A 115,465-nucleotide genomic window follows, 5' to 3' on the forward strand; every position below is an offset into this window, starting at 1 on the left:
GGCTGCGGTGTAGCCAGGTGGCAAATGTTGGCGAGTGAACTGACGAGAGCAAAAGCAGTCCAGCAGTGGTAAGTGAAGCCAGTGGGTGGGAACCAGGACTAAGATCCTACATGGGGACAGCTGTGAGGAGACCAGCTCCAGCCAAGCCCCTGTGTTGCATTCCCCAGATGTGGTGTGGTCAAGACAGTTGCAGCATCCAGACGCTAGCAGAAGCAGGGCCATGCTCTGTCTTCTGCCCCTGTTGGGGCTTTGCAAACCAGCTTCACCCCGCACATGCTGCCCCATCCCAGGGCTACCCAGGAGCAAAGTCTTTAAGAAAGCGCTGGGAGAGGGAAGGCAGAAAGGCAGAGCTGCTAATGCACAGTCTGGATCTGGGAAATCTGCAAGGTTATCGGTATTAATATTTTGGTTTGGCCTGGAAAATTAAAGATGAAGAGCAAAGCATGGTATTTAGGTGTGGGTTAGAAAGGAACAGTAAATAATGGGCAAGAATGTAGCCAGGGCAGGAGAGAGCCATGGGTCTGGGTCTGAGAGGCGGAAGAAGGCTTGCAAATTAAAGCCGGGGCTGAGCCAGCATGCTGACAAATGTGTTCACAGCCTTCAAATACAACAAGCTACAGCTAGGATCCTGGTCCTGGTTTTCTATGGGGAAGTTGAGGGTGGTGTTGGGGTGTGGGGACCTGAACTGGGGGTTTCTGTCCCTGTAAGGACTGAAGATAAACCTGGCTCAGCATCCCTGAGACTCTGCTCTGAAAGTGGTAAAAAAACACATGGTGAAAACTGAAGCTATGGCTAAAATCTGCCCTTACTCTCATCGTGAGGGACTACAGGAAAGTCACTTTAACCTCAGCTAAGAAGCAGACTTTTTGACTAAAATTCTGTTGCCTTAAGAGAGATGTCGAGATGCACTCAAGTATCCCCCCAGCCCCCAGCTGCTGCTCCAGAAGAGCACCAGTCTCCTGTGGACACATAAGACAACCCTTGAGAACGTCTCAGACACACCAGCACCTCCCAAACAGCCTTGGGTACCCTGCGTGTTTGACAAAATTTGGCCTCCTCAGAGTCAGCAGACATGCTGGAGAGAGCTCATATGGCCTGGACAAGTCTATAATAGAAAGATCCCCAAATTTAGGGATTTATGCCTCAATTCTGCTCCATGCTCAAACTGGGGAATCTTTTTCCTGCTCATTACTGAGCCGCAGGCTTCCTTGGCCATAACGGTGGCTGCTAAAAACTGTCTCTTGCACAAGCAAGACACCGTGCTTTTAAGCAAAGCAAAATTCATATATGCAACACTGACAAACCCTCACGAGACAACAACAGTCGATGGGTCAGATGGGTCACATTTCCATATGGTGTAAATCAGCTTCTCTACATTCAAATGAAGGCAGTCACAGAAATTTACACCTACTGGAAAAGTGGACCCTAGAAACTTGATAGGAAAGCCATTTCGTCTGTCATGATTCGCTTTGCAAAGCAGGTCACAAGGCAGTTTATTGAGTGCAATGTTCAGGTGCAATATGATAAGGCACATCCATGCCTGGAAGAAACAAACACCTGTCTAGAGAGATTTTAATAATGACTGCCTTGCAAAAGGGTCGTACTGTTGGGCAGCAAATGTCCTCGTTCAGTCTGTGAAGAAGACCTGCATTTAGTGCTGGTACACCAGTTTTCCTGTTAAACCAGACTCCTAGGAAAGACTAATGCGGAAGAAGATGCAATCAAGGCAAGCTGGTGGAAAGATAACCCATCAATTACCCAGCGGCTTGGGATATTCCTTCAAAGGCCCATTCAATTAGACATCTCATTTGCATGTCTTTCCCATTTGCTGTAGGTACTCATTAGGAGCATTTAAATACAACCCTGACTGCAGCCCCACAAAGCCTTGGGTGGATGCTTTTGAGAACCTCATTTTAGTTTATCAGAGTTGTCAGAAGTTGCAATTACTGTAGAGCAAGAAACAAAGTGCTTTATCGCCCCTTTGAATCTGCTGGGATTAACATCCCAGGCCCCCCCCTGCAAAAATAAGTGTCTTTGCAGTCTTTAAAGATGCCAAAGATCAATATCTCCTAAGTCGCATCAGAAAGACAAACATGGTGACCCCCAAAAACCAGACTGAACAGCACCCTTTCCCCCCTCTTTTTAGTAGATTTGTGCCCAGCTGGTTGTCATCCTGGTCCATGTTGACTCATACCATAGTTCAGACTAAGCTGGGGACAGCTGTTCTCTCTTCAGCAAAAGACCGTGGCTGTGTCCTGCCTGTCCTTGACTGCAGTATCTTGTTTTTTTGGCAGTGGAGAGGGGACCGCCCTTCAGTCCCCACACAACAGGTCTGTCCTGTCCTCCTGTCCTCCCTCCCTGAACTTTGCTGCTCTGTCCAAGCCTTGCACTATCCCTGTCAGCTTTATAGGCTGAGCAGCTTTTTCAACATCATCTGAGCTGAAAAGGACCAGAGTGACATGTGGACTCCCATCCAGCTGTGGTCAGATGCTCGGCAGAGAGTTTGGATTCTTGGATAGGCAGCACAACCCCACCAAACCTGGCCCATGGTTGGGACGTGTACACTGTGTCTCTCCCATGTGGGTGCTGATCCCTACCAAGGTCAAATAGATCTGGAAGCTGTCCAGGAGTCTATTTTCATGGAAGATGTAGAAATTGAATATCCTCAAGTCCACCTTTCCCCCTGAAAATTTACCCAAGCTTCAAAGATTGCTGTGGAAGGAGAGAGTTGAGACCTGATAGATCATTGAGGAAAATAGCTTTCAAAAAAAAAAATCACCCCTCCCTTTCTCCTTCCCCCCTTTGGCAGAGCAACACAAGCAGACATGATGTAGACACAGCTGTACCTGCACACAAGGGCTTTGGTCAGCGTAGCGTGTGTTATCGTGGGAGGCAGTGCAGCTAAACACGCTCCAGCAGGAGAAATCCTTGCAGCATTGGCCCAACTTCGGTCAATATTTGTCCTGAGTTTGCATGGAGCCGGCCCCAAGGCTGGTGAGGACAACTTCACCTCTGCATGCATGCCAGGCCAGGAGACCCAGGGCAGGCACAAGGGCTGGGCATCTCCTCTAAGCACAGCGGTACCCCAGCCCGGGCAGGGCAGGATGGGTGCTGGAGGAGGCATGAGAGGGAAACCGGCGTGGCCCCACAACTCCATCCAGCCTGGCCCCACCAAACCCTTTGTGCGTGCCTTGTGCACCAGCACCCCAAACACAAGCAAGAAAGCAGATGGTGTTTTAAAAGAAGAAAGCCATGCTAGCCTTATCCCAGCCTTTGATTTCTGCTTGGATGTTCTTGTACAAGGTATAAAAGCAGTGTCTGTAATGAGATTACATATTATAGTCAGTCAGGAGCTGTTAAAGGGTTGTTTCTAATGGGATTAAAATGTATAGCACACAGTTATAGCTGTAATTGCATTACACCCCTAAGGAGAGCCTGTAGTGTAAACCGAAGGCAGGTCAGGGATTCGGCGCACACTGCTTCGCTTCAGTATCTCCTGAGCTACTTCCCTGTTTTTCCTTTTTTGCCCTGTCTTGGATGAAGAACAAAGAGGGAGAAGATTTAGCAGAGTGTCAGGAAGTGACTGGAGGCTAATCCCTCCACTGACACTCCCCAGCACCAGGGGGAAGTAACTGAGATCAGCCAAATTGGCATATCAAAAGCCTTCTAATTATGTCACTGGTGGCTTAAGCCAATTCCTAACATTCTTATTCATGGAGTTTCCAGCACAAGAAAACCCTTCTTAATCCAGGCTGCTGTTGTGCAGAATGTAATGTCATGGATGGGTTTCTCTTTGTTGGTGCTGGGGACACCAGGACAGCTCCCCGCTCCTGGGTTGCAACCCCGTGTGATGGCAGGATGTGGCTGGGCATCTCCCATTCACTTTTGTGCAGGAAAGTTCTATCAGCATAGATGTATCATCTAAAAAATAATCAAATCCCTCCTCCCCATACACTTACACTTTGGTCATGGACAGATGCAGTAAACTCGGCCCAGCTTTTTCCAAACAATGATGGTGTGACAGGAGAGATCCTGCCTCCCTGCATGTCCACCCAAGTTTGCCATGTTCAGCACCAACCACCATGCCGCCAAACCCCACTTGCACACCATGCAGTGACTTTCTGGTGTTAAACCCACCAGGAGCAACGTTGAAGTAGCTTGTTCAGCCCCAGCTCATAATCTAGCTCTTAAAAAGATGCTCTTCAGCAGCTCCTCACCCCAGGTTTACATTCCTTGCTGCCATCCCGGTGCTAGCAGTGGTGAGGGTCCATGCCAGACGGCACGCGGGATGTGCTCCACGGCCATTGAGCAGTCAGTGGTGAGGGCAAGCCAAGGACCCAGGGCATCCTGGCAGCCGGAGTCTGTCCTACCTGTTTGGCCACACGCCTCCCTTTAAACAGGGACACCCAGCTGGCTCAAAGGGTGTGAGTGTAAAGCAGTAATAACACTCAGTCCGTAGGTAGCACTTTTCATCTGCAGCCTCAAATCTCTTTACAAATACTGCTCGCAGTAGCAGAGATCTGAAAAGAACAAAGGAATTGGGTCTGTGCCCATCTTGCTCCTTTATAATATGCAAAGAGGGCCAGAAATCACTTTGTTCATGTTAGATTTCATTATTTTTTTTCTAAGGTATTAGAAATGCAGATTTTCATTGCTCAAGAGCAAACAGCACATCCATATCATGGAACAGATACTGAGCAGGTGACACTCGAGCAAACAGGGAAGTGATTTGTTCTCAGGCTACTTAAATCACCACCTTTTGTACCTTTCTGTTGTTACTGTTGTTACAACTCAAGAGCCTGCAAAACACTTGGGAGCAAAGAGACTTCTGGTAAGACCTTGGCATGTCACCATCACTGCTGAGCAGAGCTGAGATGCTCCAGGCCCAGCTGAGGTGTTGGAGCCACTGTGTCCAGCAGTGCCCAAGCCACACACAGGCTGTTCAGGGCATCCTGCCAGGGCACGGGGACACCAGGGCTTTAAAAAGATTTCAGTGCCCTTTACCCTTGGCACCTCTGCATAGCTGGGGTTTGAGTCCGTGTTTGAAAGCAGCACACAGAGGCTTCAAGTTTAGTGTTCTAGAAACCACCTTTTTTAACTCTTTTTTAATGATATAGCAAAGCATCAGCCCATGCAGGACCAGCACCCAGCCCTCCCAGCTCCTCAAATGGTATCTGTCCTCATCACCAGGCACTCCTGCCTCCAAAGCCACCTTCCTTTAACCCTCCTGAGATATACGCCTGGGAAACACCTCTCCCTAGCTCTGGCCTTCCCGGTGCTGCACAGGACTGCTGGTGAAGCTAGGGAAGGGGTGATGATTCTCATGCCAAGAGCCTGTTGGACCCACAGCTGGCCAGTCAGAGTGCCCAGTAGACCTGGAGATGCAGGCAGCATCTCCAGGCTCCCTCTGTCCTCCCCAGGCCCTGAATGGGAAGGAGAGGCTCTCCCAACCTACGCAAGGCAGGGCAAAAATCTGGCACCTGCTTACAGCCTCACAGTGCTCAATCAAAGGGGCTTGGTCCAGGGAAACGTGCAGAGTGGAGCGTAGTCCTGAGGTAGCTCTTGGGGAGTGTGGGAGTGAAACGGGGGTTGCCAGCCATCAGCAGGGCATTAGGGCTGAGAGCGTCCCTGCCAGTGCTGGGCAGGGACAAGCTCCATCTTCCTTGGTGGTGGGAGCAGGGATGGAGAGGGGATTGATTGCAGTGGTCCTGGGGAGACAGCGGTGGGGACAGAGGTCTCCTGAAAGCACAAGGTGGGCAGACCAGGGACCTGGCACAGGTTTTTAGCAGAAGACAGCATGGACCATGGCTCAGCCATTTCCTAGTTTTTTTGCAATATGGCTCTTTTTCTAGCTCAGGTGCTTGGGATTAATACAGGGTAAATGAATAACATATCCCCCTCTTGCATTGCACAGCTGGCGAGAGGAGAGGGTGTAAGCTCCTGCCTGCCCCAAATTCCATCAGTGCTTCATTGAAGGGATGTTACAGCCAGCAGTGGGGTTGATGACACTGGGGACAATGTGGAGCCCTTTCCCAAACACCTTCTGGGTAACAGGGCAAGACAGGGATGGGAGAGGAAAACAGGCTTCAGAAGCAGGAGGAAAAGACACATGGACGCTAAGCACTGAGCCGCACTGTCATCCCCATCCATCCGCCTGTCTGCCTGAGCTCCCAACAGTGGTTGCCGTCCTGGGGTGAGCTGGCAGCGGGGGACATCCCCTGCCCAGCCCAGAGGCCCAGCACAAGCCCTACCTCCTCAGCCAGAGCCCTGCATCAGAGCTCAAGCTGGAGATGCTCAGGGCAGGGGGACTCATTTCCACCCCTTCCCCTGGGGTAAGCTGGAGCAGAAAGGAGCCACCCTGGCTCCCCAGAGCTGGCTCCCTTGAGATGCTGGCGGGCAGAGCCGGGAGCCCAGCCAGGGGCTTCGTGCGCCAGATGCACGCTCCATCCCCTACCCCAGGCTCCATGTCTGACTCGCCTCCCCCAGCTACAGCATCACCTGCCTGTTTATACGGGAGATCTGAAAGCTGTTACCTCCAACTCTTTTTATACCTTGGTCTAATCTAGATACTGTTAATGATATTTACTTTCAAGACACTCACCTTAGATTGGCTTTTCAACATCTAAATTAAGCGTTCCATCCCAGTCTTTGATATCATGACGGCACTTCAGCTACCTTTGATCATATCTACTAAGTATTCTCATTAGTAATCAACATTACTTACTTAAAATAAACACATGTTTTCTTGAAGCTTTGTGGTTACGCTTAATCAGCCGCAAAAATTCCCCTTAAGACGGTTTGTATCATTCAAGGGCATATGCGTCCATAACCTTGTAAATAGTCGTTGCTTTCCGTGTGCTCTCCAAAATGCCATCTGCCGAGATCTGACTTTCCATTAAAAGGATTTGATATCCATAACATCCCCCACCCCCCCCACCCCCACCCCAAACCGCTGTTCGATACTGCTGTGTAAACTGAATCGCAGGGAGAATTGCTGTCAGCAAACTCCATCTTTCTCATCCCAGACCATCGACTTTGGCAGAGGGCAGAAAAAGGCTCCCGTGGTGCTGAGCCTGACCCCTGACTTCCCAGCAGCGGCAAAACCACCCAAGTCATGGTAGCACTTGTGAGAGAGATAACTGGTGGTGCTCTGAATGGGAGGCAGGTACTGCTGGGTTTGCACAGCACCTGTGTCCTCAGACCGTGCCATGTAATTTAGGCAGTATAGATCCTTACAGTAAAGGTCTCTCTGACATGCTGAAATTGGTGGGAAACTGTTACGTTTTGGGTAAGCTGTGTGAATCAGCTGCTATTGCTGCACCCTGGGTAAGTAAACTCTACGTGGCTCAGGGTCCTGCGTCCAACACACTTCACATTGCTAATGAGCAGCTTCATGCATGAGCAGCCCTGACTCATCCCTGCCTGCATCTGAGGAAGCCTCCAGGGGAGGCAAATAGCTGCCTCACTTCTTTCCCTAGCTCAGAGTGTGTCCCTGGGTCCCCTTCCACCTCCTCCCTCTGCTACTGCTCTTGCTCCCCCTATTCCTCCTCTTCTCCCTTGGGAGCCCCGTCCTAGTGTCCCACATCTTGGGGTGGCCCCAGATCCCCCAGATCCATCAGCAGCCACTCATAATGTGGGATGGCAGAGAAGGTGGGCCCCAGGAGACAGCAATGGTGATGCTGGGCTCCCACCAGGACTTCTCCAGCCCTCCTGTTTCCAGTGGGAGAGGACCACGCCACCTCCCTGCCTGCCAGGCACAGAGGGATTAGGGACACAAAGTCCCTTCCAAGGGGTGAATTTTGCAGGGTCTAAATCTTTCTTGCTGCTGATAACACTTCCTCCAGGCTTCACTCGATGATCCCCTCTGGCCTTTGATGTCAACTGGAGGCACCGGGTCTAGAACAGCCACTGCTGGTTTTTTTAAGACAATTGATTAGACCTAATTAGTCCCTAATGCCCTCTTAAATCCCATTTTAAAAGGGAGCCATTCAGTACATCCAGGGCTGAGGCAGCCCTGGCTGAAGGCAATATTAAGGGGTCCGTGATCAAAAGGCGAGACAGTGCTCACCAGGGAATTCAAGACAGCCGGGGTGCTGGGTGGCTACCGGCTCTCATGGCATCAGCACACACAGGATGGGCAGGAGGGAAGGAAGCATCCCCCTGCAACTGGGAGCACCACCACAAACCCATGGCTTCTTCTCCACAGAGGAACCTCTAGTGTTGGGGACAGCTCGTTTCTCCACTGAGAGGAGACGCTGATTTCTGAGGGGGGGCAGGATCTATCAGTGAGGCAAGGAGGAGGAAAGGGAATGAAGGATCCAGCAGTCCAGGAACAGTGCATCTGGTTTGACTCCCAATAGCGATGTTTTTCTAACCAGATGTATTTTTAGATAACTGTTGAATCAATACCCCTTGAGGGCCATCCCTTGGTTGGGGAGAGTCCCTATAGTCCAAGTTACCATCTATGCGTGCAGCTTCCAACAGCTTCACAAAGTCTTCTGTTTTGCCTTGTCCCTTCTACCCAACTCATCTCCTACCAGTGCAAGAGTCATGAACACAGACAGGTCTGAGCGATTAGGGCTTTGGTTTAGGAGGACACAATGGGGATGAAGTCCCGTTTATCACATGCTCCAGTGCCACTAACGCTCGCGGCTCCTTGCTGCTCCATCCCCATTCCATCTCCTATGTGAGGCTCAAGAGCTGGGAATGAGATATTCCCAGCCTGGGCCTTTGCCTCAGCCACACGACCAACCTCCCGCCTTTAGGTCCAACTTTCTCTAGAAACCAGGCCCGTGTCCAAATTAATTTTCTGTATGTGTTGTTGGAGCGATTAGATCTGCAAATCAACATAGCCACAAACTGAATAATGCACCAGCGCCTAGTGCTGTCGGGGCAAAGCCCCAAGTTCCTTGTCAAGTTCAGTCCTGCAGAGCCTGTAACTAATGATTTTTCTCACTTGGCCGAGAGTCAGCACTCTGTCTCTCACATGCACACACAAACATTGTACGTGTGCCTCGTTAGCATAGCGCGATCTGCAGATAAAGGGAGGGAGAGCGGTGCACCAGGGCTGGGACACTTGTGTGACACCTCACCCTCAGCACCCGGCAGGAGATGCTGAGACCAGGAGAGATGGTGGGATGTTGGGAGAAGCATCCCACCACCCAGCTCTAGTCATGTTGTGCCGCTTGCCCTTTTCCCTTGCTGGGACGGTCTGCAGGTCTCTTTTTTTGTCCTGTTATTGAGGGCTGGCCCAAAGCCCACGGATATCAGTGAAAGTCAAGGATGAGTTCAGTGTTCTGGCAGGTTCCAGGCCTGGACAACAGCACGTGGCCACATGGGCATGGAAGTAGAGGGTGATGGCAGATCTTGGGAAGTCCTCATGTGTCACCTGGCTGGATCCAGGGAGAAGAAACATGAAGGAGAACCAGGTATGAGATGCCTTCTACAAGCATATGCTAGTCCCCAAGGTTTCTTTGATGGAGATGTTGGACCCTGGTAAGGGTCAACAAGTTAGGGCTTCCATCCATATTTGTACTCTTCTCCAAGCCACAACCTTCATCTCTGCAGGTGGGCTCTCCCATGGCCCACAGCCTTTCAGGCCAGAGATGTAGCCCTGTTTGGGACACACCAGGTGTGCTGGTGAGACACAGGAATGCCCTTCAGCAGGGAGTCCAGCTCTGGGCTGCTCTGCCCTGCAGTCATCCTCTCGCAGCCATAGTGGTGGGCCCACACTCATGAGCTCTCCAGCAGTCTGGCGGGAGGCAGCAAGCTTAAACTAATGGAAAGGGGGATGCTCATCCCCTAACTTACCTCCTAGAAGCTACATGTGGCATATCTACAGCCCACAGCGAGAGACAGGATGCCCCAGAGAACCATCTTGCTCCATCTTCTGAGACATGTCTAGTTGCCTGAGTTGCCCTATGGACATGGGTATTTTTCTCTACTGAAGAAGCCCAGGCAGCCAAGTGGGAACAGGGTGGCATTCACATCACTCACCAGTCTCCGCAGCATTGACTTCTGGGGCTGAGCGTGTACCTCAGCTCCCTTTGCAGTCACCAAAGGCTCTCTGGAGGTGCAATTCACCCAGCCTGCTTGTGACTGCTTTAGGACAAGATGAACTGCACCCTAAAGTCCCCTGGCTATACAGATTAGATCTCCATCAACAATCAAGGGAGCATAGCAAGAACTCCAGGCCTTTTACCTGTCTGCATTTAGTCATATAGTTTCCACTGCTGGTGACTGAAGCTGGGTGAGGTAACGATTTGCATTAAGGGAGGAGAAACCAGCTTAGGTGGGGCCCCCACGGCTGGTGCAAGGAGAAGGATCAGCAAAATGGGCTTGGGGGTGAAAAAATTGATATGCCCCACAGGGATGTCCCTGCTTGGATGGGACCTGTTCTGATGACTGCTCAGGACAGAGACGACCTCAGCAGTGGATGCCAGCTCCCAGGAGAGAGTGGGTATTTAGTCCCAGCTCCTCACTCTACCTAAAGCCAGCCTGTGGGGTGAGTGGCATGTCCTATGGCTCTCAGCACTGCCATGAAGTGACACAGATCAGCTCGTGGCTTTAGCTTGACCTAGCTAACCTGCCATTGCACCAAACCACCATGCTGGTGCCAAACCAAGGGAGATGTCATTTTTCAGGACTGCATGACATTTGCTGGGGCAGCACCTTTGTGAGTGGCTTAGTCTCCCAGCCTGACGTCTCTGTGTTGCAGATACATGATGCTTAATGCAAAGCAGAGAGCAGAGCAGCAAACCCTCCCTTCCAGTGCTGAACAGGATGCTCTTGTGCTCAGCTATAGCTTTAGTTGTGATCACCACTTGTATTACCCCCTTCATTACCCCGTTCAATTTCCTTATGATAAAATTACCTTTTATCCATTCTACCATTTATGCTTGGTTGTCAGTCTGATGTGATAACTGTAAAGAGGTTATTCTTTATATTACAGCTCCTAAACAGACTGGGGCCTCCTAATCAGACACCAGCAGAAGCAGATCTATCTCCAGCAGTCCTTTTTTCCCTGTCCCATGAGCGGGCTGCCACTGAAAAGGAACCCCTCAATGCTATTGTTTCTACTGTAGCACTTCTAAACACGCTTCTTGAAGGTCCTTTCAAAGGACCTTAGCGTGAGCCTTGAGAAGGAGGTTGTGTGCTCAGCCCAAGCCCATCTGTCCCATGCCCTATCCGTATATGCCTTGTCCTCTTCTTTGTGACCATGCAGTTGCTCACCCAGCTCGACAGTAACCTGAGAGGGCTTCATCCCAGTGGAGTTGAAAAAGTTTGTTTCTACAAGATTGGGATCTTGCGGGGCTGCAAACATGACCCCTGAGCCCATACAACATGCCATCTGTGCCAGATGATGGGAGAGGAGCAGCAGCAACCTGGTGTCCCCCCATCAGCCGCCTTGTGCCAGCACTGATCTCCTGAGGTAGATCTAGCTCACACCAGCAGGAAGGGAAAGGAGTCCTGCAGGTGTAGCTTGTACCAGCTTGCCAGGCAAAAGATCAGTGCAAAAGAATGTACCTGCAAGTATAACTTCACAGATTTACCTTGGGGCCTCTGTCGTTGCAGAACTATCACCCTAGCTCACGCCAACCAGATGTTGCCACACAGCAAAGATTTCAGGTGAAGTCACCCTTGGGAGAGGAGAAGCCAAGAGGACTTCTGCTCTGGCCTGGTTGTGCACCATGCACATGGCCACAGGAGGGACAGCCCAGGCTCCCCAGCCAACCACCCAACAGAGACCATCCACCCCTCCCCAGGGCATCCATCAGCCACCCGTTTTGCTGCAGGAACCTGCCAGGGGCTTTTTCCTCTTTCCATGGTTTTCCTCTGGGATACAAAGCTATAGAGCTGGCCAGACAGAAGCAGGGTATCTAGGAGCCTGGGAAGGGCACAGCTTGCACCCACTGCTTGGTTTGGGTGCCTTCAGGGAAGATACATTGAAATAGGTGTCCTGCCAGCAGCAAGCCTTGCACAGATGTCTCCTTTCTGCAGGAGATGGGGAGGGATGGTCATCACAAGCAGTCCTCATCTCCTCTTGTGTGGCATCTAAGCAGTGTCAGGGATATGCCCACGAGGCCCCAGTGTGCACCAGGGCATGGCATGAGGGTGATGGTCCCTGGCCAGATCCTGACACAAGGTGCTCCATGGGGAGACACGGCCCCAGGCTGGTCTCAGCCACCCACTCACACAGCAATCTCTCGGTACCCCACCACGCAGTTTCTCCTTGCAATGCCTTTGCTCTGCAGCGAGATCAAAAGGCATCCAACCCACTGATCGCTCGGTTTTGTGTCGAAAGGCTCCCTGATTACCTCACCATTAGCTGCACCCATTAAACAAAATCCTAAAGGTTTTAGACAAAGCTGAGGTTTCAGATGAGAGGGCGAAGGAATGACTCAGTACCTCTAAACGCCAAAGTCTTCTCCTCCGTCCTGTTTGTACAGCACCTAGCACGAGGGGTCCAGGTGCATGCCTAGGGCTCTGAAACACCGCCACAATTAAATAATAAGTGTAATAGCAGCTGTACTCCCACCAGCAGGGTTTTGTTTTATTATTTAAATATTCAGTTACGCTCAGTAGCACCTCTCAGAGATGCAGTTTACATCAGTGAGGTGGAGAATGACCCCATGGCTGGCCACTGGCGCCCACCGTTGCAGCACGGGTACGGCCAGGAGCCCATCGCTGCCTGCTGGCACCCATGGGAGCAGCCCTGGTGCTGGTGAAAGCAAGGATGGGACAGGAGGCAGCAGCTCAAGGGTCCTGTGATTCCCCAAGGGCTGGGAGAGGGTCTTTTCTGCTGATACTCGAAGCTTATAGACCTATAAAGGTGGTGAGCCCCACCTTCGGACTTGTCTGAACGAGACCCCCAGCTGTAGGCATCTCTCCAGCTGAGACCATCCAGGGACAACAATCACAGTGGTGTCATCTGGAGTTGGGTGCAGGCTCAGGGGAGCAGGGAGGGGTGCAGAAGTTGTCTTCTCCTCCCTTTCCACCTGGAGAATCAGCAACAACACATTTCAACCCTAAAAAAAAAAAAAAAAAAAAAAAAAGAGAAGAAGAAGAAGAAGAGCTGATACAAAACAAGCAGCACCGTGGTTTGGCACCGCTGCCTGAGGTTTGGGCTGATGATCATTTACTTGCTGTTGGGTACCAAACCCAATGGGAAGGCAACCTCCAGGACGACAGGTCTCCCCAGGGATCCTGGAGGCTCTCTGCCCAGCTCCCAGCATCGGCTGGCCACAGCCCTCCATGGAGCCCACCGTTGGTTCCCTGGGCTGATGAGGCTCCTGGGAAGCAGCTTGCCCTCAGCCTGGTACTTCTCCTGACAGGTCCAGCTCATGGTTTAGAGCAGTGGTGGGAACCACCTGCATTTATCACAGAAGAAATAGTGCCATCTACTGACATTAATAACTGTTCCTAGAAAGCGAGAGGTGGATGCTTCTCTCCCTTGCACTGATGCACATTTGGGGTCATGTCAGCTGGAAAAACACCCATAGGGGTCCATGCTGGTGGGGCAACCCTATGAGTGACCCACACACAGGGCTGGGGCATGCACACAGCTTGAAGCCCTCACAGACATCCAGGGTGGCCCCGTGGCTGGGACAGTCTCAGTACTGGGACATGGACCATGAGCACCCCCAGGAGAAGAGCTGGAGGGGAAGGTGCTGGTCACTGCTATCCAACAGGGTTTAATCATCCTTTAATCCTCTTCACTGTTATTAATGAACAAAGCTAAACCCCTCCAACAGGCTGCACTTCAAGAATCATCCCTCATCCCTTACAATTCCTTAGTATAGCTTTTTCCTCCCTGACCTGTGATCCTATGTCCTCTGATCCTGTGGCGTGCTGGATTTACCAGGGCTCCTGGAGGAGCTACCCTTGGCTGCTATGGTAAAAGCTGAGATATTTTAATGGTCCTTTTCAGCCTCGTCAAAGTCTCAGCTCCCATACAAGTCCCTGGGAGGTAAATACATTCAGCACAATGGTCCCTACACGAGTTTCAGACTAGATATAAGGAAGAAATCTTTTATGGTGAGAGTGGTGAAATGCTGAAACAGCTTGTCCAGACAGGTTATAGATGTCCCATTCCTGGAAACATTCAAGGTCAGGTTGGACAGGGCTCTGAGCAACCTGATCCAGTTAAAGATGCTAAAGGGGGCTACAAGAAAGCTGGAGAGGGGCTTTTTACGAGGGCCTGTAGTGACAGGACAAGGGGGAATGGCTTTAAATTGAAAGGGTAGATTTATATTAGATATTCGTAAGAAATTATTCACTATGAGAGTGTTGAGACACTGGAACAGGTTGCCTGGAGACGTTGTGGATGCCCCATCCCTGGCAGTGTTCAAAGCCAGGCTGGATGGGGCTTGGAGCAACCTGATCTAGTGGAAGGTGCCCCCTGCCCATGGCAGGGAGTTGGAATTAGATGATCTTTAGGGTCTTTCCAGTCCAAACCATTCTGTGATTCCATGATTCTATGCAGGGGGGGTGTACTAGATGACTTTTAAAGGTCCCTTCCAAGCCACACTGTTCTATGACTCATATATATATACACATACACTATATATAGATTGTATATATGTTGTGCAGGGACCATGGCAGGAGATACCACCCTTCTCAGATGCGGGAAAGGTAAATCTTACTGCTTGTGTCCAAAACTGCTGGGAGAAACTCTTCCCTGGGAGGATCCTTGCCCACACAGGGAGGCACAGGACCCCAGGTGGGGAAAAGTCCTCTGACAGGGAGATGATCCCACATCGCCAGCTCCCCAGGGACAGGTGAGTCGCAGGAGACTGAGTCAAAACAAGATGACATGAGCTGCAGTGAGTCGCTGAAGCCAGGTGAAGCTCAGCCTGGGAACAGCCTGTGCAAAGTGAAGCTGCTGATTTTCTGATTTTCCGAGCTGACCTACCAATAGCAAAACCATCAAAGCAGGAGGCACATTCCTGAGGTCTGACCCAGTGCGGCAAAGTCAAGGAAAGGTTCCCACTGAACTCAACAGACACTGGACTGTGGCCACAACACTTACATATAGCGAGGGTTTATTTATTATTTTTCCCCATGGTTTTGTCCAAGTCTTCATCCTGCCAGGGATCTGTCTCACCCTGCAACAAAGAAGTCAAATTTATCCTGCAGAGTCATTTTAACACAACAGATAACCAAATATATATAGTTAGAAACATAAATGTGTATGTATATATATATAAAACACATATATATACATACAAATAACCTCTTAAATGAGAGGCCAGCATAGAAAACAATCAGAATAAACACTGTAATAATTCTAATTATGCAACATATTCTGCCTAATATATTTATTTTTAATGGTAGTCATTTTAATAGCTCTAAGGCCCTGAATTAGTCCAATATGTTCCTAACTATGTTCACTTTAAATACAAATGTTAATGACTTTTCCAGAGGGTCCAGCACCCTGGATGAGCTTGCTGCACACAAGTATATTCTCCTTAACATGTTTACTTTTAATAACAGGTTTAATGATGCACTCGGGGCCTAATAACTGTGTTTAGTCACAAAGGCAAAAACCAGCTACAAAATACCTTCTCCAAAAACCAGGCTACAGGGGATCGCTGCGCTGTTTCAAAGCCACACCGGCCATCCTTTAATGTGCCTCTGTGTATTTTTGCTCTGCCTGGACCCAGGCTGGGGACCCGGGGCACGGATGAGTAGCCCCGATGGACTTTTGGAGCTGGTTTCGGGGTAAGCAGGGGACCACGTGCAGAGGCTGAGCTGTTTGGGGTGAAGGACTGCTGCCAAATGTGGCCTTGCCTCCTCCCACCTGTGATGCTCAGCGGCTGGATCTGGGGAGACACATGGGGTGAGTTTCAAAGGAAGGTGTTCCTGGGCTCCAGCGGAGGCATCCTGGGGCTCTCACTGACGTCGCCGGCAGAGACGTGCCAAAGGGGAGCGCATTTGAAAAATCACACCCACCACCTATTAAAAAAAAAACCAACAACCAACAAACCACCAAAAAACCCAACAACAACAAACCCCAACTCCTACCTTCAGCTTTGCAAGAGCTAGAAGTACAACCAAATTAAGAGGCAGGAGGCAGCTGCTCTCTGCTTTCATGCCCAGATCAACCTATTCCCCCAAGCCTGCAACCCAACCAGCCCCACTCGTGTCTCAGCACTCCCAGCTGAGGCTGGGGGCAGACAGGACCCCCTGGCAACATCTACCCCAGCAGAGAGCTGCTTTGGGCTTCACAAAAGAGAGCTTCACACAGCGGTGTGTCTGACAGTGCTTTGCTCTCCCTGACTGCGTCCAGACCTGTCCAAGCACAGACCTATGTCCAGACCTGTGAAATCCCACATACCGGGGAGATGCTCGGAGCCGCCTCCACGACCTGCAGGCATAGGACCAGCCCGACCCATCCCTTTCCATCCACAGTTTGAAGGGTCACCTCATGGGGTGTCACAGATGTCTCCAATGCACAGTGGGTCCACGGCAGCATGTGCTGGCAGAGCTGGAGCTACCCCAGGGGCAGCACCACACTTATCCCCCCAACATGGGAGCATCCTGGGGCACGCATCACGCACCAAAAACTTTATGGATGGTCCTAAATATAATCGTGGCAGACCTCAGCAGACTTCAGCTCCACTTGCATGAAGAACACTTGCAAGGCTGGAACCAGCTCTAATTTGTATACCTTCTGCCCCAGGGCCCGAGCAAAACAGGGAGGGTGGAATCCAGTAGCATGTTGTGCATAAAAAGATTATGCCAAAGATAACCTTATTGCTAATAATAACCCTGGAATCCGATCCTGTGAATAGGCCCTACTGAATGTTTGAACACAGGCATTCCTCGGTTAGGTTTTTCTGCCTACAAATATTTCACTTGAGTCTTTAAATACTAATCACATAATTCAGACGAAGGCTTTTTATCTTCAAAGTGCTGCAGGAAAAAAAAATTAATTCATTAATCAAAGATAATTAAAGGGCACAAAACATGCCTTTTTCAAGCGCGGGGAGCCAACCAACGCAGCGTGAAGCCATCGTGGGGACTCCGAGCATCTCTCTCCCGCTGCGAACGTGATTTTCCCGGAGCGGCGCCCAGGCAGTAGCCTCGCTTGTTCCCAGCAGCTCCGCTCAAGCTGTCTGCCTGACATGTGTTAGGCTGTATGTCTGCCACGCAGGAAATAGGGTTTGAAGCTCACAGCCAGGAGCAAAAGCTGAGATTGAGGCTTTAATGAAGCTGGGATTGAGTGGCTAGGGTGGTTCAGTGAAGCAGTAAATGCAAACACATTATCACCTGAGAACTTGCTCCAATTTCACACCAATTAACTAGGAATGAGAGAGGAGGGCTGGGGCTGGCTGCAGAGATGGCTGATAATCCTGTGAATGGGCAGAAATGGCTCGTATGCAGACGCGCTTGTGCCAGAAAGAGTTTGTTAGATAACGCCAGTCCCGGCAATTTTGTCTTGGGGAGCGAGCATGTCATTACTGGAGCTGCTTTTATTAGCAAATATTAAAAGCATTTGCAGAAATACAGATGCCCGTGAGGGAAGTACGGGTGGAAAGTAATAAAGCAATATCTGATTATTTTATTTCTCTGCCAATGCATCATATCACAGGGGGAGGAAAGCGGCAGGGGAGAGGGAGAAGAGATCAGGGATGCGAAGGACAGCTGGTGCAGCTCATGGAGGGGAATATCCCATCCTTGCCGAACCCCTCAGATGCTCAGCTCTGGATTTGGGGTGCGGTTGACATCTAACCCACCACCTGCAGATGTAGGTCTTGAACCCCACTAGGAGGGCAGAGAGTGTCCCCAGACTTGCCTCGGCAGCAGCAATGGGACCCATCCCCATCCCCTCCACCTGCACAGGGACCCAGCCCACGTTCACCACATTTTAATATTTGAGCTATTTCCCTTTTTTCCTGCTGGGATTATTTCCAGGTTAGGAGTTAGGGTGGAAAAGGGGCAGCAATTTAGGGGACACACTATTAAATGGATTTCTATGGATTCAATACTACAACAAATTGTATCCTTAGTGTGTTTGGCCCCACATTATCCCTTCATTAACCACTAGTTTCGATGTCTGCAAGTGACCCACCGATCCTCCAAACCACACCAGCCATGATATGTCCTGCAATCAGCAGGTTGAACTAGAGCAGTTTCTTGAATTTAGATGAAATCTTACCTTCATTTTAAAATGCATCAGTGATAAAGAGGCCACTACAAATGCAAGGGCAAGAACCCCTTGCTGGGTTTCATGATGGCACACTGGGCTGGAGATCTCCAGAAAAAAATCGGGTCTGGGTTGTTTTTTCTCATTTGGGCAGGAAATCTTTGAGAGGTGGGGAGTTTCCCATCTCCTGCTGGGGAAGGTTCCAGGACAAGGCAGGGAGTGCTCCTCATCCTCTTCAGCCCAAGGTCAGATGGGTGAGAGCAAAGCCCTCCAGGTTTAGCGTCTTGCACCACCGTTGTTGCTACTCAGCCGCCAGGCTGGTCCCATCCATCTGAGGGATGTGAACGAACCGCTGGTCAGCAGCAGCACCTTAAACCATGGCAACGCCACAGCCTGGATAGCAAAACACACGGGTGCCCCTGGGCATGCAAATCTATATGGATTAGCTTGGGCACTCTAATGTGGGGTACCCAAGATGCACTTCATTAGGGGACTGAAAAAGTCTGCAGCATTTTTAGAAGACACACCCTGTGTGCACCGTTCACCCTGGGGCAGGTCTGTGCCCTGAGAGGGGTCCTTAGTGCTGCCCCAGCTCTTCTGTGGCAAGGCAGCACCTGGGAAGTTCTGTTATCTGTGAGAGCTGCCAGCCTGCCCTGCTCCTCAGCGGGGAGCTCCAACAAAATAATTGCAAGAAAAGTGCGAACAGGGGAAAAGCAGTCACCACGCTCCTCTCACTCAATATTGAATTACTCCAGGATACAGGAGGGACCGAGATATCTCCCTTTAAAATCATGAAAATGTTTTCTTTCGTGATGGAGGATGGATAGCCAGCAAGGGACCAGGAATAACCATAATATGCTAAAAAACCTCAGGTGTGGTCCACCTCACTAAGAGCCAAGGAGAGTACTGGAGCTGAGTGAAGTTGATACCTCACGTCTGAGCAAGGGAGGCCCTGGGTGCTCCCTGCCCTGCTGTGAGTCTGATGTTTGGCGTCCTGCTCACTTCAGGTGTGCATTCCCTTCTGAACGGGCTTGGGAAGGAGGCGAAACCTGTGGCTTAAATGATCAAGAGCCAGCACCTTCTGAGCCCGGTGCTGGGGGATGCTTTCCCCCAGGGCAGGGTGACCCCTTGCTCCAGTTGTTCCAGCCATGGGAGTGGGGACCTGCAGTCCTTCCCTGTTGTGGTGCTGTGGCGTGTAAATCACTCTCCCAAGCAGGAAAAACACTGCTAAGTGGCAAATCTCCCGTACCGTACACAGCGGTACGCCCAAGCCCCGGTGCAAATCCACAGGGCTCTTCCTGTCCGCTCTCTCCAGCCTGTAATTATCTTAAAGGCAACAATTAAAACTATTGAAACGCATGTGATGGGTTTAGGGAGCATAGCTTGGCTAATCCTCACAAGCATCCCAGAGGAGCGGAAGCAAGGAGCTCCCAGGGGCTGGATGCTGGTGCTTTGCTGGGCAGGTAGGGACTAAGTGGAGCTGCAAAGGACCAAGCTCAGGGTGAGGAGGTGGCAGCAGCCTGGTCCCCAGCTAGTGTGGGACCCCAGGAGTCTCCCACATGGCAGCATCCAGGCTGGTGCCAAGGGATGGGTGGGCTGTGGGAGGGTGTTCCCAGTCCTCAACCCCACCTTGGTGCTCCCCAGGGTCTTGCAGAAAGTCAGCAACAGAAAAGACCCCATCCCCAGAAGCTACTCTTTCACTTAAAGCTGTGATTGTAAACTTCAACAGCAAAAATGTTATCTTGCTTTTTCCATCTAGGTCCAGGATCTAGCACAGTGAGTCCTGTTCCATTCCATATGTCAGATACCAAAATAATGCTACACTCATCATACACAGCCCCTTCTGCCTTCCCCATCCCTTATTGCAGCATCCCACTGCTATTTCATATTCATCTGCAAAAGGCTGTGCAAACATCCACGATGATCTCTGCTCAAGGAATCCCAAAGCAAAAGCAAGGAGATGAATAACAAAGAAGTGCATGAAATACCACTGACCTCCTGTGCTCATCACGTCTTAATTATTTATTTTTCCAAGGAATCCTTATTTTTGCTATTTTTCTGAAAGCATCACCCTCTTGGAGCCATGTTATATGTGATTTTCCACTCTGCTTTCTTTAAGAAGTGGTTTCTAACCTGCCCTAAAAAAGCTGAACAGCTTTGGGAGCCCCAAAAGACAGGGAACTAAAGTGCAAAAAAGAGAACACAAACTCTTTGTTCTCAGTATCTCGTGATCTTAAAGTGCTCAGGGTGATCTCAGGGGCATCAGGGCAAGGACAGAGCCACTCAGGGCGGCCACTGGCTTCTCCCTTTTCCGGCCCTCTTGCTCCAGCAAAGCAACACTTTCCTCTTCCCCAGATCACCTTTTATTGTGATATGGTGTTTTAAAGTTTTCTGAAACTTCTAAAATTCCTGAATTTGCTTCCTTTCCCAAACCTCGAACAGAATTTTAACCATTTGGACTAAAAGTGAGTTATTTTACCTTCAAAATATCCTTTTTTTAGCTCAAATCTTTTTTAAAAAGTTTCTGCTCAGAATCAGCTCAGTTTTGGTGGAGCAAAGTCTTTTGTTACAGTCCAAACAAACTCAAATTCCTTTTCCATTAAATATTTCATTTCTAAATGCAAGCTAGCTTTATTTTCTTCTTTGGTTTTTCTTTTCGCTTCTCATTTCCCTCCCTTCCACATTTCTAAAAGGCAATTAAGTGAAAAAAATCCTCTTCTGAATCACTTCTGCTACTGCTGACATCAATAACTCCAAGGAAGCTCCCAGCCCTGTGCTCCCCTCACCTGGGAAGGAGCCTACAGAGGGTCCTGCACCCCCTCCCATGTTCACCACTCCCCATGGATGCCCATCCAGCTGCATGAAAACCACAGGACAGACCCAGCCATGGGGCTGGGGGGACATAAAAGCCTACAGCAAATCCATCCTTGGGTTGATAGGACACCAAAAGGGCTGTGGCTTTTTTCTGAAAAGTGTAGGGAGCCATCAAGGCAGAGGAGCATCACTCGGGGTGCCCACAGGACTGTGCTGTCCCAAACCAAGGACCCCCTTGCAGGCAGGCAGTAAGTCTGTCTTATGTTCTCTGTATATTTATCGTACATACTCTACAGACCTCAGGTTATAAATCACACAACTGCATCCTTAAATGTTTCCATTCAAAAAAAAATACATATGTGCGGCTGTTGAACACAGTCCCCACTGTCTTCACCGTGGTGAAGCTCTTCATTGTCATTGTCTGGTGAGAACTGGGTCCACCTACAGGTGGATGTGTGGATTTGGGGTGACTGGCAGGAGCTGGCTCCATTCCCACTCTATGCCTCCTCTCCTCCCTCCCATGCTGCCTGACATGGCTGTGGGACAGAAACATGTTTGTCATGACCCAGCTCTGACCAGGGCATCCTCCAAGCAAGCTGCATCTTCCCCCACCACTCTTATAAGCGGTACAGCAGACGGCCGGTGTCTCTTCATATATTTATTGATTAAGGGTAGCATTTTAGATAAGCGAAACCTTTGAGGGCAGGAGTAATGTTGGGTGTAGGTGTCGTTCAGCATTGTGGGCATAAGGCAAATATTATTTAGGGGTTGCTTTCCATCATGTGAGCATCTGACTTTTTTATTTGCATTTCTAGAGGGCTTTAGAACTAAGTTTCTATTTGAAGCCAGAGGGGCAAGAGGGCAGCAGGGCTGGTGGGAGCTCAGGTTTCCCTGGGAAGCACACCCTGCGCTGGGAGATTAATATTGACCACGGGAGCAGCACGGGGATGGGAATTTACAGCACTGCCTGTTTTTTTCACAGCGAGGGTGAAAAAACTGGGGAAATCAAGAAGCAAGTGAAAAAGGTGGACTCCTATCTCCAGATCTTCAGATCAAGATGTTCATAAGCCAACAAGTTGCCGAGCTCAATGAACGCAGCAGAGTGATGTTCAACAGCCTGTGTTGTGCCGGAGATCAGACAAAGTGATCTCCTCTGTCTTTAAAATGTACGAAGCTGCAAGATCTTAAGGGCATATAAACTTACTTTGATTGCAGGGCTGGGATCTTGGAAGTCACATTCCTTTAATTTCCTTGAGCTGGTTGCTTTTCCCCGCGAAGGACATGCACAGGGTGGTGAGTTTTCAATGGAAACTGGTTTTGCCCCATTTTCCACTTCTCTCCTGCTCCAAGAAGTGCAGAGCTCCGGAGGCCTGCCTGCCTCTTTCTATGCAGACAGAAAGGGCTGGGTGTCTGTGTTTAATTACAGCCTGAAAGAACTGCATTTAAAAGACAACAGCAAGCTATTTAATTAATACTTATCATTAGCACACATAGGAATGCCTAGCAGCGAATTGCAACAACAAAGCAACTCCTTTTTTTTTTTTTCTCGTTCTTGCACTTGGGATAAATTAATTTTAAAAAAGAGTAAACAAATGATTTACACCAGATTTGAGAGGATTTTTTATGGGGTGAGAGTACTGGGATAGTAGGTATTACCCTAGGACAGCAGAGATCTCTAAGAGCAGGCTTTCCAATCTCCAGCTTTCCTGGCCAGGAGGCTTATCTTCACCTATCCATCTATCTATCTTTCTATCTCGGCATTTACGCTGGGCTCATCCCCATGTCTGAGCGCCTACTTGTCTTCATACCTGTCCATAAATTACATGGCACCCTCAGGGTATTATAAATAATAATTCAACTTCCAAACCTTCAGAACACTGTTTTAAAGCATTGGCTTATAATTCACCACGTTGTGGACTTCTCCTCCCAGCCCATAAAGGTAACCTTGGAGCAGAAAGGCATGATGCTCCGGTCAGCAGAGTCAATGCCCCCAAATCAGTTCCTTGGGTGGGAGGGGTGGGGTGGGTGGCTGTGAGTTGGAAGATGAGGATGAACATGGTGGCAAAGCACAGAGGAAGTCTGGATTGCTCAGCTCATGGGAAATAGAATCCTCTACCGCAGCCCACCAGGGATGTTTATATCCCCCTGAATTTTAACTCAGCCAGCACAGGGGACAGCCAGTCATCCCATGTCCTCCTTTAATTAACAGCACTCTTAATGACACTATTAATGGTGGGAGCGATGAACCACAGCCTGGTTCTGCTGCTGAGGTCTCCATGGGGTGCAATGCCAGGCGATGACTGCTAGCTCGGAGTTAAAGGGTAGACCCCATGTGTAGCCAGATCCCAGCCCACCCTGGGGCAGGCACCCCAATCCCTTACTGGACATGCCAACACATGGCTACAGCACAGCAGGATGCTTTGGTATGTGTGAGCTATTGGGTAGAAACCTCCAGCTGAGCCATGGGGGACCCTGTTCCTATATCCCAATACATTGCTTTTCCAACCCAACATATTGCATCTCCATCCCAACACATTACTTTCTCCCTGGGGTACGTAGACATTAGGAACATGTCCCAGCCGTGTCACTCAGTGTGAAGGGTGTCCTGACCTCTGGGAGAGCATGGGATCCCCACGGAGGATAGCCACTGGCTTGTGGGCATTACTGTGTCCTGGATCATGTGGGTCAGATCTGCTCAGAGGGACCTGAAACTGGAAATTTTGCTGGAGAAAGGTGTGAGCAGTTGATGTATGAGACAAATTATTTGACAAGTCTGTCCTGGATTTGTGATCAACTCTGGAAGGTGCAGAACTAATATATCATTAACCCCAGGAGCACGTCAAGCTGCCAGAGCTCAGAGCCACCCATCAAAGTGTCAGATGAGGAGGTACCAACTTTCTGCATGACTTTCTTCCCTCTGTTTTCCATCAAACAAAGCTGACCTTCCCTCTCAGGTGGAGACCTGAGGAGGAGCGAGCAGAGCCCTGAGCACACATTTTGGGGATGAAGTGGGAGCTCCTGGTGTGGGAGCAGCCAGGGATGCCATGGTCCACAAGCAGGCAGTGGGACACGGCATGCCCACAAGGCCAGGTTCATCCTCACATCCCTGGCACCCAGGCCGCCACGTGCAGCCACGCATTGCTCTCTGAGGGAGCGTGGCCGCCCTGCAAGCCAAGCCTGTCTGTGCTCCTTCTGCCTCAGCTCTGGGCATGAAACAGGCTTTTCCTGCTGTGCTTCTGCCAGAAATGGCAGAGAGAATTTTCTTAGTGTCTTGCCCAAAAAACATCTGGTTTAGACTGGGAGAGAAGCAGCACCCTCACCCTATAGGGGTATCCAAGAGATGGTTAAGAAATAAATCCCTTTCCACCTCACATGGGCATCGTCTGCAGTGAGGCTGGACCCTTCACCCATCGTACTGCTTGGAGTGCTGGGATGGGAGTGTGGGATGTGTTTGCCACACTTTCTCCTTGCAAAATGAACCAATGCTTTGGCTGACTGCAAGCCCAGCATCCTTCACCCCATCCTTCCCGGTGGTCCCCAGCCAGGGGTCTGGGTTTGGCTCCTCACCCTCCCACTCCTCCTTCCTGCTCCAGTCCCGGACAGTAAGCTGGATTTGCAACCTCTTGCTTGGATGCAGAGCTGGTGTAATTTCAGGCCTCTTACCCCTCACAGGGTGTTTTAAGCTATGATTAAGTGCTAAATTACAACTGGGCAGCCATCCCTGGCCAAGAACCACAAGATGTGGGGAGGCAGCTATTAAAGGTGGTGGAGTCCGACGAGTATAACGTGCATCAATAATAGGGGCAGTCGGACGCAGGGGTCAGATGGGATCGGGGGGGTGGGGTGGTTTCATCAGCACCACCAGTGACTTGCTGCACCACCTCCCAGTGCAAAGCCATCCTTTGGGGTGAGGTTATTCCTGAGGACTAGGCTGCATTGCTGCTTAAATAAGAGGTATTTTGCTGGCCAGTTTGGCTCTTAAAGAGGGGTGGGTGATGGCCTTGTGAAGAATCAGACCTTTCCTGGACCCCACCACCATTTTCCTCCCAGCTGCTCTACCCATGCAACTAGTAGAGCCATTAGCATTAAAAACATCTACCACCCATGTGCTGTGATTTTTTGCATCATTTTCAACTAAGCTGTTCCCTCATCCCCATTAGTTGGAATGGGGAAGGTGCGGGTCCCTCCTCTCCTGCAGGGTTTTGGTGGGATGGAAAGAAGCAGTGTGGGGCTGGCTGTGCTGGGGGGGCTGAGGAAAAGGCTGCCCAGGTGCCAGCAAGGTGGCTTGCAGCCCTGGCAAAGCTTCCCGCTCTTCCCGCACATTCTGCAACATCCCAGACTGATTTACTTCATAGAATTTACTTTTACCCGGCTAAATGCCACTAAACCTTCAAATTAATCCTCCCTTTACAGGACTTCCTTTGATGTCAAAGGGGGAATTTTTTTTTTATGGCAATGGGGGATTTTTCCCCCCTGGTGTAATTATTCCCAATTCCCACCCCCCACCCCCCACCCCTTTTTAGGCACAAGAGATTCCTGCCAGATGCATGACTTGTGGAGGCAGCTCCCACACAAGGTATTTATATATTTATATGTATATGATGGGAACGTGGTATTGAAAGACTCAAAGTTTCAGGCAGAAGATAAGGGGAATTTCCCATTTCCTATTGTTTTCATGGAAGTTGCCCAGGAAGAGTCTGCAGCAGGACTAGGACCAAAAGTTGCGAGACACAGCATCGGAAAGTAGCTCCTTAAGACAAACATGTCCAGGGAAAACATTTAACACTATCGCTGAGCACGTTTGGATACCTGGGAATGATCCCTGGCATTGCTTAAATTACAGGGATGGGTAAAGTGGATCCACCCAGCCCTGCATGTATTTCCCATCGAGCATCTCGGATGGTACTGGCATTGCTGGGCTGAACATCCCAGCACTGGGCCAGGATCACTGGATAACGCTCAGGAAGCTGGCGACTGTGAGAAGTGCTAAGGGAGCTTTCTGTAATAGCTAGTAATGATGAAACAGGTGGGTTTACTCAGCATTTCATCAGTTTTTATGAATTACTAGGAAAAAGGGGATACAATTGCAGAGCTCTTTACTGAAAATGTTATGAAATAGTCTAATTCAATAGCAAAGTGTGTTCTCACTGATAATTCATTGCATGGAGAGTATAGGCTCCTCTCCCAGCACAACACAGGGCTCTCCTGGGAATGGAAAATGAGCCCTGGGAGGCATGGGCCAGCCGTGCCCTGGAAGCTCAGGTCTGCGTGACTCCCTGCCCGGTGATCCCCTGCTGTCCCGAGGCAGCCAAGCAATGCCGCTGTGCCTCCCGCCACTGTGCCATGGCTTCGATCCATCCCCGGAGTGCCTGTGCCCAGTCCTGTCCCCGGTCCAGGGGGGTGGACCTGGTCTTCATCGCTGTTAAGGCAGTGATTTCAGGGGGAAGCTGGGGAACCAGGCCGGCTCGGAGCAGGGCATCCTGAAATTTGGCTGCAGAGGCTGGAGCTAAGCAACACCGGGGCGCGCTGAAAAGGAAAGAAAAGCAAGAAAACTTTTGATGTGAGCCCTGAGCTGGAGATGCTGCAGGAGCAATGGGGAAGGGATGCTTTGGTCCCTGATGCTCCCGACCACCGACCGACCACCGCTGTCCTTACCCATCTGGCTGTGAGTAGTGGTAGTGAGCAGCTACAGCGGAGTGGGGGCACAGCAGGTAGTGGTTTTCCTCCCAGCAGCGCTGCATGGCTCGCACGATGTCCTCATCAGAGGCCGAGCAGGAGTGCAGGGTCTCAGAGAGCTGTGGCCCCAGGGGAAACAGGGAGGTTTGCACAGGGCATCACCACCCTTCCCGTTCCCAGAGGGGCTTGTGCCACCGGCACTCAGCAAAGCAGGTCAAAATAGGGAAGCTGGAGGATAGGGTTCCCCAGGGACTGAAGGAAAAGGGGTTGCTGCTGCAGCCAGGGGATGAAGCACTGCTGGAAACGGTCACAGGGCCGGCATGCAAGTGAGGTTTTTCCATCCCCAGGTGCTGGGAGTGTGAGTGGAGAGGAGCCAAGACTCAGCTCCAGCTCTGCGCTGCTATTTGCATTCTCCAAGGGAGTTTCTGAGAGCCTGTAAAACCTTCCTCAGTGCAGTATTCTTTCTTTCTTTTAATAATGCAAATTGTTTGTATTTATTTTGCTGCTGCTGAAGCAGGAGTAGGTACCAGGCAAAGGATGCACAGTGAGGGACAGCAGGTGTTGGATGGGAAGAGGCAGGACTTTGCATCTGGCCCAAAGAGCCTCGCAATTCAAATGTTTGGGTTTGTCTTGTATCTCTCTCTGTGTTCATGCTTTCATCTGGTGTAACACTGAGGCTGAATTGCAGCACCCAACCCAGCAGACTCCCAAATGCCATACTCAGTTTGTGCCAACACCCACTGCACGCTGCCTTGGTGGCCAATGCCAGATCTGGAGCGGCCAAGGACGAGTGGTTTCATATCCTACGTAAATAATTGTAGGCATTTTTTAAATAGTTTTGCAAAGAAGAAAGTGGCTTCTTTTTAAAAACATAATCCAAAGGGGTTTTTTAGCATCTCCGTGCCCATGCATCGGTATAAAACCCCTGCTTTGGATTCACGCTTAGATTTTTGATCGGAAACTCCCCCCTATGATCTTTTTTATTCTGAAAAGGAGTTGAAAACAACTGGTAGCACACACACACACACACACACACACAGACCTTTCTGTGCAAATCCTCTGGCAGCGTAAGGCTTTTTGATGCACTGAATCTCTCCATTAGTGTTTTTATCAGGTGGCTATCAGAGCCTGAGAGCAGCCAGAGGATCCTCTCCACGTTGTAAGGTTCCTGCAGTAACAAGGCAATAGATGAGCAGCAGAAATGCCGGCATCCATCTGAGGGGGAGAGCACCTGTGTGGATTCTCTCACGTCTAATTAGAGTTAAGGTCCTACCACCACGTCTTTCTTGGTGGAAGCTGGGGTGGGCTTTGTGTCTTGTCCCTACACACCTACATCCCAAGAGAAGTCTTTGGGAACATGATGTCTTTCTGACTTCTGACCTGTCAGAGCAGTCTGGCAGTGACCATCAGATTAAAAAAAAAACAAACTAATGAAGGGATGACTGATAAGTCAACAGTGTGACCACATCTGTACAATCACCTTGAGGAACCCAGGCTAATAACACACTATGTATTTGAGAACCAGAAATATCCAGCTGTTTACTTAGTGTTGCAGATGCTGCTCTGAGTCACCCAGCTCCCGCGTGACTTAATGAGACACCCAGCGCCCTGCAGGGCTGACTGCTAACCTTTATGAACGTATAAGGCACATATAGGGCCTGACTGGCCTGTATGGCTGTGTAGCAATCAGTGTTGCAACACTGCAGCAAAACTCGGTGCAAGACCTTACAGGAGGGTCCCAAATCAATTTCACTGCTCACTGTCTCATTCCTGCATGCTCACAATCACTAAGAAACATTCATCCAGGTATTTTGGCCAAGATACCTTGTAGGGACAGGTGGCACAAGAGGCACCAACTATCAAGTCCTCATCACATCACATGGCTTCAAGTGCTGGTTTTGAGTAAGCTCTTTATGCTTTTTAGTAGATGACAGTGCCTGTGACCTTTTTTCTCTCCATCCTATCCTACCTTGGCGAGTCATCAGGACTTACTCAGCCTTTCGTGTCCTTATCTGTGTAGCTTGTGGCCCCAGTCCTGTTCTTCCTCTTCCCACCATCATCTCCCAGAGCCTCCAGCCTGTAATCTTCAGTCTAGTCTGGGCGTAGCCTGCCCTTGGCTTTAGGCTGTCCTTTGCTTCCCAGCCTGACTGTCCTGAGAAGTGGCATGTCAGTGTGCCTGGACTTTGATGACCTGCTACTGGAGGTGCCTCCAGCACCATCCTCCTGACACCCCTTCTCCCATCCTTCTTTCCGCAGCTCTCACATCCAGACCTTCCCCTTCACCCTCCGTTCATACCAGCCTTATAGTTTCCAATAGAGATCACTACATTGACACCAGTAAGTTGAACTGGACCAGGACACTGGTGTGAGCACCGGCCTTCCCATTTAAGTTACTAGCCAGGTCTCTGGTCTGGTGTTGCCCCATGCCACTAGAGTTGTCCAGGAGAATGTTGGGGCCCAGTTTGGAGGCCAGGTCATGCTGGGGGCTGTTCCCAAGGAAAGTTTTGGCATGTGGACATGAGCTGCGTGGGGCTTCCTGACCTCAGGGCCAGAGAACAGCCCTTGGCTGGCTTTAGGTATTGCAAAAACACAAAGTCTACTGTGATTCTCCTGGAATTGCTCCTTACAAGGCTGACCCACACTAGACTTTCTGCTTCACCTTCAACTCTTCAGTTAGCATCTAAATGGAAAGTTTTCTCTGCTTTAGATTAGTCTGCAGAAGAGGCAACTGAAAGAGGTTGTGCACTCTCCATCCTTGAAGGTTTCCAACACCCAACTGGACAAAGCCCTGAGCAACCTGGTCTGACCTCAGGGCTGACCCAGCTTTGAGCAGGTCCCAACTAGACACCTTCTGAATTCCCCTCCACCATGAATGATTTGTTGAGCTATTGAAATATTTGCATGGATGCTTCAGATTTGAGCTGAACAATGATGTCCCACGCAGCCGTGGACAGGGATGTGCAGAGGGATACACCCATCCATCTCCTCGGGAAACTCTGGACATCATCTCACCTGGCTGCCTTCCCTCATGGTCCCAAAGTCTGGCATATGCTTAGGTGCCTCAGCAGATCAGTGCTACTGAAGGGACACAAGAGGAGCCCAACTACCCTTTGAGTGCTGAGGAGCCCCACAAATTCATGCCTTGGGACGAAAGACAAGCTGCAGACCACAGCAGCCTAGTGGTAGGAGCATAACAACTTACTGCAAAGCATGGCAGTCCCTCCAGGCCCCCAGGTCCTCACAATGTGTTTAAACAGCTTTTGGAAAACACAGGTAGCTTAAGGCCACAGTGATACAACATCAAGTATTTCACATTTTGGTCACTTGTTTGGAAGCAGATCCAATCCCTGTGGATCACAGGGCAGGTATGAAATGGGAGGCATTTAGTTCCAGGCATATGGTTTCTGTACCTCCATGCTTTTCCATGGCTGAGGCCTTTCCCTGCCTGCTGAGACTTGTTCTGCTCTGGGCAAGCTGCAGATGGCCATAGATGAGGCATTTCTTCTAGGCTTCCCTACCTTCTTCCCGGTTTCTTCTCTTACTCTTGGTGGAGCCTTTCAGAAGCATCAACAAAGCCGTTGAGACACGATAGGATTTATAATTTTCTAAGTGTCACGTTTTAAGAAACCATCCCTCTCTTGTTAACCTTGCACATAATGAAACCCCAGAAACCCAGCATTCAGCAATGCAGATTACAAAGTCAGGCCCTGAAAAGTAAGGAAGAAGCTGTTTGATCTATCTCAGCTCAGCAGTCTGCAACATAAATGCTCAGTATGAGTCACACCTCTTAATGCATCGCTGAGAGGCATTGCCAGTGGCAGAATTATGGTCTCATAAACCAGGTAGAACAGAGTACAAAAAACCCCAACTTATACAAATATATAATATTAGGTATTTTCCCATTTGAGCCGATTCAGTACATACCTGAATATCCATGGCTGATGCTAATGTAGCCTTCACGCTTTCTGACAGTGAGAAATCTCCATGCTGAACAGTCCTGTGAATGATGTCGTTGCTGTTGACTGCAGCAACAAGTCTAATCGGGAGACCCATTTTCTGGGCAATACAGCCAGCTAGAAAAAAGTGAAAAAATACATGCACGCTTGATGAAGAAACAGCCAAAGGCAATTTAGCAAGTAAGTAGTCATAAAAATTGAGTAAGCATATAGTTCAGAAGTGGACACAAATGACATTCTCTAATGGACTCTGAGATACCTGACTTTAACGTTTGGTAGAACACCAGATTATAAAATCCAGTGATGCAGTGTTCCACCTGCCATGGAACACTGAGCCTTGGGCATCTCCACATTTGAAGATGGATGGACAGGGGACCGAGAGGTCAGGCAGCTGCTGTTCAAGCAAGAAAGATGAAACTTTTGGGCTCTTGCAGCTTATTAATGCTGCTCAGATGAGCAGCCTGGAAGTGCAGTGAATGCAGTTGAGTGCATCAAATCCTTTATTGCTTTCAACAGACAGTTGCATGCCTATTTGGGGATTAAGGCAATCAAGGACTCACATTTAGAAGACCAGATAATTCAATTAAAAATGGTTGTCTTGACTGCACATCTCCAGGCAAACCAAAGTAGGACCAGGCAGGACTCCACATCTCTGTTAATGTCTCACTTAGGAAATGAAAGCCCCAGTATTTTCCCTCTTTTCTGGATCAAATACATTCTGTCCTCTTCTAATGTGCCCATTCTCGAGATAGCTACAGTTGAAAGGGTGGTTTGGGATTTTCTGCACCTTGCAAATCATCAGTGACACCTGAATGACTAATAACTATCCATGAGTAATGAAATGTCAGTGGTTCTGAAGAAATCCTACCAGAGAGTGGGTGTTTTAATAAATAGCAATACCCAGTATCTGCAAAGTGCTTTTAGTCCACAGGTCACAGCACTCTCTCTCTTCCTTATCTAACATCTTTTTTCCCTTCACCTGTGATGTTTCCTCCTCCTCCTGTTGGCACAACAATTTCCACCACTGGCAGCGGGGTGGTATCCAGGGATGGGGCACACTGAAAGTAAGCATAGAAGTGGTGAGCAATCTGCACCATAATCCTCGACCAATTGACGGAATTCAGGCTCATCAGATTGTATTTTCTGGCAAAATCGACATCAGCAAACAGTTCCTTGATAGGCTCATCGATTTCATCACTGTTCCCATGAGCTGTCAAAAGGAGAAAGGAAAGATTAGATCCGCCAACATGGGTGCATCAGGCGTGAGGTATTTCTGCTCAGTAGGGTCAGTGTCCAGCCCTGGGGTTCGCTGCCACCAGGGGTGTCCCGAGCTGCCGGTCTGCCTCGGGGGCTGCACGAGCCGGGGGCTGAGTAACACCACATGGATGCCGGGTGGTTTCTGCAGACGTGGAACTCTGGACTTTTGCTAATACAAAGTATGTATTTGCCTGGAAGGCAAATGCCTGCACCCCTTGTGAGATGCCAAGGTGAGACCAGACCCAGCTGAGCAAAGGAGTCCATGGGACAGCTCAAGAACCCAGCAGTGATTCCTAACCATGGGGACAGCACACGGTAGGGGGTAGACCACTCATGAAGGTGAAGGGACAGAGGAAAGGGGTGACTCTTGATCCTTCTAGTGCCAAGAAATGGTGCTGAATTCAGTGCAGCTAAACACCAACCGCCTGCATGGAGGCAACTCTCATCTGTGGCCAGGAGAAAAGGAAGCCTTGAACCACTTGGTCACCAAACTGGGGGTGTCAGCCTCCGTTAGCCAGGTGTCTGGGCATGGTGACCATGATGGCAATGACCCAGCGGCCTCATGAGATTTTTAGGGTGATGGTTTTGACACAACAGGGTTGTAAAGTGGACAGTCCAACAGCAATGCCAACCAGCAAATACATGGACGTTGTCTTCAATGACAGTGGTCATCTGAAGTTCCTGTATCTGGGTGCAGAACCCCTTGGGGAGCAGAACAAAGATGTCCATGTTCTTCTGTCCTCTCACGCTTTCAATGGCCGAGCTCCCCGTGTCCCCTGAAGTCCCTGTTTCAAAGTGAGGGAGAACCAAGGAAAACAAAAATTGATGCATCAATCAAACTTGCACCACTGCACTTTAAGAAAAAGATAGAGAGGTGTTCCATGAGATGTTTTTGGCTAGAGCAGCCACGCTGGCATTGCCTGGAGGTCACTCGCCAGCCACCCACAAAGCAATACCACCCTGGGACAGCTATGAGGAGAGCCATGGGATGGTGGCTCTCAAGGTAAAGACCTGCCCAGAAATGTTATCCCCGACAAAGAGACATACTCACCCACCAGAATAGTGACATGCTTCTGCTTTTTCTCCAAGAAGTACTGTAAAAACTGCCCTGTGCAGGACAAGGACAGATCCTTAAATGCGTAAGTAACCCCATGCCAGAGCTCCAACACATTCAGCCCATCTTTCAGCCTGGACAGATGGACAACATCCTTGTGTCTGAACCTGCTGAAGGCCCTGTCGATCAAGTCTAGAGGGAAAATGGTTAAAGGGGCTGTTAGGTTGGGTAGGGGAATGTTTTTCTGACCTGTGGCTTCCTGCATCTGTGCTCTTCATGCTCCTGGGAAGCTTTCTGCACATCCAAAGACTCTCAGCTGCTAGAGAGGCGGTAGTTATCCTACAAATTATTTTTAGTTATTAGGAGTAAACCAGTCCAGCTTCATTGTGTTTGATAGCTCTATGGCAAGTAACCCCAGGAGACACCCAGATCAAGCTGTGTTTAAATATAAAATACAGGAAGCCTGAATTTTATTGTAACGTGCTGTTGAGACAGAGGTTGTAGCTGCCCTCTGGTGGAAGTAATAGCTGTTAAATGTTAAAATATTAAAAACTGGATCTCGATGAGAGCATGGAGCAGCATAAAGCCCTGCTGGAAGGGCAGGTCTGGAGCCCAGCAGGGTAGCAGGGCACCCCAGCAGTGAATAGCATCAGACATCACTATTGCAGCCACCAGAATCCCACAAGGAACACCTTTTTGAGAAGGTAACAAGTGGCAGCAAGGTGACAGAGGAGAACAGGGTACAGAAAGGAGCAGGCAAAGGTGCAGTAGGCTCCATCCTCTGGGGGCTGCGAAGAGGATGGAGTGAAGGCAGGCAGATGCATCTGAACACCCCAAAATCCTCATGCACACCCCTGCAAGCAGCTCCCCGCACGGCTGGGGCTCACCATTGAGCATGCTCCGCGGGATCAGCTCAGCTGTGATGAAGAGGGAGCACAGCTCCTTCACCAGCTCCCGGTAGGAGAGGCTGCTCCACCTGCGCAGGGTGTCCCCATCCAGCAAGGGGATGTGCTGGGGCATGAAGAGGCCCTGGTCAGGTGCGTACCCAGAGAACAGGGCTCCCTCGAAGTCAACAGTCCCCGTGCCTCCCCGTGTGCTGACGTACTCCATGGATGCTGGGGAGGTACCGCAGTCATTGCCAGGGTCCCAGAGCACCCCCCCACCTGGGAACAGCCCCACATCCCAAGCTGACTGCTTCAAAAACTTTCCAGGTGGACAGACAGTACCTTCTCCCCCCAAAAGTCACAGGGAGCTGGAGCAGCTGTGTCTGGCAGAAAGCATGCAGCGTTTTGCAGGCAGTAGAAACGCTGCCTGGGATTTGCACTGAGGTGGCTGGAGCCTCCTCGTTCTGCTTTCCCTGCGTCCTTCCCACCCTGCTGCGAGACACTTCCTGGCCTTAGCCAAAGCACTGACTGCGCAGAAGTCACGGCGCAAGCACGTCATGTCCCCTACGAGCTATTTGCAAAAGCTGGAGTTTAATTTTTTTAAAAAAAATCAATAAATGAAAGGAAATAACTATGCTTTTAGAGCAAGTTGATTTTGTTCAAAGGGGTTAAACCAAGGACAGGATTTAACTTAGTGTAGGAAGGGCTGAGCTAAATCCTCCAGATTCATGCAAATCCCACCCAGCAGCTGCCGGCATTGCTGGAAAAGGCCCCCTCTCACCCCGCTTCCATGGACCACCACGGCTTTTCCCACCTCGGGCAATTGGGTCAACGGTGCAGCCCCCCGACACAGCACAGCACAGCATGGCTGCGGGCTGCTGGACCCCACGCAGCAGCAGGAAAGCAGCCAAGCGACTCACCGCCACCGCCGCCGCCACTTGCAGCCCAGCCACCCTTTGCACTTGTGCTCATGGAAAACTTCTCCCCGTTGCAACCGGCTGACGTTCCCCTCGCCACGGAGCAGGCGGCAGAGGCGGCCGCCCTGAATCGAGCCTGGGGATAGGAATACGTGAGAAAGATGGAGCCAGCTGCTCCTGGTGGTGCCAGGCATCAGGGCAAGGGGCAGCAGGCACGAGCTGCAGCTGGGAAGAAATCGAGTTAAATATTAGGAGATAGCTTTTAACTGCGAGGGTAATCAAGCACAGGGTATGGAGAGCTTGTTGTCTGTCTCTGGTATAACCCCAGGGAAGCTCAAAATCCAACTGTAAAAGCACTGAGCCACCCGACTTAGCTGTCAGGTTGGATTTAAATTTGAGATTGAACCTGCTTGAAGTCAGGTTTGGGTCAGAAACCTTCAGACGTCCCTTTCAAGCAAAATCAGTCTGTAATTCAGCTGTGCAAAGCCAAGTGTTCAGCCTACGAGGCTGAGACATCATAACAGCCCTGTCCCACCGATGGGGAAACTGAGGCACAGGAGGGAGAGGGGACGTTTGCAGAGCTGTGCAAAAAAACTCAGTTCTCCTTTGCAGGGAAAGGTCACATGCATCCCTTTTCTTACTTTTTACTATAATAAATAAGAAGTGTTTTTTGAAGGGCAAGGTCAGCACAGGACTGGTGGCTGTGCAGACCCATGGTGCAGCACAGCATGTGCTGCTGGAGTGCATGCAGGGACTTCAGCCCAGGGAGGCAAGGTGCAGAGGTACAAAGGATGGCTGATAACAGCCAGCCATGAGTCAGGAAGCCCACGTCTGCACTAAGGGACACATCAACTGCCAAAGCATCAGAGTCTGACTGAACATGCATTGCCTCTAACTCTGGTGAGTAACTGGAGCCATGAGAAAAGGCTCTGGTAGAGAGTGGTTCAGTCTTGCCCTGAGCACCAATGTGGCAACAGGCTTTTCTGCACCCAGCATCCAAAAATGACTGTTTCTGCAAGCCCCTCAGTTGGAGGCAGGAGCTAAATTTCAGGCTTTGGGCAAAGTTGCCCGTGATGGTGTTGCTCAAGGCCAAACAGGACAGCTGTAGCAGAGCAGGAAGAAAACAGCAGCTTTTAAATATTTCTGAGCTTACTCAGTGGGCCAGAGCACTGTTAATAGTCTCCGTTTTCTGATGACCTCTAGGAAATTAGCTAGAAAGGGAGCTACTTATCTGTAATTATATAAATTATATCACCTAACCAGCCTGCATCTCCCCACTGTAGGGAGATCACTGGGTTCAACATGTCTGATTACATTGCAAAGATGAAGCCTGAGCCACCCAAACCTGCTGTGACCCCAGGGCTGTCCCTGTACGTGCAGCCACCAGCTCTTCACAGCACATTGGCATGTAGTGGGGCGCTGACCCTGTAATCGGGGTCCGTCCCGCTCCCAGATTTGCATCCAGGTCCTTTCACAAGGCACTAGAAAAAACAGGCAGCAGTGCTGGATATTGCTCTTCAGGGAAGGCTCAGGTTTAAACTGGTGGTGAAACCTCCCCAGGACCATTCCTGAAGTCGCCAAAAGCCTCCAGGGTCACCTGGCCAGCTGAGGCAAGTGGCTATTGTCCCCGAAATGGAGCCTTAGCTCCCCATCACGCTCCAGTGGTAGCTGGCACAAAAACCTTCAAGTAGCTTCTCTAGACAAAACAGTGAAAAACTAGAAATAAAGAACATGCTAAAAGCTGCAGGATACGTGATCTGGCTTTTCTACTCTAACCTCTCCCATGACAGTGTGCTGAGGTGAATCCAGGATTTTCCTTCCTTGCAGCAGTCTCTGCCCACGCAGAGGCAGAGCACACTTTGAGCCTAGTTCAAATTTAGGCTAGAAGGAGGAAAGGATCAAACCCACAGGAAAAGTTGGACAAGCTGATAGTTTTTATTACCAGCGTAATAATTTAGTATCACCAACGTGCATCTGTTTGTCCTTACAAGGGTCACCCAGCACATCCCGAAGGGACCTCACCTACTCCCACCACCATGGGACTTTATGTCTCTGGGCATTTGCTTACCATACGCATAATTCTTTTAATGCATGCATTAGCTGTGTGAGATAACTTCACTGATTCATCTATTTATTTTTCTTTTTCCCAAGTGAAGAGCTTACAATGAGATCGATGATCCCTTTAGCATTACACCCCTCCGGGGAGCATGCAGGACCTCCGCAAAAAAAAATAGGTTATACTAGGATACCTCCTGCTCTACATTCACAGAGAGAAATAGCAGTAGGGCTATCGCCACAGCTTTACCTGTGCCCTGGGCCTATCAGCACTGATAGTCCTGCCTAACGAAGTCATCCGTTAATGCTATGGCAGGGACTGCTTATGTGGTAGCCACAGGTGAGCACAGAACGCTGGGGAAGCACCTGGGACATGCACCGGGATGACTGTGCCATTTTCTGAGGGGGCTTTTCCCATGCTTGGCCCTGCAATTTCCATGCATTCAAGCTCAGCACCATTTCTTTAATATTGTTTTGAATTTTAAGAGAAAGGAGGGGAAGAAAGTGCCCGTGCTGCTGCACGCCAGCCTGTTGGGGCTCACCCACTGCAGCAACACATCAAGAGCTGGAAAATGTAACAGCCTTTAATTAATTTGGTCTTACTCAGTGCCTCTCTATTCCTGTTGGGATTTGCACTTCCTCTTTGGACCTTGTCTGTTCCTGAGCAGTTTGTGCTCTTTGAACTCACATGGCAGAAATCAGCTGTATTTGCAAACCCCAGCTAAGGCTGCTGTCAAACTTTTCCAACTTTTTTTTTTTTTTGTGCATCCCTCCAGATGGAAGTTCCTCAGCCTTTCCACCTACCAAACACATCCCAAAGCGTGGCGAGGACCGAGAAAGCAGAAGGGCACATACAGCAGTGACAAGCCAATTTTTTTTCCTGCGCAAGTCCCCCGAAAATTTCCAAATTTTCCGGAAAAAAAAAAAAAAAATAAAAGCGTCAGCATTTGAAGGATCCCTGCCACGCTCCCAGCTCCGCGTTCGCTGAGCAGTTTCCCACCTTCTGCAGCAGCGCGCTGTGTGTCCCCAGGAGAGCAAGGCCGCGGGTCCGTGTCCCGGCCGGGGGCAGCGCGGGGCCGGCCCGCCCCGCTGGCACTAGGTGGCGGCAGCGCCCCGCGTCCCGGGGGGCCCGCCCCCCCCCCGCCCCCCCCCGCCCCCCTCCCCCTCCCCGTTCCGGGCCACAGCGCCCAGCCAGCCCACCGGCACCCCAGCCCACCGGCACCCCCGGCAACGGCCAGCGAACGCCCCCGCGAAGGGCCGGGCTGGCAGCCGAGGAAGAGGAGGCGCGGGCGATGCGCTGCGGCAGGAGGCTGAGGCGCTGCCGGTTCCGTCGGGGTGGGAAGGGTGTTCTTCGTGGGCACCCCTCTTCTCCCAGAGATCCGTCCTGGGCTTCCCCCCCCTCTTTCCAGCAGAATCTTTTCCCCTTCGGGGGTCCCCTCAGAAAAGGGGAAAGACCCCAGCTCGCAGCCAGGACCAGAACATGCCAAATTTAATGAAAAAGCATCACATAAGCCTGAGCAGCACAAAAATCTCCCCATATCTCCCAGTCTCTGCCCACAAGCTGCCTGGTGTCTGAAAACCATACAGAAACAAAAGCTTTCAGACCTAGAAGTGACCCAAGCAACACCAGGAAGGTCAATAAGCTGGTGATGACGATGTCGTGGGGGTTGCGGTGCCATTTACTACCCCATACACAGTCCATCCCAGTGGGAAGTGTGTTATGTGGGCTGAAAAAAACCAAGCTTGTCACTGGGAGGTGGTGAAGAAGTTATGTGTGCCGTGCCCTCTCACACACAGAGGTATGAACTTCCGCAAAGAGGGACATTCCAGGTAAAAACTGGAAGGTTTTGGCCAGAAATCAAACTATTTTGGTTCTGCCTTCTCATAGGCAGACCCACATGTTGGTGAGGTTCAGAGATCTATAGCAGGAAGGGAGTTAGGGAAGCCTGCAGAGTGACTGCAGCTGCACCAGCAAACATGCACCCAGAATGATTTGTTTGAGCCTCATGTCAAGGAGATAAAAGGCAGAAATGTACAACTGGAAATGGAAGGGCATGAAGCTGCCCCTTTGTTACAGCAAATGTGGCTCTTTTTCCGGCTTTCTAAACCTGATACAAATTGCCAGTATCTCAGTTGACATGAGATAGGATTTCCACATGGGACAGCACCTCTTGTCACCTCCACACACGCTTTTCCACCTCCACCTCTGGTGATTTTGCAGGGCAAGGAGCTGCCAGCACATCAGCCCTTTCCCCACGGCTGGGTGACACGCTCTTTCCTCACCACGAGGTGTTTCACAACAAGCTCAAGGACACTCGTGTTGTGGTTTGGGTCTTGTAGACCAAAGTGCAGGACCCACTCGTAAAGACAAAGCAGAAAGGGAGCATGAGGATGGGATTGGGCAGCTCTGGCTTCCGCTGTGGGATGTTGAAAATGCTGTTACTTGGAGAAGATTGTGCAATCTGGTCCTACTATGCCAAGGTTTACATTAAACCGCACAACCAAATTCCATCTCAAAAACTGCAGTCCCATAGGACATGGGCTCTATGAGCACCCACTAGGGACTCAGCAAGGAGGATGCTGTGGAGGCTGAGCAGTTACACCATGTTTGCTTTATCAGCTTCTCCAGGTGACTTTGGGAAGATCAGTCAGCCTCTGTGTGCTCTATTATGTGCAAAACTGGGATACTGGGTATCCTGCTCAGGGAGGTGCTTTGACTCTAGCAAACACGGGAGCAGCACCAAGCAGGACATGCACAGCGGCAATCATGGACTTTGCCCACAGCTCTGGCCTTGCTGGCACCATGGCTGTTTCCCACGGAGCATCTCCCTGGCTGTGAACCTGATGAAAACTCAGATGCTTTCATACAGCCTCTCTGCCCTCCTCGTGGCAGTGTCCTGCCTCAGCACTGAGCCTCTGGGTGGTGCATCGCTCTTGTGTCATCGCTTTCCCCAGCCAAGGAGCACCATCTGCCAGGGAAGGTCTTGGGGAGGGGTTTTTTGGACTTTCCTTTATTTTAAATATAAACTGTGGTTATATATTTGGCTCAGAAAGAGGCGGGAACAGTGTTCTTCCACACAGCACATCTGCACATGCACTCTGGAGCAGTTAAGATACCAGGGTGACAATTACCCTGGAGTGTGAGGCTCCACTAGATATCATGGGTGTGGGACACCAAGTCCATTGCTTTGATGGTGATATTACATTTATGAAAAGCCATTTCAGGGAACAGGACATTCATACAGTGCATGTGTGTGGTGGTGAGATGAGTTTCACACTGGGGCTCGTGCAAACAGTAGGGCACGCAGGTGCACAGGCTCCTCCTCGTGCCTATATGGGCCTGAGAAGCTCTCCTTGACTAATTAGCTGCAACCCACTGTGAGCAGTCATTAAGTGAGCTGCTATGCTTCATAAGTCAGGATCGAGGCCAGCACAAGCCAGCTGGAGAGGTGAGCGCAGTCCCACAGCAACAGCCAGGTGTCCCTCCAGGACTGGAATTCATCTGACCACCAGCAGGCGCTTGGAGGCTGCTGTTCTTTGCATCCCAACATGCAAGTCTCCACTTGGTCAGGCAAAGGTTTATTTATCCTCACTGTGTTTCGGGGGCTTTTCATGTATCTAGATCAGATGGAGACATCTGCACTGCAGACACTGTGGGATGAAGCACATTTGCATTGGTTAAATGTTCACTGGCTGTACTCTGGGGGACTCTTCCAGACCCTCCTCACTCAAGAATGTTAACTGCTAACAGCTCCATTTCTTTCCCAGCATTTTCTTTCCCTGCCCCAGCACAAACTAGCTCCATAAGCAGAGAACCATTTTCAGTCCTTGTCCCCTGACTCCATCAGCTGGGTGGTGGGATGGAGGGCAGCCTCATCCCACCAAAGGCCAAACTGCAAGGACAATACATGTCCTCCGAGGACATGAGCAGGGGTCCATGTGCCGGGAGAGAGGCAACAGCACTGCAATGTTTGAGATAAGGCAAGTGGCACAGCCAGCAGCTTTATTCCTGCTATAAAGCAAGACCCCCAACAGCAAAGGCCAGCTCTTCTGTAAGCTTTGCTCCCCAGGTGATTGTTGGCAATCAAAGCTAAGTCAGCGATAGGTCTCATACTATCAGTGCAACCGCTGCCTTGCCCTTGGAGAAGCAATACTGAGCCTTTGCTCCCTTTGGGACCTTTGTAATACAACAACAAGGACTGAGGGCTGCCCATCACTGAATTTTGGCATTAATGAAAGCCTTTATTGAGCAGCAGTGCTCTGGTAAAGCCGCCGTTTTCAACAGTTTTATCAAGGCTCTGATAATGGCACATCTAATCTAAATCAATATGAACTGGCGCTTGCATGTCTACAGCTTGGAAGTTACAGCTTGGAGGGAGCCAGCCTCCAGGAGACTGCCACGGCCATTTTAAAAAGAAAATTTTGGGAAAGGTGCTTTATTTCATCTCATTTCTATCTTGGTAATGCAGCACAATGAAAACTTGGTGGAAACCAAGAGGAACAGACAGTTCATGGCAGCAGCATCATCTTTTCCCATCCCATCCAACCTTCTGCAGCAATGCAGCCATGTGGCCTGCTGAAAAAAACTTTGTTCCTGGAGGTTAAAAATAATCAGACCAAAGATGTGAAGCCTGGACAGCAGACCAAGTTCCCAAGTACAAACACAGCAGAAATACGGGTGACCCAAGCAACACAGGTTGAGGCAGAGGGAAGCCCACCTGGGGATCTCTGATTAGCAACGTTGTGAACAAGGTCTTAAAAAAATGGCTGGATTTGCACTAGAGAAATCCATAACTGAATCATCAAAAGCCCGGCTTGTAGCCTTCCACATTTGAGCTAAAAGAATCCTAGCGTACAGCCCAGTCCCAGCTTCCCAAAGCACTGAGGTGAAACCACAGCTTCACGGAGTCTAGGGAATCACTGGTGGGATAGATAAGAAAAGCGAGAGAGGAGATAGAGGCAAAATGCATGCAGACATTCCCAGACCTTCACAGCAAAATGCCTCTCCCCACACGGTGCTCCAGCTGTAAAGTCATTTTCCTAGTTCAGAACTTCAATAACAGTTTTAGTTTCAGGAGCCCTGAGACTCAAAATCCCATTCCCCACCATAACATCCAAATTGCCATGAGGCAGTGCACATAGGAGGGTGGTTCCCCAGTGCCCTGGCAGACACTGAGTGGAAGTGGGAGCCAGGACTGGGAATCCCAGGGAGGGGTTGAGGGAAGGTGAGAACAGCCTGCAACTGCCCCACAGGCAGCTACAGAGATGATGGGGCCAAACTATTCTTGATTATGACGGATGTTATAACATGAGGTTTGGGCTGAGCACCTCTTCTTCAAGAGGTGAGTGGTGCAGCCCCAGGATGGGTACCCAGAGAGTCAGAGGAGGTGGTTTTTGAGATTTGGCCAAAGCTATGGCTGAGCTGATCCAGTGGTGGTGATGTTTTTGCTTTGAGCAGAGACCTTCAGAGGTCGCTCCCAACCGGCTTTTCTCTGATTCATCACCTTGGGACACAGAGCATTGGGATACCTCCATGGCTAGGAGGAAGCTGAAAAGTTTTGCATGTCTGTGTCTTTGATTCAGGTGCAAAAAGCAGAAATGAGACACTTGTGTCCTTTTTGCTGACAAGCTTCTAATGTCCTACGCTTTATTTCCAAAGCTACTTAAAGTACTTGCTGGCTTCCCTCAAGAGGTAGCTTTCTCAGTAGTTTTTGAAAATGATGCATGCCTTTCCTCTCTCTGCAAAACAGGTCCAGGTTTTAGGGTATGGATTTAATTTTAATTAAATGGTCAACTGACTCTGTCTTGTGTTCATGTAAATCAGGTGCATTTTCTTGGCCCTGGAAAGTTAAAGTGATGTTGTGTTTTAAAAGATCCTCTATTCTGGTGGGGAGATGTTCAAGTATTCTGAACTTTGCTATTGAGATTAAATTTATCTCACCTGCCGTTTGCTCAGCAGACCTGGCTAGATAATAATTACCTTGGCCAAATTTCATTCAGTAAGAGTTTCTTCTTTTTTTATAAGAACTTCTGTATTTCTTTGCTGGGGGAAATAAAAGAACGCAAGTCCAACAGAGACTTGCAGACAAAACAAAGAGGTTTTCTTTTTGATCATTGATTAAAAAACCAGTTGGTTGCATTTCCAAGCTTGCAAGCAATGATTCATTGTCCACGTTTATCCAACTCACCAAAGCTGTTATATCTATCCACACTAAGTAGAAGAGGAGAGGATACCTGCAGAGAACAACTTGGGTCCCAAATGGGGTGAATTCTCTCATGAATTGTCCATTTCTGCCAGCTACTCAAGCAATTTCTGCCCAATTACCAAGGAAGTCCTGAACAATTATATTCCCTTTTTAATATTTGATGGGTGACATCCAGCCCTTAGGAGCCTGGCCTGCCCAGGGGGAGTTCTCACCCAATTTCTAGTGGTTTTCTAAGTGGTTTAGCTGCCCAGGTTAGGCATGCTAACCATTTAGAAGTTTGTGGGATAAAACCTGGTGGGCTTTTCCAAATCCTGTTTTAGGCTCAGGTCTCATTAGCTTGGTGGCTGTATCCCCCTTCAAGCTGGCATGGGTCTCCCAGGGAGATGATGGGCCTGGGAAGTCTGTGGTGATGGAGATGTCAGGCTTCCTCGGAGGCCAAGGAAAACAAGGTACTCCTTCAAGCACCTAAAATTGAATTCATCTTGGATAACATGAAACATTTACAAATGCCCTGGACATGAAAGCTTGTTTTGGAGAGGCCAGGGGTGGGTAGGCAGCCCTGGGACACTACTCATGATGTGTTTCTCCGATTTTTCGATTTATCTAGACATCAGCTCAGAGGTATTCATTGCACTGGACGTGGCTGAGGTTACCTGAGACAGGTCTCTCCCTATGACTTAGGGGCTACCCCTTCTCCCTAGCCTGCACATGGAACTGGGTGACAACGGGGCATCCTCCCCGGCAGTGCGATGTGGTCAGGCATGGCTGCTCTAGGAGTGCATCTCACTGTAAAATGAATGAAAAACAATTCCAGGCTGCTCTAGTGGATGATGGTGAGCTGTGCAGAGCTGGGGCTTTCCCATGGTGATCACCCCACAGTGCATCAGAAGCTCTGGGCTCTGGAATGAGTCAGATATACATAGAGAAATATTCAGGTGTTCTTTCAAGTCTGAATCTCCCATCATGCAAAGAGAGGGGACCCGAATTGCCTGGAGGAGCCGCCAGAGGTCCAAGGGCACGAATGCATGGGAGACACACAGGTACTTCCAGGTGGCCCATGGCCAGAGGCCATGACCTGGTGGGACGCAGGGAGCTGCCAGCTCTGGCTGCTGCCAGGACCCAGCCAGAGGTCAGTCACCACCATCCCCATGAAGAAGACACTGAAAAGGGACATGTTGTAATGCAGCCCTGCGTGACCCTGGGATATTCACCCAAGGGCAGGGGAAAAACCAAAATGCAGTTCCTAAAGTGACATCCCTGCTGGGAAGCGGGGGATAAAAGGGAAAAAGGCTGAAAAGCTGTTTGGAGAAATTGCTGAACCAACCCCCGCCCTGCCCCCATGAGTGCTCTGAACCTGCCTGGCCCCTCCGTGGTGCAGAGGGGTGATGTCCCCTACAGACGCACCCCCCAGCCAACCTCACCCACTGCTCACACCACTAGCAGAGGTTTTCTCTCTCCTGCCTCACCAGGCAGATGCTGCCTATACTAATTAACCAGAAAGTGAAGCTGGATGCAGTGCAGGCAGTGTCACTGCACCACTGCATTGCAGGTGGGTGGCAGCCCCAGCTGAGCTGGCAGCAGCTGGACAGGCAGCTGCAGAGGGCTCAGACAGCAATCTCCAGACTGGAAGGAGGCAGGTTTTTTTCACGCTTATCCATGATTTCACTTTTAAAAAGGCCAAAGATGCTATAGGAAGGCAGAATGGAAGAACTGCAAAAAGGAGAAGGCATGTGAGTGAAAAGGGGAAAAATCCCTGAGCTGGTGACTGGAGGAGGAGGAGTTCACACTGGCAGAGGATGAGATGGGAGCTGAGCCTGGGAGTCCAGATCCAGAGGATGTGGGTGTTCAGACGCAGTGCAGCAACATGGGATGCACAGCCAAGGGACTGCACCGGGAGAGGAGCCCAGCCCTGAGTCCTGTTTTGGAGGGGGGAGTTGGGCTGAGCTCGGAGGCTGCCACTGGCCCTACGGCTGGGGTGGCATTTGGGAGAAACACAGCTCCGAGGGACAGAATGCTCCTTCGGTACACGAGTGACTGTGGCTCTTCTGGGGAAAGGAAAGGAAAGGGGGTTTTAATGGTGGCTCCTGGCAATAGCCTTGGGAGATCCCTAATGGCACCAGTCCATCTATCCACACGAATCCCGTTTCTTGGAGGCAAGGCCATAGTGATGGAGTCTGAATTAAACTGCAGTCTTCAGGATGGGCCAGGTCAAGTCCAGGATTTGATTTTGACTTGTGTTTTTTCCTTAGGGGGCAGTGATGATCTTGTCACTACTGCTACATCTCTGTCACACCCAAACCCACCTTCACAGAGGACTGTGAGGCATCTGAAGGAGTGAGCAGGTTAGTCCCTGCCAGCATGCAGCCACTACTCTTCATGCCAGTGCTAAAGACCCAGCATTCACACATCAGTAAGTAGAAACCCCACTGGTGTTAGCTCCAGGAGACACCAGAATCTTTTACTGCTTTCTCCTCTCCCAGATGTGTGCTTCTGGACTGCAGGCTGATCAGATGGGTCGGCTCATTCTTCTGATAATTAATCTCTTTGCACATTTCCTTTTTTAATCATTTGTTTATGGATGCCACGTTGCTACTTCTATAAAGTGGGTTCATGGGGTTTTTCCTACCCCCACGTTGTAAATCAAGGTCTGTAAAATGTACAGTTTATCACTGACCATTGCCCAGTTTTATGTTAATGTTTGAACATGGCCATAAAAGAATTACATCATCTTACCTCTGACCAACTTTTAAGGCAAAAGGACCTTATAAAACCAAGCTCTGCTTACCAGCAAGGCACCTTCTCTTGTGTTGGGAGCACAGAGAGCCTTTCCATCATGAACTTCACTGGAAAGTATGAACTCCAGTCCCATGAAAACTTTGAGCCTTTTATGAAAGCCCTTGGTAAGTGCCTGCATGTGCTCTGTCCTGCTTTGCACTGGTGTTTGGGTGTCTTAACTGCGCTGATGTACTGATGATGTAGATTGACAGTATCTCTTGGATTTCCTATTTCTGCCTGTCATCTTGCAATTGTTGGGTTTTTTTAACAGTATGCACGTGGAGATGTGATATCAAAATAGAAGAGAAAGCTTCTCTCTGGATGGGGGCTGGAGGTCAAGAGATGCTGCGTGAAATTTTATGGTCCCAGCAGGCTCTGCAAACATGGGCCAGGGTGGCAAAGTGCTGCACACACACGACAAGCCAGTGGTACCTTGGTGGCTTAGGGCCACTGCAGATCTGCTCCGTCAGGCTGTGAAATTTGAGGGCAAATAGGACATTGCTCAGCCCACTGTGCTGCTGCTTGGCGATGCTGCAAAGACCCGAATTCCACCATTCAACAGAAAAATAGTTGGGTTATTTAAATGCTTAATGATGAGTGTGGCTAGCTAGATTTCCACCAGTGTCTGTGCCAGGGAACATGCTCCTGCAAGGATTCAGGAAGCTTTGCACTACTTCTGCACAGTTATGTGCTGGGCAGACTCTACCTGTCAGATCAGCTTTGGGCTTTGGGAGAAGACTTTAGTCTTCTGGTTCTGAGGGACCTAAATTTCATTAGAAAAACACTTGGTTCCTTCATTCTGCCTCAATTTATTGTATTTTCTCTGCTTGACTCTCAGTGAAGGAAGGAAAACAGGATTTTTCCTTTCCATCTGTTGCTTAGCTAGGGAGGTAGCTGTTCTGCTCCCAGCCAGGTCAGCAAGACAAGGGAGATGTCTAGTTCCACAGAAAACCCAGGATGACAGCATTTGTTATTCTTCATCCCCAGCAGATGCAGGTCCATGTGGCCCTTGGGGAACCATCGTCATTGCAGGGTTCTTCCACACTGGAATAGAAATCTTCCCAGCCGTGGGTCACCAAATGCCACCACGTTCATTCAGCAGCAGCAATCTGCCCACCAATGTCTCCAAGGTCCATCTAACGCCTCTTGTTCCTGGGCAGGGCTTCCCGATGAACAGATCCAGAAGGGCAAGGACATCAAGAGCATCTCAGAAATCGTGCAGGATGGAAAAAAGTTCAAGATTACTGTGACCACTGGCTCCAAAGTGCTGCACAACGAGTTCACCATTGGGGAGGAGTGCGAGGTAGAGATGCTGACGGGAGAGAAAGTCAAGGTGAGAGATCAGCTCTTCCTTTGCTGGGGCTGCAGGGGTCAGGGACTTCAAATTTCCTTTCTAGCCATCTCCTCCACACTTAAGCAAAGGGAATGACCAGACCATGGGTGCTAAAGCTGACACAGGGAAAAGATCTGGGTAATTGCCTGGTTCTACCTCTCACAGTTTGCATGCATGATTTAATATGATGGTAAGGGACTAACCGCTGAAACCAAGTCTGCAGATGTGACACCTGCTGCCCTGCTCCCTGCAGGCCCCCAGCAAGTCTCTTAGGGACACATTTCTGAAAGTGTTGGTCCATTTCTGAGCCACCTTCCTGAGCAACTCAGAGCCCAAGACTCTGAAATTCCCACCTCCCCTATTTGCTTTTACAAAACAAGCTTCCCAACCAGCACTTCTAGAGATGAAGCCTTGCATTTCTAAAGCTATTTTAATAGCCAGTTTGGAAAACACTGGAAGCTAGTGTTTTAATAGCCCATTTGGAAAAGGGAGATAGAGATGTTTTGGTAAATTTTTCTGAGAACAAAAGGTCTGAAAGATTTGAGGTGAAAAAGGGCTTGACTTTCTGTCATGTTGCAACACAAAACATACTCCCACGTTCATTTTGTTGACTTAAAAGGTAGTGCAGGAAAGTCAGCCAATTAATCATAAACCAACCAATCTGTCTTTTTAAGTCCTGGCAGCTGTTAGCTTGTCTGCTAGCCTTTTGCATTGCTTCTGTTTACACTGGGTGAGATGATTTGGCAAGGAGAGGATTTATCACCCTTGAAATTGGGTCAGCTCCTGTTCCTTGATGTTAGTTTCCAATGGTTCCTAAAACGTCAAGACAGTGCCACTGGCAAATATTGCTTCTCACCTTTACCTCAGGAGAAGATGATATTGCAGGGAGTTTTGAAAGCAGGAGGGATGATCACCAAAGAAATTACCCACTGAATCAGGCTCTGAGAGCTGTACTGGCTGTATCAGACTTCGCAGCATCACTGAAGCCCATTGTGCATAAACTAGGGGGAAATGGCTATTAGAAGAGTTTTACCCTCTGTAAATTAGCAACTCAAGGCCAAATGAACACATCTTACAGCTGAACAGGCAGATAAACAGAAATGTTTTTTGCTGGCTTATTTATCTGAGTAATTTCAATGACCAGTGATAGCTGCCCTGGGGGTGCTGGTGCTCTCTGTAGCCTTTTTAGATGTGCAGCTCCTGCGGGGCAGAGCCTCAGCAGATGTGCCTGTCCCTCTGAGATCTTTCCAGCCATGACTTTCTGAAAGATCCTTAAGCAGTTTCCCACATGGACTGAACCTCCCCCAGCCCCATGCTTTCAATCAGCTCCCCAAAGGAGCTTGCTGCAGCAATGTGCCGTGAGTGGGTGGTGGAGAGGAGACAACAGGGCATGCCCTGGCCCAGCTCCGGTGGCTCTGCAGTCCTCTCCCTGGAGACATGCAGCTCCTCTTGGTCTGAGTGCTGCACAATGAGCTGCCCCATAGAACATCAGAGCTGCACGGAGGCACCAGCACTGGCAGTGTAAAGAGCATTCCTTCTTCTGCCCCAAAAATCATGTATTTGTGTGATGCCAAGGGATGCCAAGGATCCCTGATCTGGCATCTGACAGCCGTGAGCGAGTCTCAGTTTGAAGGGGAAAGAGGTAGGTATGGTGGCAAACCCACATTCCTATCAAGGCCAAAGTAAACATGCGTACCCTTCTTGTGTTGTAGTCACCACCAGCACAACACTCTCTCCTCCTCCTCCCAGGAAAGCCAAAGTCACCAGGGGAGCAGCTTGCTCCAAACAGCTTGCAAGGGGGGTGGTGACAACTCAGTACGGAAGGGGAGGGACAAAATGCAGGGGGTAAGATGGTCTCCAGCAATAACATGAATGTGTCTGTCTCCTCCCTACTAGGCTACTTTTCAGATGGAGGGTAATAAACTGATCGCAAACCTGAAAGGGCTGAAATCTGTCACCGAACTCAACGGAGACACCATCACCAATGTAAGTGTAGAAGAGAAGGGCAACGGTTAGGGTGATGGTGCACACAGCTGCCTTCAGGGATCTGGCCCTGGAAAGCCCTCAGAGATGCTGGGGAGTTTAGGGAGGTGCTGGAGATGAGTACAGGCTTGCACTGCAGCCAAAGTTGATAAACTGGCCAGTCACTGAAGGCAGCTTTCCATTACAGTCCGACACAAAATGTACTCTTTAAGACCCTAGTAGGCATTTCTGATCAGTTTCCTGTAATGAGGGCATGTTCTCACCCACCCAGAGGCATAGGTATGTGTCTGGGCCTGGGACTTTTAAAAAAGAGAGGTGCAGCAAACTGATCAGAGTTGAGGGATGCCAGATTATCCTTACCTGCTTTGGGGTATTCATGAAGCTTTAATAATTCAGTTTATAGGAGATAGACTGGGGACCAGTCCTGTTTTGTTTTACAAAACCAGATCCTTTCCAAGGAGAGTTTGGAGCTATAAACCATGAAAAGCTAACACTCTCCATTTGTTTTTCAGACACTGAGCATGGGAGACCTCACCTACAAGAGAGTCAGCAAAAGAATCTAGAAATCCTGTGCATGTTAATCATTTTACTGTGTAAAATGTGTCCATTAAAGTAAAATTTGTACTAAAGGCCTCTTCATTATCATCAACCACTTCACTGTTACTATAAAGAGACGCCAGTCACCAAAACTCACAGAAGCCCTGGTAGAAACTGGGCAACAGGCTGATCCAAGGCTGTGCTGGAGCCAGGCTTAGGGCACAGGCTCAGAGCCGTTGAGTGACCCTCTGAGACGTGCTCCATGCTGGCGAGCACTGTTCCAGCCCCTTCCTGGGGACAGGTGCCAGCATCCTGCTGGGGATGTCCCAGTGGGTCGTGCACCCACAGCTGCTCTGGCTGGGTGAATGGAAGAGCACTGGGCAGGGAAAGGGCTCTGTTCTCTGTTCTTGCAAACATGGCCAAAGTGACAACAAGGTGACTGGCAGGGACAAAGGATGGGGTGGTTTAGGTGTGCTCAAGGAAATGTCAGTGATCCGGGCTAGAAACCTGCTTTGGGGAAGCAACCAGCATGGGGGCAGTTCAGGTGTCCCAACACCTTCATCCTCACACCTCCTCAACAGGATCCAGCCCTACAGGCTCTGACCACCCCATCCCCATCTCGCCATCCTCTCCCACCAGCAGGAGGGCCCCAGGCAGCCTTCAGGTGTCCAGAGTGTGTTTCACCCCAGACCACTCCCGACAAATTGAATTGAACAGTTCTTCCAGGGTGAAATACAGGGGGGGTTCTCCTGGCAGGAGAAAGGCACTGGTTGTTCACAGTGTAGACACAGAAGGAGCACCGAAATCATCTCCTACACTCTTGCTTGGCACAGCAGGCTGGATGGAGATGTGGCTTTCTGATTCACACAGGAGAGGAAACTCTTCCTTCTTAGCTGCCTTTTCCAAGCCTTTTGCTAGGACAATGACTGGGAATCATCACTGAGAAATGGGTATAGGGCTGGTGGGATACACCTAGCTGGGATAATGTTCCCACAACCTCTCAAAGCTGATCAGGGTGTTAGGACAACACCACCTCCTCCTGCAACCCTAAGACAGGCCCCTGAAGGGAAAATTTTACCTCACATGCATCTCTCCCAGGACTCCCCTCTTCTCAGGGAAGGTTTTCATATCACAGGTTGACATAGGTCCCCATACTAAGAACTGAACTAATATGGATTGTCACGCTGGGCATCAGGTGGGAAACTCATGGACAAATGGAAGGGCTTAGACCAACAGCACCTAAAAAGCAGATGTTGGTCTCCAGTGAACTCAGATCTGGAGAAACACCAGCAAAATCACTGAGAAATGTCGAAGAGGAAAAGCCCTGGCTTTGTTTTCTTGCTATTCTGCTGAGGAGCAGGTGGAGGATTCTTGAACAGACCATCCCTTTTCATCTCTTGGCTGCCACTGGAGGTCTGGAGCAAACCAGTTTGACATCAAGACAGATGGGCAGACGTTTTTTTATCTAGAAATCCAACCATTGCCTTTAGACTTTTCCTTAGGTCCGTTGGCTGTCCACTGGCAGCTGATCCATGGACTACCCCTTTTTTGCTCGGTGCAAAATTGATTAAGCACCTGTCTAAGCTGAAAGGCAGGCGCTGAAAGGCATCAGAGCCCCAGCTCACCTTGAAGGTGAGCAAAGGTGGATTGCCCTCCCTGGAAACCACTTGTTCAGTTAGAGCAATCCACACAGCCAGTGCATCACATCAGCACAACTGGTTTCTGGCACAGACTCATGTCCATCTGCTGCCATCATTGCAGACATTTTCTGATTTTTAACTAAGGAGACTAATTTACCCTGATTAATTTATCCTGATGAAGTAATTCCACTTAGTCTCGCTTGCAAAGTGCCCACAGTTGGATGTTGCACCCATGTCAGCTGCAGAATAATTTTTCAGCAGTTTTTCATCAGAAAAACACCACTTTACACAGAACACCATCTGTGGGTCTTACTCTGTTTGCACTCAGTGCCCACAGGCATACATGACACTTTCTGTAACCAGCTTCCCACTTCTACCATCCCTCAGTCAACCACTCATGGGCATCACTGGAAAGAAATTACGTCATCAGAAGGACCTGATAGGAAAAAAAACACTTAGGAAAGAATCAATTAAAATTAAACAAGGACTTCAGCCTCAGGATTGTAAAGAGAGAAACAGGCTTTCAATACAAACGTAAATAATTTTATAACAGCTTTTTTTGTTTTGATTTTTAATGCTAGTGGAAAAAAAGGGTGTTATTTCTGCCAAGATCTCTTCTACTTTGAGCCCTCTGAAGATATTTTAGGAGTCTCCTCCAGCAGGTCCATGCTGTCAGACTGGTGCCACTGGAAACAATCCTTATGGATATATCGCATTCCTTTATCACATTCCCAATTTTTGGAGGTGTCACAAGTGACACGTGAATTTGTGTCAAGCTTTGGGTTTATTCCTTCTTGTGGAAGAGGCTTGGTGAGGTCTCATTGCTGGGTTCAGGCATGACTTGAATCTTTTGGTTTTTGAGGGCAGCTTCCCTCATCTTGTAATACATGAACTCATTCTGCTGGAACATACGCAGCTCCATCTCGGTCTGGACACGCATGACCTGAGGGACACAACATGTTACAAAGCCTGTGATGCAGGGGGATCTTGAAGCAAGTGAATAACGTGCTGCCTGAAAATGGGGCCTGTCCTTCAGGGATGCCCTAGGCTGTGTAATGACTGATGCACCTTGCTCTAGGTGTCCAAGCAGCAGGACCAAAGCTGACTGGACACAGACATCCAGTTACTTCCTCAAACCTGGTTGCCTGTGTACTGTGAAGGTGAAGAACACATCAGCCCTTCCTTCACCCAGTGCCGCAGCACAAGCAAACCAGTAGGCTGCAAAAGGCTTTACTGTTGGTCAGATTCTACTGTCTGTGCTGTATCTCCTTCCTCCAGAGGTCAGACCACACTGCACCTCCTCCATCCAACCACGTAACAGAACCAGGCACAGCTGCACCATGTCTACATCAGCCAACCCACTGCCCCTGAAGCCAGCCCACACCTGTATGTTATCAATGTTAATTAACCCAGCTTCATTCCTCTACAATTCCCTCCTTTTTTTTCTTTTTTTTCTTAACATTTCATACCTTATGTTTTTAACAATCATCACAACCTTTTTACAAATAAATTTTTCATACAGTCCTCTATAATTCCTCTACAACCCAGCTCTTCTGCAGGCTGCTGGGAAGCCTCGTGCTCCCAAACCTGATGCAGGACCTAGAGGTAATGCTGTGCAGAGCCACGGAGCGAGTGTGCTTCCCACCCACAGCCTGGGCCTGACCCTTGGTGTGACTCATCACCAGGGTGGGGGTCACCTCATGGGGGAGGAGGCAGGGAGCAGGAGAGGGATGCTCAGCTCCTCTTCAACCACATCACAGTTGCACTCCCTGCACCCCCGGATTCACCACAAGCAGAGTCATTCCTAGTGCTGCATTATAGCAGAGGCTCAGAAGGGATTTTAGAAAATCTTTTTACACCTGTCTGTGTGTTTATTCAACCCTGGTTCAGGAGCACAGAGATAAGCATGTGCCATATATCCATTAATTTCCTCCTAAAGTAAGTGGGAAGGAAAACACAGAAATGGAAGTGTTGGGGTCTCGCCCTCTGCTAGGTACTAGGTACTCATTTTTCTGATGATATAAAATTGCGCTAATAAAGGTTATAGCTCTGCTATAGTGAGGACTAAGACATCAATAAAGATTTCATTTGGTATTGTGTAAATGTCTTGGCTAACAAAGGAGAATGCTGTAAAGCCAACAGGTCACATCAAGTGAATTAATGACTAAAGAAATTATAGGCCCCCAGCCACAACTGTAAATAGTTCATTGTATCTGAGTAGATGTAATTCCCTGGGATCTGCAACTCTTGACCCTAAGTTAGCAAAAAAAGTGAGGAAAAAACACATTGCGGTTTAGAGGGACTGGGGAGTGGTAAAGAAGAATGGACACCGATAAAGAAAATAAGTTGGTAAACTGGGAACGTCCGCCTCATGTAATTTGACATAGTCAAATGGTAATACCATCCACCCAAAAGCATGAGATCAGGCTGTTCGAAGAATGGCAGGCTCTGTCCTTGGGCACAGCAGTTTCCAAGAAGATTCAGGGGCTCAAAGGCTATTTTTATTGTCTATCCTGGTGCAGGATAAAAGCTATTTTTCAGTGATGAAATTTCCCATGGGAAGGGACATGCATTTCCCAGGAGACTGTAACATAGAGAAAACCACAACACTAGTAAGAAGCAGTCAGCTTCTTACACCTGTCAGCTGTTACAGATGGGTTGTTTCTACAGCTTGAATGTAATTTTGCCCAGACAGACAGCAAAGACAACACAGGAGACGACACCTACCTCTAGGTCTTTGGTAATTGGGTGGGAAGGTCCATGGGTTATCAGGAGAATGGCATAGGCTTTACAGATCAAGCCATGCCCGGCTTCAATGAGACCAGCATGCCAGTGAGTCACGCCTGCCCGCATCACAGCCATGCCCAGCTGTGCATTGTTAGGATGGTATATTTTCCTGGAAAAACATTGAGTAATTTTAGTTCAGAAAAGATCTGGGTTCCTAAATGTTTGTCAGTGACATAATATGTTTTCCAAAGAGCAGACTGTTTACTCAAGTGAAAAGCCTATTGCATGCGGTGCCACCGAAATGTGCAGGTCTGCTTGGAGAGGGGCAGGCATGACTTACACAAGGACATGAGTTATATGAGGACATGAGTTGTTGTGAAAGAGGATGAACAACTTGCAAACAGAAAGTTGCACACCTGGGCTGGAGAATGCCAAGCTCTGTCATTCCACATTATTTTGGCACAAACAAAACCCAGATCTCACCCTACAGCCCAGACAGCACCAACTTAACTTCAGACGCTTGATGCCATGCCTAAATTGAGAATGCAACAGCTTCTCATTCAAAGTGGGGAGAGAAACAGGTGGTTCCAGAAACTCCAGAAATGTTCATCTCATCCCCTGGAGATGCATCCCTGCCTCAGGGGACTGGCAGATCACTCCCCTATGGTCAGTACCTGAGGTGGGAAAAATGAAACCTGGCCTCTACATCCAACTTTAGAAGCTGAGGCAGCTAGAACTTGCTTGGACTTACTCAAAAACGTGCCTTCAAGAGTTTATTTGGCCTATTGAATTGGCAGACCTCAAAGCAAGGAGGGAAATCACTGCAGTCCTCACCCTGGCCTCAAAAACCGAGAAACGGGGAGGGGAAGCAATTTCCTCCGTGTCATTCGATTAGCTCGGTGACAAGGCTGGGACATGAAGTGGTTTGTCAGGCTTGCAAGCTAGGGAGGTCACAGTCACTCTGCTGAAAAAAAAAAATATATATCGCAGGCTTTTTGGGGTAGAACTGGCCAAAAAGACAAGTAATAGGTATGAGGTGCTCTCAGCAGAAGGGTGACGCAGTGGGCTTTTCTCTCTGCTCTGTGGTTTCCTTTTTTTTTTCTTTTTTTTTTTTTTTTCTACTTAATACTCATCAGTCCTGTAGTAAAACCTCAGTAGTAATAAAGCACATAATTTTTACTGTGAGGTTTGCCCTGGATCTATGGGAACTAAACCTGAATTTCTTTGTTCTCACAGAGCTTTTACCACAAGACTTGCGTACACTAATCAGCCAATACAAAAATCCATGTGTTATTCAAGAATGAAGGGATATCTTGAGCGACAGCCATTTGACACAGTTTGCCTTTTCTCTGCAACTTCTCCTTCCTGCAGGGTGCAGAGGACCAGACCACTTCCTGCAGCCACAGCCTCTCTGCCCTGCACCCAGGCTGTGCCTTGCTTCCAGGGCAGCCCTGAGATGCTTCTGAAACAAAACCAAAAGCCTAATGAATGATGTACCCTAACCATTTGCCAGTTACAGTTCAGTAAACCAAGGTGTTAGGGAGCTCTTGTGCATTTAAGAAGGGGTGCCTCTGGCTGGTGATATAATCAGGTCCCAGTCTGAATGGTGATATATATCAGGTCCCAATGCTGAATGCCAGCACCGCTAAGAATATTATTCTTAAACACACTGCCTAAAGTTGCATAATAACAGAAAGCTGCCAAAAATACAGCACAGACATACAGGTAGCCATCCACCATCTTCTTGGCATAGTCAGCTGCTTCCTCAAACATCTGGAGGTAGGAAAGCACCTCAGAGGCAATGCTGAGGATCCTCAGGAGGTAGATGTTTGTGTCCCCCAGCACAGGCTCCTGTTTCTTCAGGCACTCACGGCACAGCTTCACAACCTGTGCCCGGAGGAAACAGGGAGAGGAAGGGCAAGTCAGGGCACCTTTGGCCCCAAAGCTGCCACACCAAAACCCTGTGAGCTGCATGGTCTGTACCAGTCCTAGAAGCCAAGTGAGCCTCCATGAAAGTTGGGGAAGATAGGATATGCTTTGACTTGTTGGGAAACATCAGCCTAGTAAATGGTTAGTGCTCAAAGCTTTCTCTCCCAGGGTTACTTTCATAAAACTGGTGAGGAAAAAGTGATGTCTACTGTTCAGGAGAAGGAAGACTCCAGGAGGTTGAGTTTTCTCAGATACCAAGTGACTACAGGGCTTTTATACCGCAATGCCATCCAGCCAACCTCCTACAAGCACCTGATGCAACGAATGCTCTTAACGACCCCCTGGGGCTAGAGACATGGAGCTGTACTGTCCCACGTCTGCCTCATACCTGCCTGCACAGCTGTGTCACATCTGCACCTAGCCATGACCTGACCTCCCGATTTCTTCTCGGAGGGGTTTCAGCCTTTCCCAAAGTAAGTTCAAACCCAGAGGCTGTTGCTCAACCTGGAGTGTTTCCCTGAAGCTGTTACACTCTGAAGAGAACAAATATTTCCTGGGTCAGCAAAAGAGGGAGAAAGGAAGAAGTAGCTTGAGCTCTCTCACCCTTTGTCCTTATGGTCTGCTCCAGGCGGGATGTGGGTCTCCCACATCACACCCCCATCCTCAGCACCCGACATGAACAACATGTAGGAGCCAGGAGGTGAAGAGGAGATCAGCACAGGCAAACATAGCCCACAGTGTGATGTGGCAACTCTCCTGACTGTGCCACCCCTCTCCCTGGGACTACCTGAGGCTACTTGGCCAAGCTGACTCATTACACTTGCCCATGTTTTTTGCCAAGGAAGCCCTTGGTTCAACACCTGTGCCAATCAGTGGAAGTCACTTGAATGTCCCTGTATCATCACTATGAAGGAAATCAGTCTGGGATGTTGTCTTAGACAGTGTCATGCTCTACAGAGGCAGAAACCAGTGTCAGACTTTGCCATTTGATCTGCCAAGAGGGCAGAACTCACATGGTGACATTCAGGTTACAGCAGTGGGGGTTTGTTTCATCCTTATACCATTGACATAGAGACTGACAAGACCTGTTTTCCCTGGCAGTGCGTATACAGCAAGACAGCAAAAGTACTGGGACTCACCTCATGGTAAAGTCCCTCCATGCGGGCCTTGCTGATCTTCTCCAGAGTGTCCTTGGAGAACTGGATTACCTCCTTCACCGTCTCTGCAGAGGGCTGGGGACAACAAGAGGAAAACCAGTGAGGAAAATGCACTGCTTGACTACATGCCAAAATACCCTGGTTGAAGGGATGCTTGGTCCACAGTCTAGGAACCCAAATCAGCTCAGCAGGATGCTTCCCACATCACCTGCTACCTTCCTACCACTGGCTGTACATACCAGCGTGCCTCTCAGACCTGCCTGAGACTGGCCTGAAATGGCCCTGCTATCAAGCGGAGTAGTGAAGCTCCTCCTGACTTCAGCAGGAGTGTTGCTCATCAGGGTAGCAGCTATGTACATCTGACATGCAAAACTGGGTTCCTCGACTCTTCCCCCCACTTCTCTGGATATGGGACAAAATCGACTCTGCAACTGGGAGGTCTCACAAGATGCCAAAGAGGCTGTGAAAGCCACCAGTTGGTGTGTGTCAGGTGCTCATAGCACAGCTGCTTGAGAGAGATGAGGCTCTTGAATGAGAGATGGGTGGAATAAGGATAGGAAAGATCACTAGATTTTACCCACTCTAAGAAATGCTGTTATTAAGTCCAGCCACCATAAGAGGGTTGACGTCAGATTTCAGCCGCATCCAGAGTGTGAAATGGGTTTTCCCACAAACCTCAAAGGAGTTTGGATTTCACTGTGTATTTGAAGCCGTGATGCACGTGTAGGCATGCCTGGCAAAACACTAACCAGCTCACAATTAGCTGCCTCCTCTTCCTTCATTTAATGCTGAAATATAACATTATGATATCCAGCACCATCATTCATCTTCAGCTTTTCTGAGCCTTTCAAATTTGCATTTTCAAACGACTCTAGCTATCATGACCTTCCTTTTTGTAAATGGGAAATCTAAAATCAGCCCACGATCACGTGGCTCCAGGATCTTGCAGGAAGAGCCTGGTCTGGAGACATACAACAGAGCCAGAGCACGGGCATGTGCCCAGCAGCCAAGAAGGACCTCTGGCTGTGGATCAAAAGCGAAGACCCAATGCCATGAAGTACACAGATACGGAGTTAGGACCACAGGACACTCCCACTGTCTTTCCCACATCTGGTCAATCAGATTTTTGAGGAATCTGTGACATTCAACTAGTTGGGAAAAGCTCTTGAAAGTTTACTATGGAAGGAAAACCAATAATTTTTCAGAGCCATATGATGCCCATCTATTTATGGATATATAAGTATGTCTAATGATTTATTATTCTATATTATTAGACTGAAACTATCATAGCTACTCAGGTTTTGGCAGCTGTTTGAGCAGCACACACGGTGTCCTAGTGTGAAGAGTACATTCAAAGGCCACGTTAACATCACTGCAAATCACATTGTTATGCTGTCTGAGTAAAGACTATCAGAACAGTTACTTTAAACAGCATTTCCACGGTGGCTTTATCTAATAAAAATACTCTCTTGCATTTACTAAATCCCTAAGTCTGTTGCCATTATAAACAATGGGAACTTTGCTACTATTTGGAAGGGGTGAAGGACTGGAGGTCGGAGCAGCTGTTGAGGATGTAAACTGTCAATCTTGCATATATTCATAATGCTTTTTCCACGCAGCTGTGAACGTTACTGCTCTCAGGCAAGTGAGCCTGAATTCAGAAAATGCGATACAGCTGGCAGCAAGCACACGTGCTCTGCTGGTGAGGTCAGTCTGGATACTTATTGTCTGTGGATGGAGTGTATTTTTAATAGCTGAAATCATGCACCTTGCACAGTTGCAGGCTTTTACTATAAAAGCCCTTTGGATTACGGAGGACATTTACCCAAAAGCACATGTCTTCCCACTGTGTGCTGCAGAGCACCTCTAATGCTCACAGAAAGGGGATGGTGTATCCACTGCTCAGTCAAGGCTTGATAGCAAGTGTTGAATGAGAGTTCAGATTTTTTTTATGCTGTCCACTGGAGGAGGTGTTTGAAAATACTTCTACAGAAAGTCAGATAAAAATGCTTCTGCATCAGGGGACTGAGCTCTGGGACAGATTTGTGTCAGAAGTGGTGAGTTTCAGTAGTCAGGATTAGCTTTAAAATGAAGCTTGATAAGTTAGCAATGGGATTATATAGCAGGGTCTTTTGCATTAGGGGAGAACCTGACACAGGTAGATCGATGCCTTGATAATACATTAAATTGCCCTGCCTTGCTTTGCCTTCCCTTATACACTTTGTAAAGCTTGCAGGAGTAAAAATCCCCTAAGCTAACGCTGTCACAGAGGACAAAAAATATGAACAATTATACCATTGGGCAGAAGAACCAAAAAGAAACTCTTAGAGCTACTAGCATGCTCATGAACTGGAGCTGTTGGCCAAGCAGCACATCCTACCGCTGACAGCAAGACACAGCCTTACACCCTCCCACTCATGACTTGTGAGACCTCCAAGGAAAACACAGACTACTTAAAAATGAACAGTCAAATATGTTAATTATTCACAGCCAGTCTGCCCACAGCAAGCATGCACAGATGCCAAGCGATGGTACAAACGCCCTGTGACAGATCTTTGCAAGGAAGGATGGGAAATTCAGGCTTCCTTCATCCCTGGAGCCAGTGGGATGGTACACGCTTTACAAACCATACAGCTTCAGCAGCGCTCCTTAGTCCTGTCACCACAAATCACCTGCAACAACTTTTCCTTTCTGCTGTTCAGAACTTTGATTCCCTCTCAGTTCCTCCAAAAAAACCCCGCAATCTAAATGCCAGCATTTTTCTCAGCTCTAGATCTAATTTTCCAATATTTTAGCATTTTGCCTGAGGATGGACTTTTAGGTTAGAGTTAAAGGCAACTTTTGTGGGCTTTTTGTAATTAAAAACTTCACTTACATTACATAGTGGGGATTAAATTGGCCTTGCATGGTGGGCTTGAATTGGTGGTGTGCTCAATCAAGGTTCAGTTCTGTTCTTATTTTTCACATTGGTCCTAGTCAGGCTTCAGCCAAAATCTGAATCTGTTCTTACTGAGTGTTTGCAGGCTGACAAACCATGGTCACAGAGACACACAGTTGTCGTGGTGGAGGAGATGCAGCCGCCTCTGGGTTTGGACCCAGCAGGACAAACCATACCTTGCTTTCCCCTGCCTTCACTGCCAGCATCAGGTCATCCTTGATCTGTTTCTTGCAGTGTTCACAGGTGCAGTCGAAGTAATACTGCTTCTTCAGCTGCTTCCGCCGCTCCTCACTCAGGTTGAGGAAATCCACGTAGGAAACAGTCAGCTCATCCCCTGGAGAAATCTTGCTCAGTGCCCGCAGCTCAATCCTGAGTGCAAAGGAGATGAGATGTGGACTTGCAAGAAGCAGCAGAAGCAAATGTGCAGCCATAAAGCGATCATCAGGAACAAATCCTGCGACCTGCCCCTGCCTTGCAGAGGTGAGCCCTTGCCCTAAGGTGCTGCTTTAGCTCTTCAGGGAGGTCATACAGAGATGCGCAGCAGCCTGGTTAACTGAATACAGAGAAAAAGCATGGTCACATCAGTTTCTCCTGCCCCTCTGCAAGTCCCTGGTAGGGATATATAGAGTTTGAGCTATAAACAGATTACAGCTCCATTATTTTATCTGGATGGGGGCTGAATCTAGACATAAAATTTTATTATGTTGCAGGAGATGTAGCCAGAAGAAAACCCTGAGATCAGAAATACTCAACTAGCCTTGCAAAATGCTGAGTTTGAACTTTAGGGCTTTTTTTAAGTACTGCTTTGCATGCTACCCGCACATCCTTGGCTAGACTCCCAGATCCTGAGCAGTGCTGCTTTCAGTATCATTTTCACTCAGAAAAGTTAAGATAAATTCCCTCTAGGTGCTGGATAAGAGATGTCCTCACCCTGTTCATGCATCTCTACCTAAAGGCTCAGCAACAATTCTCTGGAAATAGTCTATTTTTTTAATAGTTAATTTGATCTGAGCTATTTTTTAATAGATCATTTATATTAGTAATCTGCCTAATGCTGATATAAACCACAATTCAATTCCCAGGCCTTGATGACAGGCTTTTGGAAAGCCAGACCTTTGCACCTGCCTTTCTCTCATGTCGTTCCCTGCAAAAGGTCTTAGGTAATGCGGGTAGTCAAAATTATTCCCTTGCTATTTCACTCTACACGCTAAATCCCACAGTTACTCTGGGCCATCTCTCATTTCCAGGGGCTGGACAAGCACAACTGGCTGAAGAATTTGGCCAGAACGGAAAAAGCTTCATCAAACACCATCTGCGAGGTGGTGCTTCTGTATCCACCTGCTCCCCCACCTACTAGTGACTCTAACCATGGTGAGAAATAATTCACTGCACTTGAGACCAGTGACCTTGGGCTCTCCACTCAGAACAGTTGGTTAAAGATATTTTTGCACCAGCCATACTTACAGGTTATCCCAACGAAGCCAGCCCCATGGTCTGAGCTCCCACCCTGCCACTGCACCGCAGTGTGGTGCATCAGTGCTGGGATTCCCTCACCATGAGCAGCGTGCCTTGATATCCTCCTGCTGAGCTCAAAGGTGTGTTTGATGTAAGTGCCTGCTATGAGATGGACCTGGGGGGGGACGGACACGACGACCTGCTGGCTCCCACCTGAACACAAGGTGCTGTAGATGGGACCCAATGAAGGTCTCACCAAAGGTATAGGTGTCATGGGACTCAAAGGTCTCACCAAGCGCATTAAAAATAAATCTTCTGGGGAGGACACAACTTTTTCTGTGTGATCATATTACTGCAAAGGGAGTGTCATTCTCTTGTAATTCCCTTTTAAATTCCTTTTAATTCCTGCTACAAGCTCTGAGCGCCGAGGGCGTAGCTAAGTATTTTAGCTGTGCCAAAGCTGCTGTGAAAACTACTCTCAGGCTGATCTGGACCTTCTCTGGGTGTTAGATCGTATCAACAATATATATAATACAAAATTCATCACTAAACATGCCATCATCACAAAGGGCAGCTATTAGTTATGTTGCAACTCCAGGACACCACCAGCCAGAGAAAGGTGCAACCTGCTACTCCAGGAAAAAGTGCGTGAAAAAGAGTAATTGCCACCAGAAAGGCCTACATATCTGAACATTCCTGTTCACACTTAATGGGATCCTCATTAAAGTGAGTCATGCAACCAGAGAAGCAAAATCAAGCCTCTGACTTTCATGATGCCCCTGATAGCCTAAGCACCGTAGGTATACTTTAAGCAGCCATCCCTTGTGTGGAGGGGATTGATAGCATTTGGGATAAGCCTGGAAACACATGGCTTATTTTAAATGCTATAGTTAAAGAGACACTGTCAGCCAAGTGTACCCACCAAGCTTGTCCCATGCTCTTTCCCCAGTGTCTGCCCCAAGCAGACAGCCCCCAAGGACCGTGAAAGATGCACACACAGGCACAATGAGGGCCTGATACCAAAACTCAAATTGCCCCAAAATAGCAACTATTATGAGAAGCGAAACTCATTTGCCCCTTTTTATGGTCCTATCTATAATGTACCAAGGGTCAGTGTTGAAGAAAAGTACTTCAAAAGCATTTCATGTCTTATTTGAGGAGACTGCATGTTTGCTTGAAATTAAAGTTTAAAGACAACAGTGTCCCTTTAACAGGACTGACTATAATATACCAAGTGCAGTGAGCTAAGCAAAGAACTTTTTTTTGGCATATATTTTGGTGATTTCTTTAGTTTGGATAAGGTAACAGTGGCATCATTAACAGGTAAGACATTAATTAGGTATTATGAGAAAAAAGAATGAAACCTACATTTCATGGTACAGCTACTGTAGGCAACACGTTCAACGGGCACTACTTGTTGCAAAAGAAACATGGACTATTTAGTATGTCAGTAACGCAGTCATTTCTCATCTCCTAATACGTAAGGTTTTATTTTGGGCTGCACAAGATTAGTGAGACCTTGTCCTGACTTTCATGCTCTTGCTGTAGTCAGGGGAGGAGAAATGAGAAGTGAAGGAGGGAAATACTGACAGGGAGGAAGCCAAGGTTGGGAAAGCAGAGCGGGAATTTGCTATGGGGGGAGACAGTCACAGTATTACCACTATTGTTTTAATTTACTACAAAATGCAGAGTTAAGTGAGGTGTGGGTTTAGTGGGGCTTTACACGGGAGAGGAGTGGAAGTTCAGAAAATGGGGAAAGTGAAATTTTCTGCAGAGAGAGCCCCTTGGGCTGTCTGCAGCTTTTCCATTAACACCAGGCATGAGGGGTATGGGGCAAGGGGGGAGGATAATGCTTTCAAGACTGACCCACCTCATCTGTGTGTGGAACATTGATCTTACAGCCTCATGACTGAAAGACAAAACAAACATCTGCAGTTTACACAGGTACAAGTACAACCAAAAAAAACCCACATGAGTAGACGGCGTAGGGCATATGGAAGACAAGGGGGTTCCCTGTGGCTGGCACATGTTTCACTGCATGAGAGCTTCACTTTTGCTATGCAGCTGCCATAACCAAATTGCCCATCACTGGGCCAGGGAGAACTTGGCAGAGAACTGTCCTGGCACTGTGATTTTAGGAGCATTCTTGGCTAGGGGGTGTGCAAAACATGTTTGGCAGGCACAAGGGGGCTAGTTGTCCTGCACAGAAATGTCTCCACTGACATCAGTAGCCGTGCTCTCTAAAACACAGTTTGAAATAGAAATCAGACCAGGATATCATCAACGAGGACTGTGCTCTGTATGATGAGTTTAGTGGGTCCTCAAGTCCAGTATTTGCCTTGAGTGGCTTATAGAGAGTTCAGTTCCCACAACAGGGGATTACCATCAGGTTTCCACAGAAAGACAAGAAACCTTTATAATTTTCCTGGCCAGTAACCAGATGGTCAAGTTTAAAGTCAGTAACAGGATACATGTGGGAGCTTTGACAAGCTGCCAGGCAAACAAAATGCCATTCCTCTACTTACCACCCAGAAACTCAGACTTCAGGTTTGCTACCACTGCTAGTTACCTCCTCCACTTCCCAGGCTGGTTGGAGAGGCTATGGATCTGATCCAGGGCAACTGGATATCAGAGTACAGACTCAAATCTGACTTTGGATCAGACCCTATTTCCCACCAAGGCAATCATTCTAGTGTAGTTTTGTTTTCTGTTTGCTCGTTTACCAGCTGCTTGATAAATGCTGGTATAGTTTTATCAGGTAAAAGCAGCAGCAGTAACTGGAGTGCACAAACAATGCGTTAGTTAAAGAAGGGAGGCTGGGGGTTAACTTGCAGCTCTAAAGTTCGGTGAACACAGGAATTTGTAAAACCTTAGCAGAAAATTTGGATGAAATACGGTGGCTGTGCAGTTTGTGGCAAGCAGTTTCCCACAGTTAATGTCTTGCAGATGATGCAACTTGCTGCATCAGCAGCAGTTCCTATCTGTTCTGGCCTGGAGGCTGGGGAGAGCAGAGCAGCCCTCCTGTGGGCTGCCCCAGGCACTGAGAGCAGCAGCCTCTGCTCCCAGCTCTGTTCAAACAACCCTCCATTTCCCACTTAATCTTTTTCAATTTCACAAGTCCCACAGAAGTTTTTTCTTACAGGATTTGGGTGGGAATGGGGAATGCCCAGCAGCTTAGGGCATCCCGCACTCACACATGACTCAGTTTGCAAATAACAGTCATAATTCTCATTAAGATCCCTTTGCTAAAGAGTTAATTGGTGATTAATAGAGATGGTACACTTCCACAAAATGAGGGTTGTATTAGGAATGGTTATAAACACATCAGCAAATAGTGATATAGGGCTGATTGCAAGCTTCTGTTATGAAAAATTTTTGGACTGTGGACTCCGTATAATCTTTAATAATTAACCGCAATTGTTCCTTAACTATTTATAAATAAAGCCTCAATATAAGGGGTGATCTGGGCAGCTGCTTAGTACTTTATCTACACACTTTGAGTCTGGTTTCAAAACTCACAGAAACCAGGGGAAAATTATTTGCTGGTTCACTGGATTTGGGGTCAAATTTGTATATTTGTTTAGTGCATCAGACAACAATTTTTAAAGTAAAAATAATGAGAGAGAAAACAGTTCATTTTTAGAAAGAAAATCCCGATTATTTTTTTTCCTGAGCTAGAGAAGGAAACAAGAATGAGTAGATTTGCTGGGGCAGAGATCTGACACTGTGGGGTTAGCACACTCTGCTGAGTTGCCCATTAAGATGCATCCCCACTGCACCTGAGGAAAGAAATCCACTTACTTGCCGTTGTTGAAGATGACAGTACAGTTGGGCCAGCAGTCATGGTTGGCCTGGCAGAGGTTGGGGAAGATTCCCACACCAACAGCCTGCAGTCCTCTTTGGTCACTGAGGGTAAAGCCATTGCAGCTGATCTAATCCCAAAACAGGCAGGAAGAAGCATTAAAGGAGAAAAAGCTGAACTCGGCTATATTCAGGATTTCTGAATTCCTGCTGATGCTTCAGAAGTGGTGTATCTCCAGCATCCCATCTCCCAGCTTCAAGGAGAAAGGAGTGCCTACATGACCACTGCAGAAGGCAGTTGTAGAAACAACAACTTTAGCTGGGATAAAACATCAGAAGAGAAGCAATGCAGGACTCATGCAGATGGACCAGCCCAGAGCAGAGCTGAGTAAATGTTGCAGAATATTTGCTGTTAATATTCATTTGGGATGTCTAAGATAAATTTGGGTTGACCATACATTGGTTTCCTTTATTTGCTTCCTGCCAGTAATTCAGAAAAAGGTCACAGGAAAATTAATTTGAGGCAATTCAAGCAGAGCATTGGCAGAAAGCAAAGTTCACACATATTAAAACAGGTATAAGATAGAAATTAACCTTGAGAGCTGCACTCAACCTGGTCACATTTTCTGGGTGGCCCACAGAGCTTATAAAAACCAATTGCTATTGTTTGTTATGAGTTCCAAACAATTTTCAGAATGACTACTTTTGCATGACATACATGCCAAGAATTAATTATTACACTTTCCAACACAGTACCTTACTATCACATATGAATGGAACAGGTTTTAGTCACAAATATAAACAAAGGAACTATTTGCAAAGAGAAAATGTGATAGGATATACCAAAGGAAATTATTAACTCAGCTGCTAATTATTTTACCCTGTTAATTGTTTTATTTCCTTTCTTAACTGATTCTGTACTTTATCTGTACTTCCTTACTTCTGCATGGGCAAGCTATGCTGGTCACTAGTATACAGGTCCCCCTGCACCCAGTGGACTGGATTTCCTTTGTGGGGTGGGTACCAAGGGATGCTGTGTCCCCTTCCCATGCTAGGGCTGGCAAAGCCGGCTTCTCTGTGACACCAACCATCTGCAGAGCTAGGAGCAGAGCATGTGTCTCGTCTCAGCTCACCCTGGCCCCTTTGGCAGTGTTGCTAGCTGAGGGGTTAGTGCAGCCCAGGATACTCTGACTTGTACCAGGACTGGTGGCAGAGTAGCTCAGCCTGAACTGGCTTCTGGGAATTTCCCTCTCTGCTACACTGAGAACAAAAATTTGGAGTTAACAAGTTAGTAGATATTATTAAATACATTTAGTATAGTTTACCTATTTTTATTATAGATATACAATATATATATTTATATCATACATGTAAAAATCTAATGCTCATAATATATAATAGGCATTAATGTATATACTAAAACAGATCTGCTATATTCAAATATATTCTACGTATATCTAATAAAATATATTTAACTAGATTTTCTCAGTTCTCCCAAGTGCAGGGAGATGCCCAGTGGGATTTGTGATGACAATGCAGCACCTAAGGTTGAGCAAGCCACTTGCCTGCATGTTTAGACAAGTAAAATGTTTCAGACCTTGCCCTTGCTGTGCCTCAGTTTCCCCATGTCAGTGCAGAAGTGGTGCAGATGGAAATGGGCAATATTCAAACCACCTGCAGCAAATGCTGGTCTCAGCTATCCCAATCGCTACAGCCTCTTAAGAGCAAGAGAGGGATGAACTCAGCCATCCCCAACTCAGGCCAGCTGGAATCTCTCTCTGGGAAGCTGTCATTAAAAGCAGCCCCCCATTTATTCTCCCACCCATCTGACATACCACTCCGAATATGTGGGAGATATTCTGCATGCCAAACTGTTGGCTCTGGGGCGGCCAAAACTCCAGGAAGCTCTCCATGTCAGCACGGAGCTCCTTTTTCTCCTCCTCGCCAAAGCTGTCCACATGGTTCTGCAGGTCATCGATGGAGACCAGGCAGCCCTCTGCCAGCCCACTGCCTTCCCTCTCGATCTTCCACATGATGCGGGCAGCCAGCCTGGCCAGGAGAGAGCCCCAGATGTTAGCACCACCACCACCCACCACACGGAGAGGGACCAAAGGGCCATCAAAATTCATTTTATGGGTGGGAAACTGCACAGGCAAACAGACCAAGACAGGCTCAGCATTGGATGGCTGAGGGCTGGTTACTATTCATGGGCTTTTGAAGGAAGGGGAGATGCAGGGCTTTGCCCCAGCATCTACGTTCTCATCTGGAGAAGTTCTACAGACCACCCAGGTCCCCAGCCCTCCACAACAGCTCTCATTTCCCTGGGGATTCCTCTCATTTTCTTATGACAGAGCTGGGATGTGAAGCCAAATCAAAGACAAATTGGGGAAGAGCTCATCTCCTCTTCCACTCTTCCACCTACTCCACACTTTCCCACACCTCCTAAACTATCCCACATGGGTTTTCCTCACCACGTTCAGTTGCAGAGTTTTTGGAGCCCAGCACCAAAATAACACCAACCAGGAGCACAACTCCCTTGCACCCCAGATGCTCCTCCAGATCCCCATCCCTTCAGCTCAGGAATGCTTCTGGCCTTTCCCAAATGGTCTCCCACTTCCACCCTGCCCAAATCAGGCCGTCCAGCTCTTCCTTGCCACCCTCTGGAGGGATGCCTTGTCCTCTCCCACTGTCCCCAGGCTGCCAGCTCAGCCCCTAGGGGTCAGCTCTCACCTGATGTTTTCGGTGGGTGCTTTGCCATGCCTCTTGATGGCAGAGCACTCGTTTTTGTGGTTCAGCCAAGCCGCTCTCTGGCAGGTCCGGTCGCAGTAGTAGGCAAACTTGCACTGGCCACAGCGGTGGAGCCTCTCCTGCCGTTTGAAGCAGGTGTGACAGACAAGGTGCGTCAGGCTGGAAGGACAGAAGGACCCGTTGGCTCATACCTGAGTGAAGGGCCGGCTTCACCCAGCGAGGGTCCTGCCCTCTTCGTGTCCCTTGGCTCCCCCCAGTCACTAAGGATGGACCTCTCAAGTTTTTTTGGGAGAATGAAGATATATGCCACCCAGCTTAATCCTCGTGCACTTGTCCGGTGCTGTTACTTTTCTGTTTGGCTACGTCAAAAAGACAAATGTTTTGTTTCAAGAAGGACAGTAATAAAGCATTCCCCAGCTCTTGTCTGCAGCTCATCTGCTCCTCCTCAGCATTGCCACTGTTAATAGGATCTACAGTCTGTTTTCATTTTCTGTCTGGCCAACGCTGAAACACCAGCCACCCATTTGCTGAGCAGAAAGGAGATGCCTGATGAGTTTGTGGCTCAGGCAAGCATGAAGAAGAATGCGAAGACAAAGAGCCAGCCTGAGAGCTTCCCCTGCCTGCAAAGCCTATGAAGTTGGCTGAAGTGAACACCTCCCTGAGCACTAAGGCTCTCCTGGGCCGCACATGGACTAGGTCACAAAATGGAGCAGCAGCCACCACCATGCCCAAGAGACTTAAGAAAACATTGGGTAAGAGGGACAAAACAGGAGCACAGCTCTGAGCCATCCTAACTGCTCTCCCAAGTTTTCCTTAGGCACAGGCACACTGTAGGGATAAAAACATACAACAGAAATGAAGAACAATAGATTGAAGTGGTTGCATAGGGAAACTCTGTTTTGTGCTGCTTGAAACCAAGATATGTTTCCATGGATTAAAAAGCAGCTTTACTTGTCACTTCTTTTTGCCTCCAGGCTAAATGTGTTGCTGTAATGGAGTCATTACACTTGGCAATTGTGGCATTCTGTTGGAAATGGCATGAAGAAGCCAACAGAACATCCTCCATCGAGGTAGATCTCACCACAGAGTGTTTTACATCTCTTCCTCCTTCCTTCAGTTATGGCACATATCTCATGGCTGTCCACCATCAGCAGACAGCAGCACAGGGCCCCAGGCTGGGTGGTTTTGGGACTATCCTGGTCCCAGTGACTCCAGACAGATGCGCAACATGGATTAGTGAAGGTCTGAGTGACCAGGACAGGCTTCCAGCCACTCAGCAGATCCCCAGGCATGACTGCTGAGGGACAAGTGGATTTTCAGCTACTTGGGGATGGACACCAAACACCAAACAGCTGAACACAGAGGAAAGACAAACTCTCAAGAGCTCACAGGTGCACTGGCCAGGGAGTAATTTAAAATATTACAGGCTGGCTGTAATACCACATTTAGAGAGCAGTACTTGCGTTTATGAACACCATAAGATTTTACTAATAAATCCAGGTGATCTTTTGTCTTCACAAGGCTGTTATGTTGCTGAGCTGAGAACATCAATGATTTAGTGCTGGCCAGTGGTGCAGAATACACCACCGATGGGGGTGTCGTTAAGCATTGAAGATAATAAGCACAGTGCCTAATGTGAGAATGTGCTCTGCTCTCAGGGCATGAAGACCTCCCTGTTTAGTCCTGTGTCAGCTTTAGCAATGTGCTGTTTAGGCCACTTAAAGCTTTCCTGCAGATGGGCTAGTGACACACATTTCACCTCCAGATCCAAAAGTCTGACACGTTTTCCTCTGGTGCGGCAGCAGTAAGTGCTGCTCAAGAGTTATTCCTGCTCCTGGCTCTGCGGTTTAACTAGCTGAGAGATTACTGTGAGTTAAGTGGTCATGGGATAACTGGGAAACATCTTCCAAAATGGGCAGGTTTCTTCTTTGTGGGGGTCAGAACAGGATTTCCAAGAAGCATCCTACAATTGTATGTATATAACCATAACAAAGGCCAGGGGAGGAATACATCAGAGGATGCTGATTGAAGAAGTCTAACTTCATGTCCTTGCCCTGAGTGCCCAGGGTCCCAGACCAAGGGGAAACCTCCCCCATGTGCCCCTTTCACATGTCCAGCTGCTTGCTCCTAGGACTTCATTCATTGGGAGAGGCTGAGACACTTTGATCTCCTGCCCAAACAACACTGGGACTTTCCCCTTCCTGCTAGAGAAGGATTTTCACTGCCTCATTTGGTGTCCCCAGCTGTCTGATTCTCCAGGCAACAGCCCACTTTACCTCTGCCTCCAGCCAGGTTCGACAGTACAGGAGAATTTAAATTTCCATTGCTTAGACACTGCTGGTCCCAGGAGGAAGGTTCTTCTCATTGCAAAAGCTCACTGACCACAGAGGCATCATTACCAAGGGAACATTATCATTTCCCACAGCTCATAGTGGGGAAATTGAGACACAAGGTAATAAAAAAATTATTGATGATGACATGAGGAAGATGTGCCACAGGCAGGAATCAGACCCACAGCCCCAGAGTCCCCAGACCCAAGACTGTCCTGCCTCTCCACTATACACATATATATATAAACATATGTATGCATATTTATATCTATCACAGTACATTTAAAATGCACTTTCATTCCTCTGGCAGTATTGTATGAGCTGCTGACACAATCCACCCTATGTCTTGGCTCTTGCAGGATGAAAAGGGCCATTGATTTAAAGCAGGACGACCTGCAGCAGCCAAAAACGAGGTTTGGAAAACAACAGTGAGCAGTGCTGGTGCAAGCCTGACACAAGCCAAGAACCTGGGATGGGGCAGGGGGGAGCCTGTGTCCGGGAAGGGGGATTGCATTCAGCTTCATTATATCAAATGAAAGAGCTAGGAGCTGGTGAGAAATGCAAGGCTGTGCTCTGTCAGCTGTCAGGGCAGGGGGGCAGAAAGATTACACTCCTTGTAAGGCAAAGGAGAGCCAGAGCGCTGATAAAACCTGCACTGTTACATCGTACCAGGAAGCACGGGGAGATATCTTCCACAGGGAATAGGGCTCCCTCCTGCTGCCTGCAGTTAAAGACACTTCACTGTAGAGAGGAATGACAGGTCAGAAGGGAATACAGTGCAGCAAAACCCAAATCCTCAAACAGGCGCTTGTCTCCCCTCAGCTTGCTCTCACAACAGAAAAATACTGAAATGGTGGCTTTGCATTTTGCTGTTTATCACATAGGGTGTCCAGAGTTTCCAAAGCAAATCCAGCTAGCAGAACTTACCGACAGCCCTAGAAAGCCCTCATTTCTGAGGAGATGCAGAAATGCACAAAAAAAAAGTTAAACAAGACTTTCCGAGAAAGCAAAGGAACAGTTCATGTGTATTAAAACTGCAGACACAATTACTCATAGGTAATCTGACTGGTAGATATAAAACATACTTCATCTCTCACAAAACCCTCACGGGATCCTTCATGCTCAGAAATGGTTTAAAAGAAGACTGGATTTATTGATTATGTGCATCACCAGGACTGCAGAGGCCTGGGCTCAACTCTTGGTGCAGTAAAGAAATTAGGAGACACAGGTATTTGAGATCTGTTGCCTAAATCTTCAACTAACACTGCCTAGGCACTGTCTCACCCTGCAAGCACCTAAATCCCCCATGTGCTCCTAGGCGGTTGTGCAAACTCCTGCTGTCTCAGAGGAGCTCAGAGCCGGACACCCCGAAAGGGCATGGCAAAGTGGGGCTCTCCCTTGGCCGCAGGGCTGGACCTTACACCAGGCTCTGATACCAACTGTCCTGGAGGTAAACAACACCAAAGACCAAAGGCTTGCAGTGGTCCACAGTGTCCCCTCTCACACGCTCTGCGATCGTTAAGGTCCCCCAAGGAGAGAGGGAGCAGCCTGAGGTTAAACCTCACAGGATAAGCCTGTGGAAATCACTGGTCTATAAAAACTTCTCTGTCTGTCTGAGACAGTGTATAACACAACCCAGAATGGCTCCGGACAGCCCAGACTCCCCCTCCCTGTAGAGACAGCAGCCCATGCCCATGTATCCGGGCACTGCACGGCCAGGCAGCACTGAAAGTTTATGGAACGAAACCTGGGTAGGTACCTTCTGGCGTGGCACCCACCCAGGAGCCCTGGGGGTTTGAACCCTCAGAGACTCAGTGCTCAGCTTTCTTCGCTTTAACATGGACAATACTGCTGCTTTCTGCTGTGCCTGCGTGCACCACAGCCTCTGGGGTGATCTCTGGCCACCCATTCACTGCTAAATTCCACAGACAATGTGAACTTCTTTTTTTCACCCTGCCCAAAAGCAGGATCTTCATTAGCACAGTGATGACCTCAGCCTCTTAAAGCCTTGCTAAGTCCGGGATTTAAGACTGACTTGAAGGCGGGTACCAGTGACTGACTTTCTGGGGAGCCTCAGGTTTCCTTGGCCTCTCCAAGTATCAGCAGAGCTGAACTCTCAGCTTCTCATGAGCAGTGATGTTACATAGATGAGATACACAGCTCCTGCTAATCCTGGACGTAGCTACAGTCACAAAAGCAATGATTCAATGTGCCAGCCAACAAATGCAAGAGGTGACAGAGCACTGTCAACTAAACCATGGCTCCCGCAAGCACAGCTCTCAGTGAAAAAAAGAAAGCTCTTGTGACTTCTTGGATTGGATTCAGATGGATTAAGATCTGTTGGACCTGCCAGGACAGAGGGCTGAGCACTGCCCCAGGAAATGTATTAACCTCATCTCTGAGACATGCACAATCCAAATATCTGCCAATCATTTCCCATCCAGCACCCACAGCATCTCATTCACTGATCTGGAAAAGGCACTTGAGATGGCTATAGTGCAAAGGAACAGAGGATTTAATCGAATAGATAATGAACATGGTGAGAAGCTCACAAACTATTTAATGTGAGTGTATTCTATTCTGTACATCATAGATGATACACCCCGGTGACCTAACTTACAGCTAAGTCCACCTGCTTCATTTTTATTGTTTGCTGGCTAGGCATCTCTCTCCTCAACATCCTACAGAGAACAGCATAAGAATAGCCTAAGATGTAGGCAAAGTCTACTTGGCTTTCAAAGCAGAGACTATAACACTTAATTAAATACAACAACCTAATGCACCTATTCTTTCAGCAGTGAAAGGAAAAGGAAGGTATTCAATAGCTGGCTTCTACTGAGGATACCTATAATGGTGAATTATTAGCACAAGAATAGTTTTGGTCCTTTAAAAGGGAGTTGGAGCTTAGTACTTTTATCTTTAAAATGTCAGGGATGACACATCCTAGTTTGCCTGATTTGAGTGGAGGATTTATTTCAGACTAATTTTAGACTATTTTATTTTTAGTCTTTCATTATAAGATTCCTCAGCCCCTTTTTAGAGTTGTGAGTGTGATTTTCTTTTAAAAAGGTAGGTTTTCTCCCAGTTTTATTTAAGCTTTTGAACAAATGAGATAATAATAAAAAAATCAAACCCCAGAAAATTTTAAACAACGAGAATATGATCACATTAGCTCCCAGGTTTTATTGGTATCAACTCAAAGAATTTGTTTCCATAATCTTTTCAGAGTCATACTGTTACAGAAAAATACGTGTTTCTTATATCCCTTGGTTGTCCCAGCTACAATAATGGAGCTCCCCCCATTTCCCTTGGAAAATGTTTAGGGCCTGCTTTATACATCAAAAAGAAGTGCAAAAATTGCATAATCTCAGGTTTTGAGCAATTTGCAGATCACTGATCAAGCAGATTTTCCTGTGATCTTGTCTTTCTACCACACGACACTGCCTTGACTACTGTCTCTCAAACCCCACGGGTTAAAGAGCAAACCTTCTTTTGATGAAGGTTGACAGGGATATATCAGGCATCCCCATGCCCGTAGGAAATGTAAACTCTTACAGGCTTGACAGCCAACTGACATGCCAGAGGAAAATGTCACATACTGTACATAGAGCCCAGGCAATAGGAACGCCATCACCCTGAAGGTGGCAGTGAGGAAAGGAGAACTGGGATTTTCAAGGGAAGAGGGAAGAGAGGATTAAACCCCAGCACGTAAGCAGAGCACTAGAGAAAGCTTCAGTGAGAGGTAAGGTCAACAGGGAATGCACAGGGGCTTTGCAAATCAGAAAACGACCCAAATGAAAGCAAAGAATCCCTTGAGAAGGTCTATTTCCAACCTTCTGCATCTATTTTAGGGCAAAGCAGGCCTGACACTGGTGTTTTCTGAGTGTTATTTCAGCTGATAACAGCAAGGCTGACTCAAACACAGATCAGAGTGTGTCTGTACTTTATCCCAAGAACAAAAAACCAGAGATCATACCGGGTTCTGCACCACTCTTCCATTAGTATTCACTGTCTCTCTGATCAGCTCGCTCTAGTTCAGGTAGAAGTAGCAGGCCTGATGCAGGAGTCAACTCCAGGTAACCACTGTGTTAAGCAAAAGGTCTATATTTGGGTTGGAAGAGACCTTTAAAGGTCAGCTAGTCCAAACCCCCTGCAATAAGCAGGGTTATCTTTGTGAGTCATACCCTGGGCTTAAAATCTAAGAAACCATGAGCCAGCTGATGTCTGTAGGAAGCTTCTCTAGCTTCGCTTTGAGTTCTGTGTACTTCTGGACTAAAAGTCTCTGGCACTGGGTAAGAAACTGCCTCCCAGATGGCTATCATTGGGTTGAAGAGTACAAGCCCTCACCAGCCTTAATGACTTCAGGGACCTTCAGGGACTTCCAGTCTGCAGAATTAGACACCTAGATGTGCTCCTTTGTACTCTCAGTGTCTAAGCAGAGATTCTAACAAAACGGTGGGATCTGGAAAGTCATTCAGCTCACAAAGGTAGATGTCTGTATTCAGTGCTCGTTACTTATAAGGGGCACTTAGGACTTGATTCACTTGCCTGGACATAGGAGCCTAGTGTTATTTTAGACTCTGCAGGGACATGGATCTGTTCTGAGAGGAGCCCTGATTCTCATAAATCCTGTTTTGTACCTGTCAACCCTAAGAGGATGCCTCAGACACCCTGGGGCATCTCAACTGACACTAAACACCTATGGCAACTGAATCCTGCCCTTAGCGCTACACAGACACTTATACCAGACCTTAGCTTTGGGTATCTTAATTTGCAAGCCGAGTCTCAAAGCATATTGCCAGACAAGCTACCACATCACCCTGTAGGCTGACCCAGTTAAATTAATGGGTCTTACTTGCTCAGAGTATGATGGCTGATTATAGATTTTTGTCAAAGAAAACATTTCTTCTTTTCCTAGCAAAATAAAATTCCCAATGCCTCATCAAACTCATCCTCCTTCTGAAAAACAGCAATTCACACACTGCTGCTGGGTGACAGTGCCTAAAGAAAGGCCTTTGCATCGTTTCAGTCCAAAACGTGGTATATCCACATTCCTGCTGTGAGCACCTAACACCAGCTGCCAAGGTGAGTTGTTCAGGCTCCCTAGGTCCCTGTACAGTTGGGGCAAAGAGGTTTGTTCTGATAGTTTCTCAGTCAGAAAAATAGGTTTCTGCTATGCAACAGCCCTCTGGTGGGGTTTCTCACTTACACGCCTGAAGTTAAACACCTAGAGCAGACAATGCAAATTTTTCATTTCATAACTATGTTCTTTACTAGGTCGAATGATGATCAGTTTTTATGGGGCTCCCTCCTTTTCTGAACAGTAGGACCTCCCATCTCTTGACAGCTTTGTGCCCAGGCACAAACACAAGCTGCTTTCCATCCTGTAGTACGACCAAACCAACAAAACCATATTGTATCTTTGGAAAGCAGCTCCTACTAATCTGAAAAAGAGACCCTCGCTTCACCTGCTGTGTTGCCATATCACATGCAGTCATGCAGAAGATCGCAGTGTGGCCACTTACAGTACGATTGCTATCCATATACATAACATACAGAACTTGATTTCAACAGCAAAATCAGGGGCAGGATTTCAGGGGCTCAGCATCCACACTGGGCCCAGACTTCCCAAAGGACTGAGCTCTTCGAAGGGCTGCAAAGTACAGACCAACTCTGCAATCTAGCGCTTCTATGGTTGCCTTTATAAACAAAGCTGAGCTTTGTGGAAAATCTGGTCACATATTTAATAGGACCTGAGCTAAAAAATTAAACCCACCAATCAGTCATACTTGAATCCACTCTCCATAGCACACATATACGCTGCTTTCAGCAAGTGATGAAGATGCTGAGTTGAATTTGGATGAGGGACTCTGGACTTCAGGTTTCCCAATGCAGGGTGAGACCCTTTCTAAGAATGTAGACTCAACACCAATTTTAGGACATACACATATGTGTTTGTGGGCAAGGAAACACAAAAACTTCTTCACTGGACTACATCCACGCAGAGGCAATAGCAGTGTGGATTTGTTCTTGCAGGTTCTACAAGGATCCACGCTACCCTTCTTCGATAACTATCAGTTCAGTGGGGCTTTATACAATTGAATGCTCTGGGATAGTGGTAGAAGGTACCTTCAAAAACAAAGCACTGTGTGTGTAGGAAAAACATCAGGGCAGTTTTCGAAAGAAAAATGTATGTTTCCATTACATCTCAGGCCCAGCCAAGCACTAACCAACAAGCATTTAGTTGCCACCACCTGCTTCAGAGATTTTCGGAATGTATTTTTCCAAATGTGTGATGTGTATGAAGTGCTTTGGGGTGAAATCTGTCACGGGAGCATCAGAGTTCATTATCATTGCAAAGCAGCGTGAAGAAGAATCAGAGAAACAAGAATGACTGAAGCCATCCCCGTCCTCTCTGGTCGCAGAGAAGGGATGCATTTATCTTCCGTACTTGCTGCTTAATGTCTGGACCTGCCCTCTGGGACCTAAACAAATCCAGCCTGGGGAGGGAGGGAAGTACATCTCTCCCCATCCGAGTTTTTCCATTGGAAGCCTAAGCCTAAGACACAGTCTGCAGTCTAAGAGCCAAGTGGTGGTGATAGTTTCTCCCCTTATCTCACATTACACAAATGACATTTGAAAATGCAGTGAAGTTGTAGCTCTTCAACACAGGCAGCTCTACTCTATGCATGATGCTCACAACATTTTACATAGAAGAAAAAATAAATTCTCAACCAGCAAACAAAAGTCAAAATGTTTGCAATGGCTTAAAAGATAATTAGTATTTTTAATAAGGCATATGGGAGAAATAATTGTCCATAGCTAGTTCTGCAGCAAACAGTATTACAGCAAGATTCCAGCTAGTGACACAAGTGAAAGTTAAGTAAGAGCTAAAAGGACATATCAAGGAGAGATGGTTTTGTCACTAGCTACAGTAACTGAGCTCAGGATCAAGAATTCAAGAAATTAAAATTTTAGAATTAAATTACATTTTTAATGTGAGCTTTTGTGATGACATATTAAAATAAAAACTAAAAAGTGTCATTGCTGCTATTGTGAAGACTCATAAACACATTTACCCACTGACAGTATAAGGGCACCGAAAAAGTGAAAGAAAGACACAAAAACCCCTTATTTCCTGCTCTGTCCATTTAATCCCCAATTCTCTGCTATTGCCACATCACACACTAGCACAACAGCTTCAGCTACAAAATGACCAAGATTAAAACAGCAGCATGAGCTCTGCTTGTGTCCCAGGCTTTGTAAAGGGAGCTGATTTGATCAGAGAAAGCTCAGCTAAGCAGAATCACTCACCACCTTATTTAGTGTGCAGAATATTCCCTAAAGTCACTGGCAGTTTGGGGCAAAAAATTCAGTCTCGGGACTCACCATGATGCCGTTGAAGAGTGCTCACAAATTTCCTAAGCCCAGAATGAAACCTTCAGCTGGCATCTAACTCCTCGGTCTAAAGTTATGGGCCAAATTCTGTTCTCAGCACATTGTAAGACTAAAAAAATAATAATCCATTAATATCTGAAGGCTTTCTTCTAGATTTATCCCATAGCAGATTAACATAGAAATTGGTTCTTTATGTCCTTTAGCTATTGGGGTATTTAAGTGAAACTTCCACTGATTTGAAGGGCAGAAGTGGGCACCTACCAGCCTCACTGGCAGCACAAGTTGATCGGATGTTGCTCATCGTTGAAACAAGCAGCAGAAAAGAAAAATACATTTGCACCAGAATTCAGTTTCTGGCTACATCAGTGTGAACAAAAATTTAAACCCAGTCTCATGCAACCGTGAAAGCTGAAATTCTCCTTCAGTTAACTGTGCTAGCTATAAATACATGATCACTTTAACAGAGACAGTAGCGCTCACAGATCCCCACCAGCTTCTAGTTTGAAGGCAGCGGGCAATGAAGCTGTGTGTACAGCTGGGAGGTGGTACACATCAGCAGAGCACAAAGTAACTCACTTTTATCACACATTATACATTGGAGGCTTCGGCAAAGTCAGTTTGAGATTGCTGTACCTTAATTACACTAATTCTTGGCAGTTCATCAGAGTGTAACATGGGTCCAGTATTGTGAGGCATGGAATACACACAACTTTCACCGCATTTGGTGAAAGCTGGCAGCACCGAGCACCTTGCAAGAGCACATCCTGGAAGCAGATTGCACCATATTAAAAGTAAAAAAATGATTTGAGCCCTGGGAAGCACATTCATTGTAAGTTGTGAATGTGTCTTTACAGAAGTGCTTCTGACTTCCCTTCGCACCCTTCTCTGACGTTGTCCAGATGTTTTCAAACTTCTACCCACCCAGCCAGATGAAATTTTGCATCAAGACTACTTCTGGTCCGTGTTTTAAAAGTGCTTTTCTCTTACCTATCAAAAACCACGGCTGCATAGGCTGGCTCTGCAAAGATGACATCCCCAGGCAAGAATTCCTTCCGGGCTTTCAAGCCCCTGCCTTTGCCTTCAGACGTGAACACTTCGACTGACTCCATTTCCCCTTTGGTCATCCCAGGGACCCCAAGGCTTGGGAGGTGGGTATCTCAGAGCGAGCCAAATCTCCCGTCACTCCTGTCAACTTCGACTTGCTGCAAGACCACGCTTATAAAAGGGTTGGCCTCCCTCCACCCCCCGGAGCACTGTTTCCCATAGGAGGGCCAGGGGGTGGGAGCAGGAGAGGCAGGAGGTGCCGACCTATGCAGGGAAGGCACAGGGCTGGGACTTCTGCTTCAGACTCGATGATCTTAAAGGTCTTTTCCAACCTAAATGGTTCTATGATCCTATGGTTAAGAAACTCCACTCCAAAAGGCACTTTTGGAATTGTTTCTCCCAGCCACAAGCAGTTGTATATGTTATGACTTGGATTAATTTATACTCTCCCGCTGGAGAGAGAATGTATTCTTTTTGCAGGGTATTTTTAGCAACCACATGCTTCTGTCTCTCAGGAAGCAACAGCTGAGACAGTGGGACAGGGAAGGCTGGTATGCATATTTCTGACCCCTTCCACTGTCATCTGTTTTTTTCCAGAAATTAAACAATGCTGCTTTATTTTTACCCTCTAGGAGATGGACAGCATATTTAGAGGCAGAGATAACAGTGAAACACATGCCTTGAAATTCTCAGCATCCCCTGTCACCACTGGAGCCTGAAAAACTGGGGTCAGTTCCCAAATGCCAGCAGCAGCGTGTGCACGGAGCAGCATAGGAGGAGTTGGAAGGACAGCACTGGTTCAGCACAGGCTACAGAAGCAAGCAGGACATCTTGGATACTCATACTATTTTGGATGCACTAAACATCTTTGAAACAGCACTGCATTTGAGGAGAAGATGACAACACAGGACTGCTCAGCATCTTCTGCTAAAAGCTTCTGGCAATATTCCTTGCGTGCTAATGAAGTATGGTATCATGCTTCAGCACAAATATCCTGTGTTATAGTTTGCTCGCGTGTGCCAAGCACAAACAGTATCAATCCACAACTCCATAAATTCAGTGTGATCCAGGTGCTCATGTGATTATGAACAATCTTCCCCAAACAACCAGACACTTCCACTTGTCCTGAAGCAGGCCAGAGCCATCACAGAGCCATCAGCACAAACCTCCCAGTGTTTACACTGCGCAGCATAGAAAAGTCACTACAGGAAATTAGCCTCTGTAGTGGGACCTTATTACAATTTTATTACAATATTACTACTACAATCAATCACAATTTTAATTGCAATGCTCTGCTGCTGTGATCCATGATGTCAGGATGCTCTGATCTCACCTGTTACGCATTAAGTGCCTTTTAGATACATATATTTGCCAGCAGTACTTCAGCACCTCAAAATTAAGTGCTAATTTTTTTAGGAAAAAAAAGACACAATTTGGACTGTCATTAATCACACTAAACACTGTTTCTGATCCCCAGATAACAAAGACTATAGAACAGAATAGGATAAGATAACAAATAATGTAATTATAACAAGTATCTCTTTTCCTAGTAGCCAACTAAAACCAACAGATCAAAGTCCTTCTAGGACAGAGTTACAAGAGACCAGGTCTCTGCATGGGCAGGCAGCTGTGGTATACCCACTACAATCCACTCCTCACCCTTTCAGGTCACAAACACACACCCCCCACCCCACCCCCGGCATTTTGGCTGATAAGAGTGTAACAACAGTCTCACTTCTCCCCTTCCAGCCTGGTGGATGCCACAGTGGTGTGTGCTCAGCCGAGCAGCACAGGAGGAGCTGAGCCATCCGACTGCGTATCACATCCCTGGTACCACCGGACCACGGTCTCAGACCCAGCTGTGTGTCAAAATACAGTGGTAAGCCCGTCGATTTGGGAAAAAAAGATAAAACCCCCTGGGAAAGTTGGAAAGGACCAAGAGAGGCTGGGCGAGAGAGATTCCTGCTTTTTAAGTATGTATTTGGAGCAGTAAACCTACTTTCAAACCTCGGGAACACTGAATTTCAAAGCCAGCTGGAGAGGTACCAGTTGTGGAGCGGGGAGCAAGGCTGACCCCGACACAGCAGGCGATTCTGTGCTCGGGGCCTGCCTGGACACTGGGCTGGAAGGGCCGGTGGCCCCATCCTCCGCACAGGAGAACAAACAGCACCCTCTACTGCCCTCTAAATAATTATCCAAAGCAGAATTTAATCAAATTTAATCGCCGCAGCGTTGGACTGTGGGGAGCAGTACTCAGATGAGACGTGAATTAGAGAGAAAAAAGGAAAAGAAGAGTAGTAAGAGCCCTGTCCTAGGCAGGTGCTCCTCAGACTGTCATTATAAATGTTAATTATAATCACCTGCAGGGTGAGGGTGGGCCCTGCCTCCGGATGAAACCCCTTTCTGGGGTGACAGCGGGGAAAATCTGGGGCAAATGGGAGTGTTGGCTCTCCTGGGGGTGGGTGTGAGGGGGGCTGAGGGGAGCTGGGCCCTGGGGAGGGGGGATGTGTGGGGCCGGTTTGTGCTCCAGCAGCAGCTGGGGGGGGGGGGGGGCAGTGCTGGGGCCAGCCAGGGTGAGGGGAGAGGTCTGCAGCTACCGGTAGTTAGCTACTAGGTAGACACAAAGCTGTTACTAGTAGTTACCAGGCAGTTACAACAGTGCTACTAGGCTCTTCCTAGTAGTTACTGGGCAGTTATTAGGCACCAGCAGTTGCGCGGCAGACCTGTGATGTGGAGCCCTGGAATTGAATCTTAAGGTTGTGGCTGAGAAATGGGAACTTTCCAGGGCCTCTCCTTCCCAGGTAACCTCTCCTGAGAGACATCACGCTCCTGATGTCTGGCAAATAGCACCCAGAAAACCCACTGAGCTAGGGACACCAAGCCATCCAAAATGGGTGTAAAATACTCGCATGTTGAAAAGCTTTGGTCAGTGGTTTGTAAGCATTGACTATTCAGTTGTAGAATTAAAATCATGTTAAAAAAAAAAAAGCCCCACACTTGCAATGCATAAACATGGGCTTTTTTCTTAAATATGTGAAACATCCATTAAGGGCAGATTTGCCCATTGTCAATTGCATTTACTGGTATTCTTGAAGAGAAATAACTGGTGGAATTAATGACTTAAAAAAGCTGACAGCTATTTTAAGCAGTCAGCTTAAGATAGCTGTCAACTTTCTGGAGAAAAAAAAACGCAAGTATGTATGTTCTTCAAAGGAATATAGTTGGGGAAAGTTAGGAATGCAGTCTCAATATCTTTAGGTTTAAAATCTGGTTTTCACATGTATTTCTTGAACTGAATTGGCATGTTCCTGAACTCCAAAATGTGTTTTGGTGCATTAGCAACAAAGCCTTTAACTTTAGAAGTACTTTGACCCCCTGAGAATTTCAAGGGATTTTAAGGGTCTGAAGTTTGTGTTTCATAAATTCTCAGTGTTCAGATGTAGCTCACATGATTATTTTTAGTACAAAGCTGATACAGGTTTTGTCGTGAGCCAGATGCAGCAAGGATCGCTGGTTATGCTTGTTGATTCATAGCTGTGCCAAGCAGAGCTGTGGAACTGAATATTATGGGTAGTTTCTGGTTCAACAGGCTGTTGAAGGAGGGTATCCTTTATTTAAATACAAAATTAGCAGTACTTTTGCTTTGGAAACTTTCTGTGGCAGTAGTTCTTGGCAGTTGATTCACTCACACACACACCCCCCCTTGGGGTTTGTTGTTTATTTTAGCCTAAGGGAGTTATTTTGACTCAGTGGTAACAAGATAGAAAGCCTTGGTACCTGTAAAGAGTGTAGTTAATCTGTAGTTACAACCATGCATCCTTTTTTCAAGATTATATAGTGCTGTCGTGTTATAAATGACTAATTTCCCCTCCCCCTCCTTTTCTATCCTACATATTTTCTTCACTTACTGGAGGGGGGTAAAAAAAGAGTTGGGTACCAATTCACTGACTATGTTTCTCACCAGCATTCCACAAGCCTGTCTTAAGTAGCACTGAGAGTAGCCAGAGAAATAACATTGCACAAATTGCTATCATACCATCATGTTTATGTGAAAGCATTTATATGTCAGGAGAGAGCCAGGCAGAAGGGTAAGTAACCTGTCTTAACCTACCTCAGAGGGTTTACAAAGTGGGGACTGGGAGGTGTATTTCTTACATGTTTTTAAGACACAAGGAGGGCTAAACCATGACAGAGTGAAAGGGGAAAAGGGTCTTTTATCCTAAGGAAATAACTCAATGCCTGGCAAGGAAACTTAACAGCTTATCCTGCAGCGTTTGAGAAGTCTAATGCATTAGATTCTTCTTCAGAAGGAATCAACCACCCAGCACAGATTAAATCAGCCTTCTGTTGCACCCTGTTCACATTTTGCCTGTATGTTTCAAAAAGTAAAGTACAGCTGGATCCAGCTATGCTCAGAGAAATTTAAAAATATCAGACTTGTTTTCTGAAATCCTGAGAAATTTGTTGCAGTAAAAATGATGACACTTCAAAAAAATTTGCAACTTTTTTGCTGGTAAATGCAGAATAGCTGATTCCAGTCTGCTTCAGCTGTGACGGGCTGGCCCAGCTCATCCAGCTAGGATGCAGGGAGCAGAGGTCAGTGTGATGTTAAGCAGAGGCAGGGAAGTGGAAACAAGAGGCCATCAGGGAGAGAAATTAAGAGAATGCAGGAACTGTATTGCAAGAAGTGGACACATTAATTTTATTAGTAGTGATTGATGTATTGTACTTCAGTCTTAGCGCTTTAAAATATTTTCTGTGTCCTGGCTGAGTTCAGCACTAAGAGAGCAGGTGAAGTGTCTTGTTACCTGCTCACCCTGAGCAATAGGGAGGGCATTGTTTCACATCAATTGCAAGCTTCTGCTGTTGTGTGTCAGGGCAGATCACAGATACATCTCACCATCAGGGCTTTTAGCACTGTTTTGGCTTAGTTTGTGCATTTGAGAAGGTTTGGGCAAGGCTAGGTTTAACCTCTGTTTTGGTAGGGTAGTTGCACACTTCAAAGGCCTCCTGTGTGTGTACAGGCTTAGCCATGTGTCTTAGTCAAATCTGTGATAACATGTGATATTCAAAGATGCATATAAATGCTTGTAAATTAACTTGTTACAGTATTCTGTGGGGAAAAATCTTACAGTTTGAGTGATGAAACTAGTTTATAGAAACATGAAGTGCTGGCACTAACAGCATTTGTTTCCAAAGAACAGGGTCTAGTTTGGCATTTAATTTTTTATGATCACCTGAGCTTTGGAAATGAAACAAAACAAAAAAAAATCATTTAAAAAGATACCAGTGACTAAACTCACTGAGAAAGTTAAAATTTAGTGCTACTACAGTATTGTTTCCTTGGAGAAACATCCTTCATCTAACTGCAGATATCAAAATCTGCCTGGTTCAGCCTCCATTCCTCATATGGGAATACAGTGCTGTAATAATACTGCAGTTCAGTATATTTGATAAGGGTTTTAAAGTTTGTTATCTTTGCCTGCCTGTTCTAGATTCAATGTGTATTGATATGTGAGCTTATGTCAAAGGTTGCTTTCTGACTCCTACTGTACAGTGACCGTGCTTTCCTGCTGTACTACAACTAAAAGTTCCTGGATTTCAGTGATGCTGTTTGCCTGCAGGTTTGGACAGCTGATAATCTAAGCATTCAAGCTTTTGTTCATCTTTTATCCTTTTACGGAGTAGGGATATAGTTGCCTGATCACCAGCAATAGAGTTTGCACATCTTGTAAAGCTACAGCCAGTCAGCTGAAATAACTGACTGTGCGCAGGCTCCTGCCATTCTTTCTTGCAGAGTATAGCAAATTAATGTAGTGCACGTGATGTAAATTAACCTGTTTTACTTTGCAGCTGGGACAAGCTTCAGCATGCACACTCAGTTACTGTGAGGCTCGCAGGTGGTAACCTGGTAAGATGTGCTAACTCCATGGTTTGTGCAGATGTGCCTTGGAGACAGCCATGTGAAAGGACTTGTAAAATGAGAAAACATGTGGGTCAGTATTTGCTCTTGAGAACTTGCAGTTGTTGAACTTGGTTCGTGTATATCCATCTATTTCTCATTAAAATGCTGTTTGCTGTTGGCATTTGAGGGCAGAATTTAGCTATGTCATTTTGTGGGTTTAGTATATTGAACTTGAAAGTTTATGCCTTTGCCTTAAGGGATTTTCTAGCCTAGACTTTTTCTTTACCACATTATTCTGCTTTCTGTCTTCTTTGCCCTCAAGAATTGGGAAAGAAAAATTAATAATAGACTAAAGCTGGGAGCATTTTCTTTTTAATCAAGTGGTAGAAAATCCTGGGCTGAGCAGGCTTTTTAAAATTACCTGGTTTCTGATGCTTTAATTAATGTTAGTATTTTTCCTAGCACATTTATACTGCCCTGAGGGAATACTTTTTTCCTTGGCCTTTCCCACATGGATGCCACTAAGATTCCTCTACAATTAACCTAGCAAAAGTGAGGAAACAGCAAAGGTTTAAAGTTGAAAAGACATCCTCTAACTTTTCTCAAGTAGTAAAATATGCAAGGACAAGAGTATTAAAATGTTCCTAAGCTTTTTCACATCAGTGTTTTAATGGCTTTATTGAATTGCTTTCAATTTCAAAATTTATAAAAAAAAAAATAAAATGCTGGGTGCACTTCTAAGGTCATCACTGAGAATCGAGAAGCAGTAAGCAAATCATTGTATCTTTCAGTTCAGACAGTAAGAGTCTGACTTATTAGGTAACCTCTTTGGTTCCAGATTTCAAAATCCACCTCTTGTGTTTTTGTTGTTTTTTTAAAAATGTGTTTAAATTGCTTCAGCTTTCTTGTTAAGAGAGCCTGCAGTTCCCGTTGCCTTCTCAATGTCCCCGTATTTCAGTGTTTGAACATTAAAACAATCAAGTTGATCTTGTTTTAAGAATGTATTCCACATTGCCTCTTGATTGCTTCTCATTGTCTATTGATTTAGGCTGGCTTTATTCTCTATATTGAAAGAATAATTGTATAAAACACATCCCTAGAGAAGTATTTTTGTAAACACTAAATGAATAAGCAAGACTGTAAGTATATTTGATATCACCTGGATATTCAGGTGGTACTTGATGTTGTCTGTCTTCACCAGTGTTAGTCACTGTTATGTCAGACAGCTTTTAACTTCACTTCATATGAAGTTTGTAGCTTCTGTGTCTTCTGAAGGCTCTCAGAAGATGCAAGTCAGAAAATTATACCAATAAAAAGTATGTTGTGTTTTAAGCATATATTTATTGTTATGGTCTAAATCTGCTCTAATAACAGATTTTTCTATTGACTCGGACATTTTTGTAAGTCACCTTGGAGATAAGAATGCGAAGTCATTTTTACAAGCGTTAAAGTGGGTATGTTTAAGAAACTTCTTGCACTGGTCCTTGTAAAGTTTGAGTGGGTTTTGGTAATTAATAACTCTCCAGTGATTCATGGCTTGTCTTAATGGTGGAGGGAGGACTTCTAAGGGTGAGACCAACTCACTAAAACACTAGATTTGAATGAAATTATTAGCTTAAATCTTAATCTTAAACTTAGAAGGTGGCATCATAAAAAAATAGAATTATGAAGCAGAACTCCAAGTGCAACTTAAACAGAACATTGACTTAGAAGGAACAGTAATGCAGCAAATACGCTGACTATTTCTTTGAAGAGGAGTAGAAGACACAAGTGTTTTGGCTTGTGGCTTGCCTCTCCAGCCTTTGCAAACATCTAAAGCTGTACTTTTTTTTTTTTTTTCTTTCCTGTGGAACTGTATCGCTTTCTTTAATTAGTGGCTATGAATTAAAACTGCATGCTTTTTTGCCCCTTTTGTGTTTGCCATCTGGAATGTGAAGATCATGACTCTTCGCTGGCTGGATTGACCTGTCTTGACTATGTGTGCTCAGGGGTGGCTTGTAAATAGCTCTCTACATGCTGCAGCTCACCAGGCTTGAGGTTCCCGTGTACTCTGATCCCTGCAAAGTTGAGCTACTGTTATTAACTTTGACCAGGACCAGTCTGCTGAGGCCACAGCACCATGAGAAAAAGGAAAACTTCCCTCTCTTACACAATTCCCTCTCTTACATGAGTGTGGAGCAGCCATCACAGTGAGAAACTATGGTGGAGTGTTTTATCGGCAATAACTCACTGAGTGCTTTTCAAAAGGTAACTTGTAAAATGCAACTGAAGTGGGAAGGAGGCATTGTGTCCTTCTCTGATAGTTACTACTTATTTCATACTTAAATAGCAAGCTGTTGGCATCTGGAGTCACTTACAAAACCACTTGGCTTGAAAAGCTTGGTTTTTAAACCAAGATTGTTCATGCCCTAACAGAAAACAGTAATTTAGAGTGATGCTGTTTATGCCAGTTATGTTGTTTAGGATAATATAGAAAGTGAGGAACATTAAAGTGAGGAACAGTTGAATTAATTTTGGCTCTTCCCTTTGCAGTACGTAACTAATTTCTCCCATGATACTGTTGCAGAAATCAGATGGACAGAAAGGGAAACCAGAGTTTTCAAGCTTCAGTGCCTAAATACAAACGTACCTGCGTTTGAGAATGTAGGTTTAACGGTGTTGACCAAGTTTAACAAGCAGGCAGCAGAGCTGAGAGTAGACCCAGGATCCCCCAGTCAGGGATAAACGTATGTGTACGCAGGCACATGCATTTCCCTGGCATACAGTGCTTGAAGACAGACAGTGATGCTGCTGTCTGGTTTCAGGTAGGTTTCTCAAACGTTTTCAGTGTGGAAATAACAACCAGTCATTAGCATCTCAAATGAACTTACCTTGTTCCATTTCTCTGGGCAGAGGCATAAGCTATATTTCCAGCCTCGTCCTCTCTTACCTCCTCCCACCTCAGCCTTCCTTCTCTGTTAGGGCTCCATGGTGTCTGCTTGCATTGAATCTGATTGTAAAGCAGACCTTTGTTAAAATGCCCAAGTATCTCAGATGACTACTATAAATTAATAGTGATACAAAACTGACAAGTGATACAGATTGACTTCTGTGTATGTGTGCGTGGTTTGCTTTTTGATTGATAAAAAAAATCTTTTTGGCACCTATTATGTGTCCTAGACTTTAAGGTCTTGAATCATAATAAGAGTCAAAGTAATCACAAGAAATACTATAACGACTGCTGAGAATTAGTAGTCAAAAGAATGAAAAATATTTTATTCCTTTCTTTGAAAAAAAAATATGGAAAACTTCACCTGTTTTTCTAGTTTTCCCTTTGGGAACTATGTTAATTCTAACATGGATCATCACTAAGGATAGTAGTTGTCTCCAAGGTCTGCTTTTTTTGGCCTTGACAGCCCAACAACAATAATTTTTTCTCTCTTCTTTTTGTGTGCGTATCTGTTTTGGTTTTTTTTTAAGGACAGCCTATAGGTACTACATTCATGGAAGTCTAGACTGTCTTTCATGTTTTCTTCCTGGGCACGCGAGTGAAGTATGATGAAACAGGAAGATGTTGCCTGTTCCATTGCTGGAATTTTGCCCTTTCTGCCTGTGTGGTACTTGAATGCTCATTTCCCATTCTGTCTAATCAACTTTGACAGGTACATTTCTCAACCCAGTTCCCTCTGAAAAGAAATACTTCTTAAAGAGTTTAGGAAGGGTAATGGGACAAAGCAAATGATACAGGTGGGGTAGGTGGTGTGTTGGCGAGCGGATAATTATGTTTGCTTGAACTAAGAAATCTATAAATACACATGGTTAATATCTGCAGCCTCATGTTTCTGTAATTGTTCATTGTCACCCAGGCTGCTTTCCCTTTCAGTGCATCCTTTTGCTGTGGTCAATGCCACCTTAGATCAGTGCAGTAGGTCAGGGGGGTGAGGTTTGTGCTTGCACTATGCCCACTAGAAATGGGCTCTAATCCTTCTTGGTGCTTCTAGACACTTGCAAATCAAGAACTGCACTCTTGTTTTCAGCCCTGTGTGGTCACGTACCTTCATGTAAACAACGCACCCTCAAGACTACCAAAGCCCCAGAGCTAATTATTTTAATCTACCATATGAGACCCTGTGTCTTTTAGTGACAGCCTTACCTGATGTTAACATCTGTAAGCACCAACACATCGTGGATCACCTATGCATTCAGAAGGTATGCTGCTCAGGACTAGTCCTTGCAATCTCATTGTTGTGAGGTGACACTGAAAGAGGGGCCATTACTGAAGAGGTACCAGTCTGGTCTGAAGGATTTCTGAGCCCAGAAGCCAGAGGAAACTGTTAGAGTCTTCCATGCTTCCCATGAACATGGAGTTAAGTCTTTGAGGGATCTTTGCACTTCCTTTATTGGGACCTTATGAGTATCTGAGGTTAATTGGCTGTGCTAAAGTCACTTGCAATGCTCTTAGCATTTCAGTAGGATCAGATTCATCCTTTGATTGCCAGCAGCTCCATACATGTGCTGCTTCACTTTGTGCATCCTTTTACATACGTGAACTGCTGTTAGGATTTGCAGTTGCTATATTATGTCTTTTCTTAGGATGTCAGTGGCCTTCACAAAACATGAAATCTCACAGCATGTCTGTGGCAGTACCAGGCACCGTAGGTTTCATAATACAGCTGAGCAAACTGTGGCAAGGACAAACCATAAGACCTGCTAAGAATCACATGAGAAAATTGCTATTGGGTCATTAGCAAATAGGTGTGGGCTGGATTAATGTCTACAGTCCAGATAGTCAAGAGACCTGGTTTTTCTCCAAAGTATGGGCTGTTGACAAACATTAACAGTTTTTTTGGGGACTAGCCTAAAAATAAAGGAAAAGCTGCAGGGAAAATTACTAGTTGACTTCATCATGTGGCATGAATGTTTGTCTTTTATTAAAAAATAAATAAATAATTTCATGTCTTACATTTCTAAAACATTTTTGTCCATATCCTTTTATTAAGGAGCAGTCCCTTTGTGACAAACAGCAGTTGGGTGGTTCTGCAGTGAACCACTTCTTAATGACAGAAAGTAGATTTGTACAATTGCTCCGAATTTGTGATAATGGTACCTTTATTTAAACATAAAAGTTTAAAACATAAAGGCATAAAAATTACAAGGCCAGTATGGCAGTTCTGCAAGGCTACTGCTTTTGATTGATTCTCTGAAAAGTTTCTGATGGCATGGTTGCAAACTGTAAGATAAACTATTTTTAATCTTTTTTCTTAGTTGCCAGGAAAGATACCTTGTGATTATGAGAGCTGAAGACCTCAAATTCAGCTTAATATTTATAAAATTGGTTGCACACAGGCAGCAGTAGCATAGATCTCCCATTTTTGTGCGTCGCAAATGGTCTTGAGGCATAGTTAAAAAGACAAGGGGCAGATTTTTTTGTGAGCACATAACATGTCGCTTGGCAAAGAGGGCTGTTGATGTGTGTGGTTGCTATTGAGAAGAAGCTTGCAGTTGCCCAGACCAAACTGAAGACCATTTACAACTCACTGCCTTGCTAGGATTTAAGTGAGAGATACATCAGTTTATTCCTGAACTTGTCTCCATGCAGTTCGTCGGAAGACCATGTAGAAATACATTATCCAAGGCATATATATTTGCCTAAAAGTCCACTAGGTATACAGAAAATAAAGGAAAAGGCTGTGTTTATATGTACAGGTTTTAACGTTGTTTGAGGCTGAAGTTAGCAGATCAGGGTTTTTAAAGTGGCTACCCAGGGTTTTCAGAATTGTTAGGTAGCTGTGCTCCTGACCGACTTCAGCAGCAGCTGCTGTATCCTTTTTGTGGGTCGGGATGTTCTGGCCTTGTTTGGCTTAAGGAAAGCAGGTGAAGTTGTGCTGTGCTTGGCTGTATCATACTGACAAAGCTGGAGCTGAACTCCCATGCTGTTTGCTAGTGTAGCAGCAGGTGAATGCCAAGAGCTGCGCTAAAGCAGGTTTAGTTACCATGCTCATGGTGCTGGGCTGCGTTCCCCAGCCAGGTTATTGTTTGGGAGCCCTGCCTGTTTCATGTGGTATATGTTAATAGTCATCTTGTGACCATGGCGTAAAACTGACAAGAGCAAATCTTTAAGGTTCTAAAATCAAGGCAAATGTCGTGAACTCTTTACGTGTATATGCTTCTCTCGTGTGGGAAATCAATTCTTGGGCTTGACAACACTACAAGTTTTAGAGTGAGGTAGGAGATTTCACTGAGATTATTGTAGCTCTGCATTCGTCGTTGCAGAGGGACAACAGTGTTAAAGAGGTGAAAAATGGAAAGACAATGAGAAATAGAAAAGACAATGCTATGAAGAGAAAACTAAGATGTGATAAATTTACAAAAAGAATCTTAAGTTCTGTCAACCTCGTTACAATATTGAAGAATGAAAACAGCTGTTGTAACAATGAAAAGCAATATTTAAAACTGTCCCTAGGATATATTTTAGTGCAATTCATCAGTTACTGCAAAATGCTACTGAGGACAAGGACACAACAGGGTTCAGGATGGCTCCAGGAGGCACAATAGAAGTTACTTTGACAACCAGACTTGTGCTCCTGATAATCCAATTTTTCCATTGTAGTGGTCAGCCAAGAAAAAGGTGAACAAAGCTCCATTTTTAATTTTACGTTGTAATGTTTTTAATTTTTCACATTATAATGGTTTTAGGGTGGGTTTTTGGTTTTTTTTGTAGCATGCACTTGATTGGGTTTTGTCTGCCTAGAAGACTGCAATTCACTGTTAAGTCAAGGAAGATGCACTTAGAATACTGTCCTTAACTAATAAAAAGAAGTCTACCTTTGAAACAAAGATATGTTTTCCAGTGAGCAGTTATGCAAATTGAAATAGAGTGGATACTGCCCATGATAGCAGCATTTGATAGACTTGTGCCTAGTTGCATTGCAGTTTGCCTTTTGTTGTGTTTTTAAAATAGAGAGTACTGTTCTATTTTTCTTTCTCTAGGGAGCTGTTTTTATAGTTCAGTACGCTTGGACAAATTGATGTAATTTTCCTCTGTAAGTGGCTTTTCTGTTACAAACATTGGCAATTTGTGCATTTTGGGTACAAGGTGAGCTTTCATCTAATGGCCAGAACTAAATCATTGGATTTTCTTGTGTGGATCAACTCAAGTTACTGTGTCTGTCTTTCACGCCTCTGCTTGAAGGGGTTAAGCTAAGTGAATCAATAACTGTAGAATATTGAACATTTCTGGATGACTCATACTACACAATAAAAAAGTTCTAAAGGACTCATTACCTGCCCATTGCACCTCATGAAAATAAAGTTTTTATTAGAAAATTAATTGTTATATTGGGGGCTGATGGCAAACCATGCCACAGTGGCATTTTGATACCCAGTCGTTGCAGTCTCAGCCGAAAGTCTTGTCAGAACCAGCTTTATTAACATCTGTATGTTAAACAGGTCAGGGCTGCTGCTTTGGGATACTGAAGTGGGGTTAGCCATGCACACAGCCTGAGAAAGATCTGTGCACCTGCCATTCCTCAGGTTTTGTCAGTGTCTGTAGAGCTGCCGACAGATTTTCAGCTGATTGCACATGCTAACGTTGGCTTCTCAAAGCAGTTTGGTGTTCCTTGTTTTCGGGCTTCCACTGGAATTTGTGTGGCTCCTAGGGCTCTCAGATGAGACCTTCAGTAAGCCATGGACACTGGAAACACATCTGTCTCTACAGGGCTTGAGGCAGGTGCATCACCCAAGAGAAAGAAGGGAATTGCGTTGTCTGCCCACATTGTGCAGAGCTGGGGTTGCACAGAGAATCTGGAGCCTGTGTGATGTCTTACTGAAGGCTGCTGGACTGAGTAAATACAGGTAAGTTCTGAAAAGCGATCATTTAAAAGCAGTTCCATAAGACGCCATTTAGTATCTCTCTTATTGCCTTCAGGCTGCAAGAAAGATTTTTCTGAGCCTTGATGTAGGATCTGAAAGGCATCAAGCTGTTGGTTTGCACCACTCAAACAGAGCTTTTCACTGGGTTCATCTGTTTGTGGAGGCACCTGTGCTGAGCTGCTGCTCTCAGTAAATCTGCCCAACTGAAACTTCCTGTTGTGGGTTGTTTTGGTGTGGAATGAAGTAGAGACCAGGGTCCTGAAGCCTTGAATTCTGTCTGATTTGTCTTAGGTTTAGTTTTGTGTGTTGAAAAGCCGTGAAAATTACTTAGTCTGCTTTATTTTTTAAGGACTTGTGTTTTGTGGTTGATTGCAATCTTGGATTTAGGTTTCTTCCTGCTGCTGCTAAGTTATAAATCTGAGTAGTTAGCATCTGAGCTGTCCAGTAACTTAGTCTATCCTCTGACAGACAAGCTTAACTAGATAAGTTTACTACTAAACAAAGCTGAGCAGGAACATGTTAGGTGCCAATAACATTTCATTAGTCAGGAGTCTCAGGAATCTGAACTCAGAGGTCCATGGGGGTTCAGCTTTAAGTTCAAAGTATACATAGGGTTCTTGTTCTGGTGCCCATCCTTTAATCTCTCCTGGTTTTTGTTTGAGGTCAGTAATGCCTCTGCTTTCTTCAGTGGCTCCTTTTCTTCCCTCAGAAGTTGTATGTCTTTCTATATCTTTCCAAAGACTCCTTCCATGGCTTTCCTTAGCCCTTGCTTGTCACAATTTATAATTAATTAAAATTAATAACTGCTTTTCTCCTTATTTGCTTGGGTAGAGAGTAGGTTCAATCAATTTACTTATGCCAACTGTTGCTGACAGTTATGAGCTGTTGTGAGCTGCCAGCTGCAGGCTGCTTGTATTGTCCTACAGTGTAACTGGGGCAGTTTTCAAGCACTGTCTCCTATATATCCTCTTTGCTTTGAGAATAACATGGGCAGCACTGCAGCTTGTCTCCCATGTAAGACAAAGAATGACTTTCTCTTCTCTCAGGACACCCTAATTTGGCAAACTAGGCATTGTAAGATCTCTGATATTTCTGCCACCCTGTCAAATAGGACCGTGCAAATATGACCAAATATGTACAAATACGTCTTCCACAGTTATTAGCAGCAAACTCTTGCTCCGTGTGGTCACGTATGCCTCCTTCCCTTAGGAAGTTGTTCTAAGAAAGCAATCCAGCTTCCAGCAGATGAAAAGGCCGTGACGTAGTACTTGTACGCAAGAAACAGGCTAATTCAAGGGACTTAAAGTGCCAATTTACTTGCTTTTGAAATAAGAATTACATTTTTGGAAGTCAGGAGAAGGAGATGAACAGCTCTGAAAATATGGTAAAAGCATGAGTAGGCAGAACAAGGAGATGGTTTTGGTTTTTTCAGTTACCATTCCCAAATCTCTGCTTGAACTTCATACCCTCCTCACCCACCCACTGGAAACTGGTTGCACAAACTATGTAGAATAGCTCTAAACAAAGTTTCTTGGTATCAAACGTGAAAGATAAGATCCCAAAAGAAGTGTTCTTGCCACATTTTGATTAAAAAATGATAAATCTATTGTGCAGATGCTGCAAAAGTGACATAGCAGATTCTCATCTAGCAGAAGTGACTTAGAACTCTAATTTAGATAAGTGAGATCCAATTTTCTAAGGTCATAAATAATGATTGTTGTTTGTGTGTTTCCCAATTGCATTGTTCCTAGTCTTTCACATTTGTGCCAATAGTTATCTACACGTTCACATTTTAAAATACCAGGCACAGAGACTGATGACTTTATTTACCCTTTACTGTAAATAGACTGATGACTTTATTTACCCTTTACTGTAAATATCTTTTTTCACTTCTTAGTAGCAAAGGCATCCACACTGTCTGTAATAACAGCTAATTCTCTTCATTCTGTTCCTTCCATTAAAACTACCAAAACATTACAATTCTGATGTGAGAAACAAAGTCACAGATCTTTCTGTCGCATCTGAGCAGAAGGACTTGCAGATCTGTCTGGAGACCCCTTGGAGTCGATGGTGTTCTATGCAGGTATGAGGGCTCCTCTGTGAAGGCCTAACGGCACTGAATTTGATCTGTCTCCTCTTTCAGTAAACTCATGTGCTGCTTGCCTTTATGAATGAACTGCTGTTATCAAAAAGGCAAGTCAAAACTGTGTCCATGTAGCAGAGCACAAAAACAAGGTTAAAACTGCTGTTAAAAACTAAGCTTCTAATGAAGACTCCTGCATTTCAGTTTTAGCTCTGTCCCTAGTTCATCAGGTTACCCAGATCAAGTATTTAATTCTTCCAAAGTCTCTTTTTTCATGTACAGATGGTGCAGAAAGGGACTCTGGCAGATTTGTCCTGCTCATATTGTGCCCCTGAAGCCAAGTGCCACTGCCAGTTTCCCCTCTTTTCTCCTGAAGGTTACGATCCTTGGGACATCCTTGTGTCCCTGCACCCACTATTCCCATTCACCAGCAAACAGCTCAGCTCAAACTCTCCGTAAGGACAGCTGACATTAGAGGGAGGCAAGATCACCCTTCTGCTGGAGCAGGAATAAAAAGAAATGCCTGAAAGCACTAGAGTTGCTTAACACACTTCATGGAGCCTAGGTACTCACCTCTGAAAGCAGCTGTCGTGTTCAGGTCCTATGAAGAGGGACATAAGTGTGCTGTTCTGCAAAATAGTGTCACTTTTTTTTTATAGTTTGTTTTCCTTTTTATGACTTTATACTTTGGTTTCATGACTAGCTGCAGGATGTGAAAAAATTGTAGTGAGATTCTAGTGTGAGGTCTGCCTGAAAAAGGCCACAACTGAAATGGGCTGTCTCTTTCTGCGTCTTGTGAAGCGAGCAAAAAGTTGTTTTCATGGTGGAAGGTTCTCTGTTGAAATGTTGTCAAAGAGGTGAGAACCACTGAAGCTGCCTTGCATGCCCTGAACTCAGGCTGTGGTTTCAGCGAGGCACACTGGGAACACTAACAGCTGGCAAGTTAACCCTACCGTTGGCCTATGAGACATATACCCTGGTCATATCTAACCTGCTAACTTGTCCAATGTATTTTTATAAAGATTAAGAAGCATTCAGCTGAAGTCAATGTAAATCGCCTAAATGCAACACCCTGAGTGGCATCTCTATTTTAGCATGTATCTGTGGAATCAGGTAACTGTAAAATGGTTGAGCTGGTTAGAGGACTATTACAGTTTAAGTTATTTTTTTTTCAGGGTGGAGCTGTTGGCCAGCACTGCCATCCAACAGCATGGAAGCTAACAGTGTGCTTAATGGCTGCATTTATCACCCAGAACACCAGGATGAAATCACCAGAGTGAGGACTGGGAGATGTGGATTCTCTTTCCAGCCTTTTCACAAACTTCTCCTGCGATTTACAGCTTGCCAGGAACATGGTGCCAGATGAGCTCTTCCAGCTGCAGCTTTTTTAACCTTAACATGTTATAGCTGCTGGTTCTTCACATCCACTGGTGGAAATGACCTGAGGGGGAGGAGGTTAGAGGCCTGTCAGATCTGCTGGTGTCTTTCCACCTGTACCTGTTTCCTATCCTGCTTATATTGTCAGGGTGAGTTGGTGAGCAGCTAGGCACAGTATCCTTTTAACTCTGACCAGCTGTAGCATTCCCTGACTGTACCCATAAACTGGTGATGTACCACAAAAAATGAGTCACAAAAAATGAATAAATAGGAAACCATAAATAAGTACAGTGCCATAAATCTTGCTGTGAGAAAGCTTTGGAAAAAGAGCAGCAGCGTTCCTCATCTCCAAATAAGCTACTGTCCTTTATTTCGAAGAGCTCAATTTACAGTGGAAGGCAACAAAGTGCTCTTTCAACCAGTTATTTCTGGCAGAGCAAAGGTTTAGGCGTTGATTCCTATTAACTTTAAGAAAATTCTGTTTTGATTTCAGAGAGCTACAGCAAACTGCCTGTCCAGCTTTGCTGCTAGGTGTGTGCTGACAATCACTCCTACTCCAAGGTGGAAGGCTGGGTGCCTTCAATTTCCACAAGTGACTGACATGTGACATTTCTACAGGTCTTGGACACATACAGGAGACGACCTTGCACAATATGCTGGGTACCACTTGTCTCACAGTTGGGCCGCATTGTAGGATTGATACTTGCCACTGGGCCAAAAGATACCCTCAGGTCACAGACCTGTTGCTCTTGCATTGACAGGCTCAGATCCTTGGTTTTTCTTCACTTGATGCATGAAAGTTTGAAATAAAACCAGAATCTCAGTGAGGGGAGTGTGAAAGAACTGGTACATTGTTGGGGTTTTTTTTTTCTGAGAGCTGTGGGGAAAACTGAAAATATCTGTGTGTGGGAGGGAGGAGAGATTTAAAAGAAACATTTAAAATTAAGTAGGATTTCTTAGAATCAACAGTGAAACTGTTCACAGCAATGTTCTGAGCACTAATGTAACAAACAGTTGAAATGCGGTTGTTTTCCCCAAAGCTAAGTTCTAGGTGTTCCCAAACCACCTGCATTATAAATTCAAGCTCCACAGGCTGAACCACATTTATCGATAATGTCATGCCGTAGGAAAAATACTTTGACTATGATACCTCTTGCTCGTAGCTAAGCTTTTTCCCCTAAAAATGTTCCTTTTGGAACTGCACTATATCAGTCACTGTTGATGCTATTTCTGAGCCACAGTGGCAAAACCTTCCCATTTGTAGTCCGCAGAAATGATGATCTCTATTTCTCTTCGCTCCCCTGTGTCAGTGATATGTCAGAGGTGAATAACACACTGGCGTACCATGGTGGGATATGCAGGTTCTCGGAGCGTTAATCAAAACTCTGAAGTCTGTATACTTACATTCATTTGATTTTGTGCAAATGAAGTCTGCCTCAAGAGCATGACAGGAGAAGCTCTGGGGTCTTTTTTAATTAAATCACTCTGCCTTGCTCAGCTTCACCCCAGTAATGCTCCCTCTCTTGCTTTGCACTCCTCATGTTGCTGCAGCACCAGGAAACCATTTGTGTCTCCAGTCACATGAGTCACCTGGTGTGTGACCACTGAAATGTGAGATTTCTCAGCAGCTTGCAAGGTTTGGACTTTTGCCCACTGCTTAGAGGTCAGTAGAAATTTTGGTGCTGTAGCTTCATGCAAGTCCGGATCAAGGGACCATGCAGGACGCACTCAGCTCGCAGGGGTTTTCTCAGACGGCACCTGGGTTTACCTTCAGCAGGAACATCTGTGCATGCACTGAGGTTCCTCGGCCAGGAGGCTTAGGGCCCCTTGGGAAGGCACCAGATTTGAACGTGCATCAGCAACTCCTTCACACGTGAGCTCCTTCCCTGCTCCATGCTGTCATGCTCAGGGTGGAAGAGGATGCCCAAGAAGCCAATGTGAAATCAAGACTGTGATAGCAAAGTTGCATCCTACAAAGCAACATGGGACATAAACCCTACCCCATCAGGTTTGTATAAAGCCCAGAGTCTGGGAGGTGAGTGGTCAGCAGTTAGTGCTGCTGGTGTTTGTGTCTGTTCAAGCACTTACAGATCTGTGATGTGTTTTGAAAGCTCTCGGGATGAGTCTCTCTTCCCTGCTAAGTCATTTCATGTCACTCTGTGAGGGTATCTTTACTCACAGCCTAAGCAAGCAGATTTACTCATTTCCTTAGAATTGCCCTCAAAATGAGAGGATTGTGTGGAAGAACCTGTGTTTTAAGAAAAAACCCTTTCAAATCAGGCTGAGAAGGTGATGCCAGCTGCTCCACTGCCTGCCTTCTGGTTTGTTTACATCTCTCTTTATTCTTTTTCTTTTTTTTTTTTTTTTCTAGCTCAGCAAATGAAGACATCAGATGGCCCACACCAGCCATGCTCACTTAGGAGTGCTGCTCTCTGTGCCTGCGGTGAAGGTGCTGGGTCATCCAGGCTGAGCAGAGCTGGCGTGCTGCTGCTGTGCAGCTGCAGACAGGGGCTCGCTGGGCACGGGGTACGTATGCTGGTGCATAGCTTGCCTTTCGTCTTTCCTCTCCACACTCAAACCACCAAGAAGCACCAGCTGGTGAAGGAAAGGAGGTGGAGACAACACTCACAAGCTGGTGTCCATCTCAACCTCCACTGTGTAGCCTTACCAGCTCTCCACCACTCGTCTCATAGCTATGTCATCTTTCGTTATGATTTTACTGCTCTGTATTAGCTCTGGCAACTAACTGGGTTAAGATTATCAGCCACGTTTATGAACAAGCATGAAGGAAGTGAGGTCAGACATAGCACAGCTCTTGTGGCAGCACTTTCTTGTTTATTGGTGGATGTGCTGTCGAGGCAAATAAGTGTTCGGGGTTTTTTCTTTTTTTTAGCAATGTTTTACAGCGTATTCTGATGCTGTTTGCTTAGGCAAACATAGGCAAGCAGGCATCTTTGTAGTGTTACTGCTACATTGGCTAATAGAAAGCAAGGATACTGTGATGGGAGCCTCCCAGTGAGGTGGATTTGTAGTGGTTTTGCTTCAAAATGTGCTCATGTGGCATTTGACAAATAAAGAGACTTCAGAGACCAGCAAAAGGAAGCCTAGGCTGGTGTTGTCTAAGCAGTCTTGAAACTTAATAAATAAGCATCTCTGTCCCCTTGTAGGCATCTGAAAAGGAGGTTTAGTTTTGAGAAAAGCTGACTACCTGCTGCTCAGTAGCACTAAAAATGAAAGATGGTCCAATGAACTGTCTAAAAAGAGATTTGGGTGCCTTGTGTTAGACCTCCAGGTTTGAAACTTACGATCTTTAATCAGTTTAAGGGTGGCTGCGGAAATGCTGCAGTCATTAAACTATCTAATGGCAGTTGCTGTTTGTTTTCTTCCTCAGGAAATCTGTAAAGATTCCCTTGGGAGCAGTTGCTGCATAAGCCATGGGGGCTCGTCACTTTCCCCACTGAAAGACACTTGGCTCTGACAGTGAGGTGAGTCTGCTGCTTTCCTCTGTCCTCAGTAATGCCTGATCATATATGGGTTTCTGAAAATATTTGTGTCAGTCCTTGTATACACAGTGTATTTTCTGTAAGACAGTCATGTTTTGGCTCAGTGCAGAATATATATCCGTGCAAGCCCGTCTGTGTCCTTTGAATGCGTTCGGAAAGATGATACTAGAATAATTTCCTGGAATTGCATGACAAGGCTAAACAAAGGGTTATATTAAAGTACTGACTGCATATTGCCAATAACAGGGAATTTTTACTCCAGATTTCCTTTCTTACTGTGCTGGTATCAGCTAGGACTTCAGTTATCATACTGGATAAACCTTCATCTGTTTGAGGGGTGGAAAGGGGGATATACATACAATGCAGGTGGCTCCAGCCATGACTTTTCTCTCTGCACTGTTGGGGACCATGCGTGGGCCAGTGCAGCATCCATGGGCATACAGGGGACAGCACCCATCTGGGCAGATGGGATGGGAGGGCCAGGCCTGTAAATTTGTGTCCAGCTGCACAAACAAGTAATCAAGAGGCAAAATAGGGCATGATTTTGCTGGCCAGATGTGTACTCTTGTCCCAGGACTGGCGTGAGTAACGTACCTCAGTTTGATGGAGGGAGAAGTGGCTCTGGGCAGACCCTGCAGTACCAGCCTGGGGAGTGCTATTTCCACATGCCGTAAATTCACACCATGGCTCACCTTGTAGGGATGTGCCCTACAGCTGCTTCCTGCTCGCAGATTGGGTCAAATGCCATTGCCACCATCACTCATGCAGATGCCGCCAGCTTCCTGTGCCTCGATGCAGTAAAACCTCACATTACTTCTAGAGATGCTAGGAAGAAAGGGAAATGTAGTTGAAAGTTCAAGAGGGGTGGTTTCCCCTCGTATCTTCTAGCCTGCACTATTCCAAGTAACTTCCTGTCTTTCTGTTCTCTTTCCAGGTACCTGTGATTCTTATCCACTGCTGAAACTGCTGAAAGCAGCTGAAGGAGCAAGGGTGTTTTGATTGCCCCATGCTGTAGAAGGCCTAATTCTTAATTACAGTCTTGTGTTGGCTTTGCCAAACTCAACAGTAGTGCTAATGATAGATCTCTCTCAAAATTGGAAATTGTTTCTATTGTGTTTTATTTTTGAAGAAAAGGAGTGAGCCCATAAGAATGTCCTGCGTTTCCCTCTGTGGGATATAACTTCAGTCATTTCACCACTCCTAAGAATAAACTGACTCCCTACTGAGTTATTCATAACGCCTTTTCAGCCAGGCTGATGTATATCAGATCACTTCCTGAGGCTGCTGTGAGGAACACATCAAGCATCTCCCCTCGTGCTGAGTGCTGGCACATCACAGAATTTCTGTGGGACTCTACAAAGAAATAAAAAATAAAAATCAACACAAGCCAGACTCTGTCCCACATCTCAGATGAGCTGCGCAGCTTTTTAGCTCTCAAACCAACTCTAGTCATTGCACCCTCTGATGTTCTTCCTTATTCTGCCTCCTAAAACTCATTTCTTCCATCCTGCCCATATGTAATAAATCATGATCGACCAGGATACAGCAGCTGCAGTACATCACTGGTTGTATCACCCTGTCCCTGGGGCTTTCTCGCTCTTCCCTTTTTACTGCTCTGCTCTACTGGGTCATGTCTACAATAATTTTATAGACTGTAAATAGTTGGGGCTAGTATGCAGCTGCTCTGTGAATCACCTGGTGTGCTCTGGGGTGGAGTAAAATGCTTGGGAGTAAGAGGAACGGGGGAACAGGTTGCCTAGCCCCTAAGCAGGGCTGATAGGAGTAAAACTTTTGTTCTCAACCATAAAGGTAACTTACGGAGGAGTTGCAGCCAGAGCACTGCAGCAGGCGGTCCACTGCTGCTTTGAGATTGAACCCTCCAGGGTTATCAATTTGCTTGCTGCTGCTTTTGCTATTACAGGATTCCTCTGATGCACAGTGGCTTACAAAATGCATGAGGTTTGGAGGACATCAGCCTGGAGGGGTTCTAAGGCAGAGGAATCCCCTCTCAGTGAATGTGCACGTACCTTGTAGGTGCTGGGTGAAGGCAGAGAGCCTTGTGATGTCCTGCTCAAAGCAGGGAGTCCTGAATGATGATCTTGAGTGACAGTCATGTTCAAGAAGCAAGAAAACTGGTGTTGAGGAGGGTAGAAAGCACCTGATGGAGGAAGGGGGTAAGTATTAGAGGTGGGAAGGAGAGAAGAGAGAGAGGGGAAACGTAGAAAAAGGAGAGCCGCAGCCAAGCCTTGAGTCTGGAAGGCTAAGTTCACACCCAAGAGTGACACTGGCCAAAATGCTGATGATGGGTTTAGGGAGGCAGCTCCCAGAGACAGGAATCTGCCAGCCTGGCCATGCCTGAAGAGGTGCAGAATGAACCCTGACAGTTTTCAGAGCCTCAGAGACAGAAGTCCCCCAAGAATTCCAAACTCTTTTGAATGTTTTTATGAAAATATAATCATGTTAACCTGTTTGGGACTGGGAAATCAAAGCCTGAGCTTTTTCTGCACAACACTCTCAAGCACAAGCCTAGCCAGGGGAAAACCGAGGCTGAAATTCCCTCTGCATTTCATTTAAGCCAATGTGGGATGTATAGGTTCAGGGAAGCCGTTAGGTCTTTACCCCAGGACTGGCTCTGGAGCTGGCCCCAAGCAGTCACAATCCAGATATCCCCATGTAGCCCCTCACTGTGGCTTTGGAGGAGATGGACGCTCTCCGTGCCTGCTCACATGGAGTGAGGACCTGCTGTGGCACCTGCATGTGGTTGCACAGCATGTCCCAAAACTGGCAGGAGCCTCTGCAGCAGCAGGAAAGGTCTGTCACATGAGGTACCGAAGAGAAATGATAGAATATCCCCACAGTCCTGGGAGATAAGCAGGTGGTCTGCATGGAAAACAGGCTCCTTGAGTTAAATTGTATGTTTGGTACCTTCCTGTCCCTTGTGGGCTCTTTTTAGACTCACCAGAGGACTCCAGCATGTCCAGGGTTCTACCGGGGCTTGTTTTACATCACTTGTTCCACTTAAGTCAAAACTGCTTCGCAGCAGCATTTTAGCCCCTGGTTTCTCAAAAGTTAATCTGAATTACTGCCACAGGACTAGACCAGTGGGGCTAGTGACCTGCCCACATCGATCTTTGCAGCCTAAAATAGAGGCAGCCAGACTGGGCGAGTGCTGAAAATGCCTCTTCCGTGTACTTAGAACCAAGGAAAAGCTGGAGGTTGGGTTAATTTGATCTGAAAGCAGATGGGTTGAGGATTTCCACAGGCTGCAGCCTGCACGCTGTGCACAGGCAGGCTCCCCTCCACTCCGGAGCACAGGGACAAAACCACCAGGGAATAAATCCAATTGAGCTTGCCGTGTGGCTCAGAAAAGCGGGTGAGCTTGGGTAAAATCTTTTATGGGATCTACTGAAATAACTGGAAAAGCAATAAAATCTCTTGAGGTCATGCTGCCGGGCTGCACCCAAAGCCTATCACAGCCACAGCGGTACTGCTGCTACTGCAAAAACAGCCCTCCTTGGTTTGCAGTGATAAACAAATGATGCTAAAAGGGGGAAGGGATATTATAGTTTTGCAATTTTCCCAAACATACGTGCGTGCGTGTGCCATCTCTGCAGAGGGCAGCAGCTCATTGCAGCTGCGGAGGAGGATGCTGCGGCAGCCAGCTGCCATGCAGGGGCTGCATTCAGCTAAAACGCATGTGTAGCTGTCAGAACCCCTTTCCCTATGGCTATGCCATCATCCCGGGGCTAATTCACACCTGTCCTGGTGCAAGTTTGGGACTGAAAAGTGTATAATATGAATTTCCTGTGCTTCCTTTTTCCCTTACAGGCTCCCAAAGAAGGTTAGAGGGATAAAGGCTTTGTATAAAAGGGTCACTATTTATAGGGAAATTAATTCTCATGACAGGTTTAAGGTGTTAGCAAGTAAGGTGCTTTAACCAGAATAACCATGTGTGTTCTGTGAGGCTTTGTTATGGGCAAAATGAAGGGAGCAGGCACCAGCCCTTTCCCAGACAGGTGGAAGGGCTGGGGGGAGAGTTTAGCCTCCCATCCCAAGGGTGAAAGGGGCATTTTCCTGGTGCTTGGAAGGGGAAAAAGGTTTTCTGTGGTTTTAGACTGATCTACTTTTCACATTTTCATGAGCTCACTTATAATGTGTGCTTCTTAAGGAGAAGTGTCTTTTCCAAACCCATATATTGAAGTTTTGCTTTTCTTTACAAAAAGTTATGCTGTGGCAATATGCTATGCTGATTCTTTGCCCTTCCCAGCCCAGGGACTGTGGGAAGGGGGGGGTTTAACTCATTCCTCGAGCTAGCCCAGCAGTTCGTGCTGGGTTAAAAGCCAGTTCTTCAATCTTTTTATTTCAGCCTGGATTGCAAAAGGCTTTTTGCTTCTGCAAACCCCCCCCGCCCCAACCCCATTCCCGGAGAGAGCAGTGCCTCTGAGAGCAGACACATAAACTACAGATGAGGTAGATAATGTAGGTTTTCTAATTGCCCATGTTTTTAAATTTTTTGAGATCCACTATGTAAATTTTAAGGTTGCTTCTGGATTTAGAGGCAGGGGGGTGATGCAAGTCGGGAGAGGCATAAGGAAAGAGGGGAGCAGGTTTGTGCACCAGCTCAGAGCCCCACTCCTCAGCCTAAGGCAGAAATCTTTGTGTTTCAGCAAATATTCTACAGACAAAAGCAACTGAGGGATTTTGTCCTACAAAAGGGGGAAAAAAAAAACCCACACCTTTGCTTTTTACCAGAATTTCTCTCTACCAGGGCAGCGAAAGTTACAAGCAGCTGAGCAGCTGAGCAGGTGGCGATTGAATAGACAGTTGATTCTCTAACAGACAGATTTTATTCAATACATGCACAACTAAGCAAAGCAAAGCGGAGATGTCCAGGCTCCAAAAACAAGATTTCACCAATCAGTTGGCCAGATGTCCTGGGAGTCTTGGGAACCTGGAGATAGCTGCTGCAAAGGTCCATGTGGATTCAGCTCCTTTAAGTCAAAGGTGAACACAGGGTCGTTCATTCTGCTCATCTTTTATCCTCTTTCCAAATGTGCTTTCCAAGTCTTTGAGGCTGGTAACACCTCTACTATCTTCAGTGGGTGCTTTTCCAAGCTCAGGCACTATGTCCCCTTCCCTTTCCTTCCAAAGACACTGTCCTTGGCTTTCCTTATACCTTTCTCCTCTGCTTAAGGAAGTCTTAAATCACACAGGAGCAGCTTCTTCACATTAGCATTTGGGGATGGGAGATTGAAATACAAGCAATTTATGCTAACTCTTGCTTTTTTACTGTGAGGGTGGTCAAACACTGCAACAAGTTTGCCCAGAAAGGTTGTGGAGTCTCCATCTGTGGAGATAGTCAAAACCCAGCTGGACGCCTGGGCAGTCTGCTCTAGATGACCTGCTTGAGCAGAGAATGGGCTAGACTAGATCACCTCAGGAAGTCCCTTCCAACCTCAACCATCCTGTGGTTCATGCCAACCACAGGCTTCTTGGCCTGCCCTTCCTCCTGGATGGCCCTCTTATCAGAGAGGAGGCCATCCCTCCCATCAAGGTCTGGTATGGCATGTGTCTCCACTGCTCAACGCCTACTGGGTTGCAGCCAACAGCGGAGCTCAAAGTTCTTCTTGGTGGCAAACACAGAGGCCAACCCAGTCTTGCCCTTGACTATGGTAGGAGGCGCTTGGCCAACCCCAGGTCTTTCACCTGGTTGTCAATGCAGAGCTTCACCTGCCTCAACCAGTAACAAGTCACTACCATGGCAAAGCACACACAGATTTGTATTAGCAGTAGAACTACAACGGGGTGCAGCAGCGTGTTGAAGATGCCGGTGGCCGTGGGCGACCAGCCAAAGAAAACTTCCCACCAGTGGTGTTCTCCCACCCTCTTAATTCGTTCCATTACCTGTTTTATAACATTACCATCATGATGTACAGTTATCAGGATCTTTTTAGCTTCTGCCTTAGCATTTTCTAACAGCTGCTGTAAAGTCACATGCTCTAACATTTCTTTTACAAGTGACAAATCCATACCTATGGGGGTCGGGGTTATACTACGATACAAGGTATAGTTTCTAATGAGCAATTGGCTAGTAAACACAGGCGGCTTATACACAAAATCACAACCTCTAATAACAGCTACATTGCAAGCGCACATATTTGAGTCATTAAACACGGTCTGATTATAAGCTTCATTAATTTGCACGTATTTACACATCGTTCTAAAGCACACGCACCCTTTCCCTACGTACACCAACACGGTTTGATTACTGCTCTGGGGATTGATCTCAAAGTGACAGACCCCTTCTTTGGTGTCAAAGCAAACATCACTCGCCTTAAGGGCATCATCTTCACAAATGAATCCTAGCCCTCTTTCCAAAATGCAGGCTTCCAAATCTACCGATTGCCACTTCCCATCAGACACCCTCGCCCACATGCGGTGGTCCAGAGGGTAGACCACGGACCCATTTGTGTTAACCCCCAGGGCCACGATGGGGTAGACCTTTTCGATGTGAGCCTCTGCCACAGTCAGGACATGGGCGATGACTGCATTGAGGACCTGATCGTGGGTGAAGTTGACGAGCCTCCACCAGGCTTGAAGCTGCCGCTCCTTCTCAGTGGCCGCGTCCCACACAATCTTTCGGATCTCAGTGGGGAGGACGCCGTTGTCACCATTTCTCAGGATACCTGCAACGACACTCTGCACCCACATCTGGGCCTGGATGCAACTAAGAGCAAGGGAGATGTTATTTTGTTCGATGCCCAGTGCTCGCAACAGCATCTGGTGGTCTTTCTCACTTATTTGTTCCCAGGTGGGCAACACCTCTGACACAAGCCACTGCCCCATCCCAAGGTTGGCCAGGGATGAATTCAGGGGACTGAGGAGGCCCTGCACGCCTGAGGTGACAGCCTCCAACTTGTTGGCCAAGACCTCAACATTCATACTGTTGAGGACTCCCAGTCCGGCACCTCCTCCTCCCAGTGCCGTGGCCAGCAGGTCCCTCCTGGCCCGGGTCACCTGGATGGAGCGGCTGTGGAGCCATGCCAGCCAGCCAGCATGGAGGGTGGATAGGAAGGGGGTACAGTGCGGTCTGACAGATGAAATATTAACGGTGGACAGAGACAGCACCACTTTTTTCAGTGACCGGACAGGCCCGGTCAACAGCTCTTGGATGTGATTTTGCTTGACTACATAAGGGCCTATTTTGGAAACAAAAGGGCGCAAGACAGCAACGATGGTCAACTCTTTTTTAAATCCTTCAGGGCCTCCTATCCACCATTTTCCTCCAAGCTCAGGGGACATTTCTACGCTCAGGTTTCCTTGGCACCACACCTGGAGGTTTATGACCCGGTGTGGACAGTGCCCATAATCCTGATTATACCATGAAGCCTCCGCACCCAATTCAGATGCATTAAGCGTTTTGCTCTTGCGGAGGCAGTTTACTGGCACAACCCACTTGTGGCTGTTAGGGGCAGCAACAGTCATGGTGGTGCCATCGATTTGCTTTGGATCGGTTATACTTTCCTGGGAGTATTTAATTTCCAATTTCACCTGGTTGCCAACTTCAGCATATTGGGCTGCATGCCAGGCCAAAAAATGGCACTTTGAGATTTTAACGGCAGCAAAGGAATGTGTCATCATGCTAATCTTGAATTTAAAGGACAGGCCCACGCTGTTGTGTGCCCAGAGGCAGACCACAAAGACTGGCTGGACCAAAGTAAAATTGCACCAACAATCCAATTTTTCCGCAATACAGTTTTTTTTCTGACTCTTCTTAGTTTTTAATTCGGTTACAGAGATTTGAGTTACTCGCTGGTGAGTGGATCCATTAATCACCCTGCACCCTACCTTTATTTCTTGTCCCACCTTCCCCAGCAGCTGTGGAAGTTTGTTTGTGCTATCCCAGCTCCACTCATTTTCCAAGTACACCTCCGTCCCATGCATAACCACCGTCGATAAATTTAAACCCTTGTTAGAATTTAATCCCATGCTGCCTGTATATTTTATGTGAGCTTGAGACCAGGGCCAATCAGTCCCAATTTTTGTGTACCTCCTAACCCTGGGCTTTGCTGTGGCCCAAGTGTCAAGGTGCCCTTCTAAGTGGGGATGACTGACTCTTTGTCTGAGGTGCTGGTGTGTGGGTTGGGCACTTTGGGTGCTCAGCGCTATGCACATACCAGAAAGCAAAACAAATCCTGCAACCACAAATTTGAAAGCATTTTCCCCGCAGTGCAAACAGGGCTGGTGATGCCACGAAGTGCGCCATTCCCGCTGGTCACAATCGCCTTCCATTTTTCTTTATCTGCAAAACATAAGCAAGACGGGCTCTCCAGCCCCGTTAATTTCCCTTCCATGCTTTCAGTTGTGAAGAATGGAGCCATTTTCCCTGCCTTTTCATCCCCTTTCTGATTTCTACCTGGTACATGGAGGGGCTGGCCTTGTTCACAACCCTAACGGGCCCCATCCATTGAGGTTCCAGAACCTGGTTCTTCTCTCTAACCACCCGATACATTACCAGATCCCCCGTGTTCCACTCCATGGGGCGCAGCAGCGCTCCCAGCTGCTTATCCATCTTGGTGATGTTGGTCTGCTGCACCGAGGCGAGCTGGTGGTACGTAGCCAACAGCGTCCTCAGTATGTCCTGGACCCACCTGTCCATCAGCACGCGGGGCTGAAGTTCATCCGGCAGGTCCCCTTTTTGCCACCAATATCCAGGCAGCCTCAGGTCTCTTGCAGGAGGCGTTTTTTGGGGGGATGCCATGGCCCCCCGTAATGCCAGCAGGACCAGTGGGAGCTTCTGATCCCAGTTTTTCTGTTGTTGTTTCATGAGCTTCCTCAGTGCCACCTTCAGCAATTGGTTGGGCCCCTCCGCCGAGCCAGGCTTCTGGAAATGCCCCATGATGTGAAGCTTTTGCTTGACACCCAGGGCCTGGCACACCCCTTTCATGACTTCTCCAATGAAGAGCTGGCCACGGTCTGAATCGATCTCCTTTGGGATGCCCCACCGTGAGAAGACATGCTCTACCAGAATCTTTGCGGTTAAGCTGGCTGTGTTGTTTCGAGCTGGAAATGCTTCCACCCACTTGGTGAAGTTATCACTGATCACTAGGCAATACCTGTTGCCTTGGGCCGTTTGGGGCAAAGGGCCAATAAACTCCATCTGCAATCTGCTCCATGGCCCAGAAACCCTCTGGTGACCCAGGAGGCCTTTGGCTGCTTTGGCATCAGAGCTGTTGGCTGCGCACATCAGGCAGTTGCCGACGTACCTCTCCACATCCTCCCTCATTTCGGGCCACCACCCGGTGCCCTGCAGCCTCACCATGGTCTTGTCTGACCCCAAATGCCCTTGCTCATGAGCCAGGGCCACCAGCTCCGTCCGGACAAGTTCAGGCACCACCCAGACTGGGCTGTCCGCCCCCTCCCTCTGCGCCAGGACCAGCCCCGATATGTCCTTCCACACCTTGCACCCTTTATACTCCCTAGCCTGTACCAACTCCCGGATGCTGGGGTCTTGTGCCTGCAAGCCCAGCAGGTCCACGGTCTCCCAGTGTCTGCTGGGAGCCACCAACACAGGGCAACTCTCTGAGGTCTTGCTGGCCTTCCACATCAGCCCTTCCTTTGCACCTTGCTTGGCTTTGGCATCTGCCTCCTTGTTCCACTTGGCCTCCTCTGTTCCCTTCTTGTGGGCCTTGACCTTAATGATCTGGGCTGGACACAGCCTCCTCTCCGCCAGCCTCATCAGGTACAGCAGCTTTTTGGAGAAGCTGACGGGCTTGCCGTCAGCGGACTGCATGTCGCTCTCCCTCCAGAGCGGCAGCCACTCCAGCGCCATTCGCACCACCCAGCCTGAATCTGAAAATATGGCCAGCGGCTGGTCGGCTGGCGTGTTTTCAAGGGCAGCCATCACGGCCACCAGCTCGGCAGCCTGGATGGAGTGCGGCAGGCACTTCCCCTTCACCACCTCCCCAGTGCCCCAGTTGATGGCAGCGTAGCCTGTGTAGGGCACCCCTTCCTCGTAGTAGTTGGACCCGTCTACAAACCACACAACATAACCTCGCTCCTTGGCCGCCTCCAGGCTGAGGCCGCTCTCAAACAGGGGTGCCCGCTGTGGCTTTGGCTCTGCCAGGGAACCCGCCGGCTCTTCCCCAACCCTCTCTCCACTGATCACCACCCTGTAGGAACCAGGTGAGGGGTCCCCAGAGACCTCTTTGTTGGTCAGCGCCAGCACCCAGTTGGCCATCCTGGGGCAGCACAGGGGACCATTGTCCCCCTTCCCCGACAAGAGGTACTTCACTGGGGTGTGGGAGGTCCTCAGCAGCACTGGGGCTGACCCCATCAGGTAGTCCCAGTGCTGCAGGGCCCAGGTCAAGGCTAAAACCTCCCTCTCATAGCTGGTAAACTGTTGCTCAGCCGGCGTCAGGAGACGCGAGGCATGGGCAACCGGGAGGAGATGGGCATCGTGCTGCTGGCCCAGGGTGGCCTGCAGCCCCCTCCTTGTGCTGGCCAGCTGCAGGACATAGGGTCTGTCCCCCCGGGGATGCACCAGCACGGGGGCTCGTGCCACACTCTCCTTTAAGGTCTTCACAGCCTCGTCCTGCTCTGGCCCCCATTCCCAGGAGACATCCTTCTTCAGGAGGTGACAGAGGGGGGCAGCTTTCTCCGCATAGCCCTCAATGAACTCCCGGGAGACCCTCAGGAGAGCTAAGAAGGACCTCAGGGTGGTGGCATCAGCTGGCGCTGACACCTTCTGTATTAGCTTGACCCTCTGCTTCTCCAGCGAGCGCCCTTCCTCACCCAGGGTCACCCCCAGGTAGGAGACCTCTGTCCAGCACAGCTGGGCCTTTGTGGGGCTGATTCTGAAGCCCATTTTCTGGACAGCCTCCAGCACCTCTGCCAGCACCTCCAGGTTCTCCTCCTTGGTTCGGGTGTGGATGAGGATATCACCAGCGCGGGACAGCACACTCTCCCGGTGGCTGAGCTTCTCCCACATCCTCACCACATGCGCATGGCAGATGGCAGGGGTGTTGTGGAAGCCCGGGGGAACTCTGGTGAAGGCAAATTGCCGTCCTCGAAGGGTGAAGGCAAACTTGTGCCAGGACTCGGGGTGCAAGGGGATGGCAAAGGATGGGCTGGTCAGGCTGAGCACTGAGAACCACTTGGATCCCCGGGAGATGGCTGCCATGATGTCAGGGTACTTGGCCACTGTAGAGGTCCGCAGTGGAGTGACATTGTTCAGGGTACCAAAGTCAACCGTCAGCCTCCACATTTTCCCATCAGCTTTCCACATGGGCCACACCGGGGCGTTGCTGGTGCTCTGCTGCTCCACCAGCACCCCTTGCAGCAGTAAGGCTTTGACTGTGTCCCACAAACCATCCTCAGCCTCAGCCGGGTACAAGGGCTGAGGCTGAGGAGGGGGATCTGGCCCCTTGACTGCCACGACAGCATCAATCTGCCCACAGTCCAGCTTGCTCCTGGCCCAGACCTGGGGGAACTGCTCCGTGATCCGTTTCACTCGGGGTTCCCACTCAGGGTGGACCAGGAGCTCAGGGGCTTTCACTGACATCACCCTGTGGCTTGCCGGGATGACAGCCACATCACTTTGAGGGCAGTGTAACAGCACTTGGTTTGCCAGGTCCACCACCACTCCCATCTTAGTCAGCGTGGAAATGGCTAAAATTCCTGGTTTTCCCTTCATTTCCATTTTCCCAAATTTTTCAGACCCTTTGGCAGTGCCAATTTCAAAGGGTACGGGCCCAGTGAATGGCACTGAGGATTTTTGGCCATTCAGCCCTGGCAGTTCAATAATTTCACAAGTTTGGAAGAGCCCGGTTTCACCAGGGGCCATATTAAGAATTGAGTAAGTGGCACCAGTATCAATTAACATCACTTGTCCAAGCACCCCTCCTCCAATAGTTGTATCAACTATCAGGCGCCCCCATGAATCGGTCTTAATCGGTGCCACAAAAAGGGGCGATGCAGGTGCCTGGCAGCCCTATTGCTGGGCCTTAGACCCTGGGTCAATGGGGTTTGAGCTGCTGTGCTTTTTGGCCTCGTGCAGGGCCAGTTTGCGGAAGAGCTCCGCATCCGGCAAGCCATCAATATCCTCCTGCTTCTCATATTTTATCAAACGCTTCCTCAGCTCAGCCCGCCAAGGGTTGGATTTCTGAAACCGCAGCCCCTGCTGGTTCTCCTTCCCAGAACAGCCCTTGCCATCAGGATCTTTTCGGTTGTCCCCTTGCATTTTTCTCACCCCTGCATTTTGGAAGGATGTGGCCGAGGTTTTCCCTTTCTTCCCCCCCAGCATGTACCCCGGGAATGCCTGCTTTTGCAGCTCAAAATTCTGGGTCAGGATCTGCTCCAGCTCCATCAGCGGCTTTCTGGCCGCATCCCCACCAGCAATCACCCGCAATGGGGGGGTCAACCCCACCACCAGTGGCTCCTTGAATTCAGGCCTGTCAAAATCAAGGGGGGACTCCTTTGAGCCAGGCAGCCCAGCCATCTGGTAGAGCATCTTCTTACGGTTAATGTAGGCATCTGGCCGCTCCTCGGGGTTTTGCTTCTCCTGGTGGAAGAGCACTAAGGGGTTAACCTCCGGGAAGAACACCTTCAGCACAGCCAACTGAACATCCCTGATGTCCTGGACATTGCCCATCTGCACGTCCCCCGGCAGTGCTGCAAAATCATCTGGTTTCATGCACTTTCTTACTATGTCTATCAGGTCGCTCACCAAGTTGCCATTCTGGCACCTGGGCAGCCGCTGGGCCCTGGAGAGCCAGTTGACAGCTGTCTCTTTCGTTAATGGCCCCAGCATCTTCCCCACCGTCTTGAGCTGCTCAGGGGTAAACCAGAGCACGGTCCTGTTGGTGTCTATGGCCTGGAGCGGGCCGTGGCTAGCTGGCTCATCATGGGGGACCTTTTTAGTTTTGGAAGCCTCCACCTCCCCTCCTTGCAGCTGGCACATTTCCTCCCGCAGAGGAGCATAGGGGGATGGCCTGGTGGGGCCACTCGTACCCCACACATCGTCCTCATAGTCATAGTGGGGCGGGTGCGGGTCCAGGGAATCCTCCCCCTCACTGTTCCCGAACCGGCTCCTCTTGCCTTGGATGGCAGCCACGATACCCCTGGACACCCCCAGCTCTGCCTGCAGCTCCTGAATCTTGGCGTGGCAGACCTTGTGATCAGGGCCAGTGCCCCGGTCCCGCTGGACGTCCTGCAGGACTGCCCGCACCGCGCTCTGCGCATCGTGGGTCTCCCCAATCCACTTGCCAACCTCTTTCTCCAACTCCTCTGTTTTCAGCTTCTCATAGCCCAGCTTGCTCTCCAGCCGGGTAATCTCCACTGCGCTCCGCAAAGAGTCCCCACACAACCCCTGCACCTCTGCCCGCAGGTTGTCCACCTGCATTTTCAGCTCACCCTTAGCCAGCTCCAACGTCTGCACATTCTCAAGAGCCTCCTTCAGTAATTTAGACAACTCCCTGCCCACCATCAACAAACCCTGCAAAGCCGCCCGCTTCTTGCACTTGTTTGTGGGTTTGGGCTTTTTGTTCTCCTCCGACCAGCTCTCCCACTGCTGGCACAGCTGCTGGTACGCGTCTGGGCCCTGGAAGGCCCCTGGGGACCAAATTGGAGGGAGACATTTCTGGAGCACAAACTGCTCCAGCTTCCAATTGCTAACAATATCGGTCATCATAGTGAGGGGGACACGATCTGAAACAGCTCTGTCTCAGGGCAAATCTACCATAACACCAGCGCTGCCAACACACCCGCAGAGGAAGGCTGAGACCCCACGACCTGGCCCTCTGAAAATCCCCCTGGAGAGATGCCGAAACTGGCAGTGAGGGAAGGGGAAGGTGCAGACAAAAGGTCACAGCCAAGCGGGCAATCACCACAACCCACCAGCTCCTGGGGAGAGGATGGGGAAAGGATGCAGGAAAGGGTGAAATGAAGGGTGGGGAAGGGATGCGGGAGCAGGCGAAGCAAAGGATGGGGAAGGGATGCGGGAAGGGGTGAAGCGAAGGATGGGAAAGGGAGCGGGAAGAGGTGAAGCGAAGCAGAGGTGTAATAAGATCCCAGAAATAAAGATCTCACCAATCCTTGGTTTGATGTCCTGATAGTCCCGGGGAAGTGGAGACGGTCCGGCCGCTGCAGAGCTCTGGCAGATCTGACGCCTTTAATGTTAAGGTGGTTGCGAGGTCTCAGAGCACTGGGCTTTTATAGCCATCGCAGGTCTTTGTTTGGGGTTGATAGTGCCTCTGTTTACTTCCCTGGTACCATTTCCTCCTGCACGTGCTGCATCCCTCCCCATCTCCCCAAGGACACTTTCCTTGTCTTTCCTTATCCTTTTTGGCACCTATTACAGAATCTGAAAGTACACAGGCGCAGCTGCTCTGCCCCTTATCTGTTTGGGGGGGGGTGGTGGGGTTGGGGGGTGGAGGGCAGGATTAGTCACTGTTCCCTAACTTCTGCTTGCACCAAGTGTCCTGCAGAGGGAGAGCCGGAGCTTGTCCCGCCAGCATCCAGCCAGCCTAATGTCCCCCATGGCCTCCTCACTTGCTGCACACCCCATTAGCACCTGGGTTTTGGGGGGAGATCACACATGGGGGCTCACACCTGACACACACAGTCTCCCCACAAACCGCCCACCAAGCACAGAGCTGCTTGCTGAGGGCAAATGAGATGGCAGGAAAATTTGCACAGTTCATCGTTTAGAACCATTGTGGCGTCTGGGCTTCAAACCCAGCATTTTTCCATGCCACAAACTGGCTTGCCACCCACTGGCATGTACCTGGGGGGTACCCCATCATGTGTCAGAAGCCTTAACTGTGATATTGCAGCAGCTGAATTACAGCTGTAAATCTGCACCTGCAAAGGCAGGCAATCACCCCCCCCAACCCCACCCTACAAACCACATCTTAGCTTGGAGCAGTTTAGAAAAGTGATCTTGACCCACTTGATTTGGTTTCCTGATATTACACTAAGAAAAAGGTAGTGCTCATCTTCCTCAGTGAAAAATGCTGTCATGTTCATCGCTGCTTTTCACCCTAATGAACTAATCCAGAAACTACACCCTTCCCTGGAATAAAAACATTTAAAAAAATATAAAAAGTAAAAAATGTGAGTCATGGGGAGTTTCCGTTCAGCAGACCCTTATCCCCAGTGAGCCGTTATTTCCAGGTGCTGCAATACTGGCCACGTTGGGCCAGGCTTGAGGCTGAGCAGCCTTCCTAAACCCAAAAGTCAGCCCTTGTTTCCCCAAAAGCACAGAGGAAATGGATTTTTTTAATTTTTATGGCAACTGTTCCTCCAGCCTGACATTTACAGCCCAGCTGCAACTCTCTCTGCTACAACACAGGAGTTTAACAGAGATGAAACCCCAGCCAGGTCCTGCTTCTTGTCCTTAGACCCCTTTCCTGCTCCAAGCCCCCTAAAGCAAGTTGTAATAAACCCATCAGAGGGAGAAAAGAAAGAGTCAAAAATGTAACAAATGGGGAATTAGTGTTGGAGTGGTGAGGGGGCAGGATGCAGGCTGAGAAAAAAAAGAGGGGATGTTCCTTCAGGGAGAGCACTGAGATGGGGCAAGTAGCTGGCTGGGCTGGGGACTGGCATGGTTGTCTTTCAGTTCAGAAAAAGAATAAATTTCCCCCAGAAATTGTGCAGTAGGCTAGCGCAAATACACCAAAATCCAGCCATTCCCTCCATCTTGGCCAAACACTTGTTATCGGGAGCTGCTGTATCCCAGCAAGGTCACCAACAAATCTTGCTCGCATTAACAAATCAGTTCCACTTGCACCTGATTTCCTCCCCTATTTTCTTCCCAGGACAGCAGCCCCAAACAATGTGGAGATGTTACAAACAGCAGCTGCTCTCCTGCACACTCCCACAGTACTTTTATTTCTGTTGGCAATGGGCTGCCAGACAAAGATATCTCGCCTCCAAAATGTTTTCTTGTAGGAGAAACACCCAGCCCCGGGAACAGCTTGG

At 47.6% G+C, this 115,465-nt stretch overlaps 5 protein-coding genes and 1 long non-coding RNA gene across 19 annotated transcripts; 2 read left to right on the forward strand and 4 right to left on the reverse strand.

Moving 5' to 3' along the window:
* Window positions 1–12,527: 12,527 nt before the first annotated feature.
* THNSL2 (threonine synthase like 2) lies at window positions 12,528–34,909 on the reverse strand. 9 transcript variants are annotated; one of them, XR_008734442.1, is made up of 10 exons: window positions 34,713–34,909; window positions 33,796–34,023; window positions 32,906–33,100; window positions 32,487–32,639; window positions 31,577–31,807; window positions 30,566–30,714; window positions 30,052–30,195; window positions 27,684–27,809; window positions 15,564–22,401; window positions 12,528–15,107 (listed from the first exon to the last, which is right to left on the reverse strand). XR_008734442.1 is itself a non-coding variant. In XM_027815532.2 (10 exons), the coding sequence occupies exons 1-10, from the start codon at window positions 34,762–34,764 to the stop codon at window positions 26,224–26,226; spliced, it is 1,686 nt and encodes a 561-aa protein (XP_027671333.2). In that variant the 5' UTR covers window positions 34,765–34,905; the 3' UTR covers window positions 25,997–26,223. The 9 variants fall into 9 exon arrangements, 7 of the variants coding, with proteins under 7 accessions (XP_055579540.1, XP_027671333.2, XP_055579520.1 ...); XR_008734434.1 differs by lacking the exon at window positions 12,528–15,107 and having other exon boundaries at window positions 15,122–18,482; window positions 22,170–22,401; XM_027815532.2 differs by lacking the exons at window positions 12,528–15,107; window positions 15,564–22,401 and adding exons at window positions 25,997–26,491; window positions 26,621–26,760 and having other exon boundaries at window positions 34,713–34,905.
* A 10,809-nt stretch (window positions 34,910–45,718) lies between these two features.
* FABP1 (fatty acid binding protein 1) lies at window positions 45,719–49,690 on the forward strand. The gene is made up of 4 exons (XM_005446374.3): window positions 45,719–45,870; window positions 46,906–47,078; window positions 48,975–49,064; window positions 49,574–49,690. The coding sequence occupies exons 1-4, from the start codon at window positions 45,804–45,806 to the stop codon at window positions 49,622–49,624; spliced, it is 381 nt and encodes a 126-aa protein (XP_005446431.1). The 5' UTR covers window positions 45,719–45,803; the 3' UTR covers window positions 49,625–49,690.
* Window positions 49,691–51,739: 2,049 nt separating this feature from the next.
* Window positions 51,740–95,787, reverse strand: SMYD1 (SET and MYND domain containing 1). 3 transcript variants are annotated; one of them, XM_055727336.1, is made up of 10 exons: window positions 95,178–95,787; window positions 67,976–68,152; window positions 67,081–67,294; window positions 65,246–65,376; window positions 63,315–63,353; window positions 60,166–60,358; window positions 57,034–57,126; window positions 55,689–55,852; window positions 53,966–54,134; window positions 51,740–52,181 (listed from the first exon to the last, which is right to left on the reverse strand). In XM_055727336.1, the coding sequence occupies exons 1-10, from the start codon at window positions 95,219–95,221 to the stop codon at window positions 52,023–52,025; spliced, it is 1,383 nt and encodes a 460-aa protein (XP_055583311.1). In that variant the 5' UTR covers window positions 95,222–95,787; the 3' UTR covers window positions 51,740–52,022. The 3 variants fall into 3 exon arrangements, with proteins under 3 accessions (XP_055583311.1, XP_005446432.1, XP_005446433.1); XM_005446375.3 differs by lacking the exon at window positions 95,178–95,787 and adding an exon at window positions 78,709–78,936; XM_005446376.2 differs by lacking the exons at window positions 63,315–63,353; window positions 95,178–95,787 and adding an exon at window positions 78,709–78,936.
* Window positions 80,484–100,876, forward strand: LOC114017872 (uncharacterized). 4 transcript variants are annotated; one of them, XR_008735226.1, is made up of 6 exons: window positions 80,484–80,644; window positions 92,367–92,503; window positions 95,780–97,989; window positions 98,353–98,507; window positions 99,373–99,466; window positions 100,419–100,876. It is a non-coding gene; the product is annotated as an uncharacterized LOC114017872 (long non-coding RNA). The 4 variants fall into 4 exon arrangements; XR_008735223.1 differs by lacking the exon at window positions 95,780–97,989; XR_008735227.1 differs by lacking the exons at window positions 80,484–80,644; window positions 95,780–97,989 and adding an exon at window positions 82,721–82,853.
* Window positions 100,877–104,312: 3,436 nt separating this feature from the next.
* On the reverse strand, window positions 104,313–114,345 carry LOC129734696 (uncharacterized). The gene is made up of 2 exons (XM_055698636.1): window positions 113,573–114,345; window positions 104,313–107,786 (listed from the first exon to the last, which is right to left on the reverse strand). The coding sequence occupies exon 2, from the start codon at window positions 107,774–107,776 to the stop codon at window positions 105,152–105,154; it is 2,625 nt and encodes an 874-aa protein (XP_055554611.1). The 5' UTR covers window positions 107,777–107,786; window positions 113,573–114,345; the 3' UTR covers window positions 104,313–105,151.
* On the reverse strand, window positions 111,467–113,573 carry LOC106631608 (uncharacterized). The gene has a single exon (XM_055698644.1). The coding sequence runs from the start codon at window positions 113,172–113,174 to the stop codon at window positions 111,477–111,479; it is 1,698 nt and encodes a 565-aa protein (XP_055554619.1). The 5' UTR covers window positions 113,175–113,573; the 3' UTR covers window positions 111,467–111,476.
* Window positions 114,346–115,465: the final 1,120 nt, after the last annotated feature.

The sequence above is a fragment of the Falco cherrug genome, chromosome 1, assembly GCF_023634085.1.
Source record: "Falco cherrug isolate bFalChe1 chromosome 1, bFalChe1.pri, whole genome shotgun sequence".
Lineage (NCBI taxonomy): Eukaryota > Metazoa > Chordata > Aves > Falconiformes > Falconidae > Falco > Falco cherrug.

Coding starts and splice junctions, on each gene's coding strand:
- THNSL2 (XM_027815532.2), bottom strand. CDS start 34,764: ATGAGCACAAGTGCAAAGGGTGGCTGGGCTGCAAGTGGCGGCGGCGGT. Junction 30,715..31,576: donor AGGAGGAGGAAACATCACAG/GTGAAGGGAAAA, acceptor ACTTTTTTCTAG/CTGGCTGTATTGCCCAGAAA. Junction 30,196..30,565: donor CATCAGCCATGGATATTCAG/GTATGTACTGAA, acceptor TGCTTCTGAAAG/GCTCCACCAAGAGTAAGAGA.
- FABP1 (XM_005446374.3), top strand. CDS start 45,804: ATGAACTTCACTGGAAAGTATGAACTCCAGTCCCATGAAAACTTTGAG. Junction 47,079..48,974: donor TGACGGGAGAGAAAGTCAAG/GTGAGAGATCAG, acceptor CCTCCCTACTAG/GCTACTTTTCAGATGGAGGG. Junction 49,065..49,573: donor ACGGAGACACCATCACCAAT/GTAAGTGTAGAA, acceptor TTTGTTTTTCAG/ACACTGAGCATGGGAGACCT.
- SMYD1 (XM_005446375.3), bottom strand. CDS start 78,845: ATGACCAAAGGGGAAATGGAGTCAGTCGAAGTGTTCACGTCTGAAGGC. Junction 55,853..57,033: donor TGGAGGGACTTTACCATGAG/GTGAGTCCCAGT, acceptor CTCCGGGCACAG/GTTGTGAAGCTGTGCCGTGA. Junction 54,135..55,688: donor AAGATGGTGGATGGCTACCT/GTATGTCTGTGC, acceptor ATGTTTTTCCAG/GAAAATATACCATCCTAACA.
- LOC129734696 (XM_055698636.1), bottom strand. CDS start 107,776: ATGGAAGGCGATTGTGACCAGCGGGAATGGCGCACTTCGTGGCATCAC.
- LOC106631608 (XM_055698644.1), bottom strand. CDS start 113,174: ATGATGACCGATATTGTTAGCAATTGGAAGCTGGAGCAGTTTGTGCTC.